The 142680-nt window shown below is 40.9% G+C and overlaps 5 protein-coding genes across 23 annotated transcripts in view; 4 read left to right on the plus strand and 1 right to left on the minus strand.

Annotated features, from left to right (window-relative positions):
- The first annotated feature begins 6389 nt into the window (after positions 1-6389).
- TMPRSS7 (transmembrane serine protease 7) lies at positions 6390-32375 on the plus strand. Its single transcript, XM_083855210.1, has 17 exons — positions 6390-6576; positions 7322-7452; positions 9720-9787; positions 10825-11018; positions 11863-11901; positions 15473-15701; positions 17012-17142; positions 18374-18486; positions 20083-20189; positions 23934-24070; positions 25204-25311; positions 25889-25999; positions 27413-27529; positions 28214-28391; positions 28560-28828; positions 29952-30088; positions 32172-32375. The coding sequence occupies exons 1-17, from the start codon at positions 6405-6407 to the stop codon at positions 32340-32342; spliced, it is 2412 nt and encodes an 803-aa protein (XP_083711336.1). The 5' UTR covers positions 6390-6404; the 3' UTR covers positions 32343-32375.
- A 1543-nt stretch (positions 32376-33918) lies between these two features.
- LOC310922369 (suppressor of tumorigenicity 14 protein-like) lies at positions 33919-56752 on the plus strand. 3 transcript variants are annotated; one of them, XM_083882868.1, is made up of 17 exons: positions 33919-34101; positions 34433-34601; positions 35261-35385; positions 36250-36317; positions 37271-37449; positions 37544-37582; positions 38393-38612; positions 41312-41451; positions 42848-42945; positions 43824-43936; positions 44625-44758; positions 49075-49182; positions 50214-50333; positions 50896-51079; positions 51784-52055; positions 53286-53422; positions 56152-56752. In XM_083882868.1, exons 1-17 carry the CDS (start codon positions 34024-34026, stop codon positions 56308-56310), a joined length of 2343 nt encoding a protein of 780 aa, XP_083738994.1. In that variant the 5' UTR covers positions 33919-34023; the 3' UTR covers positions 56311-56752. The 3 variants fall into 3 exon arrangements, with proteins under 3 accessions (XP_083738994.1, XP_083738995.1, XP_083738996.1); XM_083882869.1 differs by having other exon boundaries at positions 38396-38612; XM_083882870.1 differs by lacking the exon at positions 50214-50333.
- Positions 56753-58337: 1585 nt separating this feature from the next.
- Positions 58338-68305, plus strand: LOC310922426 (TPA-induced transmembrane protein). Of its 7 annotated transcripts, XR_014592427.1 has the most exons (9): positions 58339-58733; positions 59547-59639; positions 59783-60065; positions 62794-62917; positions 63463-63596; positions 64442-64512; positions 65943-66133; positions 67036-67130; positions 67655-68305. XR_014592427.1 is itself a non-coding variant. In XM_083882993.1 (8 exons), coding segments are annotated over exons 3-8 (633 nt in total). In that variant the 5' UTR covers positions 58339-58733; positions 59547-59639; positions 59783-59954; the 3' UTR covers positions 67038-68305. The 7 variants fall into 7 exon arrangements, 5 of the variants coding, with proteins under 5 accessions (XP_083739119.1, XP_083739120.1, XP_083739121.1 ...); XR_014592426.1 differs by having other exon boundaries at positions 58338-58733; positions 65999-66133; positions 67036-68305; XM_083882993.1 differs by having other exon boundaries at positions 67036-68305.
- Positions 68306-70316: 2011 nt separating this feature from the next.
- Positions 70317-81417, minus strand: LOC310922464 (uncharacterized protein). The gene is made up of 4 exons (XM_083883046.1): positions 81191-81417; positions 76349-76398; positions 74797-74831; positions 70317-71459 (listed from the first exon to the last, which is right to left on the minus strand). The coding sequence occupies exons 1-4, from the start codon at positions 81214-81216 to the stop codon at positions 71262-71264; spliced, it is 309 nt and encodes a 102-aa protein (XP_083739172.1). The 5' UTR covers positions 81217-81417; the 3' UTR covers positions 70317-71261.
- A 37638-nt stretch (positions 81418-119055) lies between these two features.
- The window catches only part of CD200 (CD200 molecule), a 44304-nt gene continuing 20679 nt past the window's right edge, over positions 119056-142680 (plus strand). Inside the window, exons 1-8 of one of the 11 annotated variants that reach the window (XM_083882904.1) lie at positions 119056-119201; positions 120374-120455; positions 121209-121535; positions 122163-122429; positions 124206-124322; positions 131146-131815; positions 138548-138753; positions 142209-142680. The exon at positions 142209-142680 is cut by the window's right edge and continues 263 nt beyond it. In XM_083882904.1, the coding sequence (XP_083739030.1) occupies positions 120398-120455; positions 121209-121535; positions 122163-122429; positions 124206-124318 (765 nt within the window). In that variant the 5' untranslated portion in view covers positions 119056-119201; positions 120374-120397 and the 3' untranslated portion in view covers positions 124319-124322; positions 131146-131815; positions 138548-138753; positions 142209-142680. Of the gene's footprint in view, positions 119221-120373; positions 120456-121208; positions 121536-122162; positions 122430-124205; positions 124323-126187; positions 130349-131145; positions 131816-137749; positions 138008-138341; positions 138483-138547; positions 139268-142208 lie in introns of those variants that run through there. The other 10 variants (XM_083882902.1, XM_083882903.1, XM_083882906.1 and 7 more) reach the window with 10 other exon arrangements.

A 142680-nucleotide genomic window follows, 5' to 3' on the forward strand; every position in this document is an offset into this window, starting at 1 on the left:
CTGATTCTTTGTTTGACATCAATTTGCCCAGATTGCCTGGTCTCCAAAAGCATTTTATATACCCTTTTGCAAGCCAGCATGCACCAATGCCAATCCAAACATCACAGCTTGCCCATTTCTGGAATGCATTCATGGCATGAGCATCCAGACTGTTCCTCCTGCAAATACCTGTCTGGCGTTTTCACCTTAGGACAAACTGCATTGCCCATCTCCCAGAGTGGAAAGGGAGAGGGGTGCTTGTGTACGTAGGGGAGGATGCACCAAAGATTGATTTGGGTCAGAAAGAGGGTAAGAGTCATGTTTTGTTATGCACTACTTACAGAAGATGAAAATCAAGCTGCTTAATACCAATACTTTCATACCCACTTAAAGCCAACAGCCCTTTCAGGTGCACCTATGTGAAAGCCAATTTCTCCACAGCACTCAGAACTGGAATAATTAAGTCATGGTAATTTTTCAAGCTGAGCTGGAATCATTGGTTCCCGTCAGGGGCACTGAGAGAGTAGGCTTATAGTTTTCATTGGCTTTGTATTTTTTCAGTCTTCAGACTTCTTTTTTATATATATAGGGAATATGCCATTAATTAAACAGAAGAAAACAACAGTGCTTGCTTTTGTAAGATGGTTTTATTTCTAATGTACTTCATGTTTCATTTCAGTTTATCAATCTCTTTATATTTAGTGCATTCTGTTTCAAAATAAAGACATCATGAGCAAAACTCAAACCTGTGCTTTTTAAAAGGAGAGGAGGGGAAAGTATGAACCAGGTACTGCAACACTGTCATAGTTTAGCCATGGCTATCAGCCAAACTCTCACCCAGCTGCTCAGTCCCTACCTCCTTTCCTCGGGAGGAACAGGAAGAAGGGAAAATGTTTTCTGATGAAGACAAGGAGATTATTTGCCAAATACTGTCACAGGCAAAATAAACTCAATTTGGGTTAAATTTACTTAATTTTTTGCAAATTCAAATAGAAATTGAAGTATTAATGTGGGTAGTGGGAAACTAGAAGGCAAACATTGATACAACATTGTTCCTCCCTGCTTTCCCAGGCCCACTTCTTTGCTTGCTGCTCTTCTGCTTACCCACACCCTTCCACCTCCCAAAGTAGTGCAGGAGGATGGGGATTTACCTGTCAATGCTCCTGCAATCTATGGACTAGCTTCTGAAATAGCACTTACAGCATAGTAACTCCCTGTGCATGGGGTAGTGGGAGTTATATGAGCACTTTAAGAGACCAGAATAGTCCTGAAAAGTTAAGCATAATTAAAATTTAAAAAAAAGAGGGAGCTTGAAGCAATTAAATATAGTAATATGGAGCACACAGATAGACTTTCTTATGCTTCTAAGCTCTAATATGGCCCAGAACTTGACATACAACTTCATATGTTTAGGATACTTTGCAGTTCTAGATCATGCAGCAAGGACTGAGGACATAATTACTGTGCTTCAGGGCATAAGCCAAAGAGGACTCCTGATAAGAAGTGTTTAGTTTGCTAGTATATTATCTAACTCTAGGATTTTTTGCCTTGTAGTTGAAGTAATTTATTGCTGGTTACATGGACAGAGTATAAATCACACCTGGAGCTCACTTGCTATGAGTTCTGACTACATCTTTTCTGTTCTATTCTATACCTCTATTGTAGTACTTTTTTTCCCCTTTTTTACTTTTTTTATTGCTAGCCTAGGTTTTCTAACTTCAAAGATAAATTATTAGAAGGGTTATTCTTTAAATAATATTTGTATATCTCAAGTACCATTTCTACAGTTGACCCAAGGAAGGCATTGAGATTGTTAATCACTTAAAAGGAAAGACAGCTCTATACTTAGCATCCATTGAGGAAAGTACTGGTTTACATCCTCTATAAATATTTAATTAACAAAGACAATAGGACGGAACTGTTATAATACAAGTGACTTCCTGCATCTGATTACAAAAAGGATTCTCAGTTTGAAGCCTGATCTATTTTAACAATATGAAATAATTGCCTGGAGTAGTTTATTTTTCAGTTACAATAAAATAACCAAATTTGAATGTTCAACAGGTACACTACAAAATTTTAGATGAGAGTCCAAATGCTCATCTTGATTTGCTGTTATTTGCAATTTTCAACACTTTTACTTAGGGTGCTTATATTTCTTTTCCTTATTTTAGCATGCTTTTGCTCTCAATTTATATTTGACTTGCCACTTTTCTTGTTCATGTAACTAATGCTGTGACATTTTCACAGAATCATAAAATATGCTGAATTGGAAAGGACCCATAAGGATCAATGGTATATAGATTTTAGCACTGCAATTTTGTATTTTAATATTTCAGCTTTATAAAGACCATGAAAAGCCTGTTTTATCCAGTCTGAATTTAAAGTCTAAAGTTACATGATAGCAGCCTTCTAACATTTGCAAAGGTGTAGTGGGGCAGATGAGATTACAACTGGAAACTCATCAAAGTAAATTGATGCCTCTTTTGGTCCTGGACATTGCAATTAGCTGTCTTCAGCTTCACAGGCAGAAGGGGTGCCTGAGAAAAGGTGCAAGGCTCTTTCTTAGCTTGGACAAGTCATAAAATGAATTCTGCTGAAACAGATGAAAAAAATGATTCCCCAACAGCTAAACCTGAAGATGAAGCAAATGTAAGTAGGTGACTTAAACATTCTTGATTTTCTATATTTCTTGACATTACAAGATGTCTTGTGATCTAATTCTCAAGTATTAAACTTAACACGATAGTTAGATTTGGTATAGTTTTCTGGTTTGTAGCTCAATCTGAAAATGTCAACATGTGTTTATCTCTGGATTGCTATTATTATGTGTTTTCAGACAGTTGAAATAATGGACATGTCAGTGTGACAACATAAAAGCTTATATTGGTGTCATGCAGCATGTTTTTCCAAAGATAAGTTAACTTCTAGGCAAGAAAGGCAACATTAAAGGAGGCAAAGTGTTTTGCTTTTCCCAGAGAAGGTAGAGGAGGGGATTGTTGTGTGAATGCTAACTCATGACAAAGATATAATTAAATAATTTAGTTTATGGTGATAGTCAAATTGCAACGTTAGCTGGAGACCAGTTCTAGAATACAAGAACTAAGTTGCAGTAGAGAGGAAAGCTGAACTGAGAATTATGGTCCTTCTTGAGGGAAGGGAGCAGCTTAACTTTGCTGTCGCTTTCCTTACTATAAAATGTTTATGGTAAATTAATAAAACATGGAAATATTAATAATGTAACACACAGCATTCAATATTAAGAATATTCCTATGAATCCCATGTAACAGAGAACTTTGTCATGGAAAGCTTGATACATGAATTGCTTTTTTAAAAAAAATAAGATGAGGATTACAGTAGATGCAATGAAGACATCAGTTGTTTCAAGTGCCCACTTATATATTCAGAGTATACTTTGAGTAATTTTTAAACAATTCTTGACAGGATTTACTTTTAATAATAAATCTGTCTATTTAAGTCTAGAGCCACAAAAAGGAATTACATGGGAAAACCTTAATATAAAATATTGTTGTGGGAATCTTGATGAAAGTGATCCAAACTTCAGATGTCAGAACTCAGCGTTCATTGAGCTGCCTCAAACTGGCCTACTGAACACCTGAGTTATACACTCAGAACTGAGTTATACACAAGAACTTTGTTACAATCCAGAGCTTTAAACAAACAATCGTTCATTTTCATCCTTAAAGAGAGGTTTGTAAAAATACAGAAGGTGGGTTCATCAAGTGGAGAGCACACAAAACAAGATAGAAGACATGAATCTGAAATGTTCCAACTTTGTGTTTAAAGATGTTGTTTGAGGAAATTGTAGAGGATCATACTTAGTCTTTTAACTCTACTTATTATTACTTACTACCAAGTTCTCTCCTCCTCTTAGAACATCCTCCACTCTGAGATCAAAGATTGCTATCTGTCGTATTTGACTACAAGACCAGCAGGATAAATGTGGGGATGTTTCTTACGCTTCCTCTGAGGATACATAGAGGTCCCTTCTTGATGGTATTGCTAGTGCATAATATCAGAAAAATGTATCAAAAAATGTATTGGTGAAGACTTCTTCAGGTTTTTAATTTTTTTTAAGAACAGAACTAACATCAAAGCAAGAACAGATTTCTTGGAAGGTGGATCCTCTGAGGCTTGAATAACTCCAGGCATGGAGGTTCCTTGACCTCTCTGGGCATGGCTCAGGTGCATGGCCCTTGTGGTGAAATACATTCTTCCCCCTCCTGCAGTGTAGCTGGAATGTCCCCCTGCTGCTGTATGTGACTGTTGTGGCTCTCTCTTCACTGTGCATGAGTGAGAAAAGCGTGGCTCTGTTTTCTCCTTACTCACTTTAGATATGGAAATCTATAATTAGATTTACTCACACTCTTTGCCTCCTTGTCTCCTGCTGAACAACCCTAAGTCTCTCAGCTCTTTGCTGTACATCATATCCTCCAGCTCCTTACCTCTGTGATCTTCCCCTGGAATCACTCTGGATTATCACCATCTCTCTTATCTTGATAGACCCAAAACACAGACGAGGGTCTCCTGCTGTTGAGCAAAAGAAAAGAAGCGCTTATTGCAGGTTTTTTCACAACACCACTTTTGCAAATGGCTGTTAGTTGTGCTTGTCATTTCCTGTGTGTCAAGCTGCATCAGCACAGAGCTTTTGTAACCACTAAATTAAACTTAGCATCCCACACCAAAAACTCGAAAATGAAATTCTCAGCTGGTTACCTCCTGACTTTTGTGGTCTTCTGTCTCATTGAGTGTAATATAATTAGCAGGGATGAAAAATTACTTGTGTCCACGCATTTTAGTCTGCAACAGATCACACGCTCTTTGCAGGGTACCTTCTGAGAGGCTTCAAACAATGCAATGCTGCTAAATAGAAGAGCATCTTGTTGCACCTTTCTCCTCATTGTTTACCTGCTGTAGTTCTGCAGAGGCTAAAAAGGGCCTATTGAGCACAGGGAACAGCTAGATCTGCCCAAGCTGGGGGCTCTGCTCTCTCTTATGTCTCTTCTAGTGTGATTGTGAATTCCTCAGTGTATTTTTGTGTGGGCACAGAAGGGGATATGTGATAGGACAGAGGTTTGTCCCTCAGAGTGAGGCTGTCAGCATCTTGAGCAAATCATAGACCAGTTATCACTGGTTGTTGTCAGAGCTTTTTAATTTGCACTGCTTAGAAATGATGTACCACTTAAAAAGGCCTCTAAGTGGCATAAATTCAGCTGTGAGGAAAGGGAGATGAGAGAGACTCTCTTTAAAGAGGCCCTTAAAATGAATTAAGCTGTTCCAAAAACAAGGAAAAAGACCTATTTGCTTTGGTCTTCATCCTTAAAATGATGCAGTTCAGTTTAATCCTCATGTATATGAGCTCCTGAGCCATGTAATTTTGTCTAAGACTTTAGAAGACTATGCACTAAAACCCTTGCTGCTGATTGCTGACTGGTATTTGTCAACATCTTCAGTCATGGACAGCCCACAGCCTCCTAAGACTGTTCCTTGAGAGCTCCCCTCTCACCAGCATCAACATGTTTTTAAAGTATTTTTCCTGTATGTTCCTTGCTTATGTAGCAATATTATCTAACTTATGCTATGATTTTTATGTAAGGAGGAAATGTGTTGTGGGGTTTTTGTTTTTGTCTTGTAATTTAATTCTGGTGTAGCTGGATGTAACAGCTGAAACTGTGTTCATATCCAGTGCACTTGGTTAGTAATACTCTGAGTGGTCCAGGAATTTGCCAGCTAAACTCTGCAGAGACAAGACAATGAATTGACTTGAGAAAGGTGATTGAACCTCTAGCTGATCTCACAACAAACCATTTGACTGTGACAGGAGATACTCTAAGAGCAAATTTTATGAAGTGATGGAGACTTCTTCAGGCACCTCTTTCTGTGCCTACAGCAACTGTTAAACATATTTGTCTGCTTAAATGTGTTGATTATCTTCTGCAGAGGAAAATGCCTGAGGGGTGGTGGTGTCTGGTACAAATAGGCTTTTCAGAACACAGGAGCTGTAGATACCTTATAGGAAGTGGAAACTACTCCTTCAAATATAGAAATGAAGTCTTTTGTACCTAGATGAGATGGTCAGGACATATTTTGGATCTGGCTTAGAGAATTTGGGACTGTAGTTCAAAATAAACTGTGAAGCATTTGGATATCCAGGTGATGATTTTGTGCAGGTCCCATCTCAGCAAGACCTGTGCTGAGGTTCACTGGAGGTAACTTCTCAGAGGGAGCCAGATATGCAGGAAGAGCCTGTCCATAACCACTGCTCCACAATCTAAAGGAAGTGGAGACTTTTCTCTGAGGAACAAATTGGTTGAGACTTGTTGATCAGTCAACTCCTGCTAGAAACATTCCACGATTTTTGTTGTCTTTCACCTTATTTTAGGCAGCCAACATTTCAGTCCAAATGGTATCTGCAGAAGACAAGTTGGCAAAGAGGATTCTGGCAAGGAAAAAGCATGACAAATTGAAGAAAAAAGATAAGTTGCTATGGAATTTTCAAAACAAAATAATTCTCTTTACCCTCATTCTATTCATTTTAGGAGTTGTAACCTGGACATTACTGTGGCTCTTCATTGGTGAGTTGCTGAAAGTTCATGCCAACTCCATATATCATTATCACCAATGGTATTTTCAGATGATTTTAGGATCTCAGTTGTCCTGAAGGCTACTTCTAAAGTAAACATGGAGACTTTAAAATGGGGTCTGAAAAACTTTTGTCTTTGCTAAGACTTAACAAGTAATTAGAAAAACTGTCTTTAGGGAGCACGACTTTGTTTCAGCATTATGCAAAATATTTTAATGTGCAAGCTGATTTGCACAGACCTGACAGGTTTATATAAGCTTGATTCCTCAGAAATTTTGCCTTCCACTGTGTTTCTTGGCCTTCTGAAGTTCAGGTAAGTCCTTTATTTTTCAGAATCGATTTAAGGAAGTAAAAGGGTAGTAAAATAAATATGTGTGTAATTAAGCCTTAAAAGCGATGTTTTCCTCTTTAGGCCCCCAATGCTAATACTGCCTAAGATACCTTAGGGATGCTCCAGAATCTGGATGTTGATACTGCTTTCAGTTATGCTGACTCGTTTGTATGGTGGTATCTTATCTTGTGTGTAGGTAACAGGGGCTCAATTAATAATAATTTGGTACACACCTAGAATAGTTTGGCTATAAAAGTTCTATAAAAAATAGTTTGGCTATAATGTTCTTTGGGTAGTTGTTTCAAACTAGAAAGTAGATTAGGCCAAATACGTTAATTTTGTTTCAAATTTCATTTTAAAATCTTAATTGTTATTTTAAAAAGGCTGTCTTCTTTGTTTCTTGCAGTTCAGGCAGAAAACAAAGATGCATTGTATTTTGTTGGACTGTTTCGTGTTGCCAACATAGAGTTTCTTCCAGAATATAGGCAGAAAGAGTCAAAGGAATTCCTCTCTATGGCACAGACTGTGCAGCATGTGGTAAGATGTGTTAGCAAAAAAGATCAGAGCAAGTGATGTTCAGATGCCATTGAGGCTGCTGTGGTGTTCCTCTACCCCTTCCTTCCTGGAGGATTATGTGCAAGTGGCTGTCTGGAGGTATGAAGGAACTGACTGTTTTCAGCTTGTTAATCACAAACTGAGTTTTGAATGGATACATTTGACTTAAAATTTTGCATACTTTCACCCATAAATTATGATCTATGAATAAAATTCGACAAAAGTTCTTAAACTCAAATGCCACTTTAGAAACATCAAACAGATGAAGTCTTTTGGATTTACGCTGGTATCTTTTGCCTTAAAGCATCTATAATTATCCCAAGGATCACAAACATATTGTGATTTCCTTCTGATACTAAGTATTCTAAAGACCATTATTCTTCCTAAACATCTAACATCAGTCAAAGCAGAAATAGAACTCTGGACCTATAGCTGCTCTACAGTGGGAAGAAAGAGGTGGGAATCTTGGTTAAACGGGAATTTGACTTTAAAGACATTTGGTGTAGGGAGCAAAAATACATCATTGCCAGGAACTGCAGTACTGTCCACATAAGGATTCAAGCAACTGTATGAAAACTGCTAAACAAAAACCAAAAGAAAGTAATGTTAGATACAACCAAGAATTTTTTCAATAATTACTAAGTTTTTGTCATTTTATAATGTGAACTAATGTTCCTGTTTTCCAGCTCTTTCCAAGTCCTGCATACTAATTGTTGAAGTTCTTTCAGATAACCAGTGCAGGACATCACCCTTCCCTGTTCTCCATGGAGCAGCTCTAATGTCCTGTATTCCCTCTGTCTTGCTCTTATCCCAGAGCATCCTGCCCTTGTCTTACACAGTGGAGAGAGGCAACAGACAGAAGGCATTGAGCTGCCAGTGTCACCACCTCCTACTTGAACATTACTTGGAATTTATTCTTTTATCTGTAAACTTTGCCTAAACTCTTCAATGGATTTTGCATTGCCAAAACTGACAACCTTAACTGTTGACTAAAATTGTTAGTAGGGAAGTGGGGGACTTGGGATTTTGTTTGTTCTCCTGAAAACCCTTTCCTTAATGGCTGCTGGCCCAAAGACCCCAAGTGGTAGTAGAAAAACTTCTCAAGATAAGTTCTTGACCCATTTGATAGTAACAGTAATACATCAAATCCCTTGTAGCTTAATCTGGAGAAAGATTGAGCTCTACCCACCTTATTTAGGCCCTTAAAATTGTTGTTTAAGCTTCCTGTTTCAAACTATGAAAGTTAGGGATTAATACGGATGTGATTCAGCCTTTGAAACATTCTGTGTCGTGGTCCTTTGTGCTTTAGTTTTAATCATATAGCAGCAGAGTGAGGTCTGAACAGCTTGAGATACATGCCACCTTGTGGCTTTGAACAGGAGGGGGAGAGGAAGGTTATTGTCACACTGGAACTATCACAGCCCAGCAGCAGGGAGAATCAGGAGCTGGCTTTGCCCAAAGGCAGTCCTCTGGCAGGGAACAGGCAGAGATTTTGCTTCTCCACGTTTTACTCCGTGTGTATTGGAAAGAAATACATTAACACTAAGCTGTTGATGAAGAAAATAGGCACAAATTAATCAAAGTGCAAGAAATTCCCTGGAAACATTAAAAAAATAATTCATTAGCTGTGAAGGGAATTGAGCACTGGGGTTCTCATCCAGAGAAGATGTGGGGTCTCCATTCTTGAAGGTAATCAACTGGAAATGGCCCTGAGCAACACGGCATAGTCAAACCTGCTTTGAGCAGTGGGATTGGACTAGATGCTCTCCAGAAGCCTTTTCCTATCTCAGTCTTTCTGTGATTCTGTGGGAAAAACTCTGGTATGTGCTCTTCACTGCACCTAAGTAACAAGATAAAAAACAAAGTAAAAAGAGCATTCTAAGTGTGTGCGCATTTCTTTAAATTTGCCCTTAAGTTTTACCATCAGGATAGAGAAGCCCTCTGTGTTTGGGATTTTCTGGGTGAAGGATGTGCACCTTTTTCAAAATTAATTTATATGGAAAGAGCATTACTGTATATATAAGCTGGCCATAGGCAGAAGATTTGATGTTCCTGGGAATATTGGATTTGTTATGGTTGCATTGAAGAGCTGGTCTGTTCATCCCCTGTTCTGCCTAGTTTGACTGAAAGTGTGTGCATGTTGTATAATCTTGGTTGAAAATAGGTTGTTCCTAGGAAGGTCTAGGCATATGGCATCTCTAGGTGTGACTGATTTTCAGAATGTTCAATCTTTATACTTTGTCTTTCAGATGAACTTGGTCTACACAACTTCTTCTTTCTCCAAATTTTATAAGCAGTCCACCGTCTCAGAAGTCAGGTAAAACTGCAGTTGATGTAATTGCTTTTATGCTGGGTAGTGTATACTGCAAATAAGCCCACAAAACAAGTTTATTTTAAATGGTTATGATTCAGTGTCTTTGCTATGTACTTGAACTGGTAGCAGAATAGGTTTATAACCTATACCAATTCACTTAACAAAACAAGGGCAAACTAAAGTAATATAAATAGTTCCATGTCTGCCAGAAATACAACGCAAGATGAACAGAAATAATGTCAGTAAAGAGGTTTGGTGACCCTTTGGCTCATGCAGAAGTTCAAACACTTAAACATGCTGTTGGAACACAACTCTGTGTTATTGACTAAATTGCCCATATTTTGTAAGTAATGTTATTGGAATAAAACTCCTTAAGAAGTAGGAAATCTCTATGCAATAAAATATTCTTACTCTATTATTAATATTTGCAGCCAATGTTAGAAATTTAGCTATTTCAATTCTCTTGAATAGAGAACTTCAATTTTCTTGAACAGTTTTGGTTCAGAAACCAGAGATTTCTAGGCTGTGTTTGATTTAAAGGTCTTTTTCCCCACTGAGGAGGTAGAGATTAGTGTGATCATACGTGGCCTCTAATGTGTTACCTAAATCGTCTAGGAATCATTTCCTACATACTACAGCACACAGTGCAGGGTGAGATACATACCAATGCAGAGCTGTGTGTTTCTGGAGATGATAATTCCACTTTCTGTTCTGTTTTTTCTGTTTCGATCTTTAGGAAATAGTCCAGCTGTAATTCATGTGTAGACAATGTGATTTTCATATAACACAAAAGTTAGGAGCCCTCAGGAAATCAGCCTACTGAATATTCATGACTGGATGTGAAGAGGGCGTTTTGGGGGTTGTCTTGTTTGTTTGGGTTGGGATTTTTTAAGGGGAAAATATACATTCAGTGGGTTAAAGTAATTATAAAATATGGAAATGAGCCATGCATTTCTGAATTTGTACTTCAGAAGCTTGAGCTAAGAGCTTAGTCTTCAGAGAACCTTTAACAGGATGATAATCTGAGCTCTTTGTTTCAGTAACAACAACAATGGAGGCCTCCTTATTCATTTCTGGATCGTATTTGTGGTACCACAGGCGAAGGGGCAAGTGCTGTGTGAGGATTGTGTGGCTGCCATTTTAAAGGATTCCATCCAGACAAGCATCATTAACCGGACTTCGGTGGGAAGTCTTCAAGGCCTTGCAGTTGACATGGATTCCATTGTCCTAAGTGGTTAGTCATAACCATAACATATCCATATCCATGAGGAAACTTCATTAAGCAAACATTTTTTACCTCGGAGCAGCAAATACTATAAATAAACTAAAATCTTGATACTACATCTCCAGCTTCTAGTACTAAAATTCTAATAGGAAAAGTGAGAAGGAAAATAAAAATTATTAATTTGAGGTCAAATCAAGGTACAAATTGTCCTTGTAAACAGTGATTGCAAAACTTCCTGTATTGGGAGTGCTTATGTTCATAGTCAGGAGGTAAAATGGATATCTTTGTAGGCAGATTTGGGTTAGTCTGTGATTTTAAAAGCATAAAAGGGTAAAGGTTTAAGGTGGCTCACTTCATTGAAAATGAGACTCTTATCACTCCTTTATTAAAGATTCAAAAACAGATTATAAAGCTGCCATTTGTTAAATAACTCCTGTACCATTCCTATCTGGAAAGCAAACTCACGACATGTGATTCAAGCATGTTTAATGTATTTAGCTACAAAATGTTTAATGATTTTCCATTCTAAAGATGTCAGACAGAACAAATCTGTCGAACTGAAAGCTGAGAGAGACTTTGTGGCCAAGGATGACAAAATTACCTCCTGGGTACCTCTGTCTCAGTCCTTCAGTTGACTTTGGCTATTCAATTGCCATGCAGTCTCTTCTTGCCTCTCCTCCAAAGCTGCTTGCGCAATTTTCAGAAACGAAGGGGGCTATGGCAGCCCCCCCTTTACTGAGAGAAGTGTTTTGTCCTGTGTGTTCAGTGTTAGGACTGAGGTGTGATTGAATTAAACCCTGAATTCTGGATTTCAGGCAAACAAGAAGACTCACACAACTCTTTTTCTATGCAGCAGGTCTTCGGTCAGATTATTGGTCAACAACGGGAACAGGTAATTCACCCTTTTGGCAGCTTCCCACAGAGGAGAGGTGAAGATCAAAGCTTTTAGTTCTTTACTTGGACTTAAATATACTGTTCAGTGTTAATTTAAGAGGGCTAAATTCAGCCTCGGCATTTAAGTCCTGACTTACTAAAAGAATGACCAAGAATCTTGCACGTAACAAATACAGAAACTATCTATCTTTAATCTGCCTGGTAAATTTTTAGATATACCTGGTGACATAGTAGGAAACAAACTAAATCAGGTGTTTGCTATTCATTGTGTTGACTAGCTGATTAACCTTTTCTAAACAGAACAGTAATGAATTTATTATGCTGAACAAGAGCAATGCTTTCTTCCATCCTTTATCCACCTTAACTCCCTTTTCTCCAAGGTTAATGGTGAGTTATTCTTTTGAATGAATTCCCTAAGAGTAATTAGTTTAGGCAGTTGAGTTTTCCCAGGTTTGTGGGAGGCACTATTTGTACACCTGCTTGGTTTCATGTTGTAAGCCTCCTAAAAGGGTTCTTTTCCAGTCTGCAAAGCACTGAACAAGCAGGTCAAAACTACAGTACATCTACCTTCACTAGTACATGGAGTAGGGACCTAGAAAAAATGCTCTACTAGGCTGAGCAATAGTACTACACCTCTGATGCCAACACCTGCAAAGACTCTGTTGGGCCAGCAGTTATCAATGACCTGGGGATGTGTTGGCTTCCCTTGCTCCTTGACACAGACTGACTCTTCATCCTGAGAAGTTGCATTGTTTTGGTTTTTCAAGGGCTTTATAGCTTTTTGTGTTTGTATTTTTCTTTCCTGAGACATTTTCTATTGCACTTCTATCTGCAATTTTCACTTCTGTTACCTTGCAAAGGTTTTAGCTTGCCTGGTTTTTTTCAGAATCAAAATACTACTTTTGCCATGTAGCCAAGTCAAGCTCTCCTAGTTCTGAGGTCCAAAGGCAGACTTCATGTCACAGAGCCTGGGCCAGGGTTTGCAATATTTAGATTGCTAACAGCCCATAATTTCTCAAAACTCAAGTCAAGTTTGCTACAGCATTCATTTGTTTTAAGCCTCCCAACTTAAACTGCAAAGCATAACCATGTTGGTGCATTCTATTTCTGTAAAGAGTTTTAAGCATTGGTGTTTACTTAAATAGCAATTTTATTTCCCAGTTCAGTGTTCCAGGGTGGAGAAATTAGCACAGTTGGAACTTGGTTCCAATTTATTCCAGAATGCAGCCCCTAAAACAGAAGAAATTAAGAAGACCACAAGACAAATATTGTTCCTAAGGCTTTTTAAGACTTACTTGGTACCTTCCACATGAAGGGAGGAGGATGACCTGCCATATTCTAGACATCTTTCAGAGACTTTGTATAGTCACACATAGGTATCAGCTGGTATCTGTGGGAAGCATGGAGTGGGTATGTAATGAAGTTTCTAGCAATAAACAATATGGATGGCCACAGTAGTTGGGAATCGTATACTGGTGCAATTTTACTTGGTTTTTTGGCTGTGTTTGTTTGGGACTATGGAGTATGATGCAGAGGTGAAAGCGAACATGCAGCAGCACAAAGCAAATGAGCATTGTCAGGAGTATTTTGAGAGCAATGGAGTTAACTTTGGGTGTGGAGATACACACAGTGGTTGGTTCAGGCACAGACTGGAGTGCAGATTTATTGAAGAATGGTGCTGGAGAAGAGACTTGTGGACATTCAGCTCATGTAAGGTTCTTGCATTGCCATAATATCTGGTTGTGCTGGGTTTGCTTGGGTAAAGACCTTATCCAGCTTTGGTTTCAAACTAGCATGCTTGAACCACTTGTAGTTCTAGAGTCAGCTCTGAATTCTCTTGACTGCGCTCCATAGCAGCAGCAAGTCATCTCATTATTAATTACTTAGTAGAAGTAATTGTAGTTACATAATTTTAGAGATTATGATCAAAGTTGGCTCTCTAAGGGTGACTAAATAAGCACAAGTAACTATTATAAAAAGAATGCTATCGGGAAGAGATAAGAACAAAGAAGAAGGAAGAACAATAGCTTAAACAAGGCTTTTAATAGTTATAACTGTAATTCATATAAATGGAATGTGACTGTGACCCTTACAGATTGTTCATAAACATTCATAGCATTAGTTTCAAGATTGCAATTTAGAAGTGGAAGTTGGACAAAGCCTGCCACTTCCTGTCTTAGTTAACTACTGGTCAAAAGGTCAACATTTGAGTCAACAATTGGTAATAAATGTTCACAGTTCTCTAACTCGTGTTCCATGATCGTAGCTATTTCAGATACTTATGTTTGTAATAGGCAGAAATTAATGCAAATATTCACTTTGGCTCTTATTCTCCCTAATTTGCATTTTCCTTCCTTCTCACCTTTCAAAGAGATATGTTAAGAATTTTAGATATGACCAAACAAAAATTCCCTAAGGTTTTTGCTGACTGCAAGCTGCCATGTTGAATTGAAGTAAAGACCTTAATATATTTTATTTGGAAATCACAGTTGTTTCAGCTTAATTGGAAAATATGTGCAAGTATAGTAATAGTCTTCTTATCCTTGTCAAAATTATGGCACAATTTTTTTACCTTTTTAATAAATATTGTGTAGGGTAGGTCACGTAACTTTTATTCCACAATATTTCCATTTCTAATGGTGATTTCTAATGCTGCAAAAATTTTCAGGACTGGGCAGAATAAAGTCCTGGTCTGAATTGATTTTGATCCTGCTTTGATCAGAATGTTGAGCAAGAAAAGTCCCAGCATCCCTCCCGAACTGAAGGACTTGGTGAATCTGAATTTGTTGCTAGCAATTCTAGCTCCTGTCATGATAAAACATTGAGAATTTTGACATTTGATCAATTAAAAAAGCTGGGGGGGATACAGATATGAAACTGCATTTTTGCTTTGATTTTATTTTATGTGTTTTAAATATTCTATTGTCCATAGGGGCAAGCAGTTCATTTATGCTTTGAAAGTACATGAGTATCTCCCAGTGAAGAATTAAGTAGTTTATCCTCTAGAGGCTCTGTAGAACTTCAGCTGCAAATTGTACAAAATGGCATTGCTTTAGTGCAAATACCCTGCAAGAACTGAATTACAGCACTGTTGGCCATGCTCTGTACTTTTTATGAATAGACTGTTCTTTGACCACAGAGTTGTAACTAAGATGAAAACAGTGAGTAACAAAGCCAGAAAGGGACGCTTCACAAGGTCAAGGGGGAATGGCTTTAGCTTGAAAAAGTAGGAAGAGTAGGAAGAAATTCTTTACTGTAAGGTGGTTGCCCTGGAAAGCTGTAGATGCCCCTTGGAAGTGTCCAAGGCTGGGTTGGATGGGGCTCTGGACAACCTGGTTGAGTGGAAGGCTTCCCTGTCATGGTAGAGTTTGGAACTTGATCTCTTACAACCCAAACCACTCTATGATTCTATTTTTACTTTGTTTTCCAAATTAGATGTGCTTTCACATTTTACTTTATTTTAATGCAACTTTTAGGATTTCTTGTTTTAATGCCATGTAGATTCAGGAGTTATGGATTGATTGCATCCAGTGTTGAAGGTTTCACACATTCCTGTGACATTTTCACAGGAACAAACTGTATGTATGATCTCTATGCTGACCGACTACATGAGCACTTTCCTCTGGATGCAAGAGCTACTTCAGAGGGAACAATCTGCTATTTTAAGCTGATTGCATCCGTGGGCCACCTTATCCGCCTTTCAATAGTGTCCCTTCAGATTGGAGCAGATAACTGCATCACTGACTCGCTCACCATTTATGACTCTCTGATGCCAATAAAAGATAAGATGCTCTACCGGTGAGTATAAATTTCTATTAAGAATTAATTGACAGTATTTGGTTTTTCTCTGAACACGTGTCATTTTCATTTTTTGGTTAGCTTGGTTTTGTTAAAATTTCTCTGATCTTTATTATCACTCACATAACACCTTACAAAATATCTTCGATAAGTTATCTTGCTAATAAAAGGGAAAATTTTCTTCAATTTTTTTCCTCTTTTTTTCAGCTGGAGTGCATCTTCACCTAATTACAGAACTATGGAAAATTCACACATTAATGAGCAAAATTTTCTGCTTCTTATCAGGAAACAGATACTGACTGAGAGTGTCAAAATTTCCTCCCTTAAGCAAACTATTCTGTGTGAAGATTAGTGTTTTTCAGATAAAGACTGAAGTTCTGAAACTAAGTCTCGTGATTTGCACTTACTGGCACTCACTAATTCAGTGCTTTTTTATCTGCTCTATTTGTTTAGAGAGTTATAAAAATCTTGACTTGAAGCTGTGATGGGTTGAGGGATGTGGACTATTACTTTTTTTTTCTTTTTCTTCTCTCTCTAATGATCCATTATGCTTATTTAGGGGCTTTTCCCTTTAAATCCTTGATAATTAATTCCATAGGACTCTCTAAGTTAAAAGGAAACAACGGCACCTTCATGAAGTAGACAAAAGTTCAGTGTTTTCACCACTGGAGCCCTTTTCTCTGACATTTCAATCTGTGTATAAGTCTCAAAACACAGACCAGAGCATTGGCTTTTCAGTCCTTTTTGAGAGCTATCCTGTACTAATCTGTATCTCCAACTGACTTGGATGGTGTTCACTTACATGTTAGTATCTGTAGAGGACTGAAGATGTCTGTTAGCTAATGCATATGGAAAGTTTCTTGGGTTTTTTTAAATGAACCTACTTGATTGGCTCAAGTAGTTAATTTCTGACTTGAAGAATAACTTTCTTGTCTTTCTCACTCCTCAACAAGAAGATACTGTTGGTCTAATAAAATAAGATTTCTCTTTCGTCCAGCTTTTCGTTAATTTTGGCTTCATTTATTTTTACCGAAGTGAAGGCTGAAAGTCATTATCTCGTAGAATAATTCCATGTTCATTTTCATGTTTGCAATTTCCTTCTTTTTTGTAAGAAGAATTTCTAGTATTGAGTTTCCAACTGGCCTTGTAACAGGTACTTTTGTGCTTAATAGCATGGAGATTTGACTGGACTTTGAAGTAGGTAAGATCTGAACCAGTAGAAAATTTATGCATAGAGGGAGAGTAATGAGTTAAACTTTTCAAATTTTAAGTGATTGCTTACGTATTTGCTCTGCTTTCTTCCCCCTCAGAGCCTGTGAACCAGCTGATTCATTGGTGTCACTTGTGTCCACAAATAATCTCATGCTGGTAGTATTTAAGGCAGCACAAGTAAAGGAGCAAAAGGAATTCCATGGCTATTTTGAGGTCATTACACAAGAAAGTAGGTTTGTTTTGTGTTTGGAAGTGTGTTTATTATATCGTTTCTTCTAAGATCCTGAAGTGTCTGTCTTGTTTTTGACTATGGAAAAATGATTCCTGGATCTGAATATCTTCTTTTTACATGTGCCTGTTTCCCGTTCATCTCCTCTGCATTACTGTGTGCTTTCCTATTGAGTAATGTAATCTCATCAGGTTAATTGAGAAGTATGCAGGTCAAAGGCTGAAAGCAGCTGTGGATTCAGCTGGTGAGGACTGCAGTGTGCCAGTAGATGGGGCTGTTATTTCAGGTGTAGCAGAGGTCTCCCTTCTGCCTTGGGACTCCGGGGTCATGTTAAGGTGGAAGGATATCAGCACTAAGAACTGCTTTCAGAAAATAAAGGTTCAGTTGCTTTGTCTGCATTTGGTATCGGTTCCTGCCTCCTCAGGAACACAAAAGAGTCCGTAATGTTTGTGCATCAAGTCCATGACTTTATTGCTTTAATCTTTTAGAAATGGTGAGATCAGTCACAAGCAGCACAAGGAATATCATGCTAGTGGCACAAGGATAAAAATCTCACACAACTCAGTGCAAGGAAATTCGAGCTGCTCAAAAAGATGCTGCATACTTTTCATGTTGACAGTAATTATACATTAATATACCACCATAAAAGCATGTGATAAACTCTCCATAATTATCACCTTCAAGTTCTGTTCTGTGTGGGTTGTGGGTTGGTTGGTTTTCTTTGTTTATTTCTCTGCACGTATGAGTTTGTCTTTAATGAATTCTGTAAATCCATTGAGCAGTCATACAAAAAAGTTTTGGTTTCCAGGAGGCTGATTAGTTTAGTATGTTGTCCATTTCACTTCTATCTGGCTGCATTTTAAGACTAGAGTTCCCTGTGTGGTACTGCAGTGTGCATGGATTGATATTCCTGTTTGCAAAATTGTCTTCAGTGAAATAACATTCATAAGCTTTACAGTGTATACTTCTGGTCCTGCAGAGCCCAGTACTCATCACTGGATCTTTATGTCTTTTATCTTCTGTGTGCATCATTAAAAGGTCCCTTTTTACAACTTAAATCCAGCTAAATATACTTTCAGTATTTCAAGCATGCTAGAGCATCCAAATTTATCAGAAGTCTGTCACTGTGAAGCTGGACAGGTGAGGAATTATATCAAAGTTTGCCAAATTTTGCCTTTTTTTTTTTTTTTTTTTTTTTTTTTTTTTTTTTTTTTTTTTTTTTTTTTCCTAGGGTGTGGAAAAGCAATAGTGACAAAAGGGGAAATTGGCTATGAAGGGAGACTCACAACTCCGTATTACCCAAGCTATTATCCTCCAAAATGCCTGTGTGCATGGAATTTCCAGGTAACATGATTCTTTCTCTCTTAGGCATTGCTGTGTTTTCTGAGTGCATAGAGCTTAAGTAAAGTGGAAGCGATCGAGTTGGCAGTAACCTGTATCCTCACAGATGTGATAATTTGTAGAAATGACACTGCTGAATAGCTTGCTTTGCTCAGGTTTTCTGTATGTTTTTTCTCTTTCTATGCACTTCTTTTTAAGGAAGAGAACACAGTTCCTAAGCTGTCCTATTACAAAGGTGAAGAGCTAAGATAAGTTTTGATGTTAGCCTGAAAAATTACTTCATGGCAGGCAATGTAAGACTTGACTGTTTTTAACTCCTCTCTTCTCACCCCCAGAAATTTGGATGAAAACTATGTACAAAAAACTCCTCTAACCTAGTTATTCCTGCCACTTCTCTAATATCTTTTCATATGGCTAATACATTTAATTTGTCATCAGAATGGTCTGTCCTATCAACACAATTCCATAGACTGTTTTTTTAATTTGATATCCTTTTTCTACATCTTTCAGGTACTCTCCTGAAAGCAAATTTCTGAAAATTGATAGTTTTAAAGTTGTTTTCTCTGACATGAATATTTCCTTATTAGTGCTGCTAAAATGAAGTCTCTGACTTAGCGTTTGCCCTTTAGTGTTTTCCTCTCTAAAGAATGTAGTAATTGATATGATGAGATCCACTGTTTACCCATCTTTCTGTTTCTGTTACTTATGACTTGTTAAGCTCGTAAGTAAATGCCAACACTGAATCACAGTAATATAAATTAAGTCCAGCTAGCCATAACCTACCGCCTCTTCTCCTTCTAGAATGATAAGGCAATTTGGGAGGGGCTAAATTTATGGTCTTCAGTTCACCCTGGACTTCTGATAAAAAGATTATTGCTCAAACCAGTTTCATTTTCAATATTATATTATTGCGCAATATTGAAACTTCACTCATTTGCCAAGTTATATTTCTGCATAAGAAAGGGAGGAAAGTTTTTATTTCTGGATTTTTGCCCTGAATCAGCCCTTGTTTTTAAATAAACACTGCCTTGCCTGCAAAAAAAGATTCTGTTCCTTTTATGAAACGAATTTCCAGTTAGGTATGAACACTCATGATTTTGCTGGGTTTAAAAATGTTTTGTAAAATAGTAAAGAATGCATGGGTAAGCAGGTGCTAGCAGAAGACTATAACATTATGGTAGAAGTAACTCCTTGCATTACAAAGGTGACACAAGTATTCCAGGCAGTATCTTAACTCTAAAAATTCCACTGGGACTCTGTGTCCCTACGCAAGTACATTTGAATGTGTTTCAGTGCTTTGATCTTGATACAAAAGCTGCTTTCTATGGCCAGCGGCTCTCTGAAGATGAGAAGGCTATTGGCTAGAGGGGAAGAAAGCCTGCAGCTGTGGTGTAGCTGTGCCAACCATTGCTGTGACTCAGGACTGAATAGCTGGCAAGTGTGCAGAGTGCTGGCTGCTGAGCTGGTGAAGCCAGCACAGCTCCCAGGGTGTGGCAATGCCCAGCTCCGTAATTCCTGAAATACGTTATAGACTTTTTTGTTCTATGCCCATAAAGGGAAAAAGAAGACTGCTTGCACTGTCTTTCTTGCTCACAACAGACTCCACAGAAGAGCCTTGGTATAGCTCTGAAGTTTCATAACTATACCATTAGTGAGAAGAATATTAAAGGCTGTGAGCGAGGGTGGTGGAAAATTAATGAACGCATGTAAGTACTCTCCATGGATTATTAATGTAATGGTACCAAAATAAACCTTCCCATTACTACTGCAGCACACTCAGCTTCCACAAGGACAGAAGTAATTCACTGGGGTGTCCTACCATTCTTTCATTTTAGCTGATGATGTAACAATTTTTATAAAATATGTGTGTGTGTGTATGTGTGTATATATATATTCAATTGAAAAGTACCTGAAGGATGAAGACAAGAGTCCTTGGTACTCTGTGGAGAGAGAGAAATGGAAAGAGTTGGATGAAGATTGATGTCCTGTGAACTCTAAAATAATTCTGTGTTTTCTGGGGCCATTAAACAAGGTCTGTTTAAAGCCCTTTTAAGTGTAACTTAATTCTATGATTGCTCAAGAGGACAGAGAATCTAATTAAGTTCTTGATGAAAGCCATTGCAATGAGATGATTGGGAATAGAACTGTAACTGCTTCCTCATTCCAGTCACTGGCTCTTGAAAGAGAAACTGCACAAAGCGCCTTTCCAGGAACCACTGAAGTGGTTTTTATTAAAATAATGCTGCTGTTTTTTTAATAAGATACCACTACTTCCTCAGCACATTGTCCAATCATTTTTTCCTCAATTTTGAGGTCATCTTTGGGATGCTGGATGATGAGACCAGACTAGATTTAAAGCTCAGATTTTTTTTTTCTTAAACTTCATTCAAATGGAAACCTCAGTAAGATTAGTCTTGAAACTGAGTTTCTGAACTCACGCTGGAACTAAGTCAATTAGGCCCTTAAGATTACAACTGAAAGAATTACAGAGAGAAGAAAAAAAATTTATCTGTTCTTCAATAGCATGTGGTACTTATGGAGTGAAAATTCAGTTTGAAGCTACAACAATTGTGCCTTCATGGGAATTAGTTGCTGGACTATATGAGCGCATAGAAACACCGTCAAAACACACCCCACTTAGTGTGTCTGTGGGGTTTTTTGGTGGCCTTTTTATGACAGAAATTGAAAGATTTGGGATGGCTGAGACACAAAACAAAGGCAAAACCTGGAGGAAAAATGATAATAGGTTCATACTGAAGAATTCTCTGACAGAGAATCCTGAAAGAATCTAAGCAGCTTTTTGACAAACCTGCCAATTACACATTCCACAGAATCAAATGTCCATGGTATGATTCTTGGAAGCACACTCAGGGTTACTTTTGAAGTACTGCACAAGAATGCATGCTCCTTCTTTCTGTTGCAAGTTGCTCATTATAGTAGTAGACCAGGAGTAGCTTTCCTTTTAAAGAGTGTTTTTTTCATTGAAAATAAGGCTTTTAAACTTCTGATTTTCTGTTCTGCATTTACTTTTGAAGGGGAAAAAATGTGACTTCAAGCATGAAACATGGTGATGTTTTATTTTCTTTTTTTCCCCAAATTTTAATTGTTAATGAAAAGGGGGGGAAGGAGGGGCAGGCAGGGGACTCCCATTTTCCAGCTTCTTGCAGTTGCAGCCTATGGAATGCTTATTCTGTTATCTTAGATAAAAATGGCTAAGAAACTTTGGGATACTGATATTAGTAAACACTAGGGCCAAGCAGATGGTACAGATAAGGTTCCTTTGGACCTCTAGGGGCACCTTTATCTAACCAGAGACACTGAACACAACCATGCAGTTCTTCCTTGTCTTTCTTCCAGTGGACAGACAATGCTTTGCTGCCTTGTCAAAGAAGCTGATGAACTTCTTTACCTGTAATTCTCAGAGGCAGGAATACCAATGAGTCTCTTATGAGCAGGCCACTAGAGGTTTATGTGAACACAGAGGTGCTTTATTTGTCTTAAAACTGTCAGTGCAATATCCCATTGATTCTGCTACAGCATGCATGTATCTGCTCATCCCCTGAAAAACCATCCCACTCACTTCTCCAGCATATCCCCTTATCAGTTTCTATCTGGAGTGATGGTGCAGAGTTACAGATGGTGCCTTGCAACTTCCATTTCCTCTGGACCTGGATATATGACTAGTAAAACACCAGCAAAAGGCTCCTGAGGGTCCATAGCTTTGTTTTAGAAATCCCATGAGCATATGGCATTTCTCATTGCGTAAAGGAGATGTACCCGTTTCAACTTTCCACAGATGGGCAACAATTTCCTCTGCTTTTGGTGAGATGAGTTTGTTTTATTTGCCTGAGAAGGCGTCAATGAAGACTTCATCTTTTGTTTGTTTTGGTTTTTATGTTGCTGGGGTTTGTTGGAAGGAAGATTGTCTAAGTCATTGACAAGAGAGATGTAGAAAATGTCTGTGAGCTAGTTGAAGGGAATCAGATCAGTAAACGGCATTTCACTGTGCACTTTGACTTGCTCTTTTAGATTGGGAGACATTGGTGACAAACACTAAAATTAGTGATAATTAGACTTCCTGTTGTAGGAAATCTTCACTCAACACAAATAGATTTGGTGGGGGAGTGTACTGGTTTGAAGGCAAACCAATGGAAGGAATTAACTCCAGACAAATATTTTGTGAAAGCTTCTAAGCCAGAGCTGCAATTTAATAGGAAATTTAAAATAAAGGCAATGGTACAGAAACACTGGCTTAAACTGAGAAAGCCAGAATATGACCTGACACCTGTTGATCAGGGTGCTGGTCAGTCCAATTAAATGGTGGCTACAGTCCCACTGGAGGATGGATACAGTCTTGTCCAAGCAGTGATCCTGTGAAAAGGTCTCATCTTTTCTGGAGATTCAGAGGTGGCTGTCAAGAGCTCTTGTCCTCTGGGTAACGAGTGGTGGTATTGTAGTGTCCCAAGCCCCAAATTATATACAGGCAGGACTGGTTGGTACATGAAGATGCAATGTAGTAGTCCTGATATAATCCTGATGCAATGCTTGATGTGGAAAAATACAGAAGGGAAATATTTACCTCTAGCTAGTAGTCCACTACTCCATTTAACAATACAAAAATCCATTTTTTCTTTTGTTCTTTGTGTTCATTTTGTTGTCAGGGAGTGACCTTGTACTGCTGTCAAACAAGTGTGTGTGCCAAGTCTGCTAAAAATCAATGCAGCTGCTTGGGCTCTTAAATCTATTTAAGATTTATATCTACTTTGACTTTGGCAGGAATATTAAAGCCAAATGTTTTTCTTATAAGTATTGCATTTTTGAGGCACTTGTGTTGAAAAGAGGAGAGAGTCTTTTTTCACTTCTAGAATCTGTACCATTGATGTTAACTGGTTTACTACATTTAAAACTGTCTCCAGTTTGTAAATAACGGTCCAGCAACCTTTCCCTTGTCAGAGGCTTTGGTTGTGGGGGATGTTTTTGCTTTAGGGCTGGTTTGTTCTTCTTTGCTTTTTTTTAATGTAGGTTTTTTTGTTGCCCATCCCCTAGCTAGAGATTGGCATATTTGATGAAAGAACATCAGAAATTCCTTAACAGTGGACAGATTAAATGTTTGCTGATATCAAAAAGCATTTAGGTTTCTCCGAATCAAGTGGCACCTACTAGGCAGAAGTCCAAAGAACCTCTTTGCCAAAATAGCAATTTAAAGACGTGTACCCAAGGCATTATTTTTAGGACTGTTTATTTGAAGGTGTGACATTTAGAAGTAAATTTCCACAGTGTTAATGGTAGATGAAGGCTGGGTGACTACTGAGAAGTATTTTTGGTTTTGGCTCTTAATTAAAGTATGGCAGCTGACTGTATTTCTGAATTTCAGTGGTGTTGACATTTAAATTGCATATAAGGCAGTTTTCATGTGAAAGCTGCTCTAGAACTCTCCTGAACACTTTTAGGTACTGTGGTTACTATGTTGATCACCAAACAGTCTTCCACATTACGAGTTCTGCTGTCAGTGTGGAGCTTCAGTGCAGTTCCAAGGTCTCCGAGAAGCCCCTGCTGGTGGAATATGGCAGCTATAACATCACCCAGCGTAAGATGGATTTTATCTCTTTCAACCCTTATTTGCGCTTCAGATCTGTAAAGTAGCATTTTTTTTGAGTCCAGTAGGACCTAATTATGTTTATGCAGGGAATTACCCTTTTAGTTTCAGCTCATTTTTTTTTCTAATCTCACTAAGTCAGATGGCTAGTAAACAAAGAACCTTTTCTAGGCTGTGCAGCTAAGGTTTGTGGGCATGTGCAGCGTGCTCTGGTTTCCTGCATGCACACTGTTCTCTTCTGCACAGTCCTCAAAGCTTCCTGCATGGCTATGACCGTGGTGCAGTCAGTTGAAATCTGCTATGCCTGTTTGTTTTCACTCCCAGCGTTTTGTTTGCAATGTTTCTATTGCTATGAGGCTCCCAGGTAATGAAAAGAGTACCAAATAATCACCTGCTTATTCAATGTTTCCGTGTATTTACGCATGGTGTGCACAAATCTGAATCTGAGCTGAACAAACAGCTCAAAAAATTGACAAACTCTGAGACCCTGATTTTTTTTCCAGTCCTGAAACAGACAACTTGTTTACTGGTACTTTTTTACCTGTGTTAGTCCTACATATTCTTTTTAAAGTAGTAGAGAACCAGTGGTTTCTAGGCATAGTTACATGTCACATTAGAGGGACTTTATTCAGTGTGTATATGCAGAGTGTGTAAAAAGAGGGGAAGTTTGATTATTTTAGTTTATAAGGCAGAATTATGTAGTTCATACACCACCTCAATGCAGGTTGTTTACCAAAGTTACAAAGTGCTGCAAATTTTGGTTATTGGAAGTGGGACTGTCCTTAAAAACAAAGATGACATTCTAAGCAGTCCTGTGTTGCACCATAAAACACTGGCTGATTTGGTCCAGCCCTAGAGAGCCTGTGGTACATATTTCAGGAACAGCTGAACTGGAATTTCAGAGACATTTTTTCCTCTTCTTTAAATCCCTGTTTTCAACATTTGAATTCAATTTAAGAGCTGCAATGTATACAGGCTATTAAATTTAGATCAATTTTATCACTCCTTGGAGGAGCTTAGAGCCTGTAAATTGAAACAAGCAGGCAGTATTTGTGAAAAGGAAATTTGGAAGTTTGGTTGCTTTTTTTTTTTGTCTTGTTTTGTTTTTCCTTTTTAACCTCCAGCATGTCCACCTGGACATTTCAAGTGTTCTACTGGCTTATGCATCCAGCAGATGCAGCGCTGTGATGGCATAAACAACTGCTTCGATGAAAGTGATGAACTCTCTTGTGGTTTGTATTCACTTATTAGAGATCTTGACTGGGAAACACAGGGAATGTATTCTCTAATCTTAGAAGGCAGCTGAAACAAGGTGAAACTTTTCAGTGAAAACAAAGATGTTTTCAGCTTCCTTTGTACGTCCAGGTACAGACTATCCGTCAGTCTCTTGAATGCTTAATTGGTAGTTAATTGGGAAGGGACAAAACCAAAAATGAAGAAGGTGTGGCACTGGAGAGCACAAGGAAGAAATTTAGATGTGCAATAATAGCTGTAGTAGGCTATATTGTAGTTTTTCCTCATGTGATAAAAGCTGGCAATTATTAATAAAGTTCTGTCCCATTTTGAGATGAGTTATTTTAATTTTGTGGGGGAATGACAAAGGAGGGGGTTCATAGAGTAGATGGGAGTGATATTAAACATCACCACTTGGGGAGCTCACTGAACTCTTTGTGCTCTATTTTCTCCATGTATAATGTGACATCCTTGTGCCGTGTTGTGAAGGAATGAATGTTGTATCCATAGTCAGAAGGGGATGTGTTAGCATTTACAGGAATGTTTCTATACCTGATTTGGCTTATATTTTTAAAGTTGTCCCTGAGTGGAACTGTAACTCCAGCTTTGCAATACAGGACAACTTGCTCGCCTGCGATGGAGTTAGTGATTGTGAGAATGGAAAAGATGAGCAGAACTGCACCCACAGTAAGGCTGCTCTCCTGAATAAGTTTTTTCTCTCTTTTGTCATCTGTCTATTCCTGGCTTTAATTCTGGATGCTGCATTCAAAAGGTTAAGAGGCACTGTCAAATCTCACTTGGGCTATATAATTCCATTCAATTCTTCTGATACACTTAGAAACAAGCTGTTGCTGATTTAAAACTATTTATTTTTAATAAGCTCATGAACATCTGTTTCTGCAAAATACTGGCAGAAGAATAAAGTAATTTGGGTGCATGATGGGGATCCAGGGATTTAAAGCTTGAGTCAGAGATTTTATCTCTTTACAGCATAATCTGTGCAAATTAATTCCTGGATCTGTTTTGCCATCTGTAAAATAACTATAAAAGTGATGGTTTCTCTGTGGCAGTTTTCAGGGTTATAAGGTTAGTGGAAGCCATAAATTTAACATTAAGGAAATGAAAGTTTTGAATCAGAACTTCCTTGAACTTTTTAGAATAAATGGATGCTGTGACATATGAAAGGGACTTATGAAAGGGAACACAACTGCAAAGTGCTGCAAGTGACTTTTTTGAAGAAAACTTTTTTGACCTCTCTAACAAGAGAGTCTGTGTAAATGATTACAGGATACTTCTGTGCAATGGCAAGAAAAATGGATTGAGTTTGAGTGTCCTCATTTATTGCAAGCCACAGGGAAAGAGGAAAATGCTGAGTTTGGGGGTTGCAGTTTTACTGGATACAGTTAATAAGCTTTCACTGCAATCTTTGATTTCTTATTTAGTGCTGAAATACAAAGGAGAGTTCCTTTCCAGAGTACTGGATGTTTTCTCTTGCTATTCTTACACTCTACATCTAATTTTCACTACTATATCTGTGTGTGTTAGTGCTGTGAGAAATGATGGCAAGAAATCTTTGTTTGGACTTGGCCAAGTAAACACACACCTGTGGACTTGATATTTTCTGAGCTTGAGAAGAGCTAGCTCTTCTCAGGGGAAACTTTTCAACAGTTTTTCTTTTTCCCAAAACAACCTTGTGTAAACAATGTTCCTTTCCCATAACAACAGGTGTTGTTTGCTATTTCTGTTACTGAGCCAATGGGAGAGGTGTCAGTCCTATGGACCAATAATGTGCCTTCTTAGTGCAGCAAGTTATAAAAGGACGGAATGAATTGTAAATAAAGCCTTCTGCTGCCTTCTGACTGGAGTCAAGAATCTTTATTTCGTGTTCTATCATGACACACGCCTAGAAACAGATGCAGTTCTATTTGAATATTTATTCTGTTTAGAGGTTAAGCCATCCCAGTCCTTTTTTGGTCATAATACTTCCTATCTATTAATACAAGTATTAATACATGTACATCTTCTGTCTGTGCAGACATGTCTTTGTGTTTTAAGCTGAGCCAATGGTTGTTTTGGGTTTTTTCCTCACAACTATTTCAGGTATTCCCTGCACCAACCATGCATTCAAGTGCAGGAATAACATTTGCATTAGGAAACAATATGCAAGATGTGATGGGACTGTGGACTGTGTTGATGGAAGTGATGAAAGCAGCTGCAGTAAGTTCCTCTCAAATATTCATCTTTCTGAAGTTTTTACACAATAAAGACCTTTATTTCTTCCTGTTTGGGAGTGTGTACAAGTCAGGGCTGCAGGTACTGAATTTTTATTACATTCTCTTTATGATAGTTGGGTAATGATAAGCTCAGATCTGGTTGTAGAATTTGCCAAGTTCCTGTGGGAGGGTGTGCTTGCAGTTAAGGGAAGCCTTAGACAGCATGTTTCTCAAATAAATGTCCAATTTCCACATACATTTTCCTTATATCATTCTCACTGTTTTGGCAAGAAGTGTTCTGATGATGTTAAACTTCTTTGTTGATAGTCTCCTTTCAGGTGAGGGTTGGCAGTATCAAAAAGAGAGTTTGCCTATTAGTATATATTCATTGTGATGCTTGTTAAATCAATGGATCCTTTGACATTTCTGACACTAGAAATATTTAGGGGCTAATTTCTGTAGCAGAGCTAGAAGGGTGATTTAGTAAAATTTCCAGACTAGTGCCTTTCTATGGAGTTGTTTTAATAATAGAGTAGCCAAAGACAGAAGTTTTGTGATTATAGCAGGGGAATGAAATAGATTTCAAAATATTTCGAAGTGCAATATTCTTCCATGCTGTATGTGGGAAGCCCCCTCATTAAAGGAAAATACTGGAGATGGCGACTATAACCTGAAATATCTCTTGCAGGTTGTGGCAGTAGCAAGATCAGCAGTCTCATCTCTCGGATTGTAGGTGGCTCAAACACTGAGGAAGGCGAATGGCCCTGGCAGGTCAGCCTTCATTTTGTGGGAACTGCTTACTGTGGAGCATCAGTGATATCAAAAGAATGGCTTGTGTCTGCAGCCCACTGCTTTCAAGGAAGCAAGTAAGCAGTCTTCCTTCTATATCTGTCCCAAACATGGCCAGAATCCACAAGTGCCTTTAGGTTCCAGGGTTTGAACTGCATGGATGTCCTCCCCTTTCTCCACCTGTGCTGTCAGCGGGTGTTTAGAGGTACTTTTTAAAGAAACTACTTTTGTTTGCTCCCACCCAGGCTGGCTGACCCCAGAGCATGGCGTGCCCACCTGGGCATGCAAATGCAAGGCCGTGCCAAGTTCGTGTCCGCGGTCAGGCGGATCGTGGTGCACGAGTTCTACAACAGCCGCAACTACGACTACGACATCGCGCTGCTGCAGCTGAGCACACCGTGGCCAGACACCATGGGCCACCTCATCCAGCCCATCTGCCTGCCCCCCTCCTCACACAGAGCCCGCAGAGGGGACAGGTGCTGGATAACAGGCTGGGGCCAAAAGCAGGAAGCAGGTGGGTTGATCCCTTCCAGTGAGCTTATTTTGTTCCCAGGAGCCTTCACAGCTGGGGGAATGTGCGTGTACCTTCATATGCTTGGAAAATTGGCCTGCTGATCCCATGGATGTGAATGTTTTCCATATTATATTCCATATGGTGTTAGTGTAGAGAGCTACACTTATCCCAAAATATCACAGTGTTGTCTTTCCCCTCCGTTCCCCATGGAGGTGTGGGACACATGGTGTGGTTTCTCTCTTTGGGCTGCTAGTTAGTGGTATGTGAAATTAAAAAGGTGGTTCTTTGAAAGATAAATGTAATGCCTCAAAAAAAAGACAGGGGGCTGTATTTTTTTCCTGTTTCCATCTATTCCCTTCATCGACTTCTACAATACAAATGCCAAACAGGCTTTTAATTTCAAAGTATACTTTATTACATACTGGCTTTATCAAATCCTAAAACAAAGTTTCATTATGTGAACTAGTGCTTGCATATTTGAATATGTGGGTGAGGGCTTTTTGGCTATAACCAGATTTTGAAACGATCACCTGGTGATGAGGTTGAGCCTGCTGTATCAAAAGGAAGGGAAACTTTGGGTTAATTCTGTTGTTATTAAAATATATATCTTATAAAAAAGAGGTGTTTCACCAAACCTTTCAGACAGAAAGAAACAAATTTGCATATTGGTTCTTTATGATGTCAGAATTTGCATTCTGAAACTCTGACTCATAATCTTAATCTTGAATTTGGCTCCTTGAGATATCAAGCCCTCACTGCAAATCTATCATGTGATGATCTAAATATCTTTGTAAAATTCTGTTTCCTTTTTGAGATAAAAAGAAAGCAAATTAAGAAGTCTTGAGACACTTTGGAAAAAAACAAAGAAAAAACTTTTTGGCCAATCCTAGTGATTATAACATTGTATTTGGTGTGTCTGAAGGACCCAGATCACATTACACAATTGCCTGATAGTTCAAAGGGGCTTTCTGCTCTGTTGCAGTTAGTTGTTTGGAATCTGGAATAACTCAATGGTCAAAAGCGTCTGTGGATATTTTCTGAAGACTTCTTGTTTTGTATCTCGATAGATTAATATAAAATCCTAAGCTCTGTTGAATCATCCTGCTCTGAATTTGTTTTCCAGATGATGAAGGTTCAGCAGTTCTTCAGAAAGCAGAGGTAGAAATTATTGACCAGACATTATGTCATTCCACATACGGGATTATCACAGCTAGGATGTTTTGTGCTGGGCTATCGTCTGGGAAGAGAGATGGGTGTAAAGTATGTATCCCAGCAAACTTTGCAAAGAGCTTATCTTGTCTTTCATTGTTGCATGATGAGGGGTAAAGTTAACTGGTAGACCACTTTGTGGTCAGTATGTTTTAATTCTGAAAAAGAGCAATATAAGAATTGTGTGTCAGCAAATCTCTTCTGTGGGTAACTTCAGACTTCTGCTGCTTTATGTGCATGAATAGCATCACTAAGTTTCAGTTGCAGGTCAAGAGCCAAATTAAATTGCAAGTCCCAATAACAACTTGAAATCAGGCAAATTTTGGCATAATAGGCTCTCAGCTGAAGAAAAAACTGAGAAACTAGTTTGTGTCTTTTCAGGATCCCTCCCCTCCAACTTGGAACTGGAGGACCATATGATGAGATGCAGACAATTAGGCATAAATTTGCAAATGTAAGATATTTCTGATCTGGAAAAGCTGAAAGATGATAAATGTAAAGTGCTGAATTTACTTCTAGTGAATAGCAGTAAAACCACAGAGATACACAATATATATCTACGTGACACTTAATTTTACAGATCTTATATGCCATATTATATTGAGCTTATATAAACCATACATATTTAGTGCTCAAACAGTAGTAAATTTACTGCCAACATAATAATGAAACCATTTTTTATGATCTGGAGATCTGGAATCTTCAAACTGTTCTAGCTTTCACTGACCTACATAAAAATGAGTCAGCCTTCAATGACTGAGGGAGTATAATGTACCAGCTGTTTTTTAGAGGTTAGTGAGGCCATTGATATTATTTTCGGTAACTGGAGAATTTGTTTGTTTATTGGCTCAAGATACAGCTAAGGAAAGACATCATTTTGGCTGCATTTTCAATAAGGCAAATGATTTGTGTCTGTGTCTGGCAGTTGTTAGAGCTAATCAAATTGTGGTATTCCTGTTCTGTGACAAGTGCTGGTGTTCCACTTTTGTTTTGTCCTAGGAATGAAAGAAAATACTTGCAAATTTTACTCTCTAAATGTAAAATCTTATTTTTTGAGGCAATTTAAGATAAGACTACTTTGAGGAGAGGGTGGCATCTAAGCACCTTGGAAGAGGTCTCTTCCAACCTGCATACCCCAACAACCTATAAAGTGAAGGCAAAATAGTTTTCTAGCTCTGACAAAATATTCATCTAGAAAGAAGGCAAAATATCTTTTGCAAAATATCTGTATTTTGCCAAATGCACCTTTTGCTTTTAGAAGTTGTTTCTTGCACCCAATATTTTGGTAAAGTTTAATTTGCCACTGGGTGTCTTTTTCAGAGATGCTGTGTGTACAGCAGAGCCTTACAGGGATGAATAAGCTTGGCCCAAGAAACTTCCCCAGATGGTGGCAAATGGTTTTATACCTGATGCTCTGCCAGTGTACTTCTAAAAGAACAGCCTGTAAAAGAAGAGTCCTAGTTGCTTTGTCCTGTAGTACAGTGTTATGAGATCCTGTATTAAATTTTGAAGTCTAGAACAAGCTTCATTTTAACTGCTCTATTTACAAAGACATTATAGGCCCTTAAACATTATATGGTGACTAGTATCTACTAGAGAACAACCCTTGAGCTCCTTTTCCTTCTTAAAAAACATCAAGAAAAACCTCAAACACAAAACAATAGAGGGATTCCATCTGTTTCCATTTACCTCTAATTTGAAAGAAGCCATCCAATTATTAAATACTATAGTTATTGTATTTATCTTATTTTATCTTAAAGTATTTTTTAAAAGCTTACTATTTTTGAGTTTTAGTGTGTCACCTATGAATATACATACATGTTAAGTAGCAGATTTGGGGTTTAGCTGTAAGTGTGAGGTTAGAAAAAAAAGTGAATTTTAAATATAGTCCGTGCAAAGTAATATCTTTATTAGCGCCTTTAAAGAGGGAGAATTACCTTCTCTCTTGTGAAAGAGCAAATTTTGGTAAAACTGTGCAACGCCCTCTGCTGGAAAAAGACCCCTCTATCAACTGTTTGAACTATGTGAATATGAAAATATAATCACTGGAATGATACAAAATGTCTCCTGTGGATTTCCCCCCAGTTTTTATAATTCATATGGTAAACACGTATAACTTGATACCTTTTTTTAGGGTGATTCTGGTGGACCACTGTCATGTCAAAGAAATGGAGATGGAAAATGGTTTTTGACTGGTGTTGTGAGCTGGGGTTATGGATGTGGAAGACCAAATTTCCCGGGTGTCTACACAAGAGTGTCAAATTTTGCACCATGGATACACAAATATGTGCCTTCAGTCTTGTAACTCAAAAACTGTTTTCTTGGAATAAAACATATCCTGGATATCTTCATTAAAATCATATTTGGAAGTACTCTTCAGTGGTGGAATTTCTTTGCATGTCTCTTGCTGATTCTGGAATTCACATATGGGGGTAATAAATACCATTTTTCCAAGCTTTGGTGAAAAGGAGGTGGTTGTTCCATACAGATGTCTGGAGACGTGGTGGGAGGTGCAATAATACACTTCCTTTTCAAGGTACCAACTAAGTGCAGGTGCACTCATCTGTCAGGAAGCTGAAGATACAGTTGATTGTGTAAACAGAGAGCTTGAGGCTTACTCATCATTTCTTCTGAGATGTGTGCAGCCAGTACAGAACTGTGAAGTAGCAATGAACTGTTTGCATACTGGCAAATACTACTGTCCCTGCCTTTTCCACCAAGAGCAGCTGACAGGGAGAAAGGGAGAGGAGACACTGTAAAAAGTGAACTCAGTCCTTTCAAATCTGTAGGGCCCTAATTTTTAAAGATCAGAAATTCTGCTGCTATAAGTGGTGATTTGTTGCATGCTGATTCCTTCTCCTGCTTTCATTTTAATTAACTTCATGATATGGAGCTACTAACTCTTTTATTTCCTGCTTTCATTTCTTTATTTTCAAGTTCATCCACCTAAAAATTTGAATTCTCGAGCTTCAGGCAACCTTATCAAGATGAATAAACATGGTGATATATGTTATTGCAATATCTTGTCCTTGCTGAAATGAAACTAGTGTTTCTAAAAGGTCCTGATACAATTTTTCTGCAGAAGAGGGTTTGTTTCCTCTAGGCCTTTTTTTGTGGGTTTTTTTCTCTTTTCCATGAAGGAAGGGGCAAAATGTCAGTCAGTGTGTTCTGTGTGTTTAGCAGAGACAGGCTGTTGAAAAATAGAGGACTTGAACAAAGCCATCTGTCTGCAGCTGTAGCTTGAATTCCTGAGCTGTGAGGATTGCCTTCCAGTTAATCCCTTTTGCAATCCCTGTGTGAACTGATGGGATTTGTTTGCTCCCTTTGTATTTTTTTTCTTCATCCCCTTTTGCTTTTCTAGATTCTGTTCTTTGTGCTCTCTCTCTCTTTTGACAAGTATCAAATATGTTATTTCCCCATACATATTTTCTTATTTTACATGCAGAATATGCTGAACTTGATGGTTTGCTGACTTAAAGCTGCTTTTCCTTTCAAACAGGAAATGTGAACATAAATTGGTTTGCAACTTATCAACTGCATTTATTCTGTGGAAAACTAAGGTGATATGTGGAACTTATCATTTCTCCTCTCTTACAGATATTTCTATGAATTCCCCAGGGTATTTATTAGAAGTTGCCTCATTTATATTGCCCTGGGACCTTTTATCTGTAAATTGGTTGCACGTCCTTTGCATTTTGTCGTAAATTATTTCCCTACTCTTGTATTTCTGAAAGAAGTGATCTATTTTCAAATGATGGGATCCATATCCTACTTAGCCAGTCAGGAGAACAAAGAGTTTCAGTGCTGGTAACTTCTCCTGCCCACCTTCTTTGACTGCAGATCATCTGGCTCCAGCTTCAAGCAGTATGGCAAAGGTGAAATAAGAGAAGCCTGGTGTGTGTGGTGGGGAGAGGAGCTATTCTGAGTTGTGTTTGAGAAGCAGGATTCATTTAGGGGGTTTGTCAAAAGGCATTTGTCAGGGCATCATGCTGCAGGCTTTTCCCTCCGGCCGGGTTTCCGTGTACACCATTCCAGCTCCGGACACTGAACAGGCTGCAGGGCAGGTAAGAGCCATCAGCTAAGCTCTGTAGTAAGAACATAATAACTAAATTATCTCCGTCTATTTTATATATCTATGTGTGCACTGACCCCTGTTCTTCATAAATTGCTCTTAACTAAAGTGGTAAAACACCCACACCTGCTTTCACAGGTCGAGATGCATACGAGAAGGAAATAGCCCAGAGATGTGGGTTTCGTATGTGACGTAGCTGATAACATGAAAGATCTTATCTCAATTTTAATCTCTTTAAAACCAAGGGAGTAAATACACCAAAATGTGAGACAATAGCTCTTCTTTTGTCTTACCGACTGATGCCATCCATGGTATTTCTCTAGGAAAGTCTGCGTGTTTGCTACTGCCCATCCTACCAAGAAGGCTTGTGCCAAAAGTGTCATTTCTTCAAATGGGCGAAGTTGTGTTCCTGGAGGAGACGTCTTCTAGGAATATTACCTACAGTTTCTTTAACACTTACAGCAATCATGCTAGTCCTGCACTACTCACTCTGTAAGTGTTACTCCCCAGTGTGGTCTGGGTGGGATGGTTATTTCACACTGTGAAAACCTCTCACTAGGCAGCTGAGCACATACTGGGTGTATATAAACTACTCGCTTTCCCTTCTCCTTAATGTCTTTGCTAAAGCAACAAAATTCACAGTAATTAGCAGTTAGTAGCTGCACAAGAATATTGCAAGCCTGCATTTTATCTCTAATTATTTTTTTGTGTCTGCTCATGAATATCATCATTATTGGTATTAAGTGTTATCTTTTGCAGGAACCTATTGGAATTATTTGTCTATTTTCTCTTCATTTTTCAAAAAAAAAGAGAATGGGTGCCTGAATTGTTTATGTACTTTCCCAAATGTCAACATAGCCATTCAAATCATGCCTCTTCAGGAGAGCATTCCAAAAATGGAAGCTAACAATGAAATCTTTCTAGTAGAAATGCCTGCCTAAGCCTTTATCTCCTTCCTTTCCTTTCCTGCTGGGCATTACTCTATCAGTGAGACTGACAATGCTCTAGCTGTTACTGCATATTTCTCTTAAGTGCTAGCACCTGCAAATGCCAAGGACAAGCACATACTTCTGCAAGCCTCTTGTTCTGAAACTTATTAGAACGTTCTGTAACGTGCTAATTTTTTATCCTTTTTTTTCTTTCTCTCTCAGCTCCAGCTTTTTCCTTTATTTATATCGGTGGAAGTGTAGAAATTCCTAATTTGACTTACACGAATGACCTCAGTGATCCAACATCACAGAAGTTCCTCCTGCAAGCAAAAGCAATCCAAAATTATGTAAGTTCCCACACAGGTAGAGCAATATTTTGTAAATATTTATACAGAATCGTCTGAGAATGAGGAGAAAGGATGCTGGTTAGCCATATTTAGGTTTTCCCCCCCTACTTGGAAATAGTAAGCTTAAAGCTAGCAAGAGCCTTGGCAGTTTTCAGATTTAGAAATGCAGACAGATGGGGCTGTGCGTCTTAGAGTAAGGTCAATATTTTCTAGGTAACAATGTTTCAGGGTTATAGACAAATTACTTGACTTGAAGGAAATAGGAGAGTGGGTTTTGTTTTATTTTACTTTATTCAAACTCTTTCCTTCTACATTTTTCTTTTTAATTTTACCTCCAATTCAATGCTTTACTTTTTTATTTTCCTTATCTCTTACAGCAGTGCTTGCTTTCTTGCCCTTCTTATTAGTTTCTATTTGTGAGATCATACTGTTTCCTAGGTACATGTGGAAAGCAGTTTTAAAGACAAAGCTGTTCTCTGTTAGCCTGTATTTCCCAAAAGAACTAATCTGGTGTCTCAAAGCTGCTTTGTGCAGAGCCAATACAAGTTAATCATATACTGGAAGTTTAAAGGCAGAAACAAAAATATAAATGTATTCATAAAGGCTTTCTTCATGACCAATTATCAAGATCTACCTCAATGGTCTTGATGTGATGTGAAAAAAGCAATTTTTTAGTGGAATTTCATGCACATTTATGATTCTTATTTGATACATTTTGTGAAAATTACGGACAGTGCTTTCAATGTGGGAGAGGGCAGTGAGGAAGAGGAAAGAATGAAAAAGACAAGCACTTTATAGTATTAGAGGTTATATTGACACTAAAATATAATATTACCTTTTCTTTTACCCCTATTTCATTGTCAGTTGGCAGAAACATATGAATTTTCCTTCTTGGGAAAGTACTACTTGAAGTCTGTAGTGGCTGCTTTCAGGTAGGTGCTGTTTCAGCATATGGTAGAAATTTGAAATATTCAGATGTGTTTTTCTCTTTCTTTTAATGCATTTTAAATTAGCTATCTAGAAGAACATGCACATCTCTGTTAGAGAATTAAAAATGTAGAAATGCATTTAAGTACATGAGCTAAGCTAATAGTGTGACTTCTGTTCAGCCCTTTAGAATTGGCAAGAGAAATGAAGTCTGATTAATTTTTCCCAAGTCTGTGGGTTGTTTTGTTGTCTAATTATCTACTTTTAATTTTTGAAATAATAATTCAGCACTTGCAGGACCTTATTTTGGTTTCGTCCATTCAAATCATTTTAACCTCCGAAAACAAATCCTTAAATGTGTAATTAGGGGCAAAACACTATTTGAGCTCCTGGTAAGAAATGTGAATCCATTGAGCAGCGGGTTATTACAATCCTGGTAGTTTCTGAAAACCCTGAAGGGTCAGTGCACAGGCAATTTCAAAAGGATTACGGCAGAATCACTGAATAACTTGTATGTGTATGCTGAAGAATTATTTATTTCAACAAAAATTAGGTGAAATGCTGTATCAAAGTACTGGCATAAAATTGTGTTGTATGGTGCTAGCTTCCATTAAAAATATTAATTACAATTTGTCTGGAGCTGTTATATGATCTTAAAAGTGTATAATTATACAGCAGGGATGGTAACATCCAATTTCATAAAAACTATTGAAGAATTGCAAGGTGTAGTTTTCAGTCTCAGCCTGTAGCTGGTTAAGCTGCATATGTCAAAAGTATTTCTGTTGTATAGCAAAAATAGTTAAACAAGAGAGCTCTTTGTCTCCATGCTTAGCAGCAACCATTGGGCACAGAAGTTCAGCTGGCTATGAAACTGCCAGCCAAAAATGCAGACCAGTGGAAACCATATCCAAAATAGTAATTAGACTGTATTTATGATGCATTTTTTTTCCTTTCACAGTGAAGGAGAATCTGGGCTGCGAGCTTACTTCTGGAATATATTCTGGGCACCACAAGATATGGTTGTTTCTCTTAAAAAATTAACCCCATTGGAACAAAAAGAAATCTGTAATAAACAAGCAGCTCCCCTGTTCAGTTCTGGGGAGGAAGATTTTGATCATGTTACAATGGAGCTTTTTGGTAACAATGTACCTGTCATTTAATACCTATTCTGTCTATTTTTCTTTCTTCACTTTGGCTTTGGCTTATGTAGCTGATAATTATTACATTTCAGTTTCAGATTCCACAGAATATGATGTGATGCTAAAATCAGGTAATTATGCCTCAATCCCAAGTGATACGACTTTTGGGGGGAGTGGAATCCTGTGATAGAAAAATGGCATTTTTCCAGTTATTCTCATATCTGTAGGGCTTATGACCTAAACTAGACTATGGAATCTCCATGTCTTGTGTTTCAAATGAAGGCTGGATGAAAATACCTTACCGCTTTTATTCTGATGTTCTGAATAGAATGGTTGAGATTTAATAGTTCCCACTGAGTTTGCAGTGAGCTGTGACTCCTATTTTTGCCATCTCTAAAAAAAACCAAACCAAACAAACAAAACCCACCAAAACCTCTAAAAAACTGTACTTTGTAATTGTAATTGTAATTACAAATTGTAATTTGGCTTGTGATTAGACAATTTTGGTTATATGTTGATAGTGATCAGTCAGAAAATGTAGAACTTTAATTCACTTTACCTGAGTTCTTCATATCAAGCACATTTCAATATTTTTCTTCATGCACTTAGTGTTGTCATTGCATGGAGAAGGAAGAAGAGAAAATGGCAAAGGAAACGTAGGTGTGAAGCAGATATTGTAGAAATTGCAGCTGAATCAGCTCCTGTTTGTGGAATGTGCAATGAGCTGGTGATGATGAGGCTTTGTACTTTCTTGGCCAGAGCAGGAGAAGGTGATACACCTGATAGGGAAAAGGGAACAGAGCTGTAAACATAAGAGTAAAAAGGGAATAGAATAGTCACGAAATTTGGGTGATTGTTTCTACCTTGTCTGGAATCTTACCCAAGAACTTATCTTTGAATCTAACAGTTTTTCCATACTGATCTATATTCTTTTTTTGTAGCAGTATCCTTTGACCTGTATGCCAGGCCAGGTAACAACAGGACTCTAACTCTGATGAATCCCAAAAAGTCATTTTACCAATGGAGACTGCGAGTTCCTTCTAATTACGTGGTGAGACTGGTAGTTATCACTTTGTCTGGTGTCACTCCAGAGAGCTGTGCGTCACACCACTTGTCAGCATATGATTTCCTGCTTCCACTGCAGAACAAGATCATTACCAGGTATGATACACAGAGCATAGGTACTTTACTGAGTTTTACAGAAGTGCTCTGAAACAGTAACAAATCGATGAAATGTGAGATGTGAAATACAATCTAATTAAAAGTCTTGGATAGTGTAATAGAAAGATCTTCTAAAAAAGTTAGAAGGGGCTGATAAAGGTTTTCAAGTCCAACTCCCTGCTCCTCAAAGGACTACCTAAAACCAAACCATCTGACTCAGCATTGTCCAGATGTTCCTTGAACTCTGGCAGGCTTGATGCCATGACCCCTTCCTTCCCTGGGGGACCTGTTACAAACTTCTGTGGGGTTTTTTTCTACACTATGACTAATTCTTAACGGGTTCCTTTCTATAAAATTATTCTCACAACTTAGAAAGATACAGACTTTATTTTAGAGCATTATATTCTATTACTTTCAGAAAACGTATGTTTTATGGTAGTCCAGTCACAGCTGAATTCCTGTTTATAATAGGGGGATTGGAAGGCTCCATCCTCAGAGTCACTGTGTAGTCTGTCTATATAAGTGAGTTCAGATGATATTTACATTTGAGTGGCTACACTGCTCCTACTTTTCAGAGTCAAATTTCATGTATGAGCACAAGGAATCTGTCTTCCTCAGTGAAATAAATAAACAAGTTATAGGATCTGAGGATGGATGGTTTCAAGAGGGGAACTTTACTTATTTTTTTTCTTTTAGAAACTTTCAGGAAGAGGTTAGCTGGGCATGAAGATTCAGCTAGGAATCTGAAATGCACTTGTTTCAGTGTGCTTTAACTTAATTGAGTGGGTGGTCCTCTTCAGCTCTATTAATGTACAAATTGCTCTCTATGCAACAAGACATAACAGATTGCCATTCTTGGCATGGGATGGACACAAGGTTTTTGAAAGGAGTTGCTCCCAAACTGTAGCTTAACAAGGAGAATCCTGTTCCTGATGTGCACCTGCATCTCTTCTGCTATTTATAATGGATTATTGCTGTGACTGTTACTCCATTGTGCATTATTATGAGCACTGGCTCAGCTTTTTAGGAACCACAAAGGTAGAGCTGGCCATGAGCATGAAAACATCTGGGAGACAGCAAAACCAACACAGGTGTCTGGTGTAACACATTCAGAGAACATTGATGCAGTAAGCTGTAAGATAAAATTCAAGAATGTGCATTGATATCTGTCTGTTAAATAACCAAAACAAAATTTGGTGACGAATTATGTTAAAAGACTTAGAGTAGCTCGAAAAACCTGACTTTTTTTGGTTGCTTTTATTGTTACTGTAGAAAATGTGTTGCTTTGCATATGTCTATTAGTTTTCTGCTTGGGTCAAAAGCAGCCTAGTGACATATTTAGGACACATACAGTAGAACTAATAATAACAGTATGTCTATATCTGTGACAGCCAGTAACTAGAGCAGCCATTATTCCCTGATGTTTAGGTCTAGGATCACATATGATGACTGAACTGACTCTCACCAGTTTCTGTAAACTGTAGTAATATGTCTGTTCAGTGACAAATTCTAAAGCATGTTCAAGCTGAGATGGTGAGGTGTGCTGTGAGAGTAAGCATCTCATGTGGACAACTCTTCTGAAAGCTTGCCTTGCTGTTCTGATGATGCTGTGACAGAAGGTACAGTATCCGATAGCAGATAAGCCAGGCTGATTGGGTTGATGAAGATGCTGAAATGTTTCCGCATGGTAATGTGGAAAGGATGTAAATTGTTATTTTATAAATATTTTGTCAGCTATTATCATAAGAAGGATTTAATAATGTCTGAAAGAGAGGCAAAGCAGAGATTCATTCAGTAGTGTTTCACTTCAAATATGTGAAAGGAATAGCTTAATAAAGTAGAACACAACTACTTTCCATTTAAGGTTTAAAAATTTGATTTTAATGCTGCCAATTTGGATCTCAGTGACATTAAAGAACTTGATGCAGGGCTGTGATGGAAATACTCTGTTACTGTGAGATCTAATCTTAATTGCTTTCATTTGTTGTGCATAAAAAAAAGAGAAACCTGTTAGAAAATTTTAATGCATAAATTCAGAGATATCACAGAATATTCTGAGTTGGAAGTGACCCACAGGGACCATCCAGTTATAAATAAAAGAAGTCCAAAATATGATGTAGGTTGCAAAATGGACTAAGCGTAATAGTGAATTTACAGATGCAAGAAATAGTATCTCATGTGGCAAGTAAAAGAACAATAGGAAGTAATAATTGCCAAGCATGGGGCTTCACATTTGATGTGATAGCTTTTGTGACACAAAACCAGGCTGGACGTGGATAGATTGGAAATGTTTTGGGTTTGTCTGTTGCACAGATGCTGCTCAAAACTGCTGCACTGGCACTTGTTGCCTTTTCATTCCTAACCTCTGCTTCTCAGTGCCACAATCACCACTAAAGTAACATAATCTGGCATTGCCTTTCTGATGCTTCTATAGGTATGAAAACTCCAAGGCAGTTTTTAAGCAAGAAAACAGTGTACCCACAGAGTGACTAAGCCTCAATGCTGGGAAGCCCTGGCATATCCTGTGTACCATCAGCTGAGTGGAAAAATAAGAGAAGTGGTAGCCAAGGGAATGTTTCTGAAACACAGATGCCCAGATCAGTGTTACTTCTGCTCAATTTCCCAGCAAAGATGACAGGAACGTGGGAAATGTTTTGGGATTACTATTTTAAATGCATTTTTTTTGGTAACCTTTCCAGATGGTGTGGACCTGGGGACTGGACTCCTTCTGTTGTGCGTTTAACTTCATCAAGTAATGTAATGTTGCTCACCTTCTCACTGGACCGAAGAGGAGAAAGCAACATGTTAAAAGCTCACTTTAATGCCATTCCTAAAATCAGTACGTAGTTAATTGAAACAAGGACACTTATTACTGGTTTTGCCTCTAAAAAAGTTGATATTGAACACATCTGTTCAATGAGGAAATGTTTGCATATAAAGCAGGGAATTATCATTCTGATTCACTTTATAAAAGACTGAGAATTGAACAGGAGAACATCCTTTGGTCTGGGAAACTTCATCTTCCTGGTAACTGTTCAAGCCTTACTTGCCAGTCACTGCATGGGTAACACTGAGTAGTGGCAGCAGAGCAGACAGACAAACAGCTACAGGCACTTATCTGTCTAAGCAAAGCTAAATAGTCCCAGCGACAGAGCAGATACTTTCATCAGTTTTGCAATGTATCCACAGATCATAGAATGTGTGTAAAGAAAATGGAAAACACTTCTAATTTATCTTGTTCTTTTTCTGAAAGCATTGTTCAGCATAGTTAACTAAATAAGGAATGTGTGTTCCAGACCTAAGAAGTACATTCCAAACCTGTGGGGTACTATGGATTTTATAAGAGTGCTGCGTGGTGAAATATTTTCAATAATGCTAAACTGTAGTACTAATTTTAGAAGAGAAAAAGGAGCTTCACAGGGTCAAGTTTAGCCACAGTTATTTGGTAAGGTATAAATGAAAGAGTTTTGACAATGAAGCAAGTGACTATATTTTAAGATGTGGAACAAGTCACAGAGGATAAACTCCTCCAAAGCTGCCACATTTCAGCTTATGTCTCTCTGCATGCTGCTTATCCAAATACTTATCCCGTGCACATTACTAATTAAAATGGCTTTATTGTTCTGAGGATGAGCATTTCAAATTAAATTTAGCCCAGGTTTTGACCTAAGATTTTTTTTAAATTTCAACATTATCTTATTTTCTGTGGGAACCAAAAGGACTAAGCACTGGATATTTAGGAGAGTCCTTGGCAGGAAGTCAAACCTCAGAGGAATTGTTCAAATATGGCATGAATTTTCAAGCCGCGAACTGATAAATGAACTTCCTTGTTTACATGAAATTAATCAGTTTTCACTTCACTGGGCTGATTGTTTTTTAATTTTGAAAACACCTACAGAAAAGTAAGAAGTAAATTTGAAGGCGGAGGTTTGCTGCATCCACATCTAGTTGCTTCTTTCACTTACCATGAAGAAATGCTTTTTTAAAAAAGAAAAACCTCACTCAGATGTTTTTGTACTTACCCTTAGTTGTAATTTGATCCGAAAATAAGAGAAGTTCAGCGTGATGTGTAGGTGGAAGTTAAGTGATCTTCAGTTAATACAGGAAAAATGTGAGTTTAATACTGTCACAATGTATTCTTCTAACATAGAGAAGTATCCTAGCAAGTGAAGTAGACTCGGCACTTTGGTTCAGCTGACCTAATTGTGTTTCTTCCTGATGTATTTCTCTTCTAGTATGTGGTGGTCATTATATTTCCTGGAATGGGACACTGAGTTCCCCTTATTACCCAGGTTACTACCCACCAAACATTGACTGCACCTGGATCATCAAGGTAAGTGCTGGGAATTCTTCTGAGTACTGATGACTTTTCTTTATCTTATGTAGACACAAAATTGGGAGAAATGGCTTTTGATGTGGGTGAAACAGGGAGAAAACCTAGTGAGACCACTGAACCTGACTTCTTCTCAGGCATGTATTTCTTTCCTGTCCTATGCACAGGGATGAATTGCCAGCTTCCAGAAATTTAGCATCATTTGTGACAGAAACAAATTAATGTGCAAGATGACAACTCCCAGCAGCCAGAGATAATTAATAATAATCAGAGCTTTTCTTTTATATCAAAAATAAAAAATGGTTGTGTAAATCATGCCTCACATCATGGATACCATACTGTTTCCCTGAATTCTGCAGAGCCAGGACCTTCTCTGGCTCAGAAATTCACCTCCGAATTTCCAGCAAGTCCTTTGGCAAGACTTAAAATCTGCTCATGATTTCTATCAACCACCTAATATGCTGGTCTGTTGTTCCACTCAGCATTTAACTACCTTTTTAGTTTCCCTGGTAAAGGAGATTTTTCATTTATGTGACTTGGTAAGTCTCTACTTTTCACAGTATTATTAGCAGCTTGTAGCACAAAACTCTCACCTCTGTGCAGGACAGGAAGACACAGCATTACAAACATAGCGTGAACCTCAGATATTGTGCTTTATGCTGGCTGCAGAAAGGCTCACTCCTTCATCAGGCACAGTCTAGCCAAAGTTGGGTCTAAAAAGACTTCTATAGATGTTTAAATTAGGAAAGTTTTTTGGATCTTCAGAGGCACTAACTTCAATAGAAATGCAGTACTTTCAATTCCATAATAGTAGAACATCTTGGAAGCAGAGGCTGTTTTCATTTTGTGGATGCGTGTCAGGGGTTTTTGATTTTTAGGCACCATTGCCTGGCTACAAACTCTCACTGAAAATTCTTGTAATACAAATTCAAGAGAAGTCTCCAGGGTCCAGTAAATGTGACAAAGACTGGTTAGAAATTGATGGAGTTAGGTGAGTAAATACATTATTTTCTGGCATATTGATTTGCACTTTGAAGTTCTGCACATTTAGGCATCCTGGATTTTTCTTACAGGTATTTACTTTTTCTTTTGTTCCCCTTAGAACAATAATGTAGAAAACTACAGGATTTTATGCAGCTGCAGCTGAACTGTAAATTCCTGGCTGTGGTCTTGATGTGGGTGAAGAGTTTGTGTAATCAGAAGTTTAATTTTCTGTACCACTTGCTCTTCAGTGATTGCAATTGTTACACAAGCACTAACAATAATGCTATTCAGAGAAATTTGTCTCTTGGAAGGAGCATATTGAAACAAGAAACAGCTGTTAGATTTGGCTGAATGATTTAATCCTTCCCTGGATGTGCAACTTTTGGGTTTGCAAACCTAAATGGGCAATCTGAAATCAAGTATGTTTGAAGCAGTTTGTATTTATAAGGTAGACCTTGACATTGATCATCTTGCTGTATTTTGTTTCAAAGTCCGCTAATCCCAAAATAGTTGCAGAGTGGGAGGAATTTGTAAATATTTTTTGTTGGGCAGTTTTTAACACCAAAGTATAGCTGATCCTGACTGCATTGCCTTAAAGCTTTTTGACATCACTATCACTGAGTAAAAGGAGACATAGATGGATAGTAGTGATCAGTTTGGTTAGAAATTAATATTTCTCACTTTTGCCTTGCTAGATACTGTAAAGCTCTTTCAGAAAACAACAGAAACAGAGAATATGGCTATTCTGTTGCAATCAACTTCCATTCTGATGAGCTGGTCACCCACAGAGGGTTTTATATTGAATACAAAGCTTTCAGTCACACAGACCGTAAGTTATTAAGAACAGACTTTAATTTTTAAGGAGAAACCTTTGAGAAACCCTGCTTGACAGACCAATGGTATACAACTCAATCTGCCTATTTTCCTAACCTTATTGCAGGAGAAAAATGTGTAAGATGTTATGTCTTTAGTTGACCAAATAGAGGTACAAATTTAGATACAAGATGCATTTAGAAGCTAGTACTTATTTCCTAACTTTTATCAGCATTTCTGTAAAATGGGGAGTAAAAGTTAAATTTCTCAATTTCTGTAGATCTACTGACACGGCACTTTGCTGACACCTTAAAATAGCCAAGCTGCAGCATGCAAATAGAATGGCAGAGGGCCTCTAAGCATGACTCTTCTGCCAACAAAAGTTAACCATGAATACTCAATCTTCTCTTTAAAATCGTAACTCAAGGTGCTCTAAAATCAGTTGCCAGGTTTAGACAAACTATTTAAGTTTTATTGGCAATCAAAGAAGACGCCTTGTTAGAAGATGTTTCAGAAATATATCTGGGGTTTTTATGAGCTTTTCCTAACTCCCCAGTCTATCTTCTGGATCAATGTTAGATTTTTGGGGGGCTTCCAGATGGTGGAACAGGAATTTTCAGGAGATACACATTGTGACATTTCTTAGAAAATATGCAGTTTCAGATTTTTTAAATGCCTGGGGTTTTTTTATCCAATTAATGGCTAGGTAGCTAAATTTCTCTGTAATTTCAAGAGATCAGTTCATTTTGAGAGGCCTCTTCAAACCTTCATCTTGCTTGTCGGAGTGTAATTCTTTTCATTGTTGACATAGAAGCATTTAAATGTTAAGGTTTCTTGTAAAGATTTTTGTTTCATGTCTTTCACTCTAAATAAGCGGTCAGTCATTCTGTAAGACTCACAAATTTTCAGGGATTTCTTCTTCCACCAATGTGGGTCTTTCTACCAGAAAAAATTACCAACTATTCTTAATTCTGTGGTTACTCTGGTCACTGCCTCAAAAATGGTTAAGAGTCGAAGCCTAAGAACATCTTTTTTAGCAGAGAAAAACCCCAGTCTTTATGGTGGGTATCTGTGTGCTCTGCTTCTAGCACTGAGCCAGCAAGCAGATGGTTCAAAGTTATTTAATCAGTTCTTAGTCACAGTCAGGAGGCTCTGCATAAAGACTCATCAGGAGGGGTGGAATTGCTGTGATGTGTCAGTATCAAGTTGATGCAGTAGTTTGGGGAAGGCTGTCTGAGATAATCAGCATGGATTGAGAGTGCTGGCCTATATCAGCCTTGCCTGTAGCAGTAGTAATAAGAAAAGGAAAAAAATAAATTCATGTTTTTCTGCGTCTTTAGTACCTGCAGTCACCAGCTGAGGTTAGTTTTTTCCCATTGTTGGGTGCCTATCAAAGCACAGTTATTAAAAATCACAGGCACTGCTCTGAGCTGACCTGGAAAGCAAATTCCAGCCATCAGGGAGTGGTGATGAGAAAACGGAGACACTCCTGCTTTGAGCTCGTGCTGGCTGGGTGGTGTGTGCTTTCCTCCCACTGACATCACATGCAGGGCAGTGAAGAGGACTAATTTACTCCAGATTGGAACTGATTAGACAACTGTGGGACAAATGGACTTGGTCCTTCAATCTGATGTAGCTCTTAATTTGCCTGTGGTGCTAAATGGGAGAAAGAAAGTTTCATTTGACTTCACTTGGGCAGAAAGAGGAATGGTTTGAGCTACTAAGTCTTTCAGAGACTTTTTTTTTCTTGCACATCTGAAAGACTGAAAGAGAACAAAATTTTTTTATATATTGAAAAGAAACTATTTACCATCTATTCTAGTAGCTAGTTTATGAATGTGAAAGAAATTCTTGGTCAAGGGCTGTTTCATAACAAGACTGTAAGTTTTGGGAAGTGTTTGATAAAGCATTTATTCACATCAGACATTGAGTGTAGTAACACAGATAAATGTCTACAAAATTTTAATATCAGGAAATATGTATTTGTAATACTAATAAGAATGCCTAGTTTTGCTTTTTTCAATCTCCTTAGATGCTCCTGCATTAAATAATTAAACAAATTAACAAATTAAAGAAATGCTTCCTGTCAGTTATGTATCTGTAGTGAATGACTTTCAACCCTTAGAGTAGAGGCAATTAATGTGAATTTAATATGCTAAGTCTATTTAGATGACTCATTTAATTCAGACTGCTTGATAAAAAGCTTTGCCAGATTGTGCCAAGTAATATATTATTTCTTTTAAAATATTCAATTTATTTTACAAATAGCACAGACTTTAATTTTTATTGGCAATTTTAATATTTCTTCATGGTACAATCCTGCATTACTGCATTTAGACAGTGTCCATATTTCTAGTGTCACTGATTTCTTATTTTTCTAGCTTGTCCTTAGATATGCAGACAGAATGCACATTCCTTCAAGAAATCAGTTTGAATGCTGGAAAGGCTGCCCAGATGGTAGTGATGAATTGGATTGGAGTAGAGCAATTATTTCCTGTTTGTTGTTTTCTGTAAAGAGTTTCTTCCACAAAGTTGAGAGAGGGGCTGGGCTGAAATTATCTCTAAACTACTGCTGGCAATCTTTAGGATCACATGAAGCATGTGGGTGTAAAAGTGTGGAAAAGAGGCTATGTAATGTGTCTCTTTAAAGACTGGGAGAATAGAAAAATCAAGAGGGAATTTTATACCAATCTTTATAAGTTAAACTTCCAAAGGAGGAAAAAAAAAAAAATAAAGAATGCACGAGAAGTGGCCAAAGTAAGCTACTTGTAAATAGTGAAAAGAATATTAAAACCAGCATGGAGATTCGAAAGTTTGTTTTAGTTCCCTGCTCTGAGAGGATAAATAGATAAGTTGTACTTTGACACTGTCTTGTGTGACAGTGAGTAAAGAAAATACATAAGTAAAGAAAATGTGGAGAGAAAAAAATACAGGAAACTGTTTCCACAGAACAAGCAGTCAAGACTCATTACCAAAGAGGAAGGATATTTTTAATGTCATTCTGCCAATATTGTTATGGAATGTCACATCATTTTTGTTCATGACCTAAATTACAGATTAGAGTAGATGCTTAGGAAATAGGAAAAGTGTTACACAATAGAAAGATGGATGTATTTAAGAGGGATGTATTTGTAAGTGGTTCTGAGAAGCTGTAGAATATATATGGAGAAAAATAAAGACAAGAATAAGAGTTGGCAATGCCCTGGCAGCCAGGAGGGGAACACCCATGTCCTGGGGGCATCAGGCAGAGCATCACCAGCCAGGCAAGGCAGGGGATTGTCCTGCTCTGCTCTGCACTGGGGCAGCCTCACCTCCAGTGCTGCAGGAAGTTTTGGGCACCACAATATAAAAAATGATCTATTAGAGAGTGTCCACAGGGTGGTAATGAAGATGGTGAAGGGCCTTGAGGGGAAGCCCTAAGAGGAGCAGCTGAGGTCACCTGGTCTGTTCAGCCTGGAGGAGACTGAGGGGAGACCTCACTGCAGTTACAACTTCCTCGTGAGGGGAAGAGGCGGGGCAGACACTGATCTCTGCTCTCTGGTGACCAGTGATAGTCCTGAGGGAATGGACTGAAGTTGTGTCAGGGGAAGATTAGGTTCCATATTAGGAAAAGGTTCTTTACCCAGAGGGTGATTGGTCACTGGAACAGGCTTGCCAGGGGAGTGGTCACAGCCCTAAGGCTGCCAGAGCTCAAAAAGTGTTTGGACAGTGTTCTCAGACACAGCTTTGACTCTTGGGAGTGGTGCTGTGCAGGGCAAGGGGTTGAAGTGTGAACCCTTGTGGGTCCCTTCCAACTCAGAATATTCTGTGATTCTGTAAGATCTGAATGTAGATAATTGAACACACATGTGGATTGCCTAAGTTGCTATTTTTCGCTAAAAAATGTCTGGGAGGTTGATTGTTGCTCAAGAGCTGACTAGTGAGTCAAAGTCACAAATACTCTTTGTGAGTTTTGTTTGTATTTGGTGTTTTGTTGGTTGATTGTCTTTGTTCTGGGTTTTTTTAAGTATCACACTAGGATGTAAGACAGGAATAAGAAAATACCTTCCCAACCACCAGTGGGAAGGCTTCAGCTACAGTACTGTACCTAAATTAGGCACTGCATGTCAAAGAATATAGGGAACATTCAAAAGATGCCAGAAACAGTGACCAGAAGGTAATCCAAGGTCAGAGACCACAACACTCTCTGTCACTGGATGCTATCAAAACCAAGATAGAGAAATGTCTGACAGAAATGGCACAGAAACATCCAGGTGGCCTCTGGTAGGGAGTGTAGCATGTGGCTGTTGGTCTGCTGTCTGTATTAGAAATTTACAGACCTTTTTTCTTCAGGTTGTAATCCAGAACAATTGAACTGTGGTGATGGGAAGTGTAAGCCTCAGTATAAGTCTTGTAAAGATGATGAGAGCTGCGGGCAGGACAGTGATGAAAAGAACTGCTGTAAGTATGTAATTTTAGCTATTTTCCAAAAGATAGTGGAAGGCAGAAGCAGGAATATGCATATTTTAATGGTTAAATGTGTTGTTTCTAGATTTTTTTTTTCTCATAGCACAAAGTAAAAGTTTCACAGTAGTGAACATAAATCATACAGAGTCAAAACTAGGTTTTGGGAGGTTTTAGACAATTAATGAAGAAAAATCCAAGATAACAGGGATTTTAGTAAGAAAATCAAACTGCATTTTGCTGGTGATCTTGTTGGAAGAGCACTTTTGCCCCAAATGCTGCTGGATCAGTACCACACAATTTAAGGAAGAGACACATAGTAGGCTGGGGACTTTCACCATATTGATGGTCTTTTTACTGTAGATCCGCAATGGTTGTTGATGTTGTTGGTATTACCAATGGCTCCCTAGTGACTTGCTATGTTTTGCTTAAATAATTTTTGTCTTGCTTTCAATCTTGGGATAGCCAGGAGTAAATCTTTGTTGAAAAAAACCTACCTCCCACTGTTTAGAGGTCCTTGTAAACAACTGGTAATGAGAATAATAGTAATGGAGCCCAATTGCTGAGATCTATGAGGATTCTCATGTAGTAAACTGTGATAGTCCTTCATCAAAAAATTATTGGAGACATGTATAAAGCTCTTCCAGAGTTTTCTCAATTTCACTTGAAAATGAAAAGATGCTGTGAAGAGTTGTGATTTGTAATGCCAGTAGTGCTGGTGAAAGCAAAAGAACAGATTTGAGAAGCCATGTTTGCTCAATTTAGAGTTATGTAAAATGGGAGTGTGGACAGCTGGAGGGTCTTCTTTTTCCTTAGGGACAGTGGAGACTGAAATTAGTGTGATCATTAGAGTGGATCATTCCCCTGTCCACCCTCCATAGAGGGACCAGTTTACACCAGTATAGATTACTATTTCAGGCAGGCTAGAATGTGTAGCTTTGAACAACTTGCTGAATGTGCAAGGTTTTGTTAATAATTTCAAAGCATGACTCCAAACATCTGACACTATCTTGTCTCTCTTTTTTCAGCCTACAAAAGTTGCTCCCCCTATGCATACAAATGCCTCAATGGAAAATGCTTGCTGAAACCAAATCCTGAGTGTGATGGGAAAAGAGACTGTACGGATGGATCTGATGAAATGAGCTGTGGTGTGGTAACATTTGTTTTAAAATTTGGTAGTTACTTGGGAAACTAAGTCAACAATTTGTGTTATTATTAAGCATTATTGGATTAAGAATTGGTTAAATCAAATATGAATTTTAAAACATTAATTTCCTGGTAACACTGTATGCAAATATCTCTCTTGAATTTTGCACTGTTTGTTTTAAATCAACTCATCCACTCTGCCTATGATGACTTATTTCAAGCAATGCACTTCCAGGATAGGCTGGTATGTCTTGCTGCTTTTTTGAGCTGAATGAAATGCAGTCAAGGAGCTGTGTTTGTAAGGAGGGAAAAGATATAAGAATTATTCAAATTAATTTCTAAATTGTGCTTAATCTCTTTCTGAGCTATTCAACACTTAGAAAGCTACACAGAAAGACAGGCAATGACTGCTTTTTATCTGACCTGCCCATTGAGTGAAAATGGGCAAGTAGTCATCTTTTTACCAATTGCATAGTAAGATCTAAAAGTAAAAGTTTGTGCCAAGCAGGGCAAAGTGAATTAACCGGTGGGCTTTCTACTAATTTGTTAAATTATTTCTCTTAGCTTGTGGAAGACGGCAGCTTAAGAAAAGCAGAATTGTTGGAGGTGAAGATGCGAGATCTGAGAAGTGGCCTTGGCAAGCAAGTTTGCAGATGGGGGCACACGGCCACGTGTGCGGCGCGTCTGTCATTTCCAACAGGTGGCTCATATCTGCTGCCCATTGCTTCCTGGATTCTGATTCTGTGAGGTATAGAGAAATTATACTGTTCTATTTGCAGTTTAATAACCTTACAAAGTTGCTTTCAATAATTTGCAGAAGCTATTCCTTGTCTGGATGAGTTGATCCAGGTTATAACTTGGTGACATGACCTCACTACATAAACACTGTGTTATCTGCTGGTCTCAAATGTCTTAAGTTTTCGAAGTTATTCTTTTGCTTCTATTGCCAGTGAGTCCTGCATGATAGAACACTCTTCTGTTAGATTTAGGGTAAACACCTTTGGTTTTTTTCCCCTTCTTTTCAAAAGGCAGGGGTTTTCTGAGTATAACTATGGCCTTTTATCCCAAGATATATCCTATTTATTTATCAGTGAGTGAAAACCTCATTGATGCTCAGTTCAGGTAGTGTATATTGAAAATGCATATCTCCTACATGTGGTAAGGAGGAGATAGAGTTTAATAATATGCTTTTAGGAGTTTCAAAGCATGATGCATTGCAAGGAGTTGGTCTTATAGCTCCAGAAAATTAATTATTTTCATAATAGCAAGTAAAAACATTGCTTAATGCTTTAGCAGACAGAGACTAGAGTGCATCTATCTTCTGAAGTCATGTTCTACTCCATGCACTTTGGTTTTGATGAATGTCCTTAAATACTGAAAAACAGTTAAAATGGAGTGAACTAACAGTGCATTGCTTTCCAATGGGACGTTCTGAAACCATTTTTTTTACAGATATTCCGTTCCAACAGGATGGAGAGCGTATATGGGCTCACATACTATTAATGAAAAGAGCAATCGTGTAGCTATGAGATCAATCATAAGGATTATTGTCCACCCACAGTATGACCAATCTATCTCAGACTATGACATTGCCCTGTTGGAAATGGAGAAACCTGTACTCTTCAGTGAGCTGGTACAGCCCATTTGTTTACCCAGCACCTCTAGAGTATTTCTTTATGGAACTGTCTGCTATGTAACTGGCTGGGGAGCCATAAAAGAAAATAGTATGTTCATTTCCTGGATATACCTTTTTTAAGTTTGGCTTAGTTTTAAACTCTAACAATGAAATATCTATACTTGTAAGCAAAAAATAAAAACCCATGTACTTTATTTAGTGTGTCTATAAAAAGCCAGAAAAAGACCTCCGTAGCTACAGTCTGTAAATTCTGAATGGTTGCTTGGATGGCAGGTGATAAGTGACAAAATGCATACTCTGGTGCCACAGATCATTGAAAAGCAAATTATTATAGGTTTACAAACAGGTGCCCATTTTCATACTCATTACTCTTTATCTGGTGAATAGAACCTTGCAGGTAAAGAGATCAGTAGCTTGCAATATTGCAGAGAAAGAATTTGTTTCTCATTGACAATATAGAGCCATAAGCAGCACTAAATGCAAAAAAAAAATGTAGAGGACTGTTACAGTTCTGCCTGCTTTATTTTCTCTTAACCAAAGGCACTTTAAAGTATGCCTCATGAAGAGTTCTGCCTCTGTGTAGCTTGAAGCATTGCTTCCCTGCAATGGGGAGTAAGGAAAAAGTACACTGAGTTAGAGGCAGGCTGGAAGGGGAGCCTGTGGGATCCTTGCCCTGTCTCAGCATTAAACAGCTTGAAACCTGGGCTTGGGCAGCATCTCAGCACATCAGAGGTGTCAGGATATTTGGCTCACAAGGGCACTTTATGTCAATACCACAGTACAGAATTAGGCTCTTAGCATCATTTGTGAGTTACAGAGTGTTCTTTGGGGGTTTTTTTTCAATTATTTGTCTTTCCACACCCAGCCTTATTCCTCAGTTTCTTCCCTAGAACTGAGAGGATGAAAAACAATATAGAAATTGCATTTTGTAGGACTTGGATGCTGTTTGGAGCATAAATAATAACAAAAAGCTTCAGGCATAATTTGAAATGGCATTCAAATTTAGTCACCCTGTGTGCAGTCTTACCTTACAATTTGCATGACACTTGTACTTCTTTCTGGCAGAATAAGGTCATAAGGATAAAGTCTAGGGAAATGGAAAGGTGGTGCATTGGAACCTCTATGGCTACAGGGTAGTGTGGACAACAGCTTTCAAGAACTAGGGCAGGCACCATTTGAAGGGATGGGAATTACTCTGCTGTCATTAGCTGGGTAGATTTTGAGTTTGAAACAATTCTCTTTTGTCTTGATAATTGGTATCTGTATTAGAACTTTGTGCCACCTTAACCTCTGCAATACCATTTGTATTTTTTTCTAGGTCATCTTGCCAAAACACTGCAGGAAGCCCGAGTGAGAATGATTAACCAAAGTGTTTGCAACAAGCTATATGATGATCTTATTACTTCACGTATGCTGTGTGCTGGGAATCTTAATGGTGGTGTCGATGCGTGCCAGGTAATCTGGAACTAGTAGGAAAATTACAAAGGAATGTTTGCTTTCATTGGAAAGCTCTTCAGAGTTTTAGGTTGTTTGTGTGGTCCAGTTGGTTGGTTAGTTAGTTGGTTGGTTGGTTTTTTTAATTGAGATGTCATGAGTGTGAGTTTATGGTTAATCATACATGGCAACTAAAAGCCCACCAAAATAAGGAAGAAAATTCATCATAGATAATTTCTGACTCTCCTGAGAAATATCATTTCGCAAAGACAGGGGGTAAAATGTGTCAGGAAGAATTCTTTTTCATCTTCAACAGTTATATTTCATACAAGAGAACAAAAACATAAAGATAAAAGGAATCATCTGTGATAAAGGTCCATCTGTGAATTATGCTATATGTATTAATTTCTTTTTATCTTTTTTAATATCTGGGTATTTAATTGTTAAAATACTGTAAAAGTATGATGAGTGATGTATTGTTATAGTTGCAAAGAAATACAAAAGGAAAAGCTAAGTTAAATTTTGGAACTGCAGCTGCAATGGTGCTGTTTAATTTCCAACATTCATTCATGTGTATAATTACAAGTTGCGACTGCATCACAATAGTGTAAGTTATAAAACCCAGCTTGTTTACACACACAGTCAGAAAGTGCTTTTTGGTCGTACTTCACCTGTCCTGACTCTGCCTCCTTTCTCCTTGTACACTAGTTGTGTCCTTCATTGGTGTTCAAACTTCACGACGATTAATATCAACTTTACAAACATGTTTTCTATAGCAGTTACCATATGAAGGGGATAGAAATTTCCTACTGATTATTAGACTGAGGCAATTCGGTACCATTTTTGTGTCATATATAAATTTTATTATTTTAATGCAATAGGATAACTTTTGCAAGATTGCAACTTATGATGGGTCAAACTTCTTTAACACAATAGACTATTTGTAGAATTTTCTTGCATTGTCTAAAATCTAGTTAAATTAATTATTTTTATTAACATTATGTAGAGTTTGTCTGCAAATTTTGACCTTAGAATTGTTTTGCTAAAATATGTTAATTTGAAGAAGTGATGTTCCTCCAAAAAATGTGCTGCTTAAGAAATGCCCTTGAATTTTCAGATGGGCATTTTCAACCAATTCAGCTGTATACCATACTGGCCAGTTTTGGCCCTCTGGATCTTTAAGTTCTTAGTTTGGGTAGCATCTTTGGTTTTTGGTTGGGGTTTTTTTGTTTATCTTCCTCCCTTCCTCGCTTCCTTGCTTCCTTCCTTCCGTATATATATTATGAAATATATATACATGTTTCCTGTACAATGCTAGAGAGGAATGACACCGGGAGTTCAGGAAAACCCCAGAGCACCCTAAACCTCCTTTACTCTGCTTTCAGATTTGTGAGTGTCCTGTTTGGTTTTACTTCTTCCTGGACATGTAAGCGGTGCATATGTTGCACAAGTTATGTGAAGCTTCCAAATGTCTTTCATCTTTAGAGGATCTGATACATGAGAAATAAAAAATTTACCCTTTCAGACTGTTTTATTATCACTCTAGGATATTCTTTGATCTTGGTTCCTCTGCTTAGGATCTTTCTTCTCCCCGCTGGCATACAGCCTCTTTGGTCTTTCAGAACTGGCTGAGTAATTGGCTGGACTATGCAACCTCATTTCTCAAGTCACTTTGACATCAGTCTCTTGGATTATCAACATTTCTAGCAGCCTGAGAAAGAGAAGAACTCTGGCAGCTTCTTTTATCTCTAGATAATTTTACATCACCATACTAGATAATTTTGGTTTTTTGGGTGATGAAAGCTTTCTGTTATTACTCTTTTCTCAGTGTGTGGCTTTCTCCTGGCCTCTTACATGTTTTGGATCCAACTGGGGGCTCAAACAAACCCCAGGGTCAATTTGGAGGCTGCTGACTGCCTTGTGTCCATTAGGAACAGCTGCAGAGAGGAGCTGCACTGTAGTTGCCCAGAGTTCTGTGAACAGACCAGAGTTCTGTGAACAGACCAGTTCACAGAAGACCTACGAGTTTAAAGCAATGAAAGGCAAAAAAGCATTGATGAGCCCAAATGCATTTTGAGCCTGTGAACTGAATTGAATGGGAATTTTTATTTTTCTACATTGTCATGCAAACCTGCACATTCCATTTGAGAAGCCAGTTCATATTTGCACATTCCCTAGTCTTTGTTCCTTCTTTTGCCTCTACAAAATAGTCTACTGTAGACTCAGTCTTGATTACAAAACGCTGATAATACATAATTGTGCCTAGTTTGTTTGTTGGGTTTGGGTTTGTTTCGGTTTGTTGACATTTTTTGATTGGGCGTGTGTTGTATCTTTCTGTTCCTATTTAACACACAGTATAAGAGATCTGCCTTCAACCTGTGAACAATTTATGTTCAAACTGTAATAAAATTCCCTATTTCCATCCCTGTCTTCTTCTCTCCCTGTTTGGGCTGTGGTGAGTTATTATATGAATCCTGTAATGGAACATTATCAAGGAGTAATTTTGTAAACTGCTTCTTGCCATTAGCTTTACATTGATTAGTGTGCTACATCCATAATTTAAAATAATTGAATAAATATGACATCTGGCTGGATACAAGATGGGTACTTTTATCCAAAAGTAAGTTTTAATTAATATTAAGTTTTAATGTGAGAAAAAGAGGGGCAGGCATTTACCGTTCTTAAATAACCCACTTTTTGTTACAATGCTCTCTGTGTGTGCACTGATGGCTGGACTTCCTTCATTTCAGGGAGATTCTGGAGGTCCCTTGGCGTGCACAGGGAAGGGCAATAGGTGGTACCTTGCTGGCATTGTGAGCTGGGGCGAAGGGTGTGCTCGGCGCAATCGTCCCGGTGTGTACACCAAGGTGGCAGCACTTCATGACTGGATCCGTCGGAATGCAAACTGATGAGCCAAGGAGAAAATGCAGATCACCTCTGTGGGAAAGCTGCTTCCTACTGTAGTCAATTTGATGATACAACATGAAAATGCCATTGACTGTTCCTTCATGAAATAATACGCTTTTTTAATGAAGAAACTATCATTTGTTCACCTAGCAATAACTGTTCAGCCTCAGAGGAACTTCAGATTCCTTATGGATTCATCTTCCTTGTGCCTATTTGCAGAAACAGCACTGCCTTAAAAACAAAATAAATTTAATTAGAACCTGTAACAAAAATCCAGCCATACCTCATTCATAACCTTTCTCCTCTCTTTCCTTGTCCCTTGTTATCTGTATTTGTTTCCACATATGTATAGCTGGATAAAAATGGCCACATGTCATATATATTCAACTCTTTAGGGATGTTACAGGTTTCTAAACATAAATAATTATTTTATAGTTCTTAAAATATGAAAGCTGAGATTAATTATTTCTAGTTATGTGTGACTGCTTGACTTTTGCTTTCTGGGCTGTAGTTTTTGGGGTATCCACTGTGTTTTCTTAAAAATACCAGATATATAGCTCAAAAATGTTAGGATGCAAGAAATTTTCATTAAAGAACTGGAAGAGCATAATTTGGGTTCTTTGGGATGGTGTCTAAATATAAGGAGGGAATTAATGAGTTGTAACTCATTAAACAAAAGGAAACTATAATGCTATCTTAGATTCTCTTTAGAATTTGAACTAACTGTAGGGTTTAATGTTTGCAATATGTCACAGGTGTATTTCTCCAGCTCCGACTCTGGCATGCATTGAGATTTTTTTAGCATGTTCCTGGTAGGTTAGGATTGTTTTTCCTGCTGTCCTTGGTCCACAGTAAGCAGAGTTTCAGGCTCAGAACAATTTTTTTTGTGTATCCTTCTGGACTGTGCCCACAAAGCCACACTAAATTGAAAGGGATGTAGAAGGAAAATTAATTTATGTGGTTGGATGCATCCTTAGGCTCAAAGAAAGTAAAAGAAGAAATGACAGCAAAATTCCTTTAACCCTCGTTGTAAATCTAGGTTTTATAATTTTAATCTCCTGATGATCTTATCACTCCAAATCTTGCCAATTTAAGGTTTCCAAAGCTGTTTATGGGACTTCAGCATATCAGTACTTAGCTTAATAAAAAAAAAAAAAATTGTTTAGATGGCCTTAAGACCATTTAGATGGTCTTTAAGTTGTGTTCAATATTTGGAATTGTTTAGCTTTCACCTTTAATATATATATATATATATTAAAAACAAAGCTGGCAGTTTGAACATCTTTTATTGCTGTCCACACAGCACACTTACTCTGCAGTGCATAAATATGTGATCTTTGTTTAATGTTAGACCCACCCTGGCAGTGTGTGGGGACATGTTGAAAAGAACTAGCACTGTATCTGCACACAGTGAGATTCCTCTTTGTAACACTGCTGTTGCTTTTCCTTCCTTTCTCCTATTGGGCATCTTGCCCAGGTTCCTGTCAAACTTACAGTATGAGCTGTATTCAAATCCTGTATGTTTAGGAGGTTTGTTTCTTTAGTGGCTACTCAATTATCCACTTCTTCCTTTTTAATAAACACCTGCTAAAACTGCAAGGGGCTATGTTTTATTTGTTTGGATGTGCCTCTGAAACTGTAAACCCTAGGTGCAATCAGAACTGCACTGATGCCTTGGACTTTGCTGTTTTTGTAAAGCCAAGCCTAATGTGCCCCTGTTACTAAAGTGTACATTTACGAGTGCAAGTTTCTTTTCCTTTTGCTGAAACCAGAAATATCCTGTCTAGGGAAGAAGATAGCTTTCCTGCTGTTCTGTTTTAGATAAACACCAAGCCTAGAAAGTTCAGCTCACTTCTTGACTTCCCATTTTCTCTGAGGTTTTCTCAGAAAACTGTCAGAAGAGTCAATATTTCACATGGAAGAAATCCACCAAGTGTGGAAGTTAAATCTCCAAGATGGATGAAAGACTTTAAGGAACTTCTTGACAAACATATAAAATAAGGACTTTGGCCTTTGCATGGTGAGATCTGTATAATCATTAACTCTTTTTCTTAGAGGAACAGTTTTGGTCTCAGACAATCCAGTAGGAAGGTCTACTGTGAGTGGAAATTAAACACATGAACCTGATATCCAGCAAGAGAAGTGAGAACGAGATAAAGACTTTTCTAGTGTAACATGTCCCGAGTAAGATTTTGTAGATCTGGATAGATCTTCTGATCTTGATGACTGCTCAGCTTCACCTTCAGTCCTCCAGAGCTTTAAGGATTCTCAGAACCAAAAGGTGCGGGGTATAAAATTTGTATTTCTTTTCACTTGTGGAATAAACCTAACACATGCTCACTTTCGTGGAGTGCTTTTGCCTGGATGGGTGTGACATGACATCAGGAATGCAAACCCTGGGTGTGCTTCAGGTGGCAGAACCAAGGTGAGTTGCACAAAGAAAAAACTGAAGTTGGTGGGGTGAGAAGAGAGCACCCTGAGCTGTTGACAGGAAAAAGGAGTGGTGTTGTGAGTGGATACCCAGGCAGCAGGAAAGGGGGTTGGGGAGGGAGTCTGTGTTTGGTTCTTAATGCATGATATCCCCTGTGCTGGGACAAAAGAGTGAGCAAAGGTGTGGTTACCAGCTGTCTGCCCAGACCTTTTGATTCAGAGGGGAGAGAGATGCTCTTTGGGGAGGAAAGAGAACATGGGGATGAGTGTGAACAGGAGAAATAAGAGGAGGTAGGATCAAGGATATTGGGAAGGCTGGATTTGTAATCAGCCCCAGCTACAATAAGCTGTTGTGAGTGACTCCAAGTGCACACGAGTGTTTGTGTGGGAAGCTAGTGCAGATCATATCACCACACTTGTTTCATAAAAGCGTGTCCTGTAGAGCACAGGTTGAAATTAAAAGCCATGTTTCTCTTCTCTTTAGCTGTGTCCTTTGGGGTTTTTTTACCTGAAAGCAGCTTCTCAGGTTTAGGTTGGATAGTATGTTAAAGGACATAAATGGTTCTTTAACACCAGATATGATTTTAGTTAATATAATAGCTAGAGGGAGAACAATGTACAGCACAAAGGTCAGTAGTATTCATTTTTTTATTGACTAGAGAGAGAGACTAGAAATACAAGTGTTGACAGAGTTGTAGCCTAAGCAACAGCATTCTCTGTGAACTTTTACTCAGTTCATGCTGTTCAGTACCACATCTGTTTAGCTGCATGGATAACAGTAATAACATTTTATCGTTTTGGCTGACAGCAGCAGAGAAAGCGCTCCTTTCAAAGTCGTCCCAGCAAATGACAGCGTTTCTGAAGGTTTAGTCATCTGCTTGTCAAGGGCTGGAACAGGAAGGTAGGCAAACTGGAAAACCTGGTATTGCTTAGCCGAGAGCCAGAGTTCTCACGGCTACGCAAATCGATACTTCGCCTTCCTTTTCTCTGCAGCTAGAACAGCTGACTTTATCTGCTCCCTAATTTATTCTCCTAATTTTACAGTATTTTGAGACCTCTCCTGTGGAAACCATCCCCGCTCTTCCTGTTCCAAGCCTCATGTGTCAGAGCTATTACTGACCGTAATTGCAACTGAAACGAGAAGAAAATAAGATCACTCCGCGCTCACTTCAGAGACAGAGGTTCTCACAGCAGACCTTCTCCAGAGACAGAAGCAATGAAAAGCCGGAGCTCTGCCCAGGAGCATGAGATTGTTCAACTACAGCAACAGAATGGGGAGGAAAGCGAGACTGATAATGACATGCCTGTAAATGCTCAAACAAGACAGGTAGGAATTTCACTTGCTCATTTGATCCTTCTGATGGGGGAAATACTACACAGCAGGAGAAATGATACTTGAAGGAATATTTTGCAGGGGTGATTTAATTTGTTGTTTGAGGTAGAGGGAAAGAGGCTAAAAACCCATTAAATGTATTTTTTTTTTTTTTAATCAATGAAGTGTTCTAATTTGAGAGTGGGATTTTAAGCTTTCATTTAGGAATTCAAACTGGAAGTGGTTCTCTGAGTTTTGCTTTCTCTTTTAATGTGCTATCAGTGGGATTGGCCTCAAAAGCAGGAAAGTTGAAATAAGTTTTAAAGCCAGGCTTTCCTTCAGTAGAAGTTAACCAGGAAACAGTGCCGCCAAACAAAAACAAAACGTCCTCGAACAGAGCCTGCTGGATTCTCTTTATCTCTAAGTAATTTTCAGTTTCTAACCATTATGAATTTATATTAATAGAATGCTGCAAAACCTCAGTTAAGATCAGCAGTGAATCCTAAGGGAGGTAGCTCCCAGTCCCTGGTTTAAAGCTACGGGACAGACTCGTTCTGGCAGAGGAATAGCATTGTGCGCCCCTCTGATCGCCCCTGGGGCTCATCCATCCCCCTGGGCAGGCAAACCCCGCTTTGTTCTGCTGAATCAGGGCTCAGTTACCTCTCTTGTGGTCTCCTAAGCCGAATCAGCTCGCTGCAGGGTCAGACACATTCCGGGAGGTGTAAAGAGGAACAGGAGAGTGGAGGGGGGAGAGGCAGGGGTCAGCTTGACTATCTTGGGAAACTTCACCCTTAGGTTTATCCTTCCCCTTTCCAGAACTGGGTTTTCACTTGAAGCCTCTTTATGCTGATTATAGTAACTGGCTTCCCGTCCTATAGAGACTGCGGGAAAGTTCCCATGCTCTGCTTTCTGCTCAGGTGAGTCAGAGCTGCCCTGCCCACTGGGGACTTTCTTGGCTGCTGTTGCTTCCCCAGGAAATATGGGCAAAGCTCAGAAGGTGTTGGACTACCCGTGGAGCTGAATGTTCTCTTGGTATCGAGCCACTTTGCTGTGTGTGATTAAGAATTGAGTTTTGTGATGGTCTAAACGTGGTGGCTCAATCAAAACTTGGGCTTGCCAGCTGCCTGTCTCAACTGATGGGGCTGTGGTTGATTTCGTAGTTGCAGTCTAGGCAGTAGTTACTGGCTTTTAAAAATGTTTAAAATACAAAACTATATGTTAGTGTTAAGTATTAAACTGAACTTCATACTTCTATTATATTTTTTAAATCAAATTTTAAAAAAAGTAAATGTGATTACAGCTGAAAGCGTGCTGTAAACAAAACCATACTCAGTGTTTGCCTTTCATTCTCTGGCAGAGTAAACTTCTGTGTGCAAAGGTGCCTACAGAGAGTGTCTCCCTTTTTCTGCCTCTGCTCCTGGAGGAATTTCTCTTGTAAGATCTTTCTCTTTGTGGGTGTTTTCTCTCCCTGTTCTCTTGCCACCCACAAAAGCTTTTAGCCAGCTGCTCAATTCAGTTAAATTCAGTGAAAGCTTCTCTGGATTTCTGTGTTCTTAGAAAGTTAGAAAAGTAGAGGAAGGAAACTTGGATTAGTACCTCCAGCAGCAGCTGGTTCCTCCCAGTCTACATGTGTGTGGCCCAGACAACCTACAGCATGTGCTTTTGTGCTTTTCCTTACCTGGTGCTGATGCCAAAAAAGACATGGAGCTTCCTACTACCTTTATGGCAGATGGAGAGGGAGGGAGAGAGAGGAGGAATTAAAAAGACAGCATGGTCTGCTTATGAACTCAAACCCTTGCTTCAGTCTTCTGATTATTCTGGCTGTGGAACAATACAGATGAAGTTATCTCTTTTGCCATCACCTAAGCTTGCTCTTTTTTTGTTGTTTGTTTGTTGGGTTTTTTTGTTGGTTTTTGGGGGGTTTTTTGTTTGTTTGTTTGTTTGTTTGTTTGTTTTTGCTATTCCTCCTGCTGGATTAACTCGTTAAAAGACTAATTTTTGTCATGGTTTTCAACCTTATTAAAAATTAAATAACAGGCAAGGTGCTGTCCTTTCTCTCCCATATGAATGTACATACATGCACAATAGCGTTGAGCGAGGTTTTCTTTTGACCTCATAGAACAGGTGAGATTTGCATTAAACTCCCTGTTAAACACACTCAATAGCCTTCAAGTTTCCAATCTTCCAAAGAAAAAGTTAGTCAGCTATAAATGTCTCAATTATTTTATGGAGGGTTTAACGCAATAGTATCTATAGAATAGCATTCCCTTTGCTTTGAGTGCTGACAACCAGAAGATATGCAGGTGGGCATCATCAATGCTGCAGAGGTGGATGATTTTGGAAATACCTCCAGAGACACCTTTTTAGTTGGGAGAAATGACAGACATTAAAAGGAGAGATTGTGGAATACGCAAATTTAATTCTCATAGTTAAAAAAAAAAAAAATAGGGAGCCAAGAAATCACCTTTGCAGTACATTAGCTTTATGGGCCATTCAGGAGTTGGAAATTCTGCACAAAAGGAAAGGATCTCTCTCAAGTGAATGTCCTTTACCTTTTCTAGGTCTACATTTTTTCCTGCAGTAGTCAAGGCTGGGAACCCCTGATGGTAGGGCATTGATTACCAATGAGGCTCTTTATCTATGTGGGGGTTTGGTTTCTAAATGTGACAGTAGAGACATGTTTCAATTTTTTTTTTTCCTGCCTTATTTGATTAATCAATATGCCCTTCTCTTTTATACCTAGGAGATAGATCCCTGGAGATCATGCAACAATGTAGTTTTCTGGAAGTGTAAACGATGGATGGTTATAACTGCAATATTTCTAGTGAGCCTCCTGCTCATTCTCATCTGTCTAATTCTTTATTCTAGTGAGTATCTCACTCTTGGTTACACTAATACAAACATGCAATATGTACACCCTAATAGAACCCAAATGCAAGAACAGTCTTTAATCTCTTTCAGTAAACCACTGAAGGAACTGGGATACTGACTGCAGATGGTGGTGTTGTAGTTCCATAGCTGCTGTGAATGCCTTTATCTTAGCAGGCAGCAAGAAATTTGTATCCCCATCAGGTGGCAATTCAAGTTTGTAGCTAAGTCAGAAAATATAACAAGAGATTTGGGTATGAGGATGGAAATCATGTTTGTAATGTTGGAATAAGTGCCACGGGTGACTTAGATCCGTAGGTGTCATTGCCTGTCAGGCTCCCAGAGCAGATAACTTTTGCTAATGGAGGCGGGTGATTGACCTCCACGTGCTGTCACTTTTTTCAGGTGACTTGCACTTTCTTTCTGTCTTTACCGAGGAAATTTGTGAGAAAGCCACTCTGGAGAAAGCCAAGAGGGTTTTTTCCAATGCTTTAGCTAACTGAAACTTTTTTTTCTCCCATTTCTATCTCCTTTTCATTATTAGGTATTAACACAGATGAGGATGACTACTGGGATCCTGATGAACTACTAAGCAGTGGAAGTGTTCACAATTTTTCAGGAACATTTGAGTTAATGTGTGGTCTCCCACATTTCTCCTCTGAGGACATTACTAAGAGGGTAAGTGTTTGTGTGATTCTTGGCAAAGCTGATTCTGCTTAGGACATAGTTTCGGTGTTTTGCCTTTTAAGAAGTTTCTCTTTCTCTGTGTAGCAACTCAGTCATTTGCAAGTCCACAAATAAAGTGTGTTGTACTTTTTAAAGTCGCGATCTAGAAAAAAAAGAATTGTCTGCTTTAAGCACAAAAAAGTATTGAGTTTTCCCCCTTAAATTTGACCATCAGTTAAGACATAGTCTTCACCTTTTTCACAGAATCATTGAATAATTTAGGAGAGGCCTTTGAAAGTCATCTGAGCATAATATGGACTGAACATCTTGTGTGCTGCATTTTTTTATGAGTACATGATTATAGCCTGGGTTTATAGCTGTGATTTCTGCTGAGCCAGCACAACTCCAAGTTACAGCTGAAATAAACTCAGCATACTTGGCAGTGATCATTTGGACATGGTGGAAAGACAGTCCCAGGACAGAAACCTTCCCCTCCACAAGAAAAGAATTAAAAGAGCCTTTTGGTACTAAATAAATCCCAAACCGAACAACATCAGTTGCACATGGCAACACGAGCACATACTTTTAGTTCACCTTGAGTGCCTCCATTGTGTTAAGGTTGCATAGCAATCACTCAAATGCACAATTAACTTGTCTGTCAAATTTAAAGGACTCTGTACCTTTTCCAGGGCAGATATTTGCTGTTATTTGACCTTCGGCACCCATTTTTATGCTCCGTAAAGCACTTTGTAATAATGATTTGCTGGGGTTTTTGTTTTGCTTTGGGTTTTTTTTTTGGTGAGGGGAAAAAAGAGATTGAATAAAAGAAACATATTTTTTTCCTCTCTCTCTCTCAGCTAACAGAGGTCTACAGTTCATCTCCAGCTTTAGGACGTTACTTTAGATCAGCTGAGGTGATTTCTTTCAGGTAAGCAATTTCTGTCACCAAAGTTATCTGAAAATTACAGACTTTTGGTGAGGCATACAGATACTTATGTAAATACGTACAATATTTAAATCTGTAAAAAATAGATTGTTTGAGGAAAATTATGTGTATAGGCACTGAAAACTAGTCAAAGGATCCTCTGGTGTAAATGGTAAATGCTGCTAAAGTTACATAATGACAGGAACATATTGTTGCTGTGAAGTATCACCTCTGTTATCTTTGGTTCCAATTGCAGCCCTTAGTAAATATATTCAAGGTTATTTATTAAAAAGAGAATTAATTGCTGGAGACACTTAAAATTGACGTAGTTTATATAATCTTAAATAAATACGACAAGGTTCATGGGGAGGAGAGAATCATTTTGTTCCCAAAAGAGATAAAGGCAAGAGGAATATACATGTTTCATGTCATGGAGAAATAGCTGATAAGTAAGGGAAGACAGAGAGCTTCCCCAAGGACTTCTGAAAAAGAACTCTTACAAAAGAAATTAGAAAGACAGGAAAAAATCAAGGGAAGTAGTTTTGCAAAGTCCCAGGTCCTTTGAGATAGCAAGGACAGAGGAATAGCCACGCTGGAATGTGGCAAGGGGCAGTCACAAGGGCACTTTGCTCCCTTGAGGAATGAGCTCCTTTGGGCATGCCAGCTTTGTTCAACAGTGAACTGTAGCTCCTTAGCTTTATGGGTACTCATTAGGATTCAGACCATCAAATACTAAACTATGTGTAGTTTTGCACATATATTGATTAGCTAATAACTCTCTCTCTCTGCCTCTTTGATCTCTCTCTCTTGGTGTCTCTCTTTCTTTCCTTTTATTTTCCCCCATTTGAGTGTTTTTTGAAAATGTTTTGAATTCTGTGAGTACAAAAGGTATCTGTTGAATCCTAGTCAGTTTTGGTAGACCACAAAAAATGAAATCTCCAGTGAGGTTTCCAGTTCACTGGTTTGTGTAATCCATTCCAGAGCCGAGTCAGGAACACAGCTGGGTTGTCCCAGGTACTGCTACCAGGAAAACAAACCTTCCTACAGGTTCCTAGCTAAACTAACTATGCACAGGATATTGCAACACCTCTTATTAGTAGTTTCTTGTGAAGCACCAGTGTTGAAAACCACATCCCATCAATACAAGTGTCTAATGGCCCCTCCTGCATTTGAAAACATTTCTCTGGCTGGCTTCAAGTGTGTACCCAGTTTGAAGTGCTGTTCTGAGAAGGGAGGGGGAGGTAGCAACTGGCATCTTTGCCAGTTTTCTTTCATAATGGTTTTCTTGGGGATTTTTTTGTTTTTAAATACATTCCAACATTGATATGCAAAGAGTCAGTCTTCTCAAAAAAAAAAAAAAAAAAAAAAAAAAAAAAAAAAGAGAAAGATCCTGTTGAAACTTGAAGACATTGATCCTTGACTTTGTTTTTCAGTAATGAAAGCTCCACTGTAATTTATCAGCTAGTGTTTTCTGTACCACCATCAACAGAGGGATTTATGGAAAACAATATGAACCCAGATTTTATCAGGAACATTTTACGTCAAAATATTTATGATGAAGATAGTCTTAACCCTGAGACATCTGAATGTGATACATTAAGGCTCGACCCGACTTCTCTCACATGTAAGTGCTGTACTTCAGAGAAACTGTTTCTTTACAAAGAGCAGAAGTATTTATGGGAAAAGGGGGAAATATTTCTAGAAAGATATTGAGAGTCATCAGTATATATGATTTGTATAACAGTATTAAGAACATTTTAAATTAGCTTTCGGAAGGTCTTGATATGCTTAACTTAAAACCTTTTGTCCTCAGATGAGAAAGGGAATAGTGATGAGACTGATTAGCTATGGACTCCAATGAAACTTTTCTGATCTAATATTGCATTTTATCTTTACAAAAAAGTTTTCCTCATATGTGTGTGTACCATAATGGGGAGAGAAATAATTTAAAATATATCTCCTTATTGTACATTTGGGTTTGAATGCTAACAAAACAAATTTTAATCCAGGGGATGAAAAAGACTCCTGATTTTTTGTAAAATTTATTATGCACAGAAATACCTTTAAAGGAAACAAATGGTCATTCTTCCAGGTTTTCTAGGCAGTGAATCCACTGGCTACCAGTGACTAGGTAGTGATTCCAATGCATTTATATTTATCCTGATAGAAATGCCCATATAAAAGTCCTGTGAGGTTTGAATTTATACTGAAAACAATGCATGGAGCTGTCTCCCCCCAGTCCCAATTTACTAAGTCACACCTGTGTGCTTTTAGAATAATCCTAGGCTAACAATTCAACATTGCAGTATAGGTAAGGTTTGCAATTAACTCATATTGTTTTTTTCTTAGGACTCTTACTAAGGGACAACAGATCAACAAGTCATTTCAATTTTTAGAAGCATTTTATTTCTTTATATTGACAGGACTCTTAGAAAAAGTAGTGTAAAAAGAGACAGGAAAGAATATATTGAAATATCTATTTAAAGTTTCATTTTAATATTAATATTGTACTGTTTTAACTTTCAGAGAAATTATGGAAAGATTCCTCATCTTCATCACATCCTAGAAGAGATGGGATTCCCTATCTATAAGTAATCCCAGAGCAGGGAACTATTCATTAGGTAGAAACACTTCTAAAATTGTCTTATAAATACTACCTGTGATGCAGTATTGCAAATGGAAAATGTGGTATATTTATGACAGTGTTGTATTGCTATAGCACCACTACCTCCTTCTTCTATATCTCAATAATCTATTTCACCCTTGAGATAATCATGTATTTGATGCATGCTCTGTTAACCTTGAAAGCTCTGCTTTGTATTGCCTTATGATAAAATCTGAATGCTCTGCATGAGCTTTAAAAACAGTCTTGCACATGGCTCCTTTTTCTCTTGGCTTATGCAAAATTATCTGCACAGCTTCATCCTCAATGCTCACTTCCACTCAAACTCATATCTGTTATTTTTTCTCTCCAAACTTCATATGCCATGTTTCCTGGTTGCTCTTTTCTTGTAAAACAGCCTGAAAACCTATTTTTATATATAGCGTGTGTATATATCTTTGTATTCTTTAATTACATGCAAGACCTTTGCACTAACTTCTTAAGAATGCTTTAACTCTCATAATTTCCTTATTCTTTCTACAGTCTCCTTGGATAAGGTGCTCTTTGCTCTATTTTACTCTCCTTCAATGTGAAATGGGAAAGAAGAAAGCAACAGCATGAAGAGACTTGTCTTGTTCACTAACACACCTGAATGTCACAGGAATCGATGAAAGGTCAAATTAGCAGTGTGCTTTTACAGTTAGCTACTGCTAAGAGTGAATAGACAGATACTTGACCTGGTTTTGTAAATCTGAAGACTAGTCTGTAACCTTAATTATAGTTCCTGCCCAGCTCTGAGGATAAAAATGAACAGGTGTAAGGTATTTGCCTTATAAGGCAGGAAATGGTTGTTCTTGTTGATGTGAGGCTGGATGAGATGAATCAGTGCCAAGAGGAAGGTGAAGCAGATGATGTGGGCCAGCATGGCATGAAAGTTACAGACAGTGACTGGCTGTAACATGAAGATTAAGCATTAACTTTATGCAGAATGGAACATATTCACTACCATGTGAGTGAATTATATCTTGTAATTTATTTATAGCCTTATAAATGTTAATACTGTTGGATAGACATTTTTATTTTAAAAAGCTGTTTTGTATTGTAAGAAATATGTCATAGAAAATTATTTTTCTCTTTCTAATATTATTAGTTTATTTAAGGAGTAATCTGACTTGTTGTGCATTAAATTATTTATTTTTACCCTTAAAGTGACTGTTTTCATTCTTTAGCAGCTCTAGCCTTTCAGCTGTGTCAGTTGGAAAATAGCCATTGGAATTCTAAATGCTGAGCTGTATGAAGCATGTCTGACAGATATACACTCAAACCCATAGTTGTTGCATGTGTTTAAACTGAGCTTAGAAAACATTCTGGACCAAATTTGCATGACTCTCATATTTAGTTTATTCTAATTCTCTCTTGGTTTATAAGATATAGCATTGACTGTAAGAACTATAATTTCTCTTGCTATAATACTCTATGCAGCATACAGCTAGAAGAGAGATTCCTTTTCATTCTTATGCTCAGGAGGGATAAACTTCATGGCTTATATGGCTTGTCCCAAAAGCAGCAGACTATGAAAGTACCAGCAGTAAGGAAATATATGGTTTTTGAGATGCTGCTCAATCTTACTGCTCTCACTTAGACTTCAGATCCTTTCCTTGAACACTTCTTTATCTTGATTCTAGGAACTGAAAAATAATGTAATGATTAGATTTCTTTATGGTGATACCCACATGGGCATTAAGAGTTGAGAAAGGAGTCAAGCATTCATTTTTTCCCCAGCCATCCTCCTCTATGTCTGTAGCACTACCCCAGAACCTCACAAGAAAAACAAGGTGGAGCTGTAGTAAGATGTGATATTCAACAGAAAATGTCTGACTTTACAGACTGCATCCAGCCAGGTTTTGAACTTCTCAGGTTTAATTGGTTTCTCTCACCCGAGATTTCAAGGCTGGTGGTTCGTATGGGTCCGAGGGAGTGTTTTTCCCTTCTCGACCTCTGAAGGGTTTAAATCTGACTCTGTCTCTGGTTCTGTGGTCGGCGCGAGAATGATGAGGAGTCTCAAGGTCTTGGTTTTCTTGGTTTTTCACGTTGTTTGTTAATTCTTATCTTACAATTCTCTGTGTCCAGCCAAGATGTTCTCAGCAGCCCGGACAAGGGGATGACTCCCCCCCGTGATGGGAGGTCGCTACCTCTTATACAGATAACTATGTACCCATTGTTTACAATTCTGTGCCAATGTCTATCACCTATACTAACAGGGTCATGTCTACTCTGATCCAATCCACTGGAACTACTTTGTGCCCACGTCACTACAGAAGATGGATGCCAAGGGAGAAGAAGAAGAACCCAGGGCACCACCCTAAAATCACCATCTTGTCCCTTTGCATCTACATTCTAAAAATCCAAACTACAAAATCTTCTGCATGGCGATAACTACACTACTCTCTGTCACACCTTTGTGACTTGCAATTCTTCTCTCTGTGTTGGATGTTTTTCTCATGGACCAAAATCAAAGACTGTGTCTTTCTGGGCTCTGTGCCAGGCAAACCCCCCCTGCACAGACCCCAGACCCTCTTTCTTGGGTCCCAGGCCTCTCTACCGAGGTCTGTGACTTCCCAGGGTGTCCAGAGGGATGCCCTGGACTCCAACAGAACTCTCATTGAAGAAAATGTCAAAAAAGGTGGTTTCTGGTTATATATATATATATATGTGAGGTAAATTGATCATGTAAAAGAAAATTTAAAAGTGAAATAATTATGACTCAATCCATTAGGGACACAGCAGTGTGAAAACACATTATTACATCAAGTTGGATATTTTTGTGTGAATGATCAATATTAATTTTAATAGAAGAAAGGAGGGAAATAATGACTGAGATACTGTTAAAAAGCAGCTTGCAAAGTGTACAGTCATCCCTTCAAAATCCTATGGCAGGTGTCATCTGTGTAGCCACAGCAGCCAGTGTGAGCTTTGGGCAGACTCAGCTGCCTGCCACAGTGATACCTGCACATGCTGGCAGTGTGTCCATCCACTGCTCCATGGACTTGCCCATGGGAAGTCCTCAGCATGGAAATGCCAAGCGGGAGTTACAAAGGCACTGCCAGGGCACAGCCAGCAATTACATACTAGAGAAGACTAATCAGAAAAACTGCTCAACATTTTCTTTGGACTGCTTTGTTACAAAAATGGAGAGAGCAAAAAAAACATGCTTAAGCAAGAACACAGGCACATAATCACTTTATGAGTTCTGATAGACAATTGAATACCTGATTTCAGTCCTTTGCACATGTCCAGAAATGCTGCTTGCAGAGGGGTGCTGGGCTATGAGGATGTGATACTCTAGCATTGCAGAAAGCCAAACTGGAGACTCCAGCAGGAATGAGCTGTGGACACATGGTGTCATGGAAGCAGCACCTCGACTTCTGCTACTGATAAGTAGCAGATATGTTATATATGTTATATAAGATATGTTATCGCCTGGGCAGCATCAGTATTGAATGTTTTCTCGTGGGCATAGTATTTGTTTTGCATGCAGCTTATTGTTTTGGGGCTTTTTATTTCATTCCAACTTTAAGACTTCACATTAAGTAGTATTACATTAGAAGGGGGAGGGGAAAATTTGAGAAATCTGTTCTTTATAAAAATTGTGTATTGTATAATGGTACAAATCAAGCATGTCAGAGAAATTTTGGGCAAGAGTAAATGCATCTAACACAAGGTTTATCCTTTCATTTACAACATGAAACATTCCCCAAACAAACAGAAAGACCCTGACATTATTGCATTTTTGAGATTTATAGCAGTAGTTCTTTAAAGCCCGTTTTTAAAAAAAAGTATTCTAAAAGTCCAGAAAAATGTACAGCCTTGGTTGCTTAACACATTGTGGCTCCTATTTTTCTATAGATGAACATTTTCTTATCATGGCAATTGCTAGTGGTTCCTGCTGGTTTAATTGTCAAGTCCTGTACCCAGTCCATGTTTCTTTCTCTGATCAGCTGTCCATGCACAGGTTTGTCTCATAGTAAATGACTGGTAGTTGTAGCCTAATGAATAATTTGGTCACAGGAGAGAGATACTTGTTTGAAGACCCAACAGCAGAGGTAGGATGGTTGTCGTGGCTGCACGCACTGAGGCCAAAGAGTGCCTCCTAAGTTACCAGGACATCATCATATTCACTGTGCTCCTCAGCGCTGGTGACATTTGCCTTCCTCTTGGGCACACTGATAAGTGCATATTCTGTCTGATTATTGCTGTCGATCACGGTGACTTCACGTTTTACCTCGTGGCTGACAGTCGTGTACCACAGTTCACTGGAATTCATGGAATCTTTTTTGGCAACCTGTTCCTGAGGGGGGCAAAAATGGGAAGAGTAAAAGATTGAAGCTTCAGTACTATACCCTGCAGAAGTTTGGAGCCATTAGCAGACCGGGTATAGCCTGTACAATCACACAGTGCTGTTGACTAATACACGCGGGGTTAGGTTTGTAATTCTCCAGTCATTTCCCAGCTGTGCAGGCTGTGGCTGCTCCCCTGGAGAGCCCCACGGTCCCGCTGGGCGGTGAGAGCTCATCACCATCACCATCACCACAGGAGGGAGCGCACCGCACAAGGGAGCCCGGCAGCCCCGGTGATTCCCCGCAGGGCTTCCCCAGAGATCATCCCCGGCACATCCACCCGGGCAGGGAATGGGAGCTGATGGGCAAGAAAGGAAAGTTACCGAGGACGTTTTATCGATGCATGTGAAAGGAGAGCGTCTGGGATTTGAACAAGACATAATACGGGAAGGAACTGAATGAAAGGGGTCAGGGTGACTTGCAGAATAAAAAGCAAGTTCCTTTCCTTAGGGAAGGAACTGAAGGAAAGGGGTCAGGGTGACTTGCAGAATAAAAAGCATAAGAAAACAGAGGAAGAAAGGGAGGGACAGGAGTCACTGCAAGCTGCCAGAGAGACTGTAGGGTCTGAGAGGCAATTTAGACCCAAAGTGCATGTGTGTGTGGCAGTCCAGGAGATGCACTGTACTGGAAAGGGCCCTGGCCTCTCCAGAGATGAAATAAGGAATAATCCTTTCCCCAGCATCCCTCATCTGATGCTGGCCTTGAGAACAGAGGGAAAAGAAAGCAGAGCCATTAGCAAAGAAGGAGGTAAGATTATGTGGGCAAATGCCTTCCCAACTCTGTTTAGACTTGTCCCTCCTTTTGCTTCCTGAGGGTGTTTGCTAATGGGTTGTGGGTGATTGTGCATGAAATAGTTGGCAGGATGACTCATTAAATCTAAAGGGCCAATGTGCACTGATTAAGTACTTGGAGCCAGGAGTTAAAAATTTGTTTGCCCTTATGTTCTTGATTTGAATGCACTGAAGCCAGGGAGTAATTACCACCTTTATAGTGGAATCCTCTGCTGTCTGCAGCAGTGGCAGTACTTTGAGTGAGCGTTGCTGGGTTTGTGGTGACATTTGTAGGGACCTTCCACACATTTTTTAGTGGAACAGAGGTCTCTGTTTCATGGGTTAAAAACTCCAAAGCATTAGCTTTTATTGTTCAAGGCTAGAAGAACAATGTTAGAACAAAATTCCTGCAAGAATTTGCCTTGTATTTTCTGAGTTTATGCAAGACATATTGTCTTGTTTAGATTCTGCTTTGTGTGGACAATCTCTTGACCTTGAGAACAGTTCAGTGAAAATAAATTCTGATTTTTGATTTGAGGTTTTATAAAGTTTCGAGATGTAGAAATACCAGAAACTTTAAGGAGCAGAACAATCAGGGTAGATTTGCTTATCATCAAGTGCATGGCTCTTTCATGTCCTGGTCATGATTGCAAAGATGGAAGGACAGAAGTATTTCTCTTAATGTACCTGTGAAATGAGAACAGGTAGGCTCTTAATTTTGAGTGAGTGGCTCTCAATCCACTGAGTGAAGTCTGGAGCATCTCTTGTCCTTTCAAACCCATAGGTCTAAGCAAGACTTGCTCTGAGTCACATTTTCTAGAATCCTTCTGGTCATCATGTTTTGAAAGGCTCTTATCATCAACCTTCTCTAATCAGTAGGGAGACTGAAGTGCAGAGGTGGAGTGACTTATCCCACACGCCAATGGAGCAAGTGCGAAAAGTTCCATTACTCACAGGCCAAGTTTAACACTCAGAAGGGGCACCTCTCCTATTGCACTAATGGCCCTACAAGGACTGTTTTCAAACCACACTCTGGGGCTTCTCCTTGGGACACCAAAAATTCTCAAAACCAGACAGATACTTGACAGGTTCCCCATTACAATTCCACCCCCTCCTCTTCCCCCGCAGTCCATCCCACACTCACAGGTACAAATTATGAGCTCATTTCATCACACCCTTTTCTGTCATCTTGCCCACTTTCTTCAGAATTTTCTGTGAAACACCCACTTAGCTGCTGGGCACCAACTTTTGCTTTACTGATGTCATCTTTGTTAAAAAAACCCAAACCAAACCAACCCAGTTAGGCTGCTAAATGGCAGTGCTTCGTTCTGCAGTACATAGGTGTTCTGGTGATTTCTTTTCATCAGGGACTCAAGAGGCAACTTCATTTCCCCTCTGCTAAAATGAACTATTTACAAAGTAGAGGCAGCAAACCACAGGTACTCAGCTCCTGCCTCTTGGAGCTCAGCATGTTAATACACACAACCACAAACAAACAACCACTCGAGACTGTGGAGTGCAACAGTTGAGAGATGGCTGTTCCCCCACCCTTGCCTTCCAGGATGATAAATTTGGGCAGAAAAGCAAGGCACACAGGAAGTTATAGTTATGTCTTAAATTACTCTGGGGTGCATTGCCAGAACTCCTAAAGCTAACCCCAAAGCAGAGGGTAAGATGAACAGGAAGTGTGTTTATCTTACCAGTCTTTCCTGCATTGCAATGCAACCATTTGCTCTGTTCTGATTTATCAGAAGCTAAATGTGCAGCCTAAAAGGGCATGTGTGGTTTTGTGGAGGGGTTTTTTTTTCTTTCTTTTCTTCCTTCTAGAGGCAGTGAGATGCTGGAAGGGGAAACATTATTCTTTTCCAACAGAGACTTAGCCATTTGTTGATACATCTGCTATTTTTTTACAGTACAAAGATTAACCAAAACCCTTTAAGCCTCAAAGTATTACATCTCTCTTTGTTTTCAACTGAAGATTTCTTTATTACTAAACCTGGTTGTCAGTAGTCCATTTAAATGGCTTTTAGAAAACGTCATGCTGAAACTGAAACTCTTTCAGGAAACTCGCCAGTAGTCAAGAGCCTGGCTACCAAAAAGCTGAGTGGAGAAGGGAAGGAGGAGGAGAGATAAGCACCTCCACAGCCATAAGTTGTGCAGTGGCTGAGGAAATTCGCTGAGACATCATCACAATGTTCAGCCTCCTGAATTGTCTGCCTTGGCCCGACAAAATTACACTCAGCCTCAGAAATTGAGTGTGTACTGCAGCCTGTTTGGCCACTGGCTGCCCAAGAGTGGGGCTGCATGTCGGTGTTACAGTTTCATGTGCATACAATTATTTTGTATGTAAGCTTAAATTGGTGTTTTTCTGCATCCTAAACAAATTGTCTGATTATGAGCTTTCCTTTCCTCTGCAGGAACATGATGGACACTTTGTCTTTCTAATATGTGGATGCTTTGGACCCTGTTGCCTCAGAGATTGGGGGTGAGGGGAGGGAAGATCAGTTTTAGTCTTTACCTTGATGGTGTCTGGTGGATTGCTGCAGGTCTGTGCTGAGGAAAGAGGAAGAAAACACATGTAGTTATCATTTTCTGGTGTAGCAACACTAGACAAAGATTTTCATCAGCACAGGATTTACTCAGTCACAGACTGAACATAAGTTGTTCAAAAGCATGAACTTGTGTGACAATGGTAGGGAAAAGAGTTGAACCTTTGAGAGCTAAATAAATCTGATGACTTTTTGAGATTTATCTTGTCTCTATACAGACTTGTGTCACACAGCACTGCTCACTGACCCAAAATAAACCTAGATGTGCAATCTTCTTCGGTTTTTGTTTTGGTTTTGTTTCATTTAGTTAACTGAAATCAGTTTTACATATGTGTCTTAGAAATGAAGGTTCTTGCTTGCTTTGTGACTGTGTTTTAGCTTTGTGACCCATGCAGCAACAATTCTGCCTGGGATCTCTGGCTGAGTGCTGACAAAGGCACTGCCTGATGTGCCACATGCACTGGGTGTCTGTGTGCACAGGCTTGGCAGTCTGGAGCTTCTCTGGAAATTTATCTCTCTGCCTCATAAACATCTCAGTGGCAGAGGTCTCTCATTTTACAAGCTGCTTTCTCCTGGCCTTGTCTTTATCAGTCTGGCTGGTTCTTAACCTCAGGTGGATTGAACATGTTGCTCCTGTAAAATTCCAGACCTGAGCTTTCACTTTTGGTTAAGATAACAGGGCTTTTTAAGCCTACTTGCTTGGCAGCCTGACAGGAGAGACATCAGTCTCTCAATATTGCATTGAAACTGCCATCTTAGGAGATTTATGGTGTTTTCAAACATTATTGTGCTGCCTTAATGCTGCCTTGAAATTCCCAATGTAGATGACTAAGAAGAGGGTTTTTGGTAATGCTGCAACTTGTGAATGTGGTAAAAGTATTACACCTTTGCACATAAATGGCTTTACCCACAAAAGTGAAAAGGCAGCAGGCTGAATCTAAACCAAGACCTCCTGATTCACATGAGTACATGTGATCCTGACTATGATAGAGTCTTCCCTATTTGCATATTCAATACGAAGAAACTATTTTGTTTAGGAGAACACCTCATTCTGACATCTATTCAGAGAAAGTCCTAAGCAGTGCTTGTGCGTGGGGAACGGAGTCTGGTGTGTGAGCAGATGTGGGCTGTGCTGTGCTGGCAGCTCACGGGTTCAGCAGCCCTCCACCTCCTTGGCTGTGCCCCTGGGGGAAGCAGAGCCACAGCAGAGGTTCCCCCACTGTGCTTGCAACCCTGCGGGTCTGGCAGTGCCATACAAGGGACGAGTGTCCCATTGCAGGAGGCAGCTGCCTGAGGCACCTGGAGGGGATGGCTGTCCAGCACAGTGGGACAGCAGAGGGCAGGTACATTCCTCACTGGGATGCAAGGAGGTTGCCCTCTGCTGGGATACAAAATGCCTTGCCATGGCTGCTGCCCATGGCTGTGCCTGTCAGCTGCCTCTGCAGGGATGCAGGGAGCTCCCCCATGTCCCCATTCATGCCACACCACACCACCCCCGAGGGCTCAAGCTTCTTTACTTACTTTCCTTGTGGGAGTATCTTTTTCTCTGGATGGAGACAGGCACTTTCCACCTAGGGCATGGAAACAAGGGTGAGCAGGCAGATCTGGGGCTTCGTGGTCCTCACTTCCCACTGCCAGCCAGGGGCACACATAAACCCTCAGGGAGACACCTTCTCCAGCTGTTTGGACAAGGCACTTTATGTAGCTTCTCTGCTGCTGTTCTCTCCAGGAGGCAGCCCCTGGCAGGCACCCAGCCCTGCCCTGGGGCAGTTGCAGAAGCAGGGGCTGCCATGGGGTAGGAGAGGCACAAATCATAGGACCAGGGGTGGAGGGTGGCAGCTGTTGGGAGGTGTTACAGCATTGAGCTGTTCCTGGGGAAGTACAGCCTTTGTTCCCTGGAAATCCTGGCAGTACAGCAGCAAAGTCTGTGGACTGGAGGAGCAACCAGCCTTTCTGGGCTTGTCCATGTTAAATAGCTCTAGGTGGGTGAGTCAGCAGTAAATACTGGGAAGAGATAGGAAAGAACCAGTCTCCTCCTCCCACAAACGGTTACATGGATCTGACCTCTAGCATGTCTTGGGAAAAAGCAAAAGGAAGAATAAACATAGCAATAATGTGACAGAAAGGGCAAACACATGAGGGTGAGTGCAGGGTAGCAGATCTGATCTCTAGCAGTTGAAATAATCCTTGATGGTTCAAGCATAAAACTTTACTTGCAGGTTTAAGTACTGAAATTATTTGGCAAAATTAGGAGCCTTTACATTGTGTTCAGGTTGCTCTTAGCAAGTTTCTTGGTAATAACAGCTAGGGTGTGCACTGTTGCTTAAAGGTTATGATTTTGGGCTTGTAAAAGCCAGTAATTAACTACCATTTTGCAATGTAGTGTTAATATTTACATGCTAGATTTGTATATAAGATAAAAATGTGCTAGGCTATAAAGCTGCCAGGTCATATGAATTTAGGGATTACACACAGCGTGCTGCTGGAGGTACATTATGAATCAGTCTCTAATTGCTTATTTGCATTTTTTCCTTTCCCAGGACTGAGGAAAACAGGTAATGTTGCAATTCTTTTTTGCTGTTGATACTTTCCTTGCTAAGTGTGCACTCTTAGGTCTCATTTCTTTTACAAACTACCTAAGTTCTGCAACTCACCTGAAATAATTTCTTTCTGCAGATGTCCCTCTTATAAGAGTAGCAGAAAGTTTTGCAAATATTAGTGAACTTCCCAATTTTCTGTTTAGTGGGAGAACTTAGATAGCTTTTATTACAGCTGGGTATAAAAATAAAGCTATAATACTACCTCATTCCGCGTTGCCTACCTGGTTTTCTTTGAATTATATATATAGTTTTGCCTATACTGGATATAAAATTCTCTAGCTAAGTTGGAGATGCCACTGTGACCATTTCATACAATTCAATAGAAGTCCTATGAGCTACATTTAAAATAAAATATGTATATGTGTTTCTAAAACACATAACTCACATTAGGAGCCTGCTGTAGTTGTCAGATATTGTGAGTTTGATATAAGTACTTTTGTTTCCTGATGTCTATTTATTCCATTTTTTCTTGTTTATATTCAGTTGGATTCTGGTTTTTCAGTCCCTTGCTCAGATGAAAAGGCTGTTGGGTTTGGGCAACTCTTCCCCTGGACTCTTAAACGATAAATAGCATATGTTCCTATAGCAAATTATATCTGTAAACTGATGCATAATTCTTAGATAAATCCTTATTTAGTCAATCATGTGTAATCTTGCTGGGAATATACACTGTATGGTCTGAGAATTGAAAGCCTTTCTCAGCACCTGCATTCATGCTTACAGACATGCTGACCCTTTGAAGCAGGTCCCCAGCAGTTAGAGAAAGGGAGCCCAGCTTGCCTGTGGGTAGAGGGGTTCTGAAGGGTCAGCTCTTGTAGGGCTGAGGTTTTTTGAGGCAATTATAAATATTGTTTAATTAGTAAAAATTCTGGAAAATAGTTCTGGCCAGCAGCCATGAAGGAGGACAAATGTGACTCTCATTAAAATGAGAACAAGGGCAGATTTCCTTCTCTTTCTTTCCATAGTTTCACTGAGCTCTTTGCAGACAAGCTGCATGAACTATGTTACAGGGCTGTCGTGCTCAGGAAGTGGTCAAACCCACTACAGAAGTGCCTCTAAAAGCAAACACTCCAAACAGAAGGGATGAAATGGCAGACATGAGGATGCATAGGAAGAAGGAGAGTCAAGAAATTAATTACAGAAGAGCAGGAGAGTTTACAGATTGCTGTTAAGAACTCAAGTTTGTGTTGCCTGCTTTGCACACCTGAAACTAAGGTTGCATTCAGTCTGAATTTACTTCAGCCCAGCTGGCAACAGGCCAAGATACAGGGCAGTGGATCCTCCTTTCTGTCCCTGAAGGGGAACTTCCTGGGCAGAGGTGGTGGGATGCTGCTGGTAAGGTCATAGAGACACCCATGGAGCTGCCTTAATAAGGGCTGATTCCAGCCTCACCTGCTTCCAGAGACATGAAGCTCCTCTGACTGCTGTGAGCCATGACCTCATCAGCCTTCAGGGAGGACCTGCTGCAGCTGTTGTCTTGGTCTAACTTGGTGTCCCACAGCAAGAGATTGCTGGTCCAGAAAGAGCTGGACCTTCCTCCTAAAATATCCAATTCTTACCTGACTCCTTAAACTCAGCGCCTCAGACACGAAACGGCCAAACTCTCAAAACTCCTCATATCCAACCAAATAAAAAGCACCATTCTTGCTTGGTTGGTGGCTGCTTGGCAAAGAAAGCCCAGTGCCTCATCACATCAATACATTTTAATTCCTGCCACGCCTGTAACTGACTCTGGGGCCTCCTCACTTGGACTCCACCAGACATGGCTGGTCCTCACCTACATGTGGGCTAATTCATCTGATGAACTTTCCCTGCCTGTCTCACTGGAGTGATAATTTTGGAATATTTCTTCCTATCAACTGCCAGGAATTTTCCCAAGACTCATAGACAGACACTCCCTCGCCTGTAGGTAGGTGCCCATCTACTTGGTTATTTTCCACATCTAGTTAAAGTTACTCAGGAGAGATGCTGACAGCTGGATGATGTAAATGCATAGCTTCATTCCTTAGGAATTTTATGTGGATGGGGTACCTGTTATGAGATGCCTATAAAGTTTGTGTTGTAACCTGAGCTTTCCCTTTAGCCTGACTCTGAGCTTGCCTTGTGCTGTGGAACAAAGGAGCCTTTACCAGCTGACCCTCAGTCCCTGCCTTTCACACTTTCTGGAGAGCAGCAGTGGCCAGGTCTGGACCTCTGCAGCACCAGAGTTCTGCAAGGATGCTGAGTCACTGCATAGGAATTACTGCTTCTCTGGAAAAAAACCCCAAAACCAAACCAAAAAACCCCACCCTTGTCATTTCTCCATCCCTCTGAACTTTTCTGAAGTCTGTGATTTTTCTGAAAGACATGGCTTTGTCAGCAATGGGGCAGCTATGACTGAGGAGAGATGTGCTACACAAAAATCACCCCAAGCTGGCACAGCTCATCGACAGCAGCTGGAGTGAGATGATTGGCAGTTGCTCCCTGCCATGCAAAGGCAGCTGGTCAATGCTCTCCCTGAGTGACTTCTCCTGGCAGTTTTATTGGAGTTTTTGAAAGTGATGGAAACAGGGTGTGGAGCTGCATGAGCACAGACTGGGGCATAGCACCATGCCAGTGATGTCTTTTATGGCAGTGGCCCCTCCCTTCTGATGAGGGATATGGGTTTCACAGCCCCATCAAGCTAGCAGAAAAACATCTGCCTTACAAAAACCTGGTTTGCAAGATTCTTATAAAGAATTCTGTTCTTATTCCCACTCCTAAAAAGTAGTCAGGAATTATTTCAAAAACAACACAAGTCCACATGTAAGGGTGACAAGACCACTTAAAGCAGTGGGGATTCAGCAAGCCTGGACCTGAGACCCACAAGGCACAAAATCTCATCACTGCTCCTTCCTGCCACAGGTGAGGACCCACCAGTTTCACATGGATTTTGTTTGCCTTGACTCAAACTGCTTCTGAGGAGCAAGGCTTCATGCTTTGGGGACTTCTGCCCTTTTCCTCAAGGCCAGGTAATGTGGTCACAACTTAGACATCGGGCCACAGACCTGCAGAGATGTGAGAGATGCGTTCTCTTTGCAAACTAGAGGAACATTGAATTTTGGCAATGGAATGCCTCATCTGAGCTCCTTAAGACCAAGTAAGCAGTCAGGATGCAGTACTCAGAAATTACATGACCTTTTCTTTGACCTATCAAGAAGACAATGGAAAGAAAGGGAATTTTCCACCTGTCCTAGGTGGTTCCTGTTGACCATCCTCCTCTGTCCTTATAGATCCTTAGGAGACAATCTATTCCTAACCACTGTTGTACATAACTATAGGATATTCACATATCTCATGTACAGCATTTAAATATATTGTACAATTTAGTCTACAAGCTTCTCTTTATGAGACATGGTACCAACAGATAAGAGATAGCAAGGTGAATCTCCTCTGAGTGTAATTTTCCTGCCTGGAAACTTGGAGCAGACGACAAGTATTCTCTGTTCCTTTTGTTCCTCTCCAGAATGGACTCCCTTCCTCCCTTCAGCAGACTCTCTGTGCTGGGAGCTTACAGACAATGTCATGTCTATAAACACCATCCTGAGGCAACACCCTTTGACATACTAAGAACTATATTGTTCCTCCTAATTTGCTTGCTAAATTGTGTTTTGTTAATCAAGAAGCTGCTCATGGTGCCTTGCATGATCCCTTGAGGCTGGTTCGTTGCCGGTATCATTTCTTTTGGAATCACGCTCTTAGTACTATTGTTTAGTAATTAAATATAAAATGGTATTGAACCTACCTTATTTTTGGTAGGCAGTTTCCCATCCTTCCACTGGGTCTCTGTACCCTTTGGTAGCCAGTTTTGGTGTGGTTTCCTTGCTGGATGAATTGTTTTCTGTGCTGGTGTTTTACAGACTGAAACTCAGTGACCGAAGGAGTTCGTTTTCTCACTGTAAGTGGATGCAGCACTCAGATGTTGTGCACCTAAGAAAACCAGAAACCACCCCAAAGCTTCCACTGCAGGCAAACATTAACAAGTGGGGGTGGGAGAGGAAGAGAGGTGGAATGGATGAGTGATGCAGCTTCCTGTGCTGCTGGGATGAGCTGGTGGCCTCCACAAAGTGACTAATGTGTTGCAGTTGCAGAATGGACTCCCTCTAGGTTCTGTAGTCTGAAACAGCAAGTTTGGTTGCTTTTGGCAAGAGGAAACCACATGCCTAGCCATCTTGCTCTTCTGAGAAATGCTGTGACAAACTGAATGGTAAAAACCAAACACTTCAAACCACAATGAAGCATAGACATTGCTACTGAGGCTTTCCAGTCTTTTTGTGCTTTGTCTCCTTTTTGTCCTTTTTGAAAAAAAAAAGAAAAATTATGCTTTTATTACTTTTTCTTTCTCCCAAGCTACAGGGAAGAAGAAAAAGAGAAGAACCATAAATTATAATTTGCAGGGCTTGTTGACTGGGGAGGAAGCAAATTTTACTTGACACATAGAAATTGCCATACACTGCCAGAAGAGAAAAACAATCTCTGTAAGACTTCAGGTGTCTGCAGCCAATTTATCGAACCTCAGAAGTGTCAGGCAGTTAACAGGGCACTCTAAGAACACGTGCTGTCCCCTGGAACGTGTGGTTTTGCAGATAAAGGTACACCATCATGAGCTAGATCTCCACTACGTAGCCCCTGCTTTGTTTCTGTTTTGCACTTTGCTAGGCAGTCCAACACCAGATTGCAGAAGCTGTAACTTGCAGCTGACAGCAGAGTGTTAGCAAAGGGAAGGAGTCCAGTTTGGGAAGAGACCACATACCTCCAATTCACACACGACAAGGATAAACAGCTGTGTCTGTGTACAAACTACACTTGTGTGTTCTGATCTGAAACCTGTGCACAAACACAACAATTTGTCTGTAACCCTGCTTAAATGAGCACCACCTGGTCCTGCAGCATCCCTTGGCTTTGAACTGCCACAGCCTGCCCTGATGAAATGCCAGGGGCTGGAGCAAATGTTGGTAGATGCAGCTGCTGTCCTTACCTCACTGTACTGCAGCTCTCCGAACTCAACTGAGATTTGCCATATGCAGGCACTACTTAAACATGTTATAAAGTTCTAGACCTGTTCAATTGCATTTGACAAACTGCTTCCCAACAGTGCTACCTGCAGTTAGAGCTGAGAAACCAACCTCCAAAAGTCACTGCAATTCAGAAGTGAATGAAACCCTCTCCACCTGTTTTGTTCTCTTTACAGGCAATGTCTTGAGAGGTGGCACTGAAAAAACAGTGGTTTAGCCTGTTGGTTGACAAACCAATGTTTCAGACTATGATTGTGCCTGAGTGACTTCTCTTGGCGATGTTTTCTGGAAGTTCAACTATGTGAATTGTTAATTGCATTAGTCACTTGGTCTGTGGGGAAATGCTGGCATTTCGTGACTGTGCAATTCTTGTATATCCTTTTTTAATTTACTCAGAACTAATGAGAGCATCCTGGTGAAACAGAAAGGAAAGAAAATAATACAAATTGCTGTGCTTTTCAAGCAGTTGTTTCAGAACTATTATTGCCTATTTTATCCCCAAGCTTTCACTGTCTTTGGAATGTGGCTGAAGCTCAGGCATGGCGTGCAGCTCTCAGAAATAAGGATTTTGTGCAACTGAAGCTGAAGAGCATGGCATCTGCCTGGCAAGGAAGGAGAACATCTGTAATCCACCAAAAGTCTATGCAAAGTTGAACAGAGCAGCAATACATGCACTTAAAGAAACATTCACAAATTTCAAATGAGTGGATGGGTTAATGGATCTTACATTATGAGTAAAATGTTGTTTAAAGCAATTAATCAACTGCTGATGTTGTCTGGTTCCTGGAGAAATGGGAGGGGTCCAAGAGAGATGCTTGCAGCAGTTGGATGTGCATGCAAACACCAGCTCATGAAGGCTGTTAGGGAGGTCCCTGCCGGCTCAGGTTTCCTGTGGCACCGGGAGCTGTCAGGGCTGAGCTTGGGAGGAGCAGCCAGCATACACAACCCTTTCTCACCAGGGATGCTGTAACAAATTAAAGCCAACAAACCTTTCCCACCAGCAGAGCCATCTCTGTCTTTTGTTAAGACTGAAAGTTTGCTCTTCATTGAAAAGTGTTTCCTGTAGCAGCACACAGTTTTTAAGGGTTCTGGAGGATCAGAGTGTTTCTGGGGGAAAATAAGTTGGTTAAAGCTGACAAGAATATTTTCTACATACCAGTTGGGCTTGCAAGTCTTTTAAAAATCAAGTGCAGTTCCTTTTGTGATGGCTAAGTGGTGATCTTACATTTTGACCAGGACAGAATGCCTTTCCAGAAATTTTATAGGAAAGTGCAACTATGCAAATAACTCAAGGAAAGGAAAATAAGAGATCTCAAAGGAAAAAGAAAATAGTATGAATCAACTGCATTTTTCAGATTTATGGGAATGAATTCTTGAACTGACTCAAAAGCACATCCAAAATATTTCATTAGAGGAACACTGAGACTTGACCTGTTTCTGTTTTAAGATTAGTTGCCACTAAAGAGAGAAGGAATCATAATTGTGAAAGCATATTTGAGATTTTTTTTGTGTCACTTTATGGTATGGGCCTGCTGGCTTGCAACTGATTTGCATCATTTGAGGCTCATCTGTGCAGCCATTCAACAGAGAGAAAACATTTTATTTGCAATCATAGTCATTTGGAGTAGTAAGAACTTGCAAAAAATGTAAGCCACCTCATCAGAAATCAGAAATGTGAAACTCAATTTACTAGTAGAAGTTTGATTAGCAAATGAGGTCTCACAGTCTGGCTACCCCACTGTGTCATAGGAGAGGCTCCTGTGGGCTGGGGGCTTGGCTGGTTTCAGCAGTGATCACAACCCACACAGAAAGGGGAAGACAGGCATAACAATTACAAAGCAAAAAGGCCCAAAACCAATGACTCAAACAAGTTGTGTGACCTATTTTTATGTCATCTCAGGTGATGGTGAAGGGGAAAGGGTGTGCTTGTGGAAGGGCACAATCTCCAAGGGACAGAGCTGGGGAAGGATCATGGACCTGTGGAGATGAGGGCAGTGGAGGAGAGTTGAGACCAAAGCTCTGCTCTTTCCCTGAGGGCAACACATATCCTAGACCCTGAGTCTGCCTCTTGGCTTGCTTTGGTGTCCTCAACCTAGAAAAAAGTGTTATGTTACAGAAGTGACTCTGTTGTACACCACAACATAAGACTCTGACTTCAGAAGGCTGAAAATTTCTTCTTTTTTTGGGATATGTCTCTCATATACTTTTTTTTTACACAGACCAATTTGGTTGGTGACAAGAAGACAAACTTCTTCAATCACATTGGTCAGACCAGAGGGACATCAAAAAGAAGTCCCTCCTAGGGAAAGAATGTAAACATAGGTACAATTACAAAAACACTTTTCTCATTTACAGAAAATTCCCTGGGATAAGAATTTTACAAAACAAAATCATATCAGGCATGAACCAGGGCTACACAGAAACATCAGCTGCTCCTGGGTCTTCATTGATTTACATGATGGGTACAGACTGCTGACTGTGTCATCTGAGTTACAGGTAGGGACATTTGCAGTACTCATTGCAGCATGGCTTTTCCTGGAGCTCAGGTCAAGTCCAGGGTGGCCTTTCCTCCTGCAACCCACAGACACAGGGGGCTGAGCCAGTTTTGAAATCTGTGCTTGTATTTGGGTGTTTATGAAAACCCAACCTTACGGACCTGTGAAAAACCCAGTGACCCTGACTGCTTAGCAGTACAGCTGGGAAAAGCTGTGAGTTTCTGGCTCTGATATTGGTTGTCATGTCCCCTAAAATTCAGTTGTGTCATATAGGCAGGAGGTTTTGACAGGGCTTAATACTATTTACTGTAGCTGGGGAATGTCCCAAGAGCAAAAGCAAAGTGTATAAAAGGGGAAGTGGCACTCAGTGGATCACTCACTTGTCTCACTGAGCACACACACAGCTAAGATGATGATGGTCACTTGTCTGCTCCTCTCCAGCATCTGGACCGCTGCTCCAGGTAACTCCCTTTTCTGTCTGGGTGTCTGTGTCATTATCCTAACTGTGTTAGGGACCTCAGTGGCCGAGCCAGCCTCCTTCTGTGCTGCTGGGTGCTGCAGTCCCCAGCTTGCACCCTCCTGGGGCAAGCCCAGTGGTGACAGGGCATTTGTGGCACTTACCTGAGGCTCAGGAGTGTCACTGCTGGTTGCATTGACAGCATCCACTTCTTAATTTACCACCAGTGCATTTAAAAATTCCAGAGAGATGTATCAATTTATTGCAATGGCAAATTATAAAGCAAGCAAACCATGCTTGTAGGTACCCCCGCAGGCCATCAGAGGCATGGGTGTGTTACTCTGGTTTTGTAGTTAAAAATCATGTAGAAAAGGCTGAATTAGTTTCAAACTAGCTTCCATGATCATGGTTTGTAGTCTGCCTATGGCACTGCTGAGATATGAAAAGCAAAGTGACTGGCACAGCTTGACAACTGGCTTCTTGGTCTTTGATGGAAATCCCCCTGGCCATGGTCACAGCCAGAATCCCAGAGCACTTTGTTGAGTGGGTTAGCCTAGTGTACCTCTGCAGACAGCCTCACCCTTCTCTGTGAAGATATTTCCCTTTCTTATAAATTGAATTATGTTTTCAGTGCTGCAGCTGTTACTGCTGGTATCTCCCTTCCCATGCCAACATGCACAAATAAACTTTGATAACTATTATGCCAAGAGAACTGTGGAGCTGAGCTGTCAGCTTCACCTTGCCTGTACCCTTAACAATTTTTTCATGTCTATGAATTGGAAGAGGAGACTGATTGTTTTCTTTCTTTCTCTGGAGCCTTTTAATACCATTTATGCTGTGAAAGTTTTCTGCCTCTGGGTCTTCAGCAGGGTCCCTCCAGCAGCATGACTTCAACGCTGAGATAAGAGGACAGATGTAGTTTGCCTCCTACCTTGCTTTTTTCTTCTGGTTTTCTGATCTTTGCCAGTCTCTGGCAAGTGTGAACACACGACGTATAGTGAGACACATAATAATTTTTATCAGTTTTACTGATTTATTTCACCTCATGCCCCAAGAGGGCTATGAGGGTGGTATTGGGCCAACAACTGCTTAGTTGTCAGCGTGGCTGAAAGTTTAGGGAATCTCTCCATGGGTGCCCATGGGATAGCAGTCCTAGCAGACAAATCAGTGACTCCCAACACCAGAACTGCCTTTCTAATTGGTGCTCTCTGCAGCACAGGTATCAGGCTGGCAAGATGCTTGGTGTGTGAGAGGTAGCAGGTCCAGTGAAACTCTGGGTAGCTCTTTCAAGCTGCGTTTTCAATTTTTCCCTGGATGGATAGAGAAATCCTCCAGAGTTGCTCTGCTTGGAAATGAGGGTGAGGGGCTGCAGGGAGCTCTGCTGGGGTTGGGCTGCAGAAGAGTGTGAGAAATACTGAGTGTGGTATCTGCTTTTCCCCCCAGCCTCTGTGCAGGTGAACAAAAAGGTCCAGTCAGTCCAGGCAGGAGGAAACGTCACTTTTTCATGCCAGTCAGCCACGAAAGAAGATGTGATCCAGGTGACCTGGCAGAAGGAAACAGATGGGACTGAAGACAACATAGCAACCTACAGTGTGATGAATGGCCAAAAGATAGCCAAGGGCTACGTCAGCCACGTGAGCTTTGCCCACAGTGAGTTACGAACCTCGGCCATCTCCCTTCATGGAGTCACCCTCCAAGATGAAGGATGCTACAAATGCATCTTCAACACATTTCCCTCGGGGGCTGTCACCGGCAGGATGTGTCTCAAGGTTTATGGTAAGGCACTGTGACTGTGTACAGGTGCTCAGCTGAGGACCAAGTCATTTTCCTGTGAAAAACCTTCCCTAACATTGCTACATTGATGTGGGGAAAATGCTTATTCCTGGCTCTTTCTCTCTCTGGTTTTATCTCTGATGGGAAACCAGCCTTCCACAGTTCTTTAATTTTCTTCCCTTAAAGTCAGCAATAGCAAGATTCAAATCTGATGGGTAACTCATAACTTCCTCCAAGTTTCCCTGGTCCTGTGCCTTGCTGACAGCTGCCCGGCCATGAACCCTGTGTTCCTCTGCTTCCTCTAACTGCTTCTCTCACCTCCTAATCCTGGAAATCAGGCAATTTTTAACTTACTCTCATTTGGTTGTAAAAATTACATGCAAAGTATTCAAAAGGCAAAGAGGCACATGCATGACCAGAATAGCTGGAAGCTCATTTTGAAGCTAGAGTAAAAATAACAGTAGTTGGGCTGGGGTCAGGAAAAGGATGCAAGAAAAAAAAAGGCTGAAACACTGTACAGCTTGTGGGATTTGACACATGAATATCTTGAGCAAGTCAGCATCAACTAGCTTAAAGAAGAGAGTTGAAACAAATCACGAGTCAAGATGGCAATATTTGTCACCTCCATATAAAATCATCAACTAGCAAGTGCAATCTGAAATAAAGACAAATAGAAGAACTCAAAAGAACTAATAGTGACAAGCTGCTTATCTTTTGAGGAAAGCTGCTGGGTTTTGTCCTGCTGAGAAAGCTGAGACATTAAATGTGCTCTGAGGACACCCTGTTGGCTCCTGGCTTTCTCATGGATGAGACTGCTGTGGGGAAACTGGCCAAGGATTATATCTCATGTGGAGAGTATCAGTGTCTGTGCCCTGTCACAGGTGATATGACCCCTGCAGAGTATTTTGTTTATCCTTAGTACCTTCTGCTGACAAAGACACAGACACATATGTCCATACACATGTCTCTGGAGTCCTCTGTGTGGAGAAAGGAAGTTCCTACCCTATGGGGGAAAGGAGGTGGTGGTTGAAAATACAAGGGAAAACCAAGTCTGGAACAAAAGTTCTTTTTCCCCTCTTTTGGGAAAATTAGGGTGGAAAAGAGAAATTAGGAGAAATTCATACAGTATTTCATATATGAAGAGGAAAATTCCTAAAAAATCCACTTCCGAGTCATTCAGAGGGTAAACACTGATTATACATTACAGGAAAAACTTGGAAGTGCCTTGCAGAGGGATCCCTTCTGAGGGATCCCCTCCCTGATTCTTTTTAATCATGTAAAACTGAACACAGATATTTCTTTTGGTTTTTGGTTTTGGGGAAACCCCTTCCCAAACTCAACAACCTTTTGGCTATAGTTCATCCTTCACCAGAGTACTACTTCTAAAAAAGAGGGATGTTTTTCTGCTGAGACACACACTCATGCAAGCATCTCTTCCTGCATCTCAGATGAAAATACATCAACTGAGAAGGGTTCAAGTTCATTTGTAGGCTCATAGGCCACTGCCAGAGGATGCCTCACCAAGGTCATGGTGGCTGTCCTGTCATGTGCTGTATTAAACCAGCCCTGGAGGGTCACCATGAACAAATGGAGTATTTGGAACTCTGACAGAGGGTTTTAGTTCATATATGGTTAGTTCATTGAAGCTAATTTATACATTGCTACTTAAAAGCCACAGCCTTGCTCATTATTCCCCAACTCCTAATGATGGGAACAACTTGTCCGAGCAAGCCCCATGAGGGTGCCCCATGAGGGAGAGTGAAGCCAGCAGGAATCTCCCGAGGCTCAGAGGTTCAGGGCAAGGTGAATCAGGGTCACTAGTTGAAAATGAAACACTGCCATGTCTTTGCCCTCAAGAGGGGACAGCCAGGGAATGTACGAGCTGGTGATTGCCCGATTACAGCAGCCCTGAGAGCGCGGCTGTTCCGGGACAGACACCATCCCCACGTGATGAGGGGAAGTGAAACCATGTAAGAACTGGATCCAGCACTGTGAAAAAGAAAGAGGTATGACTGGAGGGGTATGAGACCTGCCCGGCTGAGAACAGCAAACCCAGGAAGAAGCAGAAACGTCCTACCCTATAGCAAAATCCATTTTGGAACAGAATAGTTTCAAGCAAGCTCGGTGGGACTCTTTTGAACAGTCTGCTGCCTTTCCCCCTTCATTTTACTTTGGAAATATTTTGGCAACCTTCTTTGTCAAAGAGGATGAGGATGAGAATGAAATCCAGGATGACGATTGAGGGAGAGGTATGGAGAGAGGAGGATGAGCCACAATGAAGATAGGCAAGACTTGCTGAAGTCAAAAATTCCCTGGGCATTTGCTGTGCCCAGTCTCTTTGGAGACTGCCTGCCTTCACTGTAGATGGCACCATTTGCCTGGAAGTCTTGAGCACAGTTGGAAAAATGCTATCACAATTTCTTAGACAGGGAGACCAAGGCAGAGTACTGCTGGTGAACACCCATATGGTTTGAAACTTTTTCTGTCATGAGGCATACTGTGATTCCTACAATCTTTTATCATTCTTTAAACATAAAAAGCATATCATGACCTGATGGTCTCCCTCTAATTACAGAAAGTCATTACAGAAGGTCCCTTCTTGATATGTGTGAGAGTGCTGACAGAGCTCAAATTTGGGAACATCTGCAATACTGATCTGCAAGACAGACTAAAGCAAGTACTGACTCACAACATCTGAGGCAAAGACTTTTTCACTGGAAACAATATTTTAATGAAAGGCAAAAGAAGCAGTTAAGTGTATGCATCAAACATGAACAGCCAGCACTTACTGGCAAACAGTATAGCAGGATTTTATTGCAAAAGCAAGCACTTACAGATTTTGACAGTGCATCTATTACAGACATTTGCTAGAGAGAAGCTCAGCCCTACAGGATCATTCCTTGGGGTCCATTGTGAGAAGAGAGAGAACTGCTTAGTCAGAAGAAGTGCAGGTGCAGAGTGCATGTGTTTCTGGCAAGACACTGAGAAATTACCACCATCCTCGTGGTAACATCTGTGACTTCTCTCTTTGATTTATTTTGAATTTTGTATCCAAATATTTGAAGCTAATGCTGTGGGTGGATATGTTATTTTGTGCATCATGTGAGTGAAAGAAGAAGTTCATAGACCACTTATTAATCGAAACATAAATTGTTTGTGGTACTAGCTTTTTCATACCTGGGAGATTTTGAGAAGTTCCGACTGAAATCCCCCTACACACTTTCCTTGTTTTTCTCAGTGGTTTCAGCAGCTCTGTGAGGGTTGAGTTTTGTCTATGGTTGATGCAAAAAGTGAGAAATACAAGTTTATTTTTTCTAGGCTTGCACGACCATATTAAGTAAATGAGGTCAGGCTTCTAAAAAATCAAACAACAGCAAAATTATTGGTATAAAAAGTCTTGCTTCCACCCTCTGGCAGTTATGGCCAGACACAGAAGTTATTGGAAATTGGCAGTTGGCAGTTATTGAAAGACACAGACAACCTTTTGAGGTGCATCTGGAATTGTGCCAGGAGGTTATAGGTGCCATTATGCACCTGGCACACACCTTTCCCCCTTTTTGCAGCCTGCTACACCTCACAGGCAAGTCTTTGTTTACTTCACAAAAGGAAAAATTATTGGTTTTCCTAAGAATGAAAAGAAGTTTTGTTTGCTTGTTTAAAAGCAGGATTGCTAAATAATAGTGGTAGGTTCTAGTGTTGGGATAAAAATTAATTTCAGCATAAATATTGCATTTACAGCTGTTATTTTTCTTATGTAAGTAGTAATATATACATGGAGTTCTACTAATTATAGCAATGGATACTTTTTTAATCAGAGGGCATTCATGTTAATTCAGACTTGATTGAAACTAGAATTGCCACTGCACTTAAATGCTTAAACAAAGCAATATTCTCAGAATCAGAGACCTAGAGTAGAGTGTGGTTTAGACCCCTATTCCATCAGCACATGCACTGAAGTAGAAGACAGGGTGGTGAGCTGCCATGCAGAAACCCATGGAGTGCACACCCAAATGGAACTACATGCCTTTGGAGATCCTGGTCTGTGCAAACTGACCTTATCAAACTGAGCAGAAGCTTGAACTAGACCATCTCCTGAAGTCCCTTCTGACCTAAATTATGGTATGATTTTATGCCAAAATAAAAATAGGCGATTTTTCTCATGGGATATGCCTTATGTGCACAGATCTCACCTGGAGTTCTATCCAGGTTGAAACCAACTTCCTGAACTTCTCCCCTTTATCTATTCCTTGCAAATACAGTTTGTACAAATAGGAATCCATAAGTAGGCTTCATGTGAGTAAAGATGAATGATGCCTGTAGTTCATCCTTCTTTCAGAGAAAAACTAAATGTGACAGCATCTGCAAATCTTCTGGAGTGAGTGTTCAGAAGAAGTGATCTTTCATGATGGTTTTGAGGTTTTTTGCATGATGGTTTTGATACTATGATGCACCCAAAACCCATTTATGAGAGGAAAACAAAGTTATATAAACACAAACCCTCCACAGGTGAAATCCAATGGTGTAACCTCATGCAAATTCACTTTTACTGTCTTGCATTAATAGATGCATGTAGTCTTTTATTTGCAACTCTACACACTTCAAACAGCAGTAAAGCTAATCCTGCAGGTAATTTTAAAGGAAAATAATTCTAACTCAAATAAGCAGTTCAGCTCTTTCAGAGAGAAAAGGACATATGACTTCACAGTTTCACTACCCTCTGCTTTTAACTCAGCCATAATCACCACTTCTCACTTGGGGTGCTGCTGCTAGTAACAGAACTGAAACAAATGCTTCTACCCTCTTGTCCTTTCTTTTTCCTAGCTCTCCATTTCCAAACTGCTGTCTGATCACTTTCATGTTTATTTGTCACTGCTGGGTCTTTGGAAAAGGGGAGCTAAGATTAGATAGCAAGCTTTTCCTCCAAGATAATGCTAAATACAGATGCTCTTTTCCCAAACACAAACAGAAACTAATGGACTTTGTTGTCACTTTGTTGTTTTCAGCCATTTCAGACCCCAAAGTGGAAACTAAGCTTATACCCAGTCCAGACAAAGCTCAGGACTCTAAGAAAATGGTGGAGATGAGCTGCTCAGCAACAGGGAAACCAGCTCCAAAAATAACCTGGCACCTTCCCAGCATCCTGCAGCAGAAACCAAGGGAGTACCACATAAAGTTCAGCAACGAGACCGTGACTGTCATCAGCAATTTCACCCACACCCACTCCAAAATCCTTCAGGAATACCCCATCACCTGCGTGATCCAACACCCTTCTCTAAATGTGACCCTGGTCCCGCCCACAGACAGCCTGGAGCAGGGTCAGTATGTAACTCTGCTCCTGCTCTGGAGTGGGGCAGAAAATGGGAAGCACCTTCTGGGGCAGATCAGACAACTCCTCAGAGGGTTGGGAGCAGGTGGGGAAGGCACCTGGAAGAGCAGCTGTGGCTGGGCTTGGGAGGGATGGAGGAGGTGCTGTGGAACATCCAGATGCCCTGGCCAATGGCACTAATGTGTTAGTGCTCCTCAGGTCCCCTTACCCACCGTGATGTGCCCCAGTCTCTGAGAAGGACTATTTGTGACAGGGTTCCCTGTCACAGGACATGACAAATCAAGACATGCCAGTGTTGGGTAGCTCAGAGGGGCTGGGTTCTGCAGGCCTGACCTTAATATCAGACTCCAAGCACAGGTCTGCTGGCAGTGCCACCTGTGTGCCTCATGCTGGAACGTGCTCCCAGTTCCCCTATCCACCCAATTTCACCACAGTGAATGGCCAAGGGGTGCTTGAAACGGGGTTTGGGTTGTTGTTTTACTTCATTCACAAACTGAGTACCTGCTGCTTTCCCCACAGGTCCAGAGAGAAGCGTGGCACCAGCTACTGCCATTGCAGTGGGGATCCTGGTGCCCCTGATCTCCCTCCTCCTCCTCCTCATCTGCCTCCTCTACCACCGCCTCAGGCACCTACGTGACCCAGAGAGAAACCCAACCTGGCCATGCTGGGTAGGTCTGCCTTTCCTCAGGGGGCCACAAAATTCCCCCCCACAGGTCTTGGGGCTCAACACCACACCCTGGCTCTGCCCAGCCACACCAGGGCTGCCTGCACACTGCCCAAGCCAGGCTGAACCTGGGCTGGAGAGGGACACAGGAATGAGCCCCCAGCCAGACAGCTGGGAAGGAGAAACCTGATTCTGCATAGTCAGCCTACAGGTGCCCAAGAGTCCTGACAGTTAGAAAACATTCATTGTGCCAATGACAAGGCATGCTGCACTGGAAGCATATTAGTTGTGTAAGCAGTGGCCAGAACTTTGCACTGGTCTTCTGCAGCTCCTAAAATAACCTCCCTCAGCACAGCCAATGCAGCTCACGAAGGCAGCAGCTTTGAGGATGGGTCTCAAACAAAATGTGGTCTTAGAGGAAAACCATGCCTCTGTGAGGGAAGCCCAGGGTGCCATGCTGAGGCACTGCTGGTTGTCCACCAAGGCTATCCTAGTGCAAGGGGTGCAGGATACAAGCTTGACATGGGGGTAAACTGAATGAAGTGGCATCATTTCTGAAAATCACAGTCCAGTTTTGTGAAGGCTCCTCATCCTCCTTGCAGTATATGCCTAGCATGTGCACCCTGGATTTTGGTGAAAATTTTGGAGAAAAGGAAGCAGTGGAGGAAATGTAACACATCTTCCATGGGTGTTATACCTCTAGGTCCAAGCTGAAGACTGCTGGTGGGATTGCAAGGGGAAAACTTTAATTTCTCCTCACAGAGAGATGCAAGGACTCACTTGGGAATACAAATACCCAGGATCTTTACCCTCACACTTAAAACATCCATATATTTTGAAGAAGTAAAGACAACAACCTCTCTTTCATCAGGTACTTCCTGCCTGCACCAAAGCCAAGAACTGCAGGCAGTATGGAGCTGGAGGCAGGTGGGCTCCTGTGGTGTCCCCCAGCCTTGGTGCCTCACTGAAGACCTGAGGAACAGCCCAACCTACACATGCAAGAGAGAAACTCTTAAAATGGCACCTCAAGCTTCCAAGCAAACCTCATGTGATTTCTCCAAGAGAAATATAAAAAGGGACCATTTACAATAGTTATTTATTTATTTTATTACAATATAATATTTTGTTTTGTAAGAAAAAGTGTAAAGTATTTATTTGAAACTCGGGCTGGCTATGTGGATCCATTTAGTGGAACTCATGCTTTGTATTTTTTTTTTTTTGAGGGGGGTTTAACATTGTTTATTACTCTTTGATATTTTAACATTGTAAACTCAAAAGTGGATGGGGAGATTGTCTGAAACAAGGCAGAATTTTGTAAGGCTACTGGCTTGGAAAGTGCTGCTGATGGACCAAAGGAGTCCCCCACCAGGAGCTGGGCTGCAGAAAACCTGTGGAACAGCCCAGCACACTGCTCAGGGTTTGAGGCTTTCAACTTCAGGCGTTTGAACTTGTTCCCCAAAGGGCACAAGAGATCAGGCCAAGACTGCAACCAGCCTGAACTTATAACCCAGGTGCCAGGAGCAACAGGCTTCAAGCCAGGAGCCATGAGGAAGTGCCAAGTCCAATTTCCAGCAACCTCTCCTGGAAAGCAATGTAAAAGGCATAGCCCCCTTCTTAATGTCCCTGATGGATCAGAGCTGCCTTGTGCTTCCTGGCATGCCACCCATCTGCAGGAGGAAGCTGGGCAATAAAAGGGCAGTTGCAGGGTTAGTAGGTTGTCCACTGCACATTGTTTGTGTCCTGGTGTAGTGGCAGGTGAGCGCAGTGGGAAGCAAGAGGCTGGTGGGTCTGAGGAGGTGGGTGCTTCATTTATTTCCTTATGGGCAGATAAGTACCAGTGCAGGGCAAGGAGTGTTCCTTATTCTGACAATGCTTTGCTTCTAAGCAATGGGCCAGAGCTGAGCTGCAATCTCCTGTAATTCCCTGAATTGTATCATACACTCATGAAGTTTTGTAGACTTAGGGAAGGAGAAATGAGCCCACCTGGCTCATGCTGGTCTTGTGGGAAGCCACCAGTGCAGGCTGCTTCCTCTCCCTCTGGATTCCCGGAGTAAATGCATGTAATCTGGTTTTTTCTCATCCATAGATTTCCCACATGAATCACTAAGTTGTAGTCAAAAAGCTAAGTGAACTAAAATGAAAGCAAGTGGGTGAGTTGAGAATGAGTAAACTTGGTCTTCGCTATAAAACACTTCTTTAGCCCCCCCTAACACCTAGAAATAGCATAATTGGTTAGTAGAGGAAAGGGGAACTGGCTGCAGCTGTTAGGATTTGGGGTTTTTTCTCTGTAGCCCCCTAATTGTCAAAGGAGGAAGTAATGATTTGTCCAAACTTTTCCACCATTGCTGTTTCATATCTTCCTTTATGAGGGAAGAGGCCAGGGGAGAAGAAGGTTTTTCCCTGGGTTTGTGGAGGGCAGGAATGGGGCAGCTTGAACAGGCTGTGTGGCCTCAGCCCTTGCCATTCTGCAGAGTCTGCACTTGCAACTCAGAGCAGTTTATTTGAGTTTTAACATAAGGTTTTTGCTTGTGTTTAGACTAAGGTTTTGTTGTTTTTGTTGTTTGGTTTGTTGGGGGTTTTTTTTTAATTTAAAAAATATAAAACCAAATCTCTTGAAGAAACAGGGAGTTTGGACATGGGTGAAGAAAAGGATTTCCTGAGGGTAGAGAGAAAGGCACAATGCCAGTGAGAAATCCATTCAAACCCAGGAAAATGGCAATGATTGTCTATTATTATTTTCTACAAGTGGATCACCTGGAGTGTGGGAAAGCAGGGCTTTTAGTCACAAAAGTATCTGTTTGTGTGGGGGTCTGTAATTTCTTTTACTTTTTAGCTGAATGTACAATTTTTTAAAGCTTTTTGAGGTTTATGCTTATGAGCATGATAAGTCCAGCAGCTGGGTGATGGATGCAATGGCTGACCGGTAAAATTCTGTACAAGATATATTTTTTTATTCATGATATCAGAATGAGAACATGACATCCAGTCATGGAACACTTAAAACCAGTACATGCACTTACCTTCATGCTGTACAAAGCCATCTACTAAGGTGCAGTGCCATAAAAAGCTGTGTGCTACTACTGTGGTGTTTGGCTTCACGTACCAATGAAATGAAGGCAAGAATACAGACTATGGATAATTAACTGACTGACAGCTATGGGGGGGAAAAGCATATGAAACAGATACAAACCATCTTTTGTGGAATAAACAAAAGCATGACTGAGAAGTTTTGACTATGAATGATGAACATCCTAATGGCTGTTATGAGATTTCTTTGTGATTAGTTTGTGTTTGTCTGTCCAGTTGCTTCTGTTAACAATTTGTAAGAATTCCTTGGAAGTTATATTTCCAATGGGTTTATACAGATATCTAGTATTTAATAAATGTGTGATTTTTAATAAATTAGTGAGTTTGATCCCCAACATCTTTTATCTACTGTCACCTTGCATGGCTGTAGGTAGAGGCAGTAGGTGAGGTTGAGAATGAGAAATAGAAATAAAACTGGTAGGATATTTAAATGAAATAGACTGCTCTATTTTTCTGCTCCAATGCAAGTGATATGAATTAACTTTATAGCAGATTAACTTTGTAAGTAATTGGAAGCAGACCACATTTTCAAAATAAATTCTACAGGAATGTTCTGAGTTACTACTACCACCACAAAAAAAAAGGAAAAAAAAAAAAAAAAATAAAAACTCCAGGATTTTTGCTTGTTTTGAGGCTGGGCAGTTTCCAGTCTCACCCAACTCTGCCTTTGGCTACTTTGTGTCACTGCATTTTGTTCAGCCTAGGGACAAGTGGTGTTGATGCAAGGTATAATTTCTCCTAACTGATGGGAAAAGGGTAAGTGGGAATTTCACATTCCTGCTTGCCTCTCACTTAGATAAAACTGGTCCTGGGCAATGTGTCTCTCTTTATAAAGCAAATGTAGCCTGCACCTCTCAGCTTTGGGATCCTTTGACCCTGACATTAGCTGGTTTGGGTGAAGATTTTAACTCATGTAAGAAGTGTCCATTAAAATAGTTGAGATAGATACACAGATAAATAAAATTATGGTTCTTCAGGCTGCATAAAATGCCCATGCTTCTCTTTTGGCATGCCAGACTGTTTCAGAAGTGTATTGTGATGGTGTTTTCTCTGCCTAGATACTGGGTTCCTGGTTCTAAGAGAGCAGTAAGATGCAAGCAAATTGGCCCCAACACATCTGGCTGAAGATACGACTTTGAAAGGTAGCTGAAATGTTTGTCTTAGATATTTTACAGGCACTGGCTGAAATAGGAAAGAATGTTTTTCTTCTGAAACCAGTGCTGGCAGAGGCATGGGACTAAATTTGTACAGTGAAAGGGACCTTTGTTTTGGTGATAGACCTTTGAAAGCATCAATCATCAATTCTCTGTTGCGTGACGTGGGGAATGATTCATCTGAATACCACACCAGTTAATTTTCTTATGAAATCAGACATGGAAGAAAATATAACCTATTGTTTTTCATTCAATTTTCAACATTGAGCCCCTGGAAATCAGCTGAAACAAGAGAATTGCACTAATTGATTGCATTTTTCTCTTTTATAAATGAGGCTATCAAGCCAGGCAGATACAAATCAAGTGTGGTTTTGTTTTCACTCTCAGTACACCAGAAATTGCTCGTGGTTTTGGAAGCCATACAAAGGGCCTTCTCATATCTCTGCTGCTTTCATCTTTGGACACAGAAAGCTACGTGTGAAAGGAGCACTGAATACTTGTCCAACTCTTTGTGGGTGGACTCCCTTGTAATCTGCTCAACTTTGAGAAAAGCTACCTGAAATTTCTGGGAAGCCTGAGAGAATCCTCAGTCTAAGATCCCTGCACAATACACAGTTTTAAATTCCCTAACGTGTCAGAAGCTGTGGTCCTTTAACCACCCTGAGGAAAAGGCAGCTTTGTCTAGTAAAAGAGCACTTGAAGTTGTACATGAAAGGCTAAGATGGAATGAAAGCTTTGCAGAAAAAAACTCTGCACTTCCTAGTAAAAAGAAAAAAAAATTTTTTTTCAATCAGAATATTTTATTTTATATTACCCTTTACGTAAATTACAGAAAGCCCAGGTCGCATCATAAACGCCCAGGCTTACATTTCAATTTTAACAAAATCAATTTGTCTTGAGCCTTCCTTGTTTACAGGAATGTAGCTATTTTCATAAATGAGATTGTGGTGGAATTTAGCTGCCCATCATCTGAGTAACAAGAAATATCATTGTTTGCTGCAGGTTTCTCCCTAAATACTAGAACTTATACACAAAGAGGAAAAAGGGGTAATGTCCAAGTGTAGTTTTCTGAGAATCTTTGCATACCTACTTTAAAATGGTTTTGTTTTAAGCATATTAGGTGTAGGGTGCATACTTTCTAAGATTAATTAACAGAAATTAGGTGTCAGTTGTCTACTCAATACTTCAGTATTTATATATATAACTTCAATATTTCTTTCTGAAAGTCTGTATTGTAACAATTTCCAACCACATCAAGACGTTTGGAAGATATTCCTTGGAATCTGGCTCAGGCTGCACAGGGAAACCAAGACTTTGCTGCATCACTAAGAGAAAGTGCTGAGCTCTCTGCAGGCTCCATTGGGGTGAAAACTTTCTGACTAGGATGCAAAACAGAATGGGGCCACAACCTGGGTCACAGGTAATAACGTCCCAGGCTAAAAGGAGGTGATGCACCAGGCTCTCCAGTGAGCTCTGGACCAGCAGAAGGACTTTGTGGTCATTGTGCAGGTTTAATTCCTCTAGTCTCAGCTTTGTGACTCTGTATCACTCTGCTGTGGATTTGACAGACATGGGTTGGGAGGCCTGGAAAAACTGAAGCCAGAAACTGCCAAGAAACAGCATCAATCATCAACAGTGAGACAGATTTTTCCTGAAAGGTGAGCAAGAAGGCTTGGGGACCCCCTACTTGATTCTTTAAAGGTTCCTTCATCCCCTTAGCATATTTATTCTTTCTTTGCCCTTTTTCTTGTCCATGGGATCCAGATCTGATGCTGAACTATCACACAGTGCAAAATCTCTGTCTCAAACAAGTTTATCCTTTGTATTCCTGTCACTTGACTCAGCCACCTATTTTACCTCTCCTGGTTGTTTCAAGGTAGTTTTGTCTCCCTGATATTGTTCTGTCTTACCACATCTTTGAAGTTGCTGTCCACCTTCCTGGATCACCTCTCTTCTGCTGGGCACATCTTCTTGTTCTCCATCTAGGATTGTCCTAGGGCTGAGCTGGGAAGTGGGAGCTAGGGAGGAAGGAGGGAAGGAGAGAAAAGGGCAGAAGGGCACACAGAGACTGAAGGCAGGGGAAGGATCTCAAAGTGGAGCCATATGGGGAAATATTCCCAGGAAAATTCCCAAGTTGGTAATTTGTTAGAAAACATGAGCTTAGGCCTTGGCTGAGGGAAGCAAGTTGGACAGATTCTGTTTCTGTAATCTGACCTGTTGCCAGGACCTTCTAGAGATGCTCGTGCCATTTCTGTCCTTTGTTATTTGGTATGTAACTTTTGCTCCACAACACTCAGCTGGCCAGTAGGATCCTTGCCCAGGTAAAAGATGCAGTGAGGTTCAGAGGACAAAGGTTCTTGCTGTAATCGAAATATCTGAGCCCATTTTGTTGCCTGGACAATGAAGAACTTCTAGAAGGGAAGGACTGGTCATTATTTAAGATGACTGCACCAATCTCCCCTCTTATATATGAAAGAAATTGAAGATGTCACAAAACCTTTTACATGTGTAACCTTCCACTGATGCCTGCACCTGGGTCTGCTTTCCCATCTCCAAACAGGCTCTGGGGATTGATGGAAAAGAGCAGATCTGTTCTGGTAAGTCTACAGCACCTTGGGTGGAAGATACACATTGTAGTGCTTGGTGTTTGTGCTGGTTGATTAGTGTTAGCAGCACTGTCTGTTTGCTTGGGGTGGTGATGTGCTGCCCCCATGCAGCTGCACATGTGCATTGAGCATATTCACCTCCATGGGCTCTTTGGCCTTTCTAAGCCAGGAAAGTTTCCTGTATGAGCTCAGCAGCATGAGCTGCATCCTCTCTTCTCCACACCTGTCCTTTCTCATCCTGAGATCCATCTGCCAAAATCTTTGAGATAGACAGATAGATAGATAGATAAATTGTTTTGGTTTTTTGTTTTGTTTTGTTTTTAAGATTTCTGAGTTTGTTACTAAAGAGCCTGAATTTCTTTGGCAATTTGGACCCTGGCAAAGGGGACATAAGTGAGTTGTCATTACTTTCTCTGCTCCATCTCATAGAGTTTGCTCTGGAGCATCTCTCAGCCAGCCCCTGGGAGCTCACTCCTAGCCCAAAATGCCTCTGCCTTGCTGGCAGTAGGGACACCGCTGCTGCCCAAAGCACAAGTCTGGGACAGAGGAGACTGAGATGGCACCAGGCATCAGGGGAGAGAAGTGGAAAAGCCCTGAGGGACCCTGTGGAAAGGCTCTGACCTGGTGGTGTGCACTGGTTTCACTGTCCTGCTCTTTGCCTGCAGTGCAAACTGCTGCTGTAGCTAGAAATGAGAGCCTGGATGGACGTTCTTCCCCTAATGGAGGTGCCAGGGGAGATGTTCTGCAGTCCATCTCACCTTGTATGGAACTCATCTACAAAATGGGGAGAAGGGACCGGGTGGAACTGTAAGAAATCATAGAGCTTATGAGAACAAGGGAACTTGATGCTGCTGCCCCTAATGGAGAAAAGAGTCAAATTCATAAACAGCAGAGATGAACACAGACTGGTATTTGCTCCCCATGTTCTCCTGTAAAACAGCCTTCTTGCTTTCTGGCAGACACTCTGTGCAGAGTGCAGTGGGTGTCCTGCTGTGAGTAAAACTTGGAACCTCACGTGGTGCTTGATCTCAGTGCTGGGTTACTGTGGGGCAGGAGCGGCACTGTGCAGTTTTATAGTGAACCCCTTGGGCAAAGAGCATCACCTCTGTGTCTAGGAGCACCATCACACCCCTGGCTTTCCCCTGCTGGAATTATATCACACATCTGGGGTGAGGCAACTTCAGCCAAACCTGTCGCTCCACTGACTCATTGCACAATCCGGTTGGTGGGTCTGGTTTGCTTGTGGGTTGTGGCAAAGCACTGGCACCTGCAGGTGTCTCCACACTGCCCTCCTGATGGGGAATCATCTCCTGCTCTTGTTTGTGACTCCTTCATGCCAAGTGCAAGGGAGGAAAATGGTTTCCCTGAGGACTCCAGTGTTGGCACACAGGATAATGTCTGGCAAGCCACAGTGGCAGTGACCCACAGGCAGCATCTCCCTGCCCACCATCCCTTTCCTGCCAAAGAGAAAGGGAGCAGGGTCTGTCAGGGCCTGTGGCCTCTTCCTTCTCCCCTCTCCATCACACACCTCCCACACATACCAGGAAAACTGCAAATTTACACCTTGAGAGTTGCAAATACTTTTGATAGCTCATAGCCGAGCTGGGCCGGATGGGGTGAACAAGGGACATCATCAGGCTTTGCTGATGGAGAGAAAGAAAACCAAAGAAAGAACAAAGTGGCTCCTGTTCTGTTTCATCTCTGGGCAGCCAGTGGTGACCAATGATTGACAATGGTGCTGCTGACTGGCCACCAAAGAGTGCTCTGAAAAAAGAAGACAAAATCTTCTGTAGTTCCCTTAGGCATCCCAGCTGCCCACCGAGGGAAGTGAGGAGAGGGATGAGCTTTCCTGGGCAATTGCTTTGTCCCACAATAATTTTCCCCCTGCCCTTCTAGGCTGAAATCTGCCACCTGCTGCTCTGTGGAGGCTGCAGCAAGTGGAACCAGCAATGGGTGAGTGGAGCACTCTTTCTCCACACCAGCTTAACCCTGGAGCACCAGCACCTTCCCCAGCAGGCAGAGAGACACAGACACCACGCTGACTAAAGTACACAACCTGGGGACAGTAGCCAGTAAACTGGGCATGAGTCAGCAGCAGCCAGATTGGGTAAGGCTTGGTCACAGAGAGCACAGGGCACTTTGCTCACAAGCTGATGCTCTGCCTGTACATTCCCTTTGTCGGTGTTGCTGAACTCAGGGCAGGGGATGGAGCAGGTCTGCATTTCCAGCGCACATGTCTGGGTGGTGCACACTTCTCTGGGGAGAGGCTGGAGCAGAGCACACCCCTCTGCAGCCCTTCCTGCTGCCTCCTGCCTGCGGGGTGCCCTGGGCTGCTCTGCCTCCCCACAGCTCTGCAGGTGCCCCAAGAGGGGAGCAGGGGGCTCTGGGGAGCGAGAGCTGCTTTTGCTGGGTGGTTGCTGTGCTTGCTAAAGAGCCTGACTGCCCTCCATTCCCAGGCTGCTTTCCTCCTCTCCATGGAATTGGACAGCAGAGGATAATGATGTGATGGCCACCTGCGACAACAGGGTGTCTGAGGACATCTGGTGGTGGAATTCCTTACTCCAGTGCTCAACGAGACGGGAGCGATGTGACTGCATGTTTCAAGGCACTGTGGCCTTCCCTGAGCCAATTGCTTTTCCCCCTGCCCTGATTTGGGGATTTGCTCTGTTCCTGGCTTTGAAGGAAACCATCCAACCTGATGCCATCACCATAGCAGCCCCTGGGGGAGAGGAAAATATCTACTGCAACTTCTCACTCTCAATGGATGTTTTGCAAGTCACCTGGCAAAAGAGAAATGGGATTTCCCTCCAGAACCTGCATCCCAATACACGGGCTGAGGCTAATAGGATCCTTTCAGAAGAAGGTGTGCTTCACTAGAGCAACCCCAAAGGCCTCAGCATCACCCTCCAAAATCCACTTAAGGATGACTCTTATTACAGATGCATTTTCAGTGTGTTCCCTCATGGCTCCTTCAGCAAAGAGATATGCCTCAACACCCAAAGTTTGTTTTCCACTAACATCTTCTCTCTTTCTGGCACTCAGTTTGGGTCTGATGTAATCAGGAGGTGGGGATGTCATTATACTATCCACCACATGCAGATTTTCCATGCAGCAGCATCTCCTTGGTGGACAGTGTCCAGATTACCAGACTAGAATTACTACCTAACCAACTGTCCTTTTAATTGGACAACATGTGACATTGGCCTTAGAAAAATTGAAGAATTACTGTACCACGTGTGGGTTTTGCCATATTGTGTACCTGAAAGCTTTCAAGTAAGAATTTGCTTTTACATTCACTCTAACATTGTTTGGGAAGATCTGTTCTATTTCCAAGGCAACACTTTCCTCAGGGGAAGTGAAGGCAAATAAGCCAGCAGATCCTTTTGGGTAAAAACCTTGTACACAGAGAGAAACCCACCCAGCTTTACTGTAAACTCACCACAGAGTGTAAAAAGCACCTTCTCTTTTTGCTGCCAGCAATTTCTGAGCTCACACTGGAATTCCATTCCCTCCTGCCCACTGAGGGTCTCCTCACTGCAGTGTGCTCAGCAACAGGAAAACCCACCCCCAACATCACACTGACAGAGGCCTGGAGGAGACACCACGTCCAAAACACCAACAGAACAGTAACAGCAGCAAGCAGACTTACCTTCTCTGCCAACCACCTCCATGCCTTGTGCTGCCTCCTCAAGCACCCACAAAGAAGGAAAATGAAGGCACTTCACCTGAAAAGAGGCAGAGAAGGGAGGCTGCAGTTGTGTAGAGATGTGTAACATGCAGTGGGGAGCACTTGGGGAAGGATGTACAGTTGTGGGACGGCAGCTTGTAGGTCTTGTTAGACGACTTTCTGCAAGGCCAAATCTCATGCTAGATGAAGATTTCAGGATTTGAAACCCTCCAGAAGACTCCTCCCTGTGGTACCTTTGTGTGTGTGTGGTGGATTTGTGTATATATAGATTAAATAAATATGTACATTTGTGCATACACAGGATGTCTACATTTCCACATAATGATTTATGTAGAGGAGCAGTACACACAGCTGGGGGATGCCAGCAGAGCAGGCTCCTGGCAGACAAGTGCAGGGGAAAAACATTTCACACAGCTGATCTTGCTGGAGGATATGTGTCAGGAAGGATGGCACACTTCTCTTGTGATGAACCATTGTTCAGAAAAAGAAACACAAACGGATCAAGAGTAAAAGTTCTGGGGTTTGATACAACCTGATACCAGGGAAGTGTGAGACATTATCAGTATTTATTTAAAAACATAAAATAAACCTTTATCTTTGGTAGAGTTATATTGTTACATTGTTCCTTTCTCGCCTTCAAAGAATAAATGAACACAAAATGCTGAATGTTGCACTCTCAGTCCCAGCCCCTGGAAGAGGACAGCAGAAACATGTTGGCATCACTTCATGTTCTGGGTGAACTTACTGCTTTCTTTTTGTAGATGTTCAGAAGAGCACAGTCACCATCACATCAATATTAACAGCTGTGTTGCTCTTATCTTGATAACAACTTGATATATTGGGTCATGAGACTAAATAACAGCAGAAAGAACAAGAATAGTTTCCCTTTTCTTGCAAATGAAGGTGCCTTACCTCTGCTCATCTTGCAACTTGCTTTTCTCTTTCTTCTTGGTATTTTTATACTGTTCTGGAAATCCAGCAAGTAACAGCATCATTAAAATAGCACAATTCACTTGAAATGACAAGGGCTACACTGAGCATCCCGTGACTAATTGATGGTGTGTTTTTTTCCCCAGGCAAAAGACACACGGTGAACCCAGAACTCCTGCAAAGGAGACAGACTTACAGCAAGACCTGGGTAAGAGAGCCTCTCTGAGCCTGCACACACTGAAAGACCAGCACTTCACTCTTCAAAACGAGGTAGCACAAACACCCAAGGCTTCTAGCGATTATCCACATCCTCCATTAGGGGTCTCTGTTTGTCCTGCCATGTCTTTGCTGCATGGGACAGCCACGCTGGGGAGAGGACACAACGTGTGCCCCTCTAGCGGCAATCAGGAAAAACCGCTTAATGTTTTGCGCTGCTGCCCTGGAGGGTGCAGCAGAAAAATTAGTCAAAGTTATTTAGCTGCAAAGGCATGGAAGAGGCACTGGAAATGTCCAGGATGGCAGATGAGATGTCCCTGCTGGACAGGCCAGGGAGCCCTGCAGAGCTTGGGGGCTGTAAAGAGCAGCCTCACACAGAAGTTTCTCCACAAGGGTCTGCCCTGCCCTGCCCTGCCCTGCCCTCCTCCTGCTGCAGACTCAAAGGTGTTTTGGAGGGCTGCTGGCATCCACAGACAAAACCAGTAACTGGTCACAGCTGGGAATCCCTCCTGCTCCACACTTCTCTCTGACCTCCCATGTGCTCCCTGTTTTCCCAGAAAATTCCTGGTGCTCCTGTGCTGTAGCTGGGCACCTGCTGTGGTTTGACACTGGCCAAATGCCAGGCACCCACTAAAGTCATTTGCTCACCCTCTCCTGCAACAGTTGGGCAGAGGAGAGGGAAAAAAATTAATGATCTCATGAGTTGAGATAAGGACTGGGAGAAAACAGGACAAATCAGGTTCAAGTTAAAAGGTAGAAAGTAAATTTATTATTAACAGAGTTAGAGGAGGATAATGAGAGGTAAAATAAGCCTTTAAAGAACCTTCCCCCCCCCCCTCTTTTTCCCACTGAACGCACGGGGAAACAGCAGGGGGGATTTGGTCAGTTCATCACCTGAGATCTTTTCCTGTTTGCTCAGGGAGAGCTGTGCCATGGGTCCCTCCCACAGGAGACAGTTCTCCGTGAATTTCTCCATCATGGTTCTAATCTCACAAGCAGAAGTTCTGACAGAACTGCTGCAATGTGAGCCCTTCCCACAAACAAACAGTCCTCCCAAAACTGCTGTGGTGTGGATCACTCATCCATGGGGTGCAGTTCTCCAAGGATAGGCTGCTCTAGTTTGGAGGCAAGGGCTCTCTCTATTTCTGGAAGCAGGAGCCCTCTCTCTCTGTTTGGGTCTCCCATGGATCACAGCTTTCCTTGACATCCACTTGCTCCAGCTTGAGCATTTTTCCTATGGGCTGCGAGTGGATCTCTTCATCCTCAATGGACCTCATGGGCTGCAGGGGGACAATTTGTTTCACTGCCACAATTTGCAGAGGCATTTCAGCTCTGACACTTGGAGCACCTCCTCCCCCTCTTTGTTTTCCACTGACCTTGGTGCTGCCATGTTGTTTTCCCTCACATTTCCTCACTTCCTCCTCTTCTCTGACTAGAAGAAAACGTGCTGCCCAAAGCTACCACTGCCAACAAGTTCTACCAATTCAAAGATTCCTACAGGATCCCAAGTGCTGAGAGGCCGATTTTGTCTAAGTTCCACACTGGGGACTCGTTTGCCATGTTTTCACCACCAGCCAGGCAGCCCTGCCACCATCACATGGGCAGTGGCAGCTGCCGTGGCACTGGCACTGTTTAACTCCTCTCCTCATGCAGGGCATCGGGAAGGAGAAGCCACTGCCACCACCTCTGCACTTCTGCCTGCAGTGCCATGGGCAAGGGGTGCCAGGCAGGCAAGGGGTTCCAGGCAGGCAAAGGAGTGTCCAGGCAGGCAAAGGGGTGGCCATGCAGGCAAAGGAGTGGCCAGACAGGCAAGGGATGGCTATGCAGGCAAGGGGTGGCCATGCAGGCAAGGGGTGGCCAGGCAGGCAAGGGGTGGCCAGGCAGACAAGGGGTGGCCAGGCAGGCAAGAGGTGGCCAGGCAGACAAGGGGTGGCCAGGCAGGCAAGGGATGGCCAGGCAGGCAAGGGGTGGCCAGGCAGGCGTGGCTTTCCACAGGCCACACCTGCCGGGATGGCCACAGTGGTGGCACCTCACCACTCCTGGAAAAAAATTGCACCTGAATTGTTCTGATTTTCTTCTTAAATATGTCATCACAGAAGGGTTACCAACTCCTCTAACTGGGCCAGCAGCATGTCCATCCTCAGAGCCATCACAGACTGGCTCTGTTGGACATGGTGGAAGCTTCCAGCAGCTCCTCACAGAAGCCACTTCTGTGGCCCTTCCTCAAAAACCAGGCTGTGCCAAAACAACACACAACTCTTGTCTACTCATCACTTCTCTCTGCCAGGTTGTCTAGAGCTCTGTAGTGACTACCACACCTCTCTGCTGGGTCTCTTGCAGACACCAGGCTCCATGCTTCACAAAAGGCCAAAGAGAAAACTGGGATCAAGAAAAAGCTGCAGGCACTTGTCTTTGGAGGAAGGAGAGACTCTAAAGAGCAGCTTCCAAGGAGTGAGTTGAAGAGTTGACCTGCTGGGTTATCCATCCAGGAGCTTGGCTGCTCTCCCATGAAGGAGAACAGGGAGGCAATGGCAGGGGAAGGAGTCCAAGTGACACCCCAGCCCAGCTGCTCCCCACCCCAGCAGAGGAAGGAGGGACACCAGCCATCTCCACAAGCCCAGAGGAGCACAGGGGCCCATGGGCTGGTCAGGAGCCCACAGCAGTGTCTCAGGAAGGGGCAGCTTGCCCAGGCCCCTCCCAGGGGTGTCCCAGAAGATCCTAAGCCCGAGGGTCTGTGTGGGAAACCCATCCAGATGAGTTCATCAGTAGAGTCCCTTAAGGGCTCTACTTAAGGAACTGCCTTAAGGCTATGGATAAATGATGCCAAGCACATGAAGTGCATTTGGGGATTGCAGCAGATTGTTATGGGACTCTTAGGGCAGGAGACAAAGGTGAGAAAGGGAGGAATGAAGGGCATCTGGGAATAAAAAGCCTGGGAAAATGGATGGATGAAGGAATAAAAGGGTCTGATTTCATTTATGCAGGAGGCTGATCAGTACACTTGTCTGGGCTGGCCCAGAGCTCTGTCACCAAAGTCTGTCCTGTCTTTCATTAAACTCCATTTCTAATTCTTCTCCTGGCTGAGGGACACCCCAACTGGTGTGCATGTGTGGGGGGGCCCTGATGTCAGCAGCTGGGCCAGAACCACAGGCCCCATGTACCTGGGTGCCAGCAGCTGGGGAGACCTGAGTGAGAGAGGCCAATGCCAGCCACCAGCCTGGACCAGGGTCAGAGCCTGTGTGTCCCTGCTGGGCACCTGGGCTGAGCACAGCTGAGCCTCTGAGGGCCAGCAGAGGTCAAGCCAGACCAGCCAGTGAGTAGAGGACATGTCCCAGGATGCTCTTTGATGTCTCACAAGCAATCAGGCAGAAGGATCTGTGCTGTGGATGGGCCAAGACCAACAGAACCAAGCCAGGATTGGTATTTGGGAGAAAAAAGAAAAGAAAGTTGTTTTTTTCAAGGCATTGATCTGGGAAGGCTCCCATCCAGCTCTGTGTGTCATTACATGAGGTGTTTCAGAGATGTGATTCCAAAGGATTTGCAGAGGCTCCTCTGAGAGCTTCTGTGGCAGTGCAGCCCCAAAGCAGAGCACTACCTGAGATGAGCACCCAGTGAAAAGGGATTATATCTCATTTAGCCAAGAATCTCAGTCACCTGAACTTTGTAAGGCGTCATGCTCCAGTTAGCTACAGAATGTATGTGGGGAGTTTTGTACTTTGTTTTGATTTAAATTTATGTTTAACTTAGTGTCAGTAGAACAAGATCAAAAGCCTGGGAAAATTAAGAAATAGCTGAACTTGAGCCTGCAGGAAATAGCTCCAGAGACCTATACACCTCTGAAAACTTAATGAATAGAGGTTTGTTTAGCTACAAAAGCAAATTCAATAGAGAATTGTTTAGACTAGAGGATTTCTGGGTTATCTTTAACTAAAGGTAAATGTAGTGTCTTAGTAGTGACTTAGTACAGTAAGATAAAAGCTAGGAGTCAGCAGAAGGGAATGTGCTGGGAGCTGCCAGCATGGAAGGGTCATCCAGAGAGCAGGTGATAAAGACAATATTTAAGACTGTCTCATGAAGTAACAAAGCTCCCTTAATCAAAATAATAACAGGTAAAAGATTTTTTGGCAGCCCTGCTCCACGACAAGACAGCATTGGAGAAGACACCTTGGATGTAATGGCTGGAAGACTCTGGATGGGGCTGTAAAGAAATCCAAAATGTGACAATGTATTTAAATCCCAGGGACCTGCATCTCCTGGGACCTGTTCAGAGCAAAAAATTCCCAACATGTCTCCAGCACATAATAAAGGAATGCCCTATTTAGGAGAATTTTGCTGTTTGATTTAAGTTCTTTAATTCACCAGTTGGAGAGATCCCCAATCCACTCAGTGAAGGGAAAACACCTTCAGTGAGTCTTCCATTAAAATATCAACTCATGAGCACTGTGCTTTTCCTCTTTGGACTTTCAAATAGTCTTTCAGTACCCAACAACCCCATCTCTGGTATCAAGAAATTACAACCACCATATCCAAAGTCATTCCCTGATGAAATGACTTTATGAGGATTGTTCAGCAGTGGACCCTGACTGTGGTTTCTGGAATAGAAGATGTTGAAAGGGACTGATGAAGGAACTGGGCACTGGATAACAGTTCTTCTTTCCTCTCCTGGAGAAAGAGGTCTTTCAAAGGGCCAGGGAAAGGAGTATGGAAATATTCCCAAGTCTGTTCTCCACAATTCCAGGCTGGCCAGCAATGAGTAAAAGCTAGAGGATGTCCGGATAAATTCATGATGCCAGAAGTTTCTGTCCAAAAGGAGACATGGGAGTCCTGTAACGCTTTTCAAATGAAGGGACAGGCCATGGGGTCTCTCAAATTGTTGGAGAGCACAGCCTCCTTTTTATCCTAATTTTCTGGCCGCATCACCCTCTCCCTCTCTCCACTGGCTGAGGTACTTGGAAGGTACAGACTTCATGATACACACAACCCCCTTTGTGTCATTGTTTTTTCTAGGTGCAGAATTTAACAAGGCCTTGGCTGAGCAACATCCTGTGTCAATTAGTAACATTTTCTGAACAGTTCCTCCTATTACTATCTCTGTCCCTGGCCTTATCTCTTATGAGAAATGGGAATGGCAGCCAGTTGGGAGTACCCTGGAAAGCAGCCAGAATACCCACATTGCTCTGACAAATTCTGCCCTGGATTGCCTCCTCTCACAGCAGGATTTGATGCAGCTGAGCTTCTTTGTGAATGGACCTTTAAAAAGTAATCTCAGGCTTCTTGGCCAAGGTACCTTTAGAAGTCAATCTCAAGTGATGTTCTAAGCAAGAGCTGCTCAGCATTAAAAGACAATCATTCCTCGAATTCTGAAAATCCCATGCTAATTCAGTTTGCCTTGAAATCTGTCATGTTGCATTGCATGTGGGTTACAATGAGGGCTGCAACTTGGTATTCCTCAAATGAGAGTTTCCTGAGATTAAGTGCTCGTTATCTTTTGTTCTCTCTCTTTTTTTTTTTTTTTTTTTTTTTTTTTTTTTTTTTTTTTTTTTTTTTTTTTTGGAGAATTTATCTGCGTATTTTTTTCACTGTTGTCATCAATATATGTATGCTCTTCCATTGTCCATTGTGGTTGATTGGAAGCCATCAGTGTATGTGTATAAACGTAACACAAGATGATTATTATGTACAGTTTTTCAAAGAACTGTTACTCCTTTTTCTGTATTTTTCCCTCAAAGCCTTGTCATTTCAAAATTACAGTAATTTCAAGGGAGGGGTCATCTTTCCATTCCAGGAAGGTTCCTCCCTTCCTTGGCAGACATTTATCTTTTAAAGAAAGACATTGTATCACCAAAAACTGGGAAATAAATTCTACAAGAGTATGCTAGGTTAGAAAGCCAAAAATAATTTATTATTAGTAATAATAATAATGATAAATCATAATATCATTATAACCACCAGTTTATTCAGTTGATAATGTAACTCCAGCTTATTCATAATAATATAACTTGTTTGGTGACAAATTGCCTCTTTGAGACTTTAATATAAGTTCTTCAAAGTCTCAGATGCACTTATTATATTGACCTAGTTGATACAGCAGTATGTATTGCAACAAGTGATCAAGATCATGAGTAAGAGCAGCACAATAAGTATAAACAATTGTTTCAGCCATCCTAAGATGAGAAGCCACAAATCCACTTCTTGCACCTTCACACCAGTATTGATGGTTAGCACCACTTGATATGGTCCCTTCCACTTTTCTAGGAGTGGCTCTTCAGTCCAGGTTTTGAGGTCGTCTCCAGGTTGGTAGGGATGGGCTGTGATATCCAGTGTCATGGGTGCTGCCAGCACAATGTATCTGTGGAGAGAAGACAACACTTTCCCATGGGATTTAATATATTCTCTTAGACTCTGGTTCATTCTTCCTGCTTTCTCACTCGACCGAGGACTCCATGGAGTGCACAAGCCCCACTTTACTCCTAACATTTTAGCTGGGCTTTGTGCTATTCCAGCAATGATGTGAACCTCTGCCTGGTGACATTCCCACTCACATTCCAAACCTCAGGATAATTTTCTTCACCAAAATCTTTACCGGCTTTGTTAGCGCAACAAGAAGAAGCTTCTGGCCATCCTGAAAAACTATCTACTGGTATCAATAAATACTTGTGGCCCTTTTGCCATGGCAGCTCAGCAAAATCTATTTGTCAATAGTCTCCTGGACTAATTCCTTTCTTAACAGCCACAGGTGTAGGCTATCTTATTTGATGTGCATTGTTTTTTAAGTATTTGGCACTTTTAAACAGGCTTCCAAAATTGTGTGATAGCACAGGGGTTGTGGGTGTGTCGTTAAAGTGCTGTGTGATCTCACAGGGTGAAAAATTAGGTTTGGGGTTTTTGGTATATAGTAATGTGTGTGGGCCAAGATGGAGGATTCAGAGTGTTGTTTGAGTTGTTTATCTTCCTCTTCTTCCGTCTTTTTCAGGTATTTGGGTGGCTTTCTCTAATTGGGTGAAAAATGTCTGGATTGCGAACCTGAAAGAGTCACTCTTGGGTCAAAACCATAAATAATATAGGTGTCACTTTAGTATTGGGTAACTATCTCTTAAATAGCCTTGGTAAAAATAAGAAGCTCTCCATTTTGCCTTATTTCTCTAACTAGCAGGTTGGAGCGCAAGCTGTAAATAGTGTAAATAGATAAGATATTATAAACAACCAAGACCGAACTCGACTCTACGTTTCCCCTGTCTTTCATCCTCGGCTGACCTTAGCTGAGATAAAGCAGGCAGAGACTGTAACAGGGAGGCAGCCTGGAGGCCTTCCAGCACAGCTGGCAGGGAGCCCATCCCAGTGCTGAGAGTGGTCCCGTGGCCGGGGCTGCACAGCCAGGGCAGTTTGGCCAGGATTGCATGTCTGGGGTGGTGTGGCCAAGATTGTGTGGCCACTGCCTTCTTGGCATCACTTGTAATGAACTTTATTTAGCTGCTTTTAACCAGCTGTGCTGAGGATGGAAGGGCAAGGGCAGCCGTGCAGCCAGCGCGGCGCCGGCAGGGAGCACGATTGGCAGTGACGGGCATGGAGAGCAATTCCCCGATGCAGGGCCTGGATGGGATCAAACTTCCAACAGTGCAGAACTCTCTAAACACTTTTCAATTGGTAGAACTTGAGAACAAATGAACCTAAAGCCACCAATTCTCTCCCAGGTCAGAGAAAAGGAAAAGGTGAAGACACATGAAAAGAAAAACATGGGGACACTAAGGGCAATGAAAAGGAGGGAGCGGGAGGAGGAGGTGCTCTGGTCATCAGGGCTGAGATTCTTCTGCAAGCCTTGGTGAGAACTGTAATACAACAAACTGTTTTCCGTGTAATTTGTGGAGTGCATGGGGAGATGTAGAATTCACCTGCAGCCTGTGAGAATAAGGTGCTCACACTGGAGTGAGTGGATGTTAAGAAGCTGTGATCTGGTGAGAAACTTGCACAGAGAGAGGAGACCCTTGCTTCCAAGGATCGAGCGAGAGAGCCCTTGCTTCCATACTAGAATAGCTCATCCTTAAAAGACTGCAATCCATGAACGAAATGACCCACACAAACAGTTGTGGGAAGACTACTTTTCCCACAGGAGGGACTCAAACTGCATCAGATTGGGCAGAACTGCTACTTGTGAAAATTAGAACCACACTGGAGAAGTCCACAGAGATCTGTCTCCTATGGGAAAGATCCCACAGCATAGCAGAAGAGACTCCTCTCCCTAAGTGAACTGAAAAAAAATATTTTTAGAAGTGACAAACTGACTAACACTGTATTTAGTAACACTGTGTCTATTACTCGTTTGCATATATTTAAACATTACAAGTATGAAACCTTCAGCATAATCAGAAGATGAACTAGAAGAACTAGTCTAAACAACAGAATAACAGGGTTAAGGGCACAGATAAAGAGAAGAACATGGACTCTAAGATGATATGTTCTCTTGAAATTGTGCCAAGAGGGCCAAAGCCCACATGGGAGAGATAAAGGTGAAGAGGTGAATGAAAGAGGACCACCACCACGGCCTGGAGACCACCACCACTAAGGACTGAGCATGCCCAGAAGGGTGTGGAGTAATTACCATATCAAGCGAGGATGGGTGGGATCAGGAAATGAATATGTATGAAGAGGGTCTGTGGGATGTCATGCATATGTAAGACCTCAGGAAATAAGAAAGGGGGACAAATCCCCTGAGGGGTATGTGTGTCTTTGGTGAAATTATTCCCCACGCATCTCAACATCGATAAATACGTACTGCTCTAACAACTAGTATATGTTGTGGAGTTCTTTCCACGTAGTTTCATTTACAATCTTATTCTGTGAGAGCTCCGATGGTCTTGTCAATGCAATCAGTTCTGCTTTCTGAGCCAATGTGTTGGGGGTATTGCTTTGGCTTCTATTACCTCATGCTGAGTTACCACTGAGTTACTTGGCTTTTCACATTCCATTTTTCACAAAGCTGCTCCCATCCATGAAGAGTTCCCAATCCATGTCTTCCAAGTTCTGTACATCATCTCAGCTACAGTGCACCTGTCCAGTGGTCTGCAAGCAATCATGGGCCAATTCCTTTCATTATGGGTCAGCTGTTAAGAACAGTGCTGGATTCAGGTTAGTTACTTTTAACTCCGCATCATCTTGTTCTATCAGTACTGTCTGGTATGTTAACATTCTGCTTGGTGATGACCAGTTTTTTTTCTTTTTGTTCCAACGCCACTACAACTCTACAGGGCACAAAAACAGTCTGGAGTTGTTGCTCCAGGGTTAATTTTGTTTTGCCTTCCTGGATTTGGAGGACTGCTGCCACTATTGTCCTGAGGCAGGCTGACCATCCTTTGCTCTTCTACAATGCTTGTTGTTGTGGCAATAACCCCAGTGCCAAATGGGATTTTTCAAGCACAAATAGTTTGAAAGGTTTTCCAAAGTCCAGTAGTCCCAGTGCAGGAGCAGTCAATGGAGCATGTTTCCATACCTGAAAGGTTTTCCTGCATTCAGGATCAGTTCTTTTTTAGAAAGAGGCTCAGAGTTTGACAGATAGCCTCCTTTCTTTCCTGGTGCAGACTCCTTTGCCCATGGGAAACAGCAAATCTCCTAAACTGCAAGTACCCTTCCAGTTACAAGGTGAAGCCTTTCCACAGAGCAGTTCACTTGAGCAGGCACATGCCTCTGTTGTGCTGCAGCAATCCCTCAGCCTCAGGACAAATCCAACCAGCTCATTGCAACAGAGGGGCCTGCAGCCAGAAACTTGGATTGTTTTCTTTTTCAAATGTAATCTGTGCATTTAATTTACTCAATACATCTCTTCCTAGTATTGGTATGGGACATTCAGGTATATAAGGAAATTGATGGGCTAACACCTATTTACCAATTCCAAATTTTAATGCTGAAAGAAAGGCCAACTTTCCTTTTGCTCTCTCACACCAACATGAATTGTTTCCTGACTAAATTTTCCTTTAGGCATATTTAATATTGAATACCCCACTCCAGTATCCACTAAGAAACTCTATTTGTCATTCCCAGCCTTAATGTAGCCAGAGGTTCAGCTGGGTGTGACACCTCCAGTCCCCATCACACATCTTCTAACACTGGGAGCCTTCCTGCCTGATCAGGAGCCTTGGGTGAAGTCCAGGGTCCAGCAGCTCGTGTTTGTCCCTTTCCCCACGCATATTCCCATTTCCAATGGCCCTTCTCTTAACAAATAGCTCACAGACCTCTGCACAACAGCCTGTAATTCCTCCTCTGCCTCTCTCCCATGATACCCACCCCCCTTTATTGGGCTTTGTTCTGCTAACACAACTTTCACTCCTAATTATTGTATGTGTTCCATGCTGCTTCTAACAACTTACTCAAATCCCTAGGAATGACATATCAAATCATCACATACCCTCACAACTTTCTCTGGGTCTTCCCTCCAAGTTTGTGCTACAGGACTAAACACTTCGGTGGTTTCCAAACTCAAAATCCTTTCTTTTACTCCTCCATCAACTTGCTCATTTATACCTCTTTGCCTGCCTCTTTCATTTTCATTTTCATTTTCATTTTCATTTTCATTTTCACTTTCTTAACTTTCACTTTCACTTTCTTAACTTTCACTTTCACTTTCTTCTTCTTCTGCTTCTGCTTCTGCTTCAGCTGCTTCTTCTCCTTCTCCTCCTCTCCTTCTCCTTCTCCTTCTCCTTCTCCTTCTTCTTCTTCTTCTTCTTCCAACTGCTCACCCACTCCATGCTGTTGTTCTCCCGTTTGTGCTCCTCTTCCTCAATCCAGTCTCCCATTTATACACTGATAATTTGAAACTGAAATGGACACCAGAAATTTTTTGTGCTTTTATCCCCACCTACATGGCTAACTTTCTCTGCTGGGAAATCTTGTGCAGTTTGTGCTGGAGAAATTGGCAGGATCTCAAACTTTAAACAATTTAACCTTTGCTTGTTTTATAGAAGTAAGCTAGAGAGAGAGAGAGATGTGGTTTGACTGTGATCAGGTGGTTGAATCACCAGCAAAATGACAGGTGGTGGCAGATCCTCTGGACCAAGTCAGACCTTCTAGTAGACCCATTGGAGCATTTACAACTTGAAGATGCACTGCCTGAGTGTGATGATTAAGGGGGATTTGGTAATTGATGTGAGCAGAGACAGAAGGGATTTCAATCAGCAGAGCGGATGTTCTGATATAAACCTCCAGCAGGCAGGACATCCTGTAAAATTTACTGTGTTTGGTTTTACTGGAATCTGACTCCATACACCCTTTTTTTTTTTTTTTTTCCTTTCCGCTGTTAAATAATGGCAACTTGGATCAGGTGGATCATGTATTTGCCTTAAGCCTGTGCATAGTTTCACTGGCTAGTGGCTCAAATTGCTCTGCTTGTAAGAGGTCAGTAGTCCAGAAATCAAGAGAGGAATGAAGGAATATATTAATAGCAGAATGTGTCCACCCAGACGGCAGAGGAAAGAATAAAGAATAGACCTCATTTGTGACAGAAGGGAATTCAAATTGCTTCTTCCACCAGCATGCAGAGTGCATTACAGCTAAATAAATAAAAAAAGATGAACAAAGACCTCTCTGAATTTTAGGACAAGGGCTCTCTACTTACTCTCTTTCTCACTAACTTCAAAGGATTTACCATACCAGAGAGTCCATGTCACCTCGGCCACCACCAGCTCCAGAGAAGGTAACATACAGAGAACCGTGTCAAACTTGCAAAGATTGCTGAGCTGAGCCAGGTTCCTGTAAAAAGAAACAGTTGGCATAAGAACACAGAATAAGGCAGAAAGGGATTTTTGTACCTTGTTCTACTCTAAATATAAAAGTATTTTGAATCTTCCACAATTGCTGGTTTGTCTGGAGTATTTTTCATTTGCCTCTGTCTGCACTGAGGTTACCTCTGGTCTTTGCCTACTCCTTCAGTACCATCCTCTCCCTGCTCAGCTCTAATTCCCTCTCTTCCAAGGAAGCAGCCCTCATTTTCCAGACCCTTTCATCATTTTCTTCTTTCTTCTCTACATTTCTCCATCCCACTGAAGAAGTGATAACATTTGCAGACATTTTCCACCTCAGAAAATGTGAGTTACTATAATATATTACTCATATCCCCCAAAAGTTCCTTTATTTTCATGAAATACAATCAGAAAGATTTCTCTGGGATTTCCCTCCTTTTGTTGCTTTGATGGCATGGGGCACTTCTGGATAAATGTATTTTCAGCTGTGCAGTGGGCAGTTCTCTGGACTTCCCTCTAAAATCCCCTCAGCTATAGTGAAGGAGGTGAGCACAAGAAACTTGCTAATACATTTTTCCCATTAAAACAAAAAGGGTGTGAAGCGTGTAGGTACATCAGCCCCAGGCAATGGGTGGGTTAGTTGCTGGCCTGTTTCAGAGAGAACAAAAAGGAAGGCTGGCAGAGGGAAATTTAAGTGATTTAAGACGTAGTGATTGATCCTAGGAGATAGAAAGAAAGGTAGAAATAAAGGTAGTGGTAGAGTTGAAATTTTGTTGAAAAGCCAAGGGGCTTTGGATAGTTGAGAGGGGGAAAAGGCTGCACTAAATCAATCACAGTGGTGGGAAGGTGTCTCCACATACAGCTCTGTATCTGGAAGAGACACTGCCCTGACCTCCAGACCCAGCTACAAGTTAGGCCAGATCTGTTGGGGGCAGCAGGAGCTTTTTATTTCTACAGGTCAAAAGGCACTTGTTTGTGCACCCAGGGACTGAGAGCAGCAGGACAGGTAAGGTCAACACATGGTGAGCCCGGGATGACCCGGGAAAGCTGCAAACATCACCTTCTTTCTTAAGACAGTTTAGTAGCATTGCTCCAGATATCCCCACACATCTGTGTCTTGAATGAGTTTCTGGGTTTATGTGGGCATCTTTGTCAATTAATTTTGGCAGGAGGGTGAAATTGTGGTGTTTGTTTTTTCCTGTGAACAATCATGGCTTAAAACAGGAGACCCTCTAGAGCCTGGCAAGAGAAATACTGTAACTGATATAAAGAGTGTATGAATGTGTGCATGTGTATGAAAGCATTTGAAGAAAGAGCAGACACTGAATGTCCTGTATTGATCATTAAGAAGCTGTTTCTAATTAATCAGACTGGGAAATGTGTTGTTTCTGTCAAGCCTGCAACAAGGCCTGATAAATTATCCCTGTTGTAATTTTATCAGTGGAAATCCTAACTGAACAGGAAAATGGCAGAGAGATTGCCCAGATCACCCCCGCTGCCTCTTTCCTCCCCACCCAACAGGACGGTAGTGATAAAAGCAAAAGACTACTCCCAACTTTATAAGAGATAGAGCCCAAAATAATTTGTTGCAGGGTTGTTATGAATTCTGTTATAAGTGCATATTATAAAGTTGTCTTTTTGCAAGACGTGCTATATGATTAATAACTTTGTGGTAAGAATATAAGTTTTTATTTCTGCTGTTAATAAAGAAAATTAGGCATAGTGGTAGTAGTTGATATATTATGCTTAAACTGTCTGTTTGGTTGGGATAACATCCAGTGAACATGTAAAGATGATCCTGCTATTGAAATACCAACCATCAGCATCTACTGTCTGAAGAAAGTACAGACCAAGGCCTGAGCTGGAGGTGATAATGAAGACACAGCCAAGAAACACGCATGGACTAAAAAGCCGGACCCAAGGAGGGACCATGCAAAACAGTTCCTGAATATGGAAAATAGTTTATGGAAAAATATGACTATTCAACAAGACTGGTGCAATAGAAAGGGTATTTAAAGAAAGCCTCTGAAACAGCAGGTTGTGGACTTGGCTGAATACAAAGTCACTGAAATTCCTTTTGCTTAATCTGTTTCCTAATTGTCTTATTTATTATTTATTATTATTAAGCCAAATCCTTAAAATTTACCAGGAAAGCGAACTCTGTTTTTCACCAATCCTCTTGAGGGAAAGGCTGGCGCTGGATGCTCAGGTGCCATTCGGGACATTCCCGGCTCCGGTTCTGGGGCAAGGACGGACGCGGTGGGGGAGCCTCCCCTCTCCAGGGGTCTCATTTCATCTTTTTCCCGGTACCATGTACGCGGCAATGAGGCACCACGCCTCTCTCCGCCTCTCCCGGGGAGGGGCAGCAGATGCTCTCGGGGGAGGGTCAGCCAAAGAGCGCTGTCGGAGCGGGGCTGGAGCTGCCCCTCGCGTCTCCTTCCTTCCTTCGTCTTTCCAGCGGGGAGCTTCCCCCAGTGCCGGGCTCAGGCGGCAGCTCCTTCGGAACCTCCGTGACTCCAGGGGGGTGAACGTTCCCGAAGTTAAAGGAGGGTCCCACAAGCGGCGGGGGAGCGGAGCGGGTCTGTCCGGGGAAAGGCTCAGCCCCGGGAGCGCTCCGGGGTGCGTTCGCCAAAGCGCGGTAAAGGGTCTGCGCATTGCTTGTGCCGCTCTTTAGAGCCTTTTCCAACTCCCTTTCTTCTGTCTTCTTCTTCTTTCGGGCTGTGTTTCGGGCTGTGTTTCCCCATCCCCTGCAGCACCCGTGATTGGGGTTGTCACCTAAAGGGATTTTATTTTCTTTCTGCCTTCTCAGAGCAGCTCGGTATCGCTTATACTGTGTTACAGCTGCACGGTACGGCCTCGTTCCTCATTTTGTGAATTCTTGTAGCTACCCCGGGTCTGTGCAATGGTGCATTAAGGGCTTTAATGGTGTTAAAGCAGTGCTTGTTATTAAAAACCCTGCTTGCCTGCAGGTGTGGTACATCTTCCACTGCTTTATAAACAGTTCTGTGACTCGATGGTTCCTGCTTGCCATGCTGGCCCTTGATTTCTGCATGCTTGTAGGAATATCTATCTGAATTTCTTATAGCCATGCTCAAATATCTGACTACACAAACCTTTTTCCCTTCTGATGGGTTCTCGTTTCCTTATTCTACTCATAACAGCTTGGTCTCTGTTTGTTCTTGGTAACTGGAGAGTTACATCAGAAGTAGTTTTAGCACAGTGTGTTTAAAATTTAAGGGCAGGCTGCTGGTTGTGGGTGTATCCAGTGTGTTTACAAACAACAAAACCCAAGTTTGCTGGGAATTTGTTTTTAAATACTTTTATTTGTTTGTTTGTTTGTTTGTTTGTTTACCAGCCCTCCTTTTCTAACCTGTATAGTATAGAAAATTATTTTCAGTTGATTGTCTCTTATTTTTTGCGTGTTATGAAAATCTTTACAAGGTTGGGCTTTGCTTACATTCTTGACAGAAGATGATCCCAAGATGTGTCGGCCAGTTTTGCAGGCATTGGCAAAAAACTCAGCAGTGGGTGGAACATGTTACAGAGATTTTTTTTGGAAAATAATGTTTCCACTTGAAAATACTCAAATATACTTGAATATACTCCAACTTCAGTTCCAGGCAGGTCTGTAATTCAGTTACAGGAAAAAGGGCGATAAGATTTGTCAAGTCTTGCTGTCTGACCCCAGAACTACATTCTTTTTCGTATGAGAAATCTACAGTTTATTTTTGCACCCTGAAGGTACAATATCACCAGAAGATGACCTGTCATCTCTCGTTGTCTCTCTTTAGGTGAAGCAGATTTTCTCTTCCAAAATGACTTTACAAGTTCTGGTTTTGTGTTTGGCGTATTCTGGGCTTGGAAATGCAGATGGTAAGTTGAATTTCCTGAAAGCTACTTGAAATTGTTTGGGGAACTGCTTTCAGATTTCTGAGGCTTCATCAGGGTAAGAGACAAAAAAGGTGAAGTACAGATTGCTAGTGCTGTTTGACTTAGATACTTACATAGCTGAGACAGAGCTGGTGGTAGTTGTGACACAAAACCTCCCAGAGCAGCATTTAGAGATGTGAGGGACAAGAAGCATCCCAAATCTACAGTGACATTGGACAGCATTGTTAACCTGAGCTGACAGCTTCCAAGAGTGGAGCATCCCTAAAGAACTTCCTTCCTTCCATCTCAAATGCACCATGAACTCTGAAACTACAGTTCAAAAAGCCTTTTAAAGGCATTTTGCTGTTTACTTCTCTGATAATGGCTTGGGGTGTACTTCTCTTACTAATTCAATCTTCCTCTAGCTCTTGGGAAACAAAAAATGAGTATTTGCTGAGAATAGGAAGCCATGAGGTGCTTTAGTAAAACTTTAGAGGGAAGTCTGCAGATATGGGTACAGAAATAGGTAAGTCTTTTTGTCTTTTAAGTAGTTTAGAAGAAAGATAAAGCCTCAGCGTAACTTCATTGATTTCTAGGAGTATGCAGGAGATGGACTTTTTTGTAGAGAAAAGCCACAGAAATAGTATGTAACTGAAGGAGTTGTGTCTGTGGGTAACCCAGGCCTTAGAATCAACATTAGGCTTCTGAATATGTGTGATATCTGCCCATTTCATGAACTGTTTACTGTCATTGCAGTGGTGCCACAGGCTGGACGCATAAAAGTGAGGATGGGTGACAGTGTGACTCTGAGCTGTGCCCTGACAAAACCCCATGATGTTCTGCAGGTGACATGGCAAAAGAACTCAAAAGAATTAAATGAAAATATAGCTACATACAGTATAGCAAACGGATTAAAGATTCACAAGCCCTATGAAGACAGAATGAATTTCACAAGTTTGGAACTCAACAAGACAAGCATAACTTTTTGGGATGCTAGAATGGATGACTCAGGATGTTACAAGTGTCTTTTCAATGTTTTCCCTTTGGGCTCCTTCGCAGGAAATATCTGCCTGAGTGTTTTTGGTGAGGTTCTCTGCAGGGATATGTCTGTAATGAAATAAGAGGTGTTTTCTCACCCAGGTGTTTTCTGAAGTATTTCCTTGAGCAGATTGAAGAACTGCAGTGATAGCAGCATCCCTTGGTGGAACATGGCACAGAAACAGAGCATTGCTGCTGTGAGCAAAACTCTGTGGGTCATATTCAAGCCTGTTGTGGTCATTTTGGCTCCTGTTTGTTACTCCTTGAAGTAGCAGCTAAAAAGCAAGGAGTGGAACTCGGGCAAACCAACATTGCCCATTGCAGTTTCCTTTTGGTGCAAGGTACAACCCCAGTGCTGTGAGCTGCTCTGCCAAACCCTACCATTGACAGGGAATTAGCAGATAGGCCCAAGAAATTATTTTACTTAACAGATTATTTTAATACTTAGATTTCAGATTGAGTGAAATCTTTGGGGTATATGACTTCAGTATGGGGGAAGTAGTATTGAGTCATGGAGGGGACCTGACCCAAGGAACTCCTCTTGCATTCCTTGCCATTGGGCTCAGTGTGAATCAAGTAAGCTTTGCTCTGATTCGTAAGGTTAGACTTCTTCTGCTGATTATGAGCAGGTGCTCCCTGTGGTGATGACTTGTTTCATTTGTGTGTTGGAAGGTCTTATTGCATCTGTCCATCACAACATATCTGAAGGTCACTTGACAGCCATCTGTAATGCTGATGGTCTCCCAGAGCCCACCATCACCTGGAGCAACCTGTTCAATTCTACTCCTACCCAGAAGAGAGTCAAGCACAAAAATGGGATTGTGTCCATCACAAGTAAACTGGAAATCTACAACATTCAGAGCATCAGTGCACAGGATTTGACCTGCAGAGTAAGCAATGCAAATGAAACAGTTGAATTGCCTGTGAAGATAAAAGGAGGTAGGTGAGCAGTATAAGCAACTTTTTAGCATTCTCTAATTACTAATAACTTGTTAGCAATCTCTTGGCCTCCATGTTTTGCAGTAGCATATTTGGGTAGAAATCTGGGAAGAGGAGAGAATGAAATGTGGATATGTCAGGAAATCCTATTTGCATTCATTGTTGTCTTTAAGGTTATAATTTGATCCCTACCCAAGAGGAAAAAGCTAGAGAGGTATGGGGTTTAGAGGCAGCATGCATTTTGCTGTAAGTTGAACTTACGTTCCCACATAGACCTTAATAATTTTTAACAACCTAAAAATAAATACAAATATGTCAGCTGATATCTGTGAGTAGAAAGAGGAGTAAAAACTCTATGCTTGATGAACTCAGAAATTTTGAAATTCATAACAAACTGCCTCTGAATCAAATGTTTCAGTTCAACTTCCTGCATGTTTTGTTGTATTTAGCCGGTATATTATGGTTCAGTTTCTCTGATTTTTTGCTAAGACATTTGTCCACTGCACTAATGGTCAGGGAGGAATAGTACTCTCAGGCATACAGGGAGAGGGTCAGTTGAAGATTCTTACATTTGATTTCTACAAAAATCTTAGATACAACATATGAGTATCTTGTAGAGTTAATTTATTTCTTCTTCCAACATTCTGTTCTGCTGGAAAGACTTTCACTCTGTTTCTGAAGATGAGGAACAGAAACATTAAAAACTGAACTACCATTCTTAGTTCATACAGGATCACTGACTTGGCTGAATTAAAATTCACATGTCTCTATATCCAGAGCCTTAAATTGAAGACCACTCATAAATTAGCAAGATAGGAAAAGCAGCTTGTAGCTGTGGGTTAATTCTGAAATTACATGCTCAAGAAGTGATTGTTAAAGGAATAGTAGTGAAGAACAAGATCTGATTTTTAATATCTACTCTTTAAACATTCAAAAGCAATTTATTTCTTAATTCTGAATTGAATTACAAATCTGAAAAAGCTTATTAATCTTTTTGTCCTCCAGTATTCTTCTGTTTTGGTAATTTAAAAAGAAAATGTATATCTCAGAAAGCAGTAAACTAAGACTGTTGTTATTTTTTGCTAAGTGGATAAAAAGTCAGCTAACAGCTTGTTGTTGTAACAATCTTATGTTTTAGAGAACAAGAAGGTCAAATGAATACTTCAACGTATCTTTGTTAAAAGACATAATAGTTTTGGCTTGAGACAAATAAATTTCAAGCCATTCAATTTTCCAGCTAATGTCAGTGAAATGAGCCTTTGCATAAAGTTTTGATTAACAGGAGTCAAATGAAGTGGCTGATGTCTAACCAGGGAGGAACGTTTACATTCAGCTGTTGGGTAGAGCTATTTGCAGGCAGCAAAATGTAGCCTGTATTCTTAAAATTAATGTTGCCTTTTCAACAGTATTAAGTGTTTAAAAGTAAAAAAAATAAAATGCTGGGTGAACAAAAAGCTCTTTTGAAAGTGCTGAGACTTGTATGAAGTTCTGCTTTCTGTGTCTGCCAACCACTGTATCAGGTGTGGGCATGGCAGTGTTCTTTGCCATGAGCACATCTTTTCTTCACATTTTCTGTGGGCAAGTGGTTTATTTTTGAAGATACATAGGTTTATTCTCTATTTTGAGCAATTGCTGCTTTCATTTATCTTAGCAATACCTTGAACCATATCAGAAGAACTCTGTCCTTAATCAGACATCCCCTTGGCTTGTTTTGCTTTTTTTCCTCAGTAAGACAGATTAATTTCCTGTGGGTGTTTTGTTGTCTTGTTTTCACAGATGACAGATCATCACCGCCTTGGGTGGTGATTATTGTGGTGCTTCTAGCAGTCGTCCTAGTTCTGACTCTGATTGTGCTGTTCTTGAGGAAGGTCCAACGCAAGAGGAGATGAAGTAGTAAGTCACCAATGTGTGGAAATGTGGTTTTCCTAGAGCCCATAATAAGGTCTGATCATCTGCAGAGAGGAATGAGACATTGTTGGGATACCACTGGGGGTATGAGAGTGTCATACTGGACAGCTTAATGATAGTAATATGTTTAAGGTTTTTACAGGATGCCCCAGTTGTATGTAAGTTTAAGAGCTGTTTTCCCACTGCCAAGGGACAGTCCAAGGCTGAAAACTGTGAGAGAAGGATCCAAGCAGAGCAGGACCTGCTCCTCTTGGTTTGCTTTGAAGTAGCAGTCTCAGCAGAAGTAATTCACTTATCTTTCACATTTTCCTGGAAGCTCACAAAGTGTAGTATGCTCAGATAATTTTTGGCAGATGAAGTGAACATTGGAGAGAAACCCACTCATGCAGAGTGATGTCCCCTCAGAGGACATAATTTTCTACTGGTCATGGCACCATCTTTGTATTTTTTAAGACAAACAGGGTGATACAATGAAGAAATGTGCTCAAAATTGGCACATGAATGTGCTTCCTAATGAAGAATTAAGGAGAAGTTGCAGTCAGTGTAATGTTTCTGAGTGTGTAATAACCTGGTCATAGATCAATTCAACTCTCTAGTCTTAATTAGTAGTAACATAATAAACAGAAAAAGACTGGGAGGGGGGACACCATAAGCTTCAGAAATCACAAAAATTTGATGGCCTTTGGTACTTACACTGTTGTTCAACTAAATCCAAATTTCATGTCTGGCTTTAAATTCCACTAATACATTTAGAAACACCAGCACATATTAACTCAGTTCCTGGCTATTTAGATACCTGCTTCAGGGCAATAATATGATCTAAAGTTAAGAAATGTTTCAAGGAATATCACACCTGTCTATTGTGAACTTAGACCTACAGCATCGACTATTAAGAGGGTTTGACCTAATGAGTCTGCTACTGCCAGAGACACAAAAGTGTTCACTGAGAAGAAAGAGAAATGAACAGTTCTTACACCCCAGATATAATGTCATAATTGTAAAATGTCTGTGAGACTTCCTTTAATCCTATAAACAATTCAGAAGATGCAATTCTTTCTTGAATTTTCAGACCGGCCTGGAAGTTAAAGTGCAAGGAGTTTGTTCTTAAATACTGCTTTTTAAAGGAGCAGAAGAAAAAGATGAATTGCTCACAAGAAAGAAATATCTTTATTCTAGAACAAACATTCCAAACACAAGCAAGCTTGTACTAAGCATACCTTGAAGGAGAGACCTTGAGATGGAGAGATCTGATAGAGCTTTGGGATCACCCCCTAGAGCAGATCTGATATTGACCAGGAAAAGAGAGTGCCAAAAAGCACAGATTCTGCCTTGTAGTGTTTTGAATCCTCTTCATTGCATGGCAGGTGAGAACCACACTGGGATGCTGTGTCTGCACTGGAGCCCAAAGCTGGACCAGTGTCACTCAGTGAAACACTGTTGGATGAGACCAAGTTGCTCATGTTTAGGGTAGGCTGAGGATATTAATGTGTCCTAGCATGATTCTGGCCCGTGGATATTAGCAATTCCCTGGGGAATGCCCTTATATGGGTCCAGCAATGGTTTGTAACAGGCCCATCCCCAGCAGGCAGCGACAGCAGGTTTTTTACACCCTACACCACACACTAGGTGTTGGGCTTGGAACCCCCAAACCATTTCATGTATCCTTGTGCCATGACATGGGTCATGTAAGACATGATTTACTGCTGCAGAGACACTGCTGATGCACAGCAACAGAGCCTACACGTTATCTGGGAAACTGAACAGATCCCCCTCCCCTGCCTTGCAAGGAAAGTGTAAGACACAGAAAACCATTAGTTTCAACTGAAAGCACTGTGCCTCTTTTTCCTTAGCTAATGGCTCAAAGATTGAAGTCCTTCTGTGTCTCCAAGAGAAGTGGGGTCTCATGTCCTGCTGCCTGGGAAGATGCCAGGATTCCTGGCCCCACATGTATTCCTGGCCAATGTGTCACAAGGTCGAGACTTAATGTAAATCCCTGTTCCTGGGGCAGAGGGTGTAAATTAGATGAGCAGTGTTTCATAGTGGGTGTTTGTTGGATTAAAGGTTATCAAGAAAAGCAGGATTTTAATGGCATCCATTGTTTGTGTTCCTTCCCATTTTTCATGGGTTTTGATTAACTCTGATCCCAGGATGTGACTTCTGCAATGAGGTTGTAGGTCTCTGTTCTTTTAATGTCGTCTAGTTTTTATCAGCCACAGTCTGTATCTTTTCAGTTGCTCTTTGGTCTTGAGTTTCAAAAATGTAATGCACTGACCTGGATCAATTTTGAATAAAGGCAGCATTACTTTATCCAGAGTAATTTTGACCAGCTGATCATATTCTTCCTTCCTACAGTGACCATCTTAGTGAAATGTGTAGTCTGTCTTCCTAATTTACGTCCATTTCCCTGAAGGCATCATTAATTAGTTTGCTGTAAAATCAGTGATGGTGCAGTTTGATCACTCTGTCACCATCTTTTTCTTTTTTTGGTCTCCCAGGATGCTTTTTTCTGTCAATGACTGAGGCTTACTTTACAGTTCATTGGTTCATCTTGTATATGATTCCATGGATGTGTGACTCTCTTGGACATCCTTAGAATACTAAGAATATCTGTGGAGCTACAGTAACTTCTAGCACTTTATTTATAGTGTGTTACCACTCCACAAGTGTTGGGATGAGGAAATCTCCTAAACTTCTTATCTTTGGATCCTAGTCTGGTTTTGTGGTGAGTTGTTTTTTCCCTTGATCATCTGTAAAATTTGTTTGTGCTTTCTAAAGCCTTGGTTGTAGTTGGTTCACCCAAAAGACAATAGTATCTTGTAGAAAACTCTTTTCTGGTTTTATCCTCCATTGTCCTCAGACTGAGTGGGATGAGGAACAGTGCCTACGCACATACTTTTTTTGACATGGTGTTTATAACAGTAGAATAGAGAGCTAAAAGTAGAGAGCCAATAGCACTGTCTCGAGAATACCAGGGTCTGTCTGGGGCTTCAGTACTTCTTTTCATTCTTCACTACATAACAAGCATAGCCTTGTCCAGGCTTGTCAAAATGCTCAGTTTTTAGAGTAAAACAGTAGCTTTTCATCTGGGTGGCTGGGGAGCCTTCTCTGACAAAGTTTCTTCAAAGTGCTTTTGCTTCTGAGAGTATGGTCAGGTTTTGCTTTGCTTTTGTTTCTGTTGTTCCCTTCCTCTTCATGGTGGATACTTTGAAATCAGGTATCTGGGGCTGAAAATTGATGTCCCATCCCTCAGGCATTTGCTTTGTGCACCAGTTACAGAGCAAATACGTTAAAACATGTGTTATAGTTCTCCCTGAAAATGTCCCAAGTGACGTGTCTTTACAATATTTGTGGATAATTGACTTGTTTGGAATCAAACTGAGCATTCTTTGTGGCAAGTGCTGACACACAAGCTTTGGAAAACTCACATCTCATCCTCTACCAAGTAGGCAGGCAAACCCAGCTGTGCCTATCACTCAATGTAAGTGCAATGAGCAGCCTGAAAAGAATCACCAGGCTTAAATTCTCCCATGGCAGAAGTTTCTTGATGCTGCTCATCATTTAACTTTAAAAAGTTAAATCCTTTCATTCCTTACTCAACAAATAGAGCTTAACTGTAGTCTGCACTGAGATAAAGCAGTCCAGTGAAGAAGCCAAGTGCCTGGGTAGAAGCAAAATAAATGCTATTATCCTGAACAAATTCCTGTGACTTCACTGTCATTTCTGTCTTCACTTGAATGCTTTCCACAGCCTCACTTGCTTATTTCACGGCTTGCAGGATACTCGTATTTCAGCCTGACCAATTAAAAAGCTTTGTAGTTAATTCTCAGGATGTATCAGTCTGCACGGGGATAAAATTCCACGCAAACATTTTTTCTGGAGGCTTGTGGTAACCTGTGAGGAAGGACTACTTTGCAAATGCATATAAAGACCAGGGGGTTTTGGGTTTTTTTTTTTAAAGAATTAGTATGTTGCATAAGCTCTTGGGTAGCTTCTGCACGTTTTGCCATGTGGAAAGCTTCAGAAATAATGAAATACCATGTGTGTTTTTTAAAAAAACTATAACAAGAGGAAAAGAAATGGAGCTTCTAATTGAGGAGATATGGTACTGAATAGATAAGAAAGCTGAACAGAATAGGTTAACCTGGAAGAAGAAAACTTGAAGAGTAATAGAATAAGAGACTAGGCCAGACCAAAAATTCCATTCTGCAGAAAGCACCAGCGTAGAAATGTGTTTTTCCTGTTTGGAAATCAAAACATTCAGGTTCTCCTCCAAGTGGAGATTTTATGGAACTCAGCAGCATTGCCTTTGCCTGTTAGTGCTATGGTTTACTTGACAAGGTGGTGTTCAGTCAGAGGTTGGCCTTGATGATCTTGGAGGTCTTTTCCAACTTTAATGATTCTCTGATTCTGTTTGTGTCTGAACACAACCAGGTCTCTGTATTCCAAAGAAATGCTGAACTTCAGTGTGCTTAATGTGTTACACAAGGACTCCAAAACAGGTTCAAAGTACCTCTCTGTACCAACCTGGAGATCACTTAATACCCTGAAGAGGGATTTAAGATTCCCTGAGTGTTATCTTTTGGATTTTATAGTTGCTACAAATAGCATAGAGTCAGGTCTGGTAAGTGTAAAATAGCAGCTTGGCTGATCAGCTATAATATGTACGTATGAGAAATCCAAATTTTGGTGGCCAAATATGTGCTGGAAGGCTGGGAAATAAGTACTAGGCAGGAATTCCAGTTTTTGGGAAACTTCATAAGAACAATACTTGGTTACTCTCACCAATGCTTTGTTTATAGTAAAGATAATAATTAATTCTGAAAGAGTCATTATAGCAGTATTCTCTAGTCTGTATTCAATTTGAGGAAGGCTCTGTTTCTAAGCTCCAGCTTCAAAACTACACCAATTTTTATCTTACGTCTCGGCATGTTTCTTCAGTGGATTAGCTTTGACATCTGGTTTCCTTATTAGCGAGAGACTCGGTAGTTGAGATAAACATAGTAGCAACTTCCTTTTAGGAGAATTTTCAGAATAACATTTCCAGAGAAGATCACTGAATAACAGACTTTCAGATGATAAACTCAGGAGATAACTCCCTCTTAAAGGAGGCAGATGAATATAACACACTTCCTTTGCAGAGGAAAGGTTTTCCAGCAGTCACACCCCAGCTGGAGAGGCTCCTTTTAGGGAAGCCTTGATTTCCTCTCAAACATGGCTTTAATGGGAGTAGGAGGTTGTTTGTCCTATTTTGGTTCCTGCAAAACAGCAGAAAATATGCAGTGAATATACAACAGCTTCATTCGTTTATCCTTAATACTAAACCAAAATAAAACCCCAAACCCGATCCAATAAACCAAACTAAAATCCCCAAACCTAAAAATGTCACATGTAAAAACAGTGTAGACAAACAGACCTAAACATATCTACTGAGGGGAGTAATTAAAAAACCACACAACCCTCATACAAAAATGTCAGCAAAGGGGTAATTCTGCTGTCAGGCTGCCCGTCAGGTTTCCCGCAGACATAAATATTTTGCAACTCAAGTGAAGATGTTTTCTGGGTTTAATCACACACTGTTTCCAGACATCTCCTATTCCTTAGGAATTCTGCCTGATTTTCTGTTCCCAGAAATGTGCCTGGCAGCACCCTCTGGTCTGTATCATACATGGAGGGAAGATGGGCACACTTTGCAAGCTTTCCATGCTTTAGTGCCACTGTTTTCGTTGTGAAGGACAGGGATGGCTGGTGTTTTGTTTGTTTTCCCTGGCATGTTTTGCTGGGAAAAGAATTCTCCTTATCCTGCTTTCCATTTAGAAGAGCCAGGAAAAATGGATTGGCAGAGAAGGAAGGAGGGGAAGGTCACATGGGTGAATTCTGGTCTCCTGGGCCATGGCTGGAGATTTTGTCTGGAAGGAGGAAATAAATCCTGTTTTGCTACAGGACTGAGGTAGTGGTGTAGGAAACATGTTGGAGTTTGTCCTGCCCATCTAAAAGGAAGGCATTGAAATCTGTGCTACCCAGATTTCACACAAACCCCTTTCTTTGCGAACAGGGAGGTTTTTAGTATACGTGACGAGTAAAATTCCTATCCCTTGCATCATATTTATGCTTCATTATGAAGTAATCTTGTGATCCTTCCTTATCCTTTTAATTCCAACAAGAGGGCTTTGTATATAACAAGAAAAGCAAATGAGTGGCAGCTGAAAGGGAGAGCAAACAGCATTCCTGTAATATGTGAATAGCTGCCTCACTGTTTCAATGTCTCATTCACTTCCTTGATTAAAACTACTTATATACTCGATTCCAAAATACTTGACAAAATGCTTGGTCTGAATGTAGAGTTATTAGATAAGGAACCTCTTTCATACTCCTCTACATGAAAAGTAAAGATGCCATATATTTTATTAGTGTCTTCAAAGCCATGTAAAGATAGGGTTGCAAACTAAATCTCAAATGTACAAAAGAGACACTGAAATATTAAATTACTTAGATACTCAGTATATGTGTATTAATTAATTATTGGTGTATTATCACCAGTGAGGAAAGTTGGTTTAATTTTCACAGTTTACAAATCCTTTCAGGGTTTGTATATTGTTTATGTCATATTCTGAATTCCACAGTGTGTGATTTCCAGAAGTGAATAATGCAGTGAAGTTGTTCACCAAAGGGTGGGTTTGTAGCTGTTGTTCCCCACTGGGCATTTCTCTTCCTTCTATCCCAACAGCAATTACAGTGCTAAATAAAACCTAAGACAGCAACACAATGGCCATGACTTATCCTTTCCTGGGGTTGTTTTTGTGTTTTCTAGGGCCCTTGAGGATTTCCATCCATCTATCAGATCATGAGACGCCAGCAGCCTGAAGTCAACATTACACAGTGACTTGACTGACCAGAAAGAAGCAGCAAAAAAAAAAAGACATCATATGCACTGCCCTATCTGGAAGCTGAGTTGATCACTGAAGTGACTAACACAATGTTATCTGGTCTAGGCCCTTAATCTTAAAATGTAGGACTGGAGGGACCACTTGGTCTGCTGCTCTGCGGAGGAGGAGATTTTTGTCAGGCAAAACCTTCTTTACCCATGCCACTCCTGGTACTGCTGCTGACCAAAATGTGTTTGTCGTCTTCCAGGTGAGTTTTGAAAATGTCCGTGGACAGAAACTCTGCAGACTCTCTGGGAATTTTCTTCCAGTGCCTAATTGCTCTTGCAGTAGAGAGGGATTTAACTTTTTCCAATGACTGTCTGCAATTTCACTTGCAGCAACTCAAGTGGTCATCACACTCTTCCTGTCATTTGGTTTTTCTTCTCTTATCCAACTGTTCCAACTCCTTTTTCTCTGTCTGGAAAGACCTGCTGGACTCAAAATCCCAGGACTCAAACCACACAGGATTTCTCAAAATTATTGGGAAAGAGCAACAGGTCTCCCAGCAGGTGACTAAATGAAGGGAGTAGCAGCCAGAGTTTGGAAAGAAGAATTGTAAGTAATTTTTTTAATATAAAAGTAATTTACTTTATTTGACTTCTTTCTAATCCTAAAGTGTTCTCTTCTGTGTTTCCTGAGTTTTTTAGGGATGTGTGTAGTGGGGTTAAATATATAAGTGAGGAGGAGATGGTAACAAAGGCCAGTAGTGGAAGCATTGTCTTCTCCATCTTTCCTTTGTGTTTATTCCCTATCCTACTCCTTGCTGAGCTGGCAAAAGGCATGGGTTTTGTCAATAGTTTTTGTGCTCATCTTATGCACATTTCAGAGTAGTCTTCCCTGTCTTCATCCATTTTTATTGTGTATTTAAAACACAGATAAATCACTTTAGCTGGCCAAAAGTCATTGTTCCATGGCTGGGTCTCACTGGGTGGGATGTCACACACTGAACTCACTATCCTGTGTCACTGCTGTGGCTGCAGTGATATCAGCTGGCAGTGTTACAGAGGCTGAGTTTACTGATTTGTCATGCTTTTGGTAGCAGATAAAGACACTGCAGTATTCATAGGAGCTGGGATCTTAGGAGCAGGATTCTGCTCCTGTCCCAAATTGAATTGGAGCTCCCCTAACACCATCCCAAGTTGCTCATCACTGCCAGCCCAAGCCTGCTGCTCCAACCATTTCCAGGCTTAAAGTTCCAGGTGCTTGACCCCCTCTTGCTGGAGGCAGGCTGCCCAGGAGGACTGTGCATTCCTGGGCATTGCCCTGCAGCTCCTCATCTTTGTGAGGGGTTGGAGGCTCCAGGTGCCCTCTGCTTCTGTGCTTGTTTTGGTTGGAACAGAGTTAATTTTCTTGATAGAAGTTAATCTGAGGCTGCCTTTCTAACTCTCCTCTTCCCTCCTGGGGGACTGTGCAAGCTGCTGTGTGGTGCTTAGTTGCTGGCTGGGGTTAAACCATGGCAGCCTCTGAGCACCTTCAGAGGGCTCTGTGCCTGCCCCACAGGGCAAGGATTGCTAAAAGCAAGCCTGCCTCCTAGTGGCCCATTTTACTGACAGGATAGTATATGGGTTTTCCCAATACCTCTGAGGGTCCAGCCCTTGCAGAGAAGTGGCAAAAATCAATGAGTGAGATGGCATGTTTGAGTGTGTCTTGAAAAATCAAAAAGGTTTTGATAAAGAAAGAAAATAATACAAAAACAAAGGCAAAGCTGAACACAGCATTAGGACAAGTCTCCTACTTGCTACAACACCTAGAAAAGCTTGGAACTTTTTTGTTCTTTGTCTTTAGTACTTAAGAGTTTAGGTGGGCTATTTGGCCCTTGGCCAAATGAGATTAACAACAGGCTTTGAGTTACACTCTCAGAGCCCAATCCATGCTACTGTGCTGGCACTGACCCAATTACAATGAGAAGGGCACAGAACTTTCTAGTTAAACTTCCTGAAGTGTCTAAAGCTAAACTGAAACTCCTTCCCTCTTTGGAAACACATGCTGGGAGTGTGGAGTGTTTCCTTCTAAATATTTGTCGTCATATCAGGATCACTAACAGGATTCTCTTTTCTTTTGGCTTTGATGGGCGTTTGTTTGTACATCTGAAATACTCCATCTTACCAGAGTGCGTAGCATTTTGGATTGTGCCTTTTATGTCAGATGTTTACTGAGGGCACAAACTGTCAAGCTGAAAAATCAACAATGGAGATTTAAGACTTAGGACTCGGTGTTCAGAAGAAGTGTTTTGCTGGTTCTAGAGCAGTGGCCTCTCCAGAGTCTGGTAAAAGGTTTTGTGTGTCTGTCAGCTTATGTTATTGAGGATGTGAGGGGTGATGTTTGCTCTGTGTTTGTAGGCACAATATGAATTATTTATTTGTACATTTCACTTTTTCTAATTAAAAAAAAAAAATCTTACCAAAACACCAATTGGTCTTTTTTGTTTGGTTTGGGGTTTTTTTGTTGTTGTTGTTTTTTGTTTTGTTTTGTTTTGGGTTTTTTTGTTTGTTTTGTTTTTGTTGGTTTTTTTGTTGTTTTGTTTTGTTTTGTTTTGTTTTGTTTTTGTTTTTTTTAAACTTGTTTGGGATACCAAAAATGTGTCATTGCAAGTTGGGCTTTTTAATAGTTTTGGTTTTTCCTTTTCTTCTTTCCTGAACAGAAAACGGGAGTTGATGGGGCTTTTAATGTGTTTTGAGGTATTTTTTGCTTTTTTAAATGAAGGTTTTGAACAAAACTTTTTGGATAAGTTTACAGAACTATTTTTGACAATGGCAGCTGCAGTTTAGTTCAGATTTGAAAATAACTTCAGTCAATCAAAACAGTGTACTCTATATTTTTACAATTATTGTTTATGTCATGTTTGTTGCTTAATTGTTTTTAATCTAAAGTTACATGTTCTACTGATACATTGTCTGTCTTGTTTTTGGTATTTCCTTAGATGAAAAGCCAAATAAAGCAATTTGTACACGAGGCCACATCATTTCTTTCATTTGTAGCACAGTGCTTGTGAGCTTTTAGAAATCAGTGAGAGAAGTATTACGCATGAACTCTAAGTATATAAATAATTCCTTTGGGAAAAACTGTAGTGACCCAGTGTACTCTTTAATACATGTGGCTTTTTGAGATTAATTGTGAAACCACAATAATTTTTGTTTCTCATGACATGAACTTGCACTTTTCTTCTTAAAAGGTATGACAACAAGAAAGTTGAATGTAGTTAAAAGGGTTTGCCAATGTTATTGTATTCCTTGAGGAGCTGAGTGTCGTGGGATTGTGTCCTAGATCTGAAAGGCAACAGTTCATTGCTTGTCTGAGCTATATTTGTTGGTAAAATCCAACAGGCAGTGATTTGCAGAGGTTTCCCAGAGTCTGCAGTATAAACTTTCTATTTTCTCAAGGATACAGATGGTTGCTGGTGATGGATTCTGGAGAGGCTCCTCCTGGATGCTGGCCAAAAGTCTGAGTCTTGTTGCTGCAATACATCACTCACCCTGAGCAAAGGGAGATTGTTGTTTCTTCTCCTGGGAATTTGTTGCTATAGAACAAGGAATAACACTTTTAAACTAAAAGAGGGTAAATTTAGATTATGTATAAGGAAGTATTTTACAATGAGAGTGGTAAAACCCTGGAGCAGGTTGCCAAGAGAGATGGTGGATGCCCCATCCCTGGAAACATTCAAGGTCAGGCTGGCTGGGGTCTGAGCAGCCTGGTCTAGTGGAAGATGTCCCTGCTCATTGCAGGGAGCTTGGGCTGGATGGCCTCCAAAGCCCCCTTCCAATCCAAACTCTTCTATGATTCTAAGAATCTGACACTCTCGGATCAGAGAAAGCAGCAAGCCAGCAGTGCTGCTGCCCTGAGCACAGAGCAGGGCAGGCTGTGCTTTTCCCAGGAAGAAGAGCAATGTTTACCATGCACAAGAGCAGAAGGACTGCTTGCCTGGCCCAGGAGCTCCTGGCACAACTGGCTCAAGTGCTGCTTAAGCCACCAGTGGCAAGGGGTGTTGTGCTGACAGAGCAGAGCAAGAGTAGAATGGTGTGGGCTGAAGTGGTTCAGGCTGGAGCTGAGGTATGCTAGCAGAGCTAAGTGGCCTTAGAAGGAGTAGATTGGCCACCCTTAACTTCACAAAGCATAAACATGTGCAGAACAGCATGTTTCCTCAGGAAAACCTCAAGGTTGCTTTAAAATCTGTAAAAGGTTGCCTTTTTAGCTGACAACCTGGTCCTTGGAACTTGTCAAAATGTTTGCTTTGGTTTTCATGCCACAGCACATTGTTTCATTCCTACAGCTGTCTCCTGTCTTTGTGTGTTTTGTCCCTGATGTGCTCAAGGATGTCATTAGTCTGAGTCTTGAATTGTGCTGACATAAGGGAACAGGAAGGTAAAGTGTTTGTGAGAGATAACAAGTTACCTGCATGACCACCGTGATGCAGGAAGGGTCTTCAAATCACCAATATGCAAGGCTGGGTTCCTATGAAAGATGGAATTTGAAAAAAGAAAAGAAAATCACTTCTGATCACTGTGTAATCAGACTTTTCCTTTTTGCCTTGGGTGGTTTGAGTGTTTTCCCATTGCCTTGCCTCACTGACCACCCAGCCCCAGGTGAGGCAGCTGCTCCAGCAGCTGAAGTAGTGAATGCATGCTTGTGTATTTCCCTTTATCCTTCCCTTATCCTTCACCAACCCATGAATTTTGCCTCTGCCCATTGTTTCCAGTTTCCAAGTCTGAGAAGCAGACTTGGGCTGTTTCTGGGTGACTTTCCCATGTCATGTCATGCCTTGTGCCTGCCTGCTTCACTTCTGTCTCCCAGCTGCTGCTCTGCTAACTAAAATGCTGTTCACTTTGAAATCACAGTGCCAGTGGCTCTCAAAGGCTGCTGCATAACAAGTTGTCAGGGAAGGAAGCGAAGCTAGAAGCTAAGAGGGTGGGGGTTTGTCTGGATTTTTTTTTCCATAAGATGGATTGAAGTTAGTGGCAGAACCAGCACTGAACAAGAACTTGCATGTTGATGACCAGTATTTTTTCACCCAGAAAGGCTTAAAAGTCATTCAGCTTCAAGTGGAAAGTACTTAAATTGTTTCTTGAAGACCATATTCAATTACCATCCTGGGAAATGGTAATAAAGTGAATTTGGTGCTTTGAGTCATTCTGCCTGCAAGAAGGAAGTGTGGCCACCTGGACAGAACTGAGAAATAAAGAATTGGATTGTAGCTCCAGCCCTATTGTCTAGGTTCCCCGAGAGGAAAAGGAAGAGACATATTTCCTTACTAATTGCAGTCTAATAAATTACTTCTGGAAAACAATGTAGCTGAGTGTAGTGGTTGACAAAAGTAAGTTTCCCACTTCTCACTTGAAACAGAAGTTAAGTCTCGGGTTGGTTTTCTCACAGTTAAGCAGGCTGGTCCTTGCTGATGAAGTATGGATCAGACAGATTGCCTGTTCTGACAGGAGTTTGTTAATGTAATTTGATAAGGAAACACACAGTGAGAGAATAATTCCTATTTTATTTTATCCACTCCTAAAGTGATCCTGATTTCAACTCTTTTCCTCCTGATTTTGCCCTTTGCTGTTCAGGCTTCCCTGACTTATTGTTCCTCTTCATCCTGGACAAGTTCCTTCCTGATCACTCTTGTTCTTTGCAAAGGATTTGGCACTTGGAAAAGTGCTGTTTTCTTGTTTATGTGGACACACTTTCCATCTGACTTCTCCTTTTCCCTCTCTGTACTCAAGTGTTCACAAGAGTCACTCTGTCACTGGAAGGTGTTTTCATCTTCCTGGATCAGAGTAACCACAAAGTGAAAATAGTTCTTGTGAAAGCTTGTCCTTGTTTCCAAACCAGGAGGCAGCCCCTCAAGGAAAGACAACATGGACACCAGCAGACAGACCTAGGGAAAATGTCCCTGCTCCTGTGTGTCTGAAGGAGCTCCACAGAGCCCAAATCCTGGGCACACACTGCCTGGAGCTCATGTGGAGCCCACTGACATATGTTCACCTCCCTTACTGGGCTGCACGATTGTTGCATTAAAAATATACAGAAAAAAAAGTGCAACTGGGGGCCTGAGCAACATGGTCAGTGTCTCACCATGGAGTAAAAGGAAATCATACTCTCACCACTGTTGCATGTGTTAAGTTTGATTTCTGTTAAGCAGCTGGTTATTTCAGCTAACTGATCCTATCTAGGGATGATAAATATTGGCATTCCCTGGTGTCCTTTATCATGTCACAGCCTGGGATAAGACAGCTCAGTTGGTTAGAGCATGGTGCTAATAAAGCCAAGGTTGAGGGCTCGATACCCATATGGGCCATTCATTTGAGAGCTGGGTCTGATGATCCTTGTGGGGGGCCTTCCCACAACCCAGAATATTCTGTGATAACTTTGACATTCACTTAGTAAGTCTTGTTTCCTTTTGGACTAATTAACCTGGGAGTGAGAACTCTGTGATGATGAGAGCAGCACTAGGAGAACTCATTAGGCTTTGATGGAAACAAAAGAGAATTCTTTCTTGGACAGCATGGAAAGCATCGTGTCGGGAATGAGAGATAAGAAGACTTGGGATGTGAGAAAGCTGGCTTGTTTCCCTGGCAGCTCTGAGTGTCCCAACACAGAGTGGTTGCACTGGTGAGATCAGAGAGAGCTCGTGTGTCCTGCTCTGCCCCCAAATGATGCGCCTGGAGTCAAGTAGCGACTTGTGCTGTCTTCTGTGTTAAAGAACAGGATTGGAGTTGAGTTAAACAAAGGCAAATGTGTTCTGTCTGACCTGAATTGATGGTAAGATCTCAGATGAAACTATTCAGGAATATTTTTGCACTTAGGTATGTAGTGGAACTTCCTGGGACTGATATTTTAATTTTACAATTTTCAGGGGGTTTGTCACAATGTTATCGTCAATAGGGTAAGAGTGCTGTTGGCCAGGGCTCTTCCACAGTGAACAGTTCACCTCTCCCACTGCCCTCAGTGCGGGAAATAGAGTCCAAACAACTCATAGATACAAAGTTAGAAGCTGTTAGTTATAAAATTGTAAAGTTAAGGTATAAGTTAGCTTAAGATCTGTAATCATGTTAGTTAAAACTGTTTTGTATCTATTTTGTATCTCCTGCTTTAGAAGCACTACTTATCTCCAGTTGTTTTCCTGCTGGCTTCAGTATACAACGTTTTCTCCTCCCCGCCCCCCCTCCGATTTTTTTACTCTGTTGCTTCTACTCTATCCCCGACCATTAAAAGTCTGCACCCCGCCCACTCTCCGCCCAGGATCACCACTCTCCGCGCAGCATCACTACTCTCCACCCAGGATCACCACTCTCCATCCAGGCTGCTCTCCAGACCAACAGCACCGCCCAGAAATGGAAATGAGATCCCAAGAGGCATCGCTTCTGAAAACAAACACTGCAGCCAGATTGGTGTCCCAGACTATGGGCCAAGCCACAACAGAGCGATGGAGGACCGGGTATGGGCACAGCCTGAAGTAACTACAGCCCGGCTGAATTTTACAGTTTGCTGACTCGACATAACTTAAGGTAAACTTTAGAACGGGGGGACCCCACCCGGGGACTGGGTAGGATGGAGCTTTCTCGCACTATTCCCCTCCGTGAGGAGGGAGAGCTCCCCACTTTGCCTCCTCCCCTGCAGCGGTGCCGCTGGGCTGAGCCAGCAGAGACAGAGCCACCCTCGAGACTCCCTTTCTAAAGCGCTGACACAATAAAGGCATTCAAATGAAGCACTGATTTAGAAGAATTAAAGACTTTATTTAAAATAAATATCACTGAGGTAAGGTAGCTAGACTTCCCTTTTGTTAACAGAAGCCAGACTGAAGGAACTGATAAATCATGGAAGGAACTGATAAATCATGGAACCTGTCAAACTAGGCTTTTGCGTCCTGAATAATCAATAGACTCCATGAATACAATACAACCATAAATCAAACAGTCCTGGAAAACAGGATTCAGCTGTCAAAGGTTAAAAAGTCAAAGAGAGGAAGACCCATCTTACTTCATCATTTTGGGACCCCACCCCATAAAAAAAGACCACTGACCCATTTCAAAGAACAAACTACACGTGTTTAATGGCTTTTTGGCTAATTACCCTACGAAGCGGGGAATGGGATGTACCATAGTTATGAATACGCATTTGTGGTTTGTGTATTCAATACTCCTGTACATAAAAGACCCTGTGACCATCTGTAAATTGCGGTGTGTATTTGGGAGATCCCGCACGCTGCCCGGCATCGTAATAAACATACACTTTCTAACTTTAAACTGTTAGAGAGTCTTTGTCCGTCATAGTTGGATATTGGTACTAGATCAATATCCATAGTTTTTTTAATAATTCACAAAGGAGAAAACATTGTCTCCTGCCCGTTTTTAACACTCAGCACTTCCATCTCCCTAATTTGAAGTTGAGTCCGACCTTCTAAACTGATTTGGGCACCAGAGGAGCTAAATCTTACTGCAACTTGCAGTGGTAATTATGAGCTGAAGATGTTTTTCCCATTTATGGCGCTGGAAAGAGGATTTGTTACTCTGCCTGCACTGCCCACCCATATTTTGGTTTGGCTGCCTGTCAGAACTGCAGTGTTTGTACAGTGACAGACTGGCCACATAAGCAACAGAAAAGTTGGAATTGGAGAAATATAGTTCCTTGAGTAGGTTGGCTGCTTCCTAGGAAAAGGTTGAGTTTTCCCTGGAAGAACAGAAATCCCAATGTCAAGGAGGAGTAAAGACATGAACTCATGAGGTTTACATAGGAGTCATTTGGTGGTCTACCAAGAATGAGAAGCATTGAGGGAGAATCCCTCCAGTGTGGTCCTGTCCCCTACACGTCAGTAAGGGAGCAGAGGTGGCATGAAGTCCTGTGATGGACATACAGCATCAGGCTATAGAGGTTACTCAGCATGGCCTTGTCTAACTATCAAGGCTGAGGTTTTTGCCATAGTCTCCCAGCTGCATTTCCTGTGAAGTGCTTTTTGGGACTGTTCAGAATCGTGTGAGATCTGGACTTTGAATTTTCAGACACATTTCGGTTTGTGCTGTGCAGACCAAATTTGGGAAAGATAAAACTCCCCACTGTGGGATGAATGTTGTGCCTAACAGTCCATATAAAGAGCTTATTATGCGGGGGTTTTTTGTTTGTTTGTTTGTTTGTTTTGGGGTTTTTTTGTTTGTTTGTTTGGGGGTTTTTTTGGGGTTTTTTTGGGGTTTTTTGTCACGTAAGCAGCACTTTCATCTATGGGAATAATCTCATTCCCAGTAGGAGTAGGAACTGTGTCTCTGCTAGCAAACCAGATATTTTTCCTCTCCTTTTTGACAGAGCTTTCCATGTTAATCTAGCCAGTAGAAAGAACCTAGGAGTAAAATTAACTCCAGAAAGCTGTATGGGCACCCTGAAAAATTGTTATGCTAAAACCAGGGAAGACAGAGCCATTGAGAAAGATCAGATGTGGAAATTGCAAATGGTTTGTGTAAGCAGCTAACTGAATCAACTGGAAGAGATTTCTATTTTCCTCAGGAAACCATCCTCAGGATAATTTCCCCTTGTGTTTAAAATTAGTTTTTTGCTCAAGGTCTTCCCTTCTCAGATTTTTCTTTTGAAAGGTTGGTATTTTAATATAAGAGGGAAGATATTCCTGGAAACTGCACAATTGTATCTTCTGTTCATTATGACCTTTTTAAAGTCTGAAAATTTGAGGGGTTAAGTGCTAAAAAATAGTCATGAACTTATTTTCTATCCACCTAATTTGTAATACGTGGATAATATGACAAATTATTTAACATTAGCTGCAAATCCTCTGCTCCGTGGTTTAACTTCACTCTTGGGGTAGCACAAGAAGACTCTGTTTAATATGTTTGCTTTGTTTGCTTGCACTGTGTACAGAGTGGCTGTTTGGATGGTGTGTGTACAATCCATCCCATTATGGAGCGGGCTTGGGCAGGCACAGCTGCCCAAGAGTTAGAATTTTGTATTTCTAACACAAAATATTAGAATATGATAATATTCTAATTAGAATATTCTAATACTATATATATATATATATATAATTTCCATTTGTCATAGTTAGAATTTTGTATTTCTAATTGGTTGTATTGGTACACATTTATTAGCCTTTCCTGCTAAAATATTTGGGGCAGTTTTAGAATTAAAAGCATTTAAATCCTTTTGAGAAAGCAAATGGCTTGGAGCTGTTTCTGAGAAAATTCTCCTGAACAGACATTTGGAGAAGTGTTTTTACAACCCTGTCCCAAAACAGTCTGTTTTAGTTCAGATTTGGCATGACTTAGCTGTTTATAAATCATTTTTATCTGCTAGCATACAAATACATGGTGCAATTCTATTTTTGAAACTAAGAGTTTATTCAACATTTATTATTACAGTGTAAATAATGTTGACTCAAGAAAGGAAAATATTACTTCACCAAGTTCACTTGTCAGAACTCTTGCTTCCAAAAATAGGGCAAGTATAAGCAATTGTGCGTTTTTACCTTTCCCACTGAAATAGTGGAAGGTAAATTCTGCGGAATAAATAAATATTTTACAAGAGAAGTCAGTCAAGGTTTAATAAGTCTTTCAGTTAAAGTGTTCCTTAATGTTTAAGTTACCTTTATAAATTGCTATGAACTCTTTCATGTTAAGGGATAAATAGCTTGTGAACAACCCTAAATAATGTAAAATTCTACATCTTCAGTCTCTAAATTGCTCCTCCGGTTGAAGATAAGAGACTACAGTAGCGGGAAAATAGAGAGCAATATTTAGAATGTACAACAATCCAAATAAACTTTTCTAAGACACTAGGTAGAAGTTTCAGAATGCCACTGAGACTTTGGGTAGATGTTTGACAATGCCACTAGGAAAGGAGATTGATAAAAATATGGAATAAAAAATGAATTTATAAATATATGAAAGACTTATAAATATTAATGATGATCATTAAAATATAAAATAAAATATGAATTCATAAAAGTATTAATCTCTTTTCGCAGTGGCATTCTCAAAGCAGTAACTGTGTGGAAATGGAATTGCCTCTTACCTGACTTGAAGAGGAATTGTCTTAAAGGAAGAGCCAAGGGCAACCTCCACATGACTCCATGTCCTTGCCTTCAGAGCACTAACAGACACATGATGGGGGACCCGAGTCCCCTGGCTAGAGAAGAGATTCTGAGCCCTCCCTGTGTGGTATGAGGTGCCATCAGCACTGGGCTGTGGAGCAGGAGAGGAACTACAGCAAGTAGCAGACAATTGCAGGAATTACAGAGGATTACAGGGGAGAGGGAGTTTACTTTCGTGGAGAGGAACTGAAGGAGGCCACTTCTTTCTGTCAGGGAGAAGATTTTGATCTCTGCAAGTCAGAGATCTGCTGTAATTTGAAGTGCATAAGGAGAGCCCCTCTAGAAAGTCTGTGCCTCTAGAAACCTGATACAGGATTTTTGCTGCCTGTGTGAACTCACCTGTTCC

Source organism: Zosterops lateralis (genome assembly GCF_965231275.1).
Source record: "Zosterops lateralis genome assembly, chromosome: 2".
Taxonomy (NCBI): Eukaryota; Metazoa; Chordata; class Aves; order Passeriformes; family Zosteropidae; genus Zosterops; species Zosterops lateralis.

Coding starts and splice junctions, on each gene's coding strand:
- TMPRSS7 (XM_083855210.1), top strand. CDS start 6,405: ATGGTATCTGCAGAAGACAAGTTGGCAAAGAGGATTCTGGCAAGGAAA. Junction 7,453..9,719: donor CACAGACTGTGCAGCATGTG/GTAAGATGTGTT, acceptor TTTGTCTTTCAG/ATGAACTTGGTCTACACAAC. Junction 18,487..20,082: donor TGTGTGCATGGAATTTCCAG/GTAACATGATTC, acceptor TGCTCACAACAG/ACTCCACAGAAGAGCCTTGG.
- LOC310922426 (XM_083882993.1), top strand. CDS start 59,955: ATGAAAAGCCGGAGCTCTGCCCAGGAGCATGAGATTGTTCAACTACAG. Junction 60,066..62,793: donor TAAATGCTCAAACAAGACAG/GTAGGAATTTCA, acceptor TTTTATACCTAG/GAGATAGATCCCTGGAGATC. Junction 63,597..64,441: donor CTGAGGACATTACTAAGAGG/GTAAGTGTTTGT, acceptor TCTCTCTCTCAG/CTAACAGAGGTCTACAGTTC.
- LOC310922464 (XM_083883046.1), bottom strand. CDS start 81,216: ATGGGAAACTGCCTACCAAAAATAAG. Junction 74,832..76,348: donor AAGATACTCCCACAAGGAAA/GTAAGTAAAGAA, acceptor CTCTTTCCTCAG/CACAGACCTGCAGCAATCCA. Junction 71,460..74,796: donor ATCCACCAGACACCATCAAG/GTAAAGACTAAA, acceptor TGCCCCCCTCAG/GAACAGGTTGCCAAAAAAGA.
- LOC310922369 (XM_083882868.1), top strand. CDS start 34,024: ATGCTGCAGGCTTTTCCCTCCGGCCGGGTTTCCGTGTACACCATTCCA. Junction 37,450..37,543: donor TGTTACAATGGAGCTTTTTG/GTAACAATGTAC, acceptor ATTACATTTCAG/TTTCAGATTCCACAGAATAT. Junction 38,613..41,311: donor CAGAACAAGATCATTACCAG/GTATGATACACA, acceptor TAACCTTTCCAG/ATGGTGTGGACCTGGGGACT.